This window comes from Pristiophorus japonicus, chromosome 3, assembly GCF_044704955.1.
Source record: "Pristiophorus japonicus isolate sPriJap1 chromosome 3, sPriJap1.hap1, whole genome shotgun sequence".
In the NCBI taxonomy this organism is placed as follows: Eukaryota; Metazoa; Chordata; class Chondrichthyes; family Pristiophoridae; genus Pristiophorus; species Pristiophorus japonicus.
The window spans coordinates 327,495,955-327,617,432 of record NC_091979.1 but is presented as its reverse complement, the minus strand read 5'-3'; the positions used below and the strand labels follow the sequence as shown (position 1 = coordinate 327,617,432).

The 121,478-nt window shown below is 43.5% G+C and overlaps 35 non-coding genes across 35 annotated transcripts; all 35 read right to left on the bottom strand.

The window, feature by feature from the left end:
* Positions 1 to 1,277: 1,277 nt before the first annotated feature.
* On the bottom strand, positions 1,278 to 1,350 carry trnav-cac (transfer RNA valine (anticodon CAC)). The gene has a single exon. It is a non-coding gene; the product is annotated as a tRNA-Val (tRNA).
* Positions 1,351 to 5,911: 4,561 nt separating this feature from the next.
* On the bottom strand, positions 5,912 to 5,984 carry trnav-cac (transfer RNA valine (anticodon CAC)). Its single transcript has one exon. It is a non-coding gene; the product is annotated as a tRNA-Val (tRNA).
* A 2,672-nt stretch (positions 5,985 to 8,656) lies between these two features.
* trnav-cac (transfer RNA valine (anticodon CAC)) lies at positions 8,657 to 8,729 on the bottom strand. Its single transcript has one exon. It is a non-coding gene; the product is annotated as a tRNA-Val (tRNA).
* A 2,673-nt stretch (positions 8,730 to 11,402) lies between these two features.
* Positions 11,403 to 11,475, bottom strand: trnav-cac (transfer RNA valine (anticodon CAC)). Its single transcript has one exon. It is a non-coding gene; the product is annotated as a tRNA-Val (tRNA).
* Positions 11,476 to 16,875: 5,400 nt separating this feature from the next.
* trnav-aac (transfer RNA valine (anticodon AAC)) lies at positions 16,876 to 16,948 on the bottom strand. Its single transcript has one exon. It is a non-coding gene; the product is annotated as a tRNA-Val (tRNA).
* Positions 16,949 to 22,373: 5,425 nt separating this feature from the next.
* On the bottom strand, positions 22,374 to 22,446 carry trnav-cac (transfer RNA valine (anticodon CAC)). Its single transcript has one exon. It is a non-coding gene; the product is annotated as a tRNA-Val (tRNA).
* An 11,365-nt stretch (positions 22,447 to 33,811) lies between these two features.
* On the bottom strand, positions 33,812 to 33,884 carry trnav-cac (transfer RNA valine (anticodon CAC)). Its single transcript has one exon. It is a non-coding gene; the product is annotated as a tRNA-Val (tRNA).
* A 1,537-nt stretch (positions 33,885 to 35,421) lies between these two features.
* Positions 35,422 to 35,494, bottom strand: trnav-cac (transfer RNA valine (anticodon CAC)). Its single transcript has one exon. It is a non-coding gene; the product is annotated as a tRNA-Val (tRNA).
* Positions 35,495 to 38,169: 2,675 nt separating this feature from the next.
* trnav-cac (transfer RNA valine (anticodon CAC)) lies at positions 38,170 to 38,242 on the bottom strand. Its single transcript has one exon. It is a non-coding gene; the product is annotated as a tRNA-Val (tRNA).
* A 2,673-nt stretch (positions 38,243 to 40,915) lies between these two features.
* On the bottom strand, positions 40,916 to 40,988 carry trnam-cau (transfer RNA methionine (anticodon CAU)). Its single transcript has one exon. It is a non-coding gene; the product is annotated as a tRNA-Met (tRNA).
* A 4,273-nt stretch (positions 40,989 to 45,261) lies between these two features.
* trnav-cac (transfer RNA valine (anticodon CAC)) lies at positions 45,262 to 45,334 on the bottom strand. Its single transcript has one exon. It is a non-coding gene; the product is annotated as a tRNA-Val (tRNA).
* Positions 45,335 to 48,008: 2,674 nt separating this feature from the next.
* Positions 48,009 to 48,081, bottom strand: trnav-aac (transfer RNA valine (anticodon AAC)). The gene has a single exon. It is a non-coding gene; the product is annotated as a tRNA-Val (tRNA).
* A 2,676-nt stretch (positions 48,082 to 50,757) lies between these two features.
* Positions 50,758 to 50,830, bottom strand: trnav-aac (transfer RNA valine (anticodon AAC)). The gene has a single exon. It is a non-coding gene; the product is annotated as a tRNA-Val (tRNA).
* A 2,673-nt stretch (positions 50,831 to 53,503) lies between these two features.
* Positions 53,504 to 53,576, bottom strand: trnav-cac (transfer RNA valine (anticodon CAC)). The gene has a single exon. It is a non-coding gene; the product is annotated as a tRNA-Val (tRNA).
* Positions 53,577 to 56,250: 2,674 nt separating this feature from the next.
* Positions 56,251 to 56,323, bottom strand: trnav-cac (transfer RNA valine (anticodon CAC)). The gene has a single exon. It is a non-coding gene; the product is annotated as a tRNA-Val (tRNA).
* A 2,675-nt stretch (positions 56,324 to 58,998) lies between these two features.
* Positions 58,999 to 59,071, bottom strand: trnav-aac (transfer RNA valine (anticodon AAC)). The gene has a single exon. It is a non-coding gene; the product is annotated as a tRNA-Val (tRNA).
* Positions 59,072 to 61,744: 2,673 nt separating this feature from the next.
* Positions 61,745 to 61,817, bottom strand: trnav-aac (transfer RNA valine (anticodon AAC)). The gene has a single exon. It is a non-coding gene; the product is annotated as a tRNA-Val (tRNA).
* Positions 61,818 to 64,491: 2,674 nt separating this feature from the next.
* trnav-aac (transfer RNA valine (anticodon AAC)) lies at positions 64,492 to 64,564 on the bottom strand. The gene has a single exon. It is a non-coding gene; the product is annotated as a tRNA-Val (tRNA).
* A 2,657-nt stretch (positions 64,565 to 67,221) lies between these two features.
* On the bottom strand, positions 67,222 to 67,294 carry trnav-aac (transfer RNA valine (anticodon AAC)). The gene has a single exon. It is a non-coding gene; the product is annotated as a tRNA-Val (tRNA).
* A 3,816-nt stretch (positions 67,295 to 71,110) lies between these two features.
* trnai-aau (transfer RNA isoleucine (anticodon AAU)) lies at positions 71,111 to 71,183 on the bottom strand. The gene has a single exon. It is a non-coding gene; the product is annotated as a tRNA-Ile (tRNA).
* Positions 71,184 to 73,856: 2,673 nt separating this feature from the next.
* Positions 73,857 to 73,929, bottom strand: trnav-cac (transfer RNA valine (anticodon CAC)). The gene has a single exon. It is a non-coding gene; the product is annotated as a tRNA-Val (tRNA).
* A 2,674-nt stretch (positions 73,930 to 76,603) lies between these two features.
* On the bottom strand, positions 76,604 to 76,676 carry trnav-aac (transfer RNA valine (anticodon AAC)). Its single transcript has one exon. It is a non-coding gene; the product is annotated as a tRNA-Val (tRNA).
* Positions 76,677 to 80,492: 3,816 nt separating this feature from the next.
* Positions 80,493 to 80,565, bottom strand: trnai-aau (transfer RNA isoleucine (anticodon AAU)). Its single transcript has one exon. It is a non-coding gene; the product is annotated as a tRNA-Ile (tRNA).
* A 2,674-nt stretch (positions 80,566 to 83,239) lies between these two features.
* trnav-cac (transfer RNA valine (anticodon CAC)) lies at positions 83,240 to 83,312 on the bottom strand. The gene has a single exon. It is a non-coding gene; the product is annotated as a tRNA-Val (tRNA).
* Positions 83,313 to 85,985: 2,673 nt separating this feature from the next.
* trnav-aac (transfer RNA valine (anticodon AAC)) lies at positions 85,986 to 86,058 on the bottom strand. Its single transcript has one exon. It is a non-coding gene; the product is annotated as a tRNA-Val (tRNA).
* A 5,421-nt stretch (positions 86,059 to 91,479) lies between these two features.
* trnav-cac (transfer RNA valine (anticodon CAC)) lies at positions 91,480 to 91,552 on the bottom strand. Its single transcript has one exon. It is a non-coding gene; the product is annotated as a tRNA-Val (tRNA).
* Positions 91,553 to 99,698: 8,146 nt separating this feature from the next.
* On the bottom strand, positions 99,699 to 99,771 carry trnav-cac (transfer RNA valine (anticodon CAC)). Its single transcript has one exon. It is a non-coding gene; the product is annotated as a tRNA-Val (tRNA).
* Positions 99,772 to 102,447: 2,676 nt separating this feature from the next.
* trnav-cac (transfer RNA valine (anticodon CAC)) lies at positions 102,448 to 102,520 on the bottom strand. Its single transcript has one exon. It is a non-coding gene; the product is annotated as a tRNA-Val (tRNA).
* A 2,675-nt stretch (positions 102,521 to 105,195) lies between these two features.
* trnav-cac (transfer RNA valine (anticodon CAC)) lies at positions 105,196 to 105,268 on the bottom strand. Its single transcript has one exon. It is a non-coding gene; the product is annotated as a tRNA-Val (tRNA).
* Positions 105,269 to 107,906: 2,638 nt separating this feature from the next.
* trnav-cac (transfer RNA valine (anticodon CAC)) lies at positions 107,907 to 107,979 on the bottom strand. The gene has a single exon. It is a non-coding gene; the product is annotated as a tRNA-Val (tRNA).
* A 2,673-nt stretch (positions 107,980 to 110,652) lies between these two features.
* Positions 110,653 to 110,725, bottom strand: trnav-cac (transfer RNA valine (anticodon CAC)). Its single transcript has one exon. It is a non-coding gene; the product is annotated as a tRNA-Val (tRNA).
* A 1,537-nt stretch (positions 110,726 to 112,262) lies between these two features.
* On the bottom strand, positions 112,263 to 112,335 carry trnav-cac (transfer RNA valine (anticodon CAC)). The gene has a single exon. It is a non-coding gene; the product is annotated as a tRNA-Val (tRNA).
* A 2,674-nt stretch (positions 112,336 to 115,009) lies between these two features.
* Positions 115,010 to 115,082, bottom strand: trnav-aac (transfer RNA valine (anticodon AAC)). Its single transcript has one exon. It is a non-coding gene; the product is annotated as a tRNA-Val (tRNA).
* Positions 115,083 to 117,757: 2,675 nt separating this feature from the next.
* Positions 117,758 to 117,830, bottom strand: trnav-aac (transfer RNA valine (anticodon AAC)). The gene has a single exon. It is a non-coding gene; the product is annotated as a tRNA-Val (tRNA).
* A 2,672-nt stretch (positions 117,831 to 120,502) lies between these two features.
* On the bottom strand, positions 120,503 to 120,575 carry trnav-aac (transfer RNA valine (anticodon AAC)). Its single transcript has one exon. It is a non-coding gene; the product is annotated as a tRNA-Val (tRNA).
* Between the last annotated feature and the right edge of the window lie 903 nt (positions 120,576 to 121,478).

The window sequence follows — 121,478 nt, the reverse complement described above, 5'->3', positions numbered from 1 at the left end:
GTAGCTGGCCAGTTGGAAAAGTTGGTTAAGAAGTCATATGGAATGGTTGCATTTATTGGCAGAAGCAAGGAACAGAACAGCAAGTGGTTTATGCTAGAACTGTATAAAATTCTGGTTAGGCCACAGCTGGAGTACTGCGTGCAGTTCTAGTCACCGCATTGAAGGAAGGACGTGAATACGCTGGAGAGGGTACAGAGGAGCTTTACGTAGTTGTTGCCGGCAGTGGAGCAACTTTGCTATGAGGACAGATTGGATAGGATGGGTTTGTTTTCCTTGGAACAGAGGAGGCTGATGGGCGACAGTATTGAGGTGTATAAAAATAGGAGGGGCCTAGATATTGTTGTTTAAAAGGGTCTATTTCACATAGCGGAGTGGTCAACAACCAGGCTGCATAATTTAAAAGTAATTAGTGTAAGGGTTAAAGGGGATTTGAAGTGAACATTCTGCATGCAGATGTTTGTGGGGGTCTCAAACTCACTGCCTGAAAGTGTGGTGCAGGCAGAAACCCTCACCACATTTAACAAGTTCTTAGATGTGCACATGAAATGCAATAAGGTGCAGGGGGACACACCTAAAACTGGGCATTTGTTGGCTGGTGCAGATACGATGGGCTTAAATGACTCCTTCCATGCTGTAAACCTCTATGATTATATAATTATCGGTTAGGATTACTTTCATGATGCAAAACGTGGCAATCAGATAATTAATGGTGTTTCCAGTGAAGAAGTGTTCGTGCAAGCTGGGGCTCGAACTCAGGAAGCTGAGATGAAGCATCTTATGAGGCTGCTGTTCGGTGTACGGGGGGCGTTGTCTCGAACGGTGGCATTTTGCAGCCCAGTGAAGGGCGGTAAACCGCTGTTTGATGCTGCATTCTCCGCTTTCCGCCGGCAGCGGCTGATTGGAGAGTGTGGGAGCGGAAGTTCGGGCTTGTCCCGCCCTCACTCATTCTGGAGCTGGGGAAGAGCGATTAGTCGATGGGTTTGTTTGTGGCTTTAATTTTCTGTTGTGAAGCGTGGTGGCGTGGCAGGATGCTTTAATAATCTCTCACAGCTGACCTGAATGCACGGAATGTGCAGCTTTGAGATATGGTTTCTCCAGCGTCAGGGCTGGAAACGGGAGGGAGTGAGAGACACTGTGAAGAATTTGAGTGTGAACAGAACTGCAGAGAGAAATCAGCAAATGGACAAGCATCGTGAGACACTGCACTCTGTTAATATTGAACCACGAATATGAATGATTTAATTTTAGCTAATCATTAATTGAACACGTTTGCATAATGTTTCCTCCCGGTTTCGAACCAGGGACCTTTCGCGTGTGAGGCGAACGTGATAACCACTACACTACGGAAATGCTGTGGAAGTTATATTGTTGGGAACATAACCAGAGCTTTAACCTCAACAGCTGGACTACACTGATGGAGCTTGTGTCACGAGAATAGAATGACGGTGCTATATTTGGCAAGGTTGTGAGTGTGGCAGGAATTGATCCCGTGTTTCTCTGCCTTTATACAGAGGAACAGGAGTGGCCATTCCTCAGCAAGTGGTTAAAATCTGGAATACACTGCTCTAAAGGGCGGTGGAGTCAGACTCATTCTTATCTTTCAAAACGAGTTGGATAAGTATCCGAATGAAAAAAATTGCACAGCTGTGTGTAAATGACAGGGGAGTGAGACTTGTTGAGAGTTGGCATGGGCTCGACGGGCTGCAACCATTCCCTTATTCTTTGATTGTATAAGTTAGTGGCACATTTAATAGTGTGCATGTCAGCAGAATATCGAAAGGTGCGTGGATTCAGTCGGCACAACGAGAGCCATCTGATTCAGAAGATTTGGGTGCACGAAAATTCGGGTTTAATGACTTTAAAAGCATCATTTTTGTTTTGTGAAGATTCGGTCAGAAAAATGTTTGGGAAAATAATTTTTTGCTGAAAAGGGCTCAGCACTTCATCTTTTTTTTGGCTGTTAGGGTCAGACTTCTTTTCGATGGTATTCTTCCAGAATGTATATTTTCTTTGCTGTTTCACAATAACCAGTCCCTTGCACTACAGTCTATCTCACTGTTTCCAACGTCCCATGTACATGTTACCAGCAAGGAACATTTTGAAGCAGACTTCTAAAGCACACTGTCCAAAATGGTTTATGGATTCAGAGGTAAAGTGCAGAGCACAGATATGAGAAGAAGCTTGCAGGGAACATTAAGACGGATTGCAAAAGTTTCTATAGATATGTAAAGAGAAAAAGGTTAGTAAAGACAAATGTAGGTCCCCTGCAGTCAGAATCAGGGGAAGTCATAACGGGGAACAAAGAAATGGCGGACCAATTGAACAAGTACTTTGGTTCGGTATTCACGAAGGAGGACACGAACAACCTTCCGGTTATAAAAGGGGTCGGGGGGTCTAGTAAGGAGGAGGAACTGAGGGAAATCCTTATTAGCCGGGAAATTGTGTTGGGGAAATTGATGGGATTGAAGGCCGATAAATCCCCAGGGCCTGATGGACTGCATCCCAGAGTACTTAAGGAGGTGGCCTTGGAAATAGTGGATGCGTTGACAGTCATTTTCCAACATTCCATTGACTCTGGATCAGTTCCTATGGAGTGGAGGGTAGCCAATGTAACCCCACTTTTTAAAAAAGGAGGGAGAGAGAAAACAGGGAATTATAGACCGGTCAGCCTGACATCGGTAGTGGGTAAAATGATGGAATCAATTATTAAGGATGTCATAGCAGTGCATTTGGAAAGAGATGACATGATAGGTCCAAGTCAGCATGGATTTGTGAAAGGGAAATCATGCTTGACAAATCTTCTGGAATTTTTTGAGGATGTTTCCAGTAGAGTGGATAAGGGAGAACCAGTTGATGTGGTATATTTGGACTTTCAGAAGGCGTTCGACAAGGTCCCACACAAGAGATTGATGTGCAAAGTTAGAGCACATGGGATTGGAGGTAGTGTACTGACATGGATTGAGAACTGGTTGTCAGACAGGAAGCAAAGAGTAGGAGTAAATGGGTACTTTTCAGAATGGCAGGCAGTGACTAGTGGGTTACCGCAAGGTTCTGTGCTGGGGCCCCAGCTGTTTACACTGTACATTAATGATTTAGATGAGGGGATTAAATGTAGTATCTCCAAATTTGCGGATGACACTAAGTTGGGTGGCAGTGTGAGCTGCGAGGAGGATGCTGTGAGGCTGCAGAGCGACTTGGATAGGTTAGGTGAGTGGGCAAATGCATGGCAGATGAAGTATAATGTGGATAAATGTGAGGTTATCCACTTTGGTGGTAAAAACAGAGAGACAGACTATTATCTGAATGGTGACAGATTAGGAAAAGGGGAGGTGCAAAGAGACCTGGGTGTCATGGTACATCAGTCATTGAAGGTTGGCATGCAGGTGCAGCAGGCGGTTAAGAAAGCAAATGGCATGTTGGCCTTCATAGCAAGGGGATTTGAGTACAGGGGCAGGGAGGTGTTGCTACAGTTGTACAGGGCATTGGTGAGGCCACACCTGGAGTATTGTGTACAGTTTTGGTCTCCTAACCTGAGGAAGGACATTCTTGCTATTGAGGGAGTGCAGCGAAGGTTCACCAGACTGATTCCCGGGATGGCGGAACTGACCTATCAAGAAAGACTGGATCAACTGGGCTTGTATTCACTGGAGTTCAGAAGAATGAGAGGGGACCTCATAGAAACATATAAAGTTCTGACGGGGTTAGACAGGTTAGATGCAGGAAGAATGTTCCCAATGTTGGGGAAGTCCAGAACCAGGGGTCACAGTCTAAGGATAAGGGGTAAGCCATTTAGGACCGAGATGCGGAGAAACTTCTTCACCCAGAGAGTGGTGAACCTGTGGAATTCTCTACCACAGAAAGTTGTTGAGGCCAATTCACTAAATATATTCAAAAAGGAGTTAGATGAGGTCCTTACTGCTAGGGGGATCAAGGGGTATGGCGAGAAAGCAGGAATGGGGTACTGAAGTTGAATGTTCAGCCATGAACTCATTGAATGGCGGTGCAGGCTAGAAGAGCCGAATGGCCTACTCCTGCACCTATTTTCTATGTTTCTATGTTTCTATTCAATTAAGGACTTTCCTTCAGTTAACATTTCTTTAGTTGTGCAAATGAAGATCATCAGTCAATTAATGATGTTTTCCCATGAAGGCAGGATAACATTTAATGATTATGCATTTTCTAAGTAAATGCCCATGTGATTCAGGGCGAAGTGGCATATTGGATCCAAATTTGGCTCAGAGGCAGTAAGCAAAGGGTAATGTTTGATGGGTGTTTTTGTGACTGGAAGGATGATTCCAGTGGGGTTCTGCAGTTTTCAGTGCCAGATCCATTGCTTTTTATGGTATTTATCAATGATCTAAACTTGAATATAGGTGTTATGATTACGAAGTTTTCAGGTGTTATTAAAATAGACAGTGGGTTGATAATGAAGAAGAAAGCTGGAGACTCCAGGAAGATATCAATCAACAGATAAGGGGGTAGAGCAGTGGCAAATGGAATTTAATCCAGAGATGTTAGTGATAGCGCATTTGTGGAGGGCTAACAAGGAAAGGGAATATACATCAACTGGTATGACATTGAGAAGTGTAGAGGAACAAAGGAAACTGGGATTGCTTGTCCACAGATCCCTGAAGGTAGCTGGCCAGTTGGAAAAGTTGGTTAAGAAGTCATATGGAATGGTAGCATTTATTGGCAGAAGCAAGGAACAGAACAGCAAGTGGGTTATGCTAGAACTGTATAAAATTCTGGTTAGGCCACAGCTGGAGTACTGCGTGCAGTTCTAGTCACCGCATTGAAGGAAGGACGTGAATACGCTGGAGAGGGTACAGAGGAGATTTACGTAGTTGTTGCCGGGAGTGGAGCAACTTTGCTATGAGGACAGATTGGATAGGATGGGTTTGTTTTCCTTGGAACAGAGGAGGCTGATGGGCGACAGTATTGAGGTGTATAAAAATAGGAGGGGCCTAGATATTGTTGTTTAAAAGGGTCTATTTCACATAGCGGAGTGGTCAACAACCAGGCTGCATAATTTCAAAGTAATTAGTGTAAGGGTTAAAGGGGATTTGAAGTGAACATTCTGCATGCAGATGATTGTGGGGGTCTCAAACTCACTGCCTGAAAGTGTGGTGCAGGCAGAAACCCTCACCACATTTAACAAGTTCTTAGATGTGCACATGAAATGCAATAAGTTGCAGGGGGACACACCTAAAACTGGGCATTTGTTGGCCGGTGCAGATACGATGGGCTTAAATGACTCCTTCCATGCTGTAAACCTCTATGATTATATAATTATCGGTTAGGATTACTTTCATGATGCAAAACGTGGCAATCAGATAATTAGTGGTGTTTCCAGTGAAGAAGTGTTCGTGCAAGCTGGGGCTCGAACTCACGAAGCTGAGATGAAGCATCTTATGAGGCTGCTGTTCGGTGTACGGGGAGCGTTGTCTCGAACGGTGGCATTTTGCAGCCCACTGAAGGGCGGTAAACCGCTGTTTGATGCTGCATTCTCCGCTTTCCGCCGGCAGCGGCTGATTGGAGAGTGTGGGAGCGGAAGTTAGGGCTTGTCCCGCCCTCACTCATTCTGGAGCTGGGGAAGAGCGATTAGTCGATGGGTTTGTTTGTGGCTTTAATTTTCTGTTGTGAAGCTTGGTGGCGTGGCAGGATCCTTTAATAAAAGCTGACAGCTGACCTGAATGCACGGAATGTGCAGCTTTGAGATATGGTTTCTCCAGCGTCAGGGCTGTAAACGGGAGGGAGTGAGAGACACTGTGCAGAATTTGAGTCTGTACAGAACTGCAGAGAGAAATCAGCAAATGGAACAGCATCGTGAGACACTGCACTCTGTTATAATTGAACCACTAATATGAATGATTTAATTTTATCTAATCATAAATTGAACACGTTTGCATAATGTTTCCGCCCGGTTTCGAACCGGGGACCTTTCGCGTGTGAGGCGAACGTGATAACCACTACACTACGGAAACGCTGTGGCAGTAGCATTGTTGGGAACATAACCAGAGCTTTAACCTCAACAGCTGGACTACACTTATGGAGCTTGTGTCACGAGAATAGAATGACGGTGCTCTATTTAGCAAGGTTGTGAGTGTGGCAGGAATTGATCCCGTGTTTCTCTGCCTTTATACATCGGAACAGGAGTGGCCATTCCTCAGCAAGTGGTTAAAATCTGGAATACACTGCTCTAAAGGGCGGTGGAGTCAGACTCATTCTTATCTTTCAAAACGAGTTGGATAAATATCCGAATGAAAAAAATTGCACAGCTGTGGGTAATTGACAGGGGAGTGAGACTTGTTGAGAGTTGGCATGGGCTCGACGGGCTGCAACCATTCCCTTATTCTTTGATTGTATAAGTTAGTGGCACATTTAATAGTGTGCATGTCAGCAGAATATTGAAAGGGACATGGATTCAGTCGGCACAACGAGAGGCATCTGATTCAGAAGGTTTGGGTGCACGAAAATTCGGGTTTAATGACTTTAAAAGCATCATTTTTGTTTTGTGAAGATTCGGTCAGAAAAATGTTTGGGAAAATAATTTTTTGCTGAAAAGGGCTCAGCACTTCATCTTCTTTTTGGCTGTTAGGGTCACACTTCTTTTCGATGGTATTCTTCCAGAATGTATATTTTCTTTGCTGTTTCACAATAACCAGTCCCTTGCACTACAGTCTATCTCACTGTTTCCAACGTCCCATGTACATGTTACCAGCAAGGAACATTTTGAAGCAGACTTCTAAAGCACACTGTCCAATATGGTTTATGGATTCAGAGGTAAAGTGCAGAGCACAGATAAGTTATTCAATTAAGGACTCTCCTTCAGTTAACATTTCTTTAGTTGTGCAAATGAAGATCATCAGTCAATTAATGATGTTTTCCCATGAAGGCAGGATAACATTTAATGATTATGCATTTTCTAAGTAAATGCCCATGTGATTCAGGGCGAAGTGGCATATTGGATCCAAATTTGGCTCAGAGGCAGTAAGCAAAGGGTAATGTTTGATGGGTGTTTTTGTGACTGGAAGGATGTTTCCAGTGGGGTTCCGCAGTTTTCAGTGCCAGATCCATTGCTTTTTATGGTATTTATCAATGATCTAAACTTGAATATAGGTGTTATGATTACGAAGTTTTCAGGTGTTATTAAAATAGGCAGTGGGTTGATAATGAAGAAGAAAGCTGGAGACTCCAGGAAGATATCAATCAACTGATAAGGGGGTAGAGCAGTGGCAAATGGAATTTAATCCAGAGATGTGAGAGATCGCGCATTTGTGGAGGGCTAACAAGGAAAGGGAATACACATCAACTGGTATGACATTGAGAAGTGTAGAGGATAAAGGTAACTGGGATTGCTTGTCCACAGATTCCCGAAGGTAGCTGGCCAGTTGGAAAAGTTGGTTAAGAAGTCATATGGAATGGTTGCATTTATTGGCAGAAGCAAGGAACAGAACAGCAAGTGGTTTATGCTAGAACTGTATAAAATTCTGGTTAGGCCAAAGCTGGAGTACTGCGTGCAGTTCTAGTCACCGCATTGAAGGAATGACGTGAATACGCTGGAGAGGGTACAGAGGAGCTTTACGTAGTTGTTGCCAGCAGTGGAGCAACTTTGCTATGAGGACAGATTGGATAGGATGGGTTTGTTTTCCTTGGAACAGAGGAGGCTGATGGGCGACAGTATTGAGGTGTATAAAAATAGGAGGGGCCGAGATATTGTTGTTTAAAAGGGTCTATTTCACATAGCGGAGTGGTCAACAACCAGGCTGCATAATTTAAAAGTAATTAGTGTAAGGGTTAAAGGGGATTTGAAGTGAACATTCTGCTTGCAGATGATTGTGGGGGTCTCAAACTCACTGCCTGAAAGTGTGGTGCAGGCAGAAACCCTCACCACATTTAACAAGTTCTTAGATGTGCACATGAAATGCAATAAGGTGCAGGGGGACACACCTAAAACTGGGCATTTGTTGGCCGGTGCAGATACGATGGGCTTAAATGACTCCTTCCATGCTGTAAACCTCTATGATTATATAATTATCGGTTAGGATTACTTTCATGATGCAAAACGTGGCAATCAGATAATTAATGGTGTTTCCAGTGAAGAAGTGTTCGTGCAAGCTGGGGCTCGAACTCAGGAAGCTGAGATGAAGCATCTTATGAGGCTGCTGTTCGGTGTACGGGGAGCGTTGTCTCGAACGGTGGCATTTTGCAGCCCAGTGAAGGGCGGTAAACCGCTGTTTGATGCTGCATTCTCCGCCTTCCGCCGGCAGCGGCTGATTGGAGAGTGTGGGAGCGGAAGTTAGGGCTTGTCCCGCCCTCACTTATTCTGGAGCTGTGGAAGAGCGATTAGTCGATGGGTTTGTTTGTGGCTTTAATTTTCTGTTGTGAAGCTTGGTGGCGTGGCAGGATCCTTTAATAAAAGCTCACAGCTGACCAGAATGCACGGAATGTGCAGCTTTGAGATATGGTTTCTCCAGCGTCAGGGATGGAAACGGGAGGGAGTGAGAGACACTGTGAAGAATTTGAGTGTGAACAGAACTGCAGAGAGAAATCAGCAAATGGACCAGCATCGTGAGACTCTGCACTCTGTTAATATTGAACCACGAATATGAATGATTTAATTTTCGCTAATCATTAATTGAACACGTTTGCATAATGTTTCCGCCCGGTTTCGAACTTGGGACCTTTCGCGTGTGAGGCGAACGTGATAACCACTACACTACGGAAATGCTGTGGCAGCAGCATTGTTGGGAACATAACCAGAGCTTTAACCTCAACAGCTGGACTACACTTATGGAGCTTGTGTCACGAGAATAGAATGACGGTGCGAAATTTAGCAAGGTTGTGAGTGTGGCAGGAATTGATCCCGTGTTTCTCTGCCTTTATACAGAGGAACAGGAGTGGCCATTCCTCAGCAAGTGGTTAAAATCTGGAATACACTGCTCTAAAGGGCGGTGGAGTCAGACTCATTCTTATCTTTCAAAACGAGTTGGATAATTATCCGAATGAAAAAAATTGCACAGCTGTGTGTAAATGACAGGGGAGTGAGACTTGCTGAGAGTTGGCATGGGCTCGACGGGCTGCAACCATTCCCTTATTCTTTGATTGTATAAGTTAGTGGCACATTTAATAGTGTGCATGTCAGCAGAATATCGAAAGGGGCGTGGATTCAGTCGGCACAACGAGAGGCATCTGATTCAGAAGATTTGGGTGCACGAAAATTCGGGTTTAATGACTTTAAAAGCATCATTTTTGTTTTGTGAAGATTCGGTCAGAAAAATGCTTGGGAAAAGAATTTTTTGCTGAAAAGGGCTCAGCACTTCATCTTCTTTTTGGCTGTTAGGGTCACACTTCTTTTCGATGGTATTCTTCCAGAATGTATATTTTCTTTGCTGTTTCACAATAACCAGTCCCTTGCACTACAGTCTATCTCACTGTTTCCAACGTCCCATGTACATGTTACCTGCAAGGAACATTTTGAAGCAGACTTCTAAAGCACACTGTCCAAAATGGTTTATGGATTCAGAGGTAAAGTGCAGAGCACAGATAAGTTATTCAATTAAGGACTCTCCTTCAGTTAACATTTCTTTAGTTGTGCAAATGAAGATCATCAGTCAATTAATGATGTTTTCCCATGAAGGCAGGATAACATTTAATGATTATGCATTTTCTAAGTAAATGCCCATGTGATTCAGGGCGAAGTGGCATATTGGATCCAAATTTGGCTCAGAGGCAGTAAGCAAAGGGTAATGTTTGATGGGTGTTTTTGTGACTGGAAGGATGATTCCAGTGGGGTTCTGCAGTTTTCAGTGCCAGATCCATTGCTTTTTATGGTATTTATCAATGATCTAAACTTGAATATAGGTGTTATGATTACGAAGTTTTCAGGTGTTATTAAAATAGGCAGTGGGTTGATAATGAAGAAGAAAGCTGGAGACTCCAGGAAGATATCAATCAACAGATAAGGGGGTAGAGCAGTGGCAAATGGAATTTAATCCAGAGATGTGAGAGATCACGCATTTGTGGAGGGCTAACAAGGAAAGGGAATACAATTCAACTGGTATGACATTGAGAAGTGTAGAGGAACAAAGATAACTGGGATTGCTTGTCCACAGAACCCTGAAGGTAGCTTGCCAGTTGGAAAAGTTGGTTAAGAAGTCATATGGAATGGTTGCATTTATTGGCAGAAGCAAGGAACAGAACAGCAAGTGGGTTATGCTAGAACTGTATAAAATTCTGGTTAGGCCACAGCTGGAGTACTGCGTGCAGTTCTGTTCACCGCATTGAAGGAAGAACGTGAATACGCTGGAGAGGGTACAGAGGAGATTTACGTAGATGTTGCCGGGAGTGGAGCAACTTTGCTATGAGGACAGATTGGACAGGATGGGTTTGTTTTCCTTGGAACACAGGAGGCTGATGGGCGACAGCATTGAGGTGTATAAAAATAGGAGGGGCCTAGATATTGTTGATTAAAAGGGTCTATTTCACATAGTGGAGTGGTCAACAACCAGGCTGCATAATTTCAAAGTAATTAGTGTAAGGGTTAAAGGGGATTTGAAGTGTACATTCTGCAAGCAGATGTTTGTGGGGGTCTCAAACTCACTGCCTGAAAGTGTGGTGCAGGCAGAAACCCTCACCACATTTAACAAGTTCTGAGATGTGCACATTAAATGCAATAAGTTGAATGGGTACTCACCTAAAACTGGGCATTTGTTGGCCGGTGCAGATACGATGGGCTTAAATGACTCCTTCCATGCTGTAAACATCTATGATTATATAATTATCGGTTAGGATTACTTTCATGATGCAAAACGTGGCAATCAGATAATTAATGGTGTTTCCAGTGAAGAAGTGTTCGTGCAAGCTGGGGCTCGAACTCAGGAAGTTGAGATGAAGCATCTTATGAGGCTGCTGTTTGGTGTACGGGGAGCGTTGTCTCGGACGGTGGCATTTTGCAGCCCAGTGAAGGGTGGTAAACCGCTGTTTGATGTTGCATTATCCGCTCTCCACCGGCAGCCACTGATTGGAGAGTGTGGGAGCGGAAGTTAGGGCTTGTCCCGCCCTCACTCACTCTGGAGCTGGGGAAGAGCGATTAGTCGATGGGTTTGTTTGTGGCTTTAATTTTCTGTTGTGAAGCGTGGTGGCGTGGCAGGATCCTTTAATAATCTGTCACAGCTGACCTGAATGCACGGAATGTGCAGCTTTGAGATATGGTTTCTCCAGCGTCAGGGCTGGAAACGGGAGGGAGTGAGAGACACTGTGCAGAATTTGAGTGTGTACAGAACTGCAGAGAGAAATCAGCAAATGGAACAGCATCGTGAGACACTGCACTCTGTTATTATTGAACCACTAATATGAATGATTTAATTTTATCTAATCATAAATTGAACACGTTTGCATAATGTTTCCACCCGGTTTCGAACCGGGGACCTTTCACGTGTGAGGCGAACGTGATAACCACGACACTACGGAAACGCTGTGGCAGTAACACCGTGGGGAACATAACCAGAGCTTTAACCTCAACAGCTGGACTACACTTTTGGAGCTTGTGTCACGATAATAGAATGACGGTGCTATATTTAGCAAGGTTGTGAGTGTGGCAGGAATTGATCGCGTGTTTCTCTGCCTTTATACATGGGAACAGGAGTGGCCATTCCTCAGCAAGTGGTTAGAATCTGGAATACACTGCTCTAAAGTGCGGTGGAGTCAGACTCAATCTTATCTTTCAAACCGAGTTGGATAAGTATCCTAATGAAAGAAATTGCACAGCTTTGGGTAAATGACAGGGGAGTGAGACTTGTTGAGAGTTGGCATGGGCTCGACGGGCTGCAACCATTCCCTTATTCTTTGATTCTATAAGTTGTGGCACATTTAATAGTGTGCATGTCAGCAGAATATTGAAAGGGACATGGATTCAGTCGGCACAACGAGAGGCATCTGATTCAGAAGATTCGGGTGCACGAAAATTCGGGTTTAATGACTTTAAAAGCATCATTTTTGTTTTGTGAAGATTCGGTCAGAGAAATGTTTGGGAAAAGCATTTTTTGCTGAAAAGGGCTCAGCACTTCATCTTCTTTTTGGCTGTTAGTGCCACACTTCTTTTCGATGGTATTCTTCCAGAATGTATATTTTCTTTGCTGTTTCACAATAACCAGTCCCTTGCACTAAAGTCTATCTCATTGTTTCCAACGTCCCATGTACATGTTACCAGCAAGGAACATTTTGAAACAGACTTCTAAAGCACAGTGTCCAAAATGGTTTATGGATTCAGAGGTAAAGTGCAGAGCACAGATAACTTATTCAATTAAGGACTCTCCTTCAGTTAACATTTCTTTAGTTGTGCAAATGAAGATCATCAGTCAATTAATGATGTTTTCCCATGAAGGCAGGATAACATTTAATGATTATGCATTTTCTAAGTAAAAGCCCATGTGATTCAGGGCGAAGTGGCAAATTGGATCCAAATTCGGCTCAGAGGCAGGAAGCAAAGGCTAATGTTTGATGGGTGTTTTTGTGACTGGAAGGATGTTTCCAGTGGGGTTCCACAGTTTTCAGTGCCAGATCCATTGCTTTTTATGGTATTTATCAATGATCTAAACTTGAATATAGATGTTATGATTCCGAAGTTTTCAGTTGTTATTAAAATAGGCAGTGTGGTTGATAATGAAGAAGAAAACTGGAGACTCCAGGAAGATAACAATCAACTGATAAGGTGGGAGAGCAGTGGAAAATGAGAGATCGCGCATTTGTGGAGGGCTAACAAGGAAAGGGAATACACATCAACTGGTATGACATTGAGAAGTGTAGAGGAACAAAGGTAACTGGGATTGCTTGTGCACAGATCCATGAAGGCAGCTGACCATTTGGAAAAGTTGATTAAGAATTCATATGGAATGGTTGCATTTATTGGCAGAAGCAAGGAACAGAACAGCAAGTGGGTTATGCTAGAACTGTATAAAATAGTGGTTAGGCCACAGCTGGAGTTCTGCGTGCAGTTCTGGTCACCGCATTGAAGGAAGAACGTGAATACGCTGGAGAGGGTACAGAGGAGATTTACGTAGATGTTGCCGGGAGTGGAGCAACTTTGCTATGAGGACAGATTGGATAGGATGGGTTTGTTTTCCTTGGAACAGAGGAGGCTGATGGGCGACCGCATTGAGGTGTATAAAAGTAGGAGGGGCCTAGATATTGTTGATTAAAAGGGTCTATTTCACATAGTGGAGTGGTCAACAACCAGGCTGCATAATTTAAAAGTAATTAGTGTAAGGGTTAAAGGGGATTTGAAGTGAACATTCTGCATGCAGATGTTTGTGGGGGTCTCAAACTCACTGCCTAAAAGTGTGGTGCAGGCAGAAACCCTCACCACATTTAACCAGTTCTTAGATGTGCACATGAAATGCAATAAGTTGCAGGGGTACACACCTAAAACTGGGCATTTGTTGGCCGGTGCAGATACTATGGGCGTAAATGACTCTTTCCATGCTGTAAACCTCTATGATTATATAATTATCGGTTAGGATCACTTTCATGATGCAAAACGTGGCAATCAGATAATTAATGCTGTTTCCAGTGAAGAAGTGTTCGTGCAAGCTGGGGCTCGAACTCAGGAAGCTGAGATGAAGCATCTTATGAGGCTGCTGTTCGGAGCACGGGGAGCGTTGTCTGGAACGGTGGCATTTTGCAGCCCAGTGAAGGGCAGTAAACCGCTGTTTGATGCTGCATTCTCCGCTTTCCGCCGGCAGCGGCTGATTGGGGAGTGTGGGAGCGGAAGTTAGGGCTTGTCCCGCCCTCACTCACTCTGGAGCTGAGGAAGAGCGATTAGTCGATGGGTTTGTTTGTGGCTTTAATTTTCTGTTGTGAAGCGTGGTGGCGTGGCAGGATCCTTTAATAATCTCTCACAGCTGACCTGAATGCACGGAATGTGCAGCTTTGAGATATGGTTTCTCCAGCGTCAGGGCTGGAAACGGGAGGGAGTGAAAGACACTGTGTAGAATTTGAGTGTGAACAGAACTGCAGAGAGAAATCAGCAAATGGAACAGCATCGTGAGACACTGCACTCTGTTGACATTGAACCACGAATCTGAATGATTTAATTGTATCTTATAATTAATTGAACACGTTTGCATAATGTTCAGCCCGGTTTCGAAACGGGGACCTTTCGCGTGTTAGGCGAACGTGATAACCAGTACACTACGGAAACGCTGGTGCACTAACATCGTTGGGAACATAACCAGAGCTTTAACCTCAACAGCTGGACTACACTTCTGGAGCTTGTGTCACGAGAATCGAATTACGGTGCTATATTTAGCAAGGTTGTGAGTGTGGCAGGAATTGATCCCGTGTTTCTCTGCCTTTATACATAGGAACAGGAGTGGCCATTCCTCAGCAAGTGGTTAGAATCTGGAATACACTTCTCTAAAGGGCGGTGGAGTCAGACTCAATCTTATCTTTCAAAACGGAGTTGGATAAGTATCCGAATGAAAAAAAATTGCACAGCTGTGGGTAAATGACAGGGGAGTGAGACTTGTTGAGAGTTGGCATGGGCTCGACGGGCTGCATCCATTCCCTTATTCTTTGATTCTATAAGTTAGTGGCACATTTAACAGTGTGCATGTCAGCAGAATATTGAAAGGGACATGGATTCAGTCAGCACAACGAGAGGCATCTGATTCAGAAGATTCCGGTGCATGAAAATTCGGGTTTAATGACTTCAAAAGCATCATTTTTCTTTTGTGAAGATTCGGTCAGAGAAATGTTTGAAAAAGAATTTTTTGCTGAAAAGGGCTCAGCACTTCATCTTCTTTTTGGCTGTTAGGGCCACACTTCTTTTCGATGGTATTCTTCCAGAATGTATATTTTCTTTGCTGTTCCACAATAACCAGTCCCTTGCACTGCAGTCTATCTCACTGTTTCCAACGTCTCATGTACATGTTACCAGCAATGAACATTTTGAAGCAGACTTCTAAAGCACAGTGTCCAAAATGGTTTATGGATTCAGAGGTAAAGTGCAGAGCACAGATAAGTTATTCAATTAAGGATTCTCCTTCAGATAACATTTCTTTAGTTGTGCAAATGAAGATCATCAGTCAATTAATGATGTTTTCCCATGAAGGCAGGATAACATTTAATGATTATGCATTTTCTAAGTAAAAGCCCATGTGATTCAGGGCGAAGTGGCAAATTGGATCCAAATTTGGCTCAGAGGCAGGAAGCAAAGGGTAATGTTTGATGGGTGTTTTTGTGACTGGAAGGATGTTTCCAGTGTGGTTCCACAGTTTTCAGTGCCAGATCCATTGCTTTTTATGGTATTTATCAATGATCTAAACTTGAATATAGGTGTTATGATTACGAAGTTTTCAGGTGTTATTAAAATAGGCAGTGTGGTTGATAATGAAGAAGAAAGCTGGAGACTCCAGGAAAATATCAATCAACTGATAAGGGGGTAGAGCAGTGGCAAACTGAATTTAGTCCAGAGATGTGAGAGATCGCGCATTTGTGGAGGGCTAACAAGGAAAGGGAATACACATCAACTGGTATGACATTGAGAAGTGTAGAGGAACAAAGGTAACTGGGATTGCTTGTTATCAGATCCCTGAAGGTAGCTGACCAGTTGGTAAAGTTGATTAAGAATTCATATGGAATGGTTGCATTTATTGGCAGAAGCAAGGAACAGAACAGCAAGTGGGTTATGCTCGAACTGTATAAAATTCTGGTTAGGCCACAGCTGGAGTTCTGCGTGCAGTTCTGGTCACCGCATTGAAGGAAGAACGTGAATACGCTGGAGAGGGTACAGAGGAGATTTACGTAGATGTTGCCGGGAGTGGAGCAACTTTGCTATGAGGACAGATTGGATAGGATGGGTTTGTTTTCCTTGGAACAGAGGAAGCTGATGGGCGACCGCATTGAGGTGTATAAAAATAGGAGGGGCCTAGATATTGTTGATTAACAGGGTCTATTTCACATAGTGGAGTGGTCAACAACCAGGCTGCATAATTTAAAAGTAATTAGTGTAAGGGTTAAAGGGGATTTGAAGTGAACATTCTGCATGCAGATGTTTGTGGGGGTCTCAAACTCACTGCCTGAAAGTGTGGTGCAGGCAGAAACCCTCACCACATTTAACCAGTTCGTAGATGTGCACATGAAATGCAATAAGGTGCAGGGGTACACACCTAAAACTGGGCATTTGTTGGCCGGTGCAGATACGATGGGCGTAAATGACTCTTTCCATGCTGTAAACCTCTATGATTATATAATTATCGGTTAGGATTACTTTCATGATGCAAAACGTGGCAATCAGATAATTAATGCTGTTTCTCGTGAAGAAGTATTCGTGCAAGCTGGGGCTCGAACTCTGGAAGCTGAGATGAAGCATCTTATGAGGCTGCTGTTCGGAGCACGGGGAGCGTTGTCTGGAACGGTGGCATTTTGCAGCCCAGTGAAGGGCGGTAAACCGCTGTTTGATGCTGCATTCTCCGCTTTCCGCCAGCAGCGGCTGATTGGAGAGTGTGGGAGCGGAAGTTAGGGCTTGTCCCGCCCTCACTCACTCTGGAGCTGAGGAAGAGCGATTAGTCGATGGGTTTGTTTGTGGCTTTAATTTTCTGTTGTGAAGCGTGGTGGCGTGGCAGGATCCTTTAATAACCTCTCACAGCTGACCTGAATGCACGGAATGTGCAGCTTTGAGATATGGTTTCTCCAGCGTCAGGATTGGAAACGGGAGGGAGTGAGAGACACTGTGTAGAATTTGAGTGTGAACAGAACTGCAGAGAGAAATCAGCAAATGGAATAGCATCGTGAGACACTGCACTCTGTTAACATTGAACCACTAATCTGAATGATTTAATTTTATCTTATAATTAATTGAACACGTTTGCATAATGTTTCCGCCCGGTTTCGAACCGGGGACCTTTCGCGTGTTAGGCGAACGTGATAACCACTACACTACGGAAACGCTGGTGCAGTAACATCGTTGGTAACACAACCAGAGCTTTAATCTCAACAGCTGGACCACACTTCTGGAGCTTGTGTCACGAGAATCGAATAACGGTGCTATATTTAGCAAGGTTGTGAGTGTGGCAGGAATTGATCCCGTGTTTCTCTGCCTTTATACATAGGAACAGGAGTGGCCATTCCTCAGCAAGTGGTTAGAATCTGGAATACACTTCTCTAAAGGGCGGTGGAGTCAGACTCAATCTTATCTTTCAAAACGGAGTTGGATAAGTATCCGAATGAAAAAAATTGCACAGCTGTGGGTAAATGACAGGGGAGTGAGACTTGTTGAGAGTTGGCATGGGCTCGACGGGCTGCATCCATTCCCTTATTCTTTGATTCTATAAGTTAGTGGCACATTTAATAGTGTGCATGGCAGCAGAATATTGAAAGGGACATGGATTCAGTCGGCACAACGAGAGGCATCTGATTCAGAAGATTCGGGTGCACGAAAATTCGGGTTTAATGACTTTAAAAGCATCATTTTTGTTTTGTGAAGATTCGGTCAGAGAAATGTTTGGGAAAATAATCTTATGCTGAAAAGGGCTCAGCACTTCATCTTCTTTTTGGCTGTTAGGGCCACACTTCTTTTCGATGGTATTCTTCCAGAATGTATATTTTCTTTGCTGTTTCACAATAACCAGTCCCTTGCACTACAGTCTATCTCACTGTTTCCAACGTCTCATGTACATGTTACCAGCAATGAACATTTTGATGCAGACTTCTAAAGCACAGTGTCCAAAATGGTTTATGGATTCAGAGGTAAAGTGCAGAGCACAGGTAAGTTATTCAATTAAGGATTCTCCTTCAGTTTACATTTCTTTAGTTGTGCAAATGAAGATCATCAGTCAATTAATGATGTTTTCCCATGAAGGCAGGATAACATTTAATGATTATGCATTTTCTAAGTAAAAGCCTATGTGATTCAGGGCAAAGTGGCAAATTGGATCCAAATTTGGCTCAGAGGCAGGAAGCAAAGGGTAATGTTTGATGGGTGTTTTTGTGACTGGAAGGATGTTTCCAGTGGGGCTCCACAGTTTTCAGTGCCAGATCCATTGCTTTTTATGGTATTTATCAATGATCTAAACTTGAATATAGGTGTTATGATTACGAAGTTTTCAGGTGTTATTAAAATAGGCAGTGTGGTTGATAATGAAGAAGAAAGCTGGAGACTCCAGGAAGATATCAATCAACTGATAAGGGGGTAGAGCAGTGGCAAATTGAATTTAATCCAGAGATGTGAGAGATCGCGCATTTGTGGAGGGCTAACAAGGAAAGGGAATACACATCAACTGGTATGACATTGAGAAGTGTATAGGAACAAAGGTAACTGGGATTGCTTGTCCACAGATCCCTGAAGGTAGCTGGTCAGTTGGAAAAGTTGGTTAAGAAGTCATATGGAATGGTTGCATTTATTGGCAGAAGCAAGGAACAGAACAGCAAGTGGGTTATGCAAGAACTTTATAAAATTCTGGTTAGGCCACAGCTGGAGTACTGCGTGCAGTTCTGGTCACCGCATTGAAGGAAGAACGTGAATACGCTGGAGAGGGTACAGAGGAGATTTACGTAGATGTTGTCGGGAGTGGAGCAACTTTGCTATGAGGACAGATTGGATAGGATGGGTTTGTTTTCCTTGGAACAGAGGAGGCTGATGGGCGACCGCATTGAGGTGTATAAAAATAGGAGGGGCCTAGATATTGTTGATTAGAAGGGTCTATTTCACAAAGTGGAGTGGTCAACAACCAGGCTGCATAATTTAAAAGTAATTAGTGCAAGGGGTTAAAGGGGATTTGAAGTGAACATTCTGCATGCAGATGTTTGTGGGCGTCTCAAACTCACTGCCTGAAAGTGTGGTGCAGGCAGAAACCCTCACCACATTTAACCAGTTCTTAGATGTGCACATGAAATGCAATAAGGTGCAGGGGTACACACCTAAAACTGGGCATTTGTTGGCCGGTGCAGATACGATGGGCTTAAATGACTCCTTCCATGCTGTAAACCTCTATGATTATATAATTATCGGTTAGGATTACTTTCATGATGCAAAACGTGGCAATCAGATAATTAATGCTGTTTCCAGTGAAAAAGTGTTCGTGCAAGCTGGGGCTCGAACTCAGGAAGCTGAGATGAAGCATCTTAGAAGGCTGCTGTTCGGAGCACGGGGAGCGTTGTCTCGAACGGTGGCATTTTGCAGCCCAGTGAAGGGCGGTAAACCGCTGTTTGTTGCTGCATTCTCCGCTTTCCGCCGGCAGCGGCTGATTGGAGAGTGTGGGAGCGGAAGTTAGGGCTTGTCCCGCCCTCACTCACTCTGGAGCTGGGGAAGAGCGATTCGTCGATGGGTTTGTTTGTGGCTTTAATTTTCTGTTGTGAAGCGTGGTGGCGTGGCAGGATCCTTTAATAATCTGTCACAGCTGACCTGAATGCACGGAATGTGCAGCTTTGAGATATGGTTTCTCCTGCGTCAGGGCTGGAAACGGGAGGGAGTGAGAGACACTGTGTAGAATTTGAGTGTGAACAGAACTGTGGAGAGAAATCAGCAAATGGAACAGCATCGTGAGATACTGCACTCTGTTAATATTGAACCACGAATATGAATGATTTAATTTTATCGAATCATTCATTGAACACGTTTGCATAATGTTCCCGCCCGGTTTCGGAATGGGGACTTTTCGCGTGTGAGGCGAACGTGATAACCACTACACTACGGAAAAGCTGTGGAAGTAACATTGTTGGGAACATAACCAGAGCTTTAACCTCAACAGCTGGACTACACTTCTGGAGCTTGTGTCACGAGAATCGAATGACGGTGCTATATTTAGCAAGGGTGTGAGTGTGGCAGGAATTGATCCCGTGTTTCTCTGCCTTTATACATCGGAACAGGAGTGGCCATTCCTCAGCAAGTGGTTAGAATCTGGAATACACTGCTCCAAAGGGCGGTGGAGTCAGACTCAATCTTATCTTTCAAAACGGAGTTGGATAAGTATCCAAATGAAAAAAATTGCACAGCTGTGGGTAAATGACAGGGGAGTGAGACTTGTTGAGAGTTGGCATGGGCTCGACGGGCTGCAACCATTCCCTTATTCTTTGATTCTATAAGTTAGTGGCACATTTAATAGTGTGCATGTCAGCAGAATATTGAAAGGGACATGGATTCAGTCGGCACAACGACAGGCATCTGATTCAGAAGATTCGGGTGCACGAAAATTCGGGTTTAATGACTTTAAAAGCATCATTTTTGTTTTGTGAAGATTCGGTCAGAGAAATGTTTGAAAAATAATTTTTTGCTGAAAAGGGCTCAGCACTTCATATTCTTTTTGGCTGTTAGGGCCACACTTCTTTTCGATGGTATTCTTCCAGAATGTATATTTTCTTTGCTGTTTCACAATAACCAGTCCCTTGCACTATAGTCTATCTCACTGTTTCTAACGTCTCATGTACATGTTACCAGCAATGAACATTTTGAAGCAGACTTCTAAAGCACAGTGTCCAAAATGGTTTATGGATTCAGAGGTAAAGTGCAGAGCACAGATAAGTTATTCAATTAAGGACTCTCCTTCAGTTATCATTTCTTTAGTTGTGCAAATGAAGATCATCAGTCAATTAATGATGTTTTCCCATGAAGGCAGGATAACATTTAATGATTATGCATTTTCTAAGTAAAAGCCCATGTGATTCAGGGCGAAGTGGCAAATTGGATCCAAATTTGGCTCAGAGGCAGGAAGCAAATGGTAATGTTTGATGGGTGTTTTTGTGACTGGAAGGATGTTTCCAGTGGGGTTCCACAGTTTTCAGTGCCAAAACCATTGCTTTTTATGGTATTTATCAATGATCTAAACTTGAATATAGGTGTTATGATTACGAAGTTTTCAGGCGTTATTAAAATAGGCAGTGTGGTTGATAATGAAGAAGAAAGCTGGAGACTCCAGGAAGATATCAATCAACTGATAAGGGGGTAGAGCAGTGGCAAATTGAATTTAATCCAGAGATGTGAGAGATCGCGCATTTGTGGAGGGCTAACAAGGAAAGGGAATACACATCAACTGGTATGACATTGAGAAGTGTAGAGAAACAAAGGTAACTGGGATTGCTTGTCCACAGATCCCTGAAGGTAGCTGGCCAGTTGGAAAAGTTGATGAAGAATTCATATGGAATGGTTGCATTTATTGGCAGAAGCAAGGAAGAGAAAAGCAAGTGGGTTATGCTAGAACTGTATAAAATTCTGGTTAGGCCACAGCTGTAGTACTGCGCGCAGTTCTGGTCACCGCATTGAAGGAAGAACGTGAATACGCTGGGGAGGGTACAGAGGAGATTTACGTAGATGTTGCCGGGAGTGGAGCAACTTTGCTATGAGGACAGATTGGATAGGATGGGTTTGTTTTCCTTGGAACAAAGGAGGCTGATGGGCGACCGCATTGAGGTGTATAAAAGTAGGAGGGGCCTAGATATTGTTGATTAAATGGGTCTATTTCACATAGTGGAGTGGTCAACAACCAGGCTGCATAATTTAAAAGTAATTAGTGTAAGGGTTAAAGGGGATTTGAAGTGAACATTCTGCCTGCAGATGTTTGTGGGGGTCTCAAACTCACTGCCTGAAAGTGTGGTGCAGGCAGAAACCCTCACCACATTTAACCAGTTCTTAGATGTGCACATGAAATGCAATAAGGTGCAGGGGTACACACCTAAAACTGGGCATTTGTTGGCCGGTGCAGATACGATGGGCTCAAATGACTCCTTCCATGCTGTAAACCTCTATGATTATATAGTTATCGGTTAGGATTACTTTCATGATGCAAAACGTGGCAATCAGATAATTCATGCTGTTTCCAGTGAAGAAGTGTTCGTGCAAGCTGGGGCTCGAACTTAGGAAGCTGAGATGAAGCATCTTATGAGGCTGCTGTTCGGAGCACGGGGAGCGTTGTCTCGGACGGTGGCATTTTGCAGCCCAGTGAAGGGCGGTAAACCGCTGTTTGATGCTGCATTCTCCGCTCTCCGCCGGCAGCGGCTGATTGGAGAGTGTGGGAGCGGAAGTTAGGGCTTGTCCCGCCCTCACTCACTCTGGAGCTGGGGAAGAGCGATTCGTCGATTGGTTTGTTTGTGGCTTTAATTTTCTGTTGTGAAGCGTGGTGGCGTGGCAGGATCCTTTAATAATCTCTCACAGCTGACCTGAATGCACGGAATGTGCAGCTTTGAGATATGGTTTCTCCAGCGTCAGGGCTGGAAACGGGGGGAGGAGTGAGAGACACTGTGTAGAATTTGAGTGTGTGCAGAACTGCAGAGAGAAATCAGCAAATGGAACAGCATCGTGAGACACTGCACTCTGTTAATATTGAACCACTAATATGAATGATTTAATTTTATCGAATCATTAATTGAACACGTTTGCATAATGTTTCCGCCCGGTTTCGAACCGGGGACTTTTCGCGTGTGAGGCGAACGTGATAACCACTACACTACGGAAACGCTGTGGCACTAACACCCTGGGGAACATAACCAGAGCTTTAACCTCAACAGCTGGACTCCACTTTTGGAGCTTGTGTCACGAGAATAGAATGACGGTCCGAAATTTAGCAAGGTTGTGAGTTTGGCAGGAATTGATCCCGTGTTTCTCTGCCTTTATACATGGGAACAGGAGTGGCCATTCCTCAGCAAGTGGTTAGAATCTGGAACACACTGCTCTAAAGGGCGGTGGAGTCAGACTCAATCTTATCTTTCAAAACGGAGTTGGATAAGTATCCGAATGAAAGAAATTGCACAGCTGTGGGTAAATGACAGGGGAGTGAGACTTGTTGAGAGTTGGCATGGGCTCGACGGGCTGCAACCATTGCCTTATTCATTGATTCTATAAGTTCGTGGCACATTTAATAGTGTGCATGTCAGCAGAATATTGAAAGGGACATGGATTCAGTCGGAACAACGAGAGGCATCTGATTCAGAAGATTCGGGTGCACGAAAATTCGGGTTTAATGACTTTAAAAGCATCATTTTTGTTTTGTGAAGATTCGGTCAGAGAAATGTTTGGGAAAATAATTTTTTGCTGAAAAGGGCTCAGCACTTCATCTTCTTTTTGGCTGTTTGGGTCACACTTCTTTTCGATGGTATTCTTCCAGAATGTATATTTTCCTTGCTGTTTCACAATAACCATCCCTTGCACTAAAGTCTATCTCACTGTTTCCAACGTCCCATGTACATGTTACCAGGAATGAACATTTTGAAGCAGACTTCTAAAGCACAGTGTCCAAAATGGTTTCTGGATTCAGAGGTAAAGTGCAGAGCACAGATAAGTTATTCAATTAAGGAATCTCCTTTATTTAACATTTCTTTAGTTGTGCAAATGAAGATCATCAGTCAATTAATGATGTTTTCCCATGAAGGCAGGATAACATTTAATGATTATGCATTTTCTAAGTAAAAGCCCATGTGATTCAGGGCGAAGTGGCAAATTGGATCCAAATTTGGCTCAGAGGCAGGAAGCAAAGGGTAATGTTTGATGGGTGTTTTTGTGACTGGAAGGATGTTTCCAGTGGGGTTCCGCAGTTTTCAGTGCCAGATCCATTGCTTTTTATGGTATTTATCAATGATCTAAACTTGAATATAGGTGTTATGATCACGAAGTTTTCAGGTGTTATTAAAATAGGCAGTGTGGTTGAAAATGAAGAAGAAAGCTGGAGACTCCAGGAAGATATCAATCAACTGATAAGGGGGTAGAGCAGTGGCAAATGGAATTTAATCCAGAGATGTGAGAGATCGCGCATTTGTGGAGGGCTAACAAGGAAAGGGAATACACATCAACTGGTATGACATTGAGAAGTGTAGAGGAACAAAGGTAACTGGGATTGCTTGTCCACAGATCCCTGAAAGTAGCTGGCGAGTTGGAAAAGTTGGTTAAGAAGTCATATGGAATGGTTGCATTTATTGGCAGAAGCAAGGAACAGAACAGCAAGTGGGTTATGCTAGAACTATATAAAATTCTGGTTAGGCCAGAGCTGGAGTACTGCGTGCAGTTCTGGTCACCGCATTGAAGGAAGAACGTGAATACGCTGGAGAGGGTACAGACGAGATTTACGTAGATGTTGCCGGGAGTGGAGCAACTTTGCTATGAGGACAGATTGGATAGGATGGGTTTGTTTTCCTTGGAACAGAGGAGGCTGATGGGCGACAGCATTGAGGTGTATAAAAATAGGAGGGGCCGAGATATTGTTGATTAAAAGGGTCTATTTCACATAGTGGAGTGGTCAACAACCAGGCTGCATAATTGAAACATAAACAGTGTAAGTGTTAAAGGGGATTTGAAGTGAACATTCTACATGCAGATGTTTGTGGGGGTCTCAAACTCACTGCCTGAAAATGTGTTCCAAGCAGAAACCCTCACCACATTTAACAAGTTCTTAGATGTGCACATGAAATGCTATAAAATGCAGGGGTGCACACCTAAAACAGGGCATTTGTTGGCCGGTGCAGATACGATGGGCTGAAATGACTCCTTCCATGCTGTAAACCTCTATGATAATATAATTATCGGTTATGATTACTTTAATGATGCAAAACGTGGCAATCAGATAATTAATGGTGTTTCCAGTGCAGAAGTGTTCGTGCAAGCTGGGGCTCGAACTCCGGAAGCCGAGATGAAGCATCCTATGAGGCTGCTGCTCGGTGTGCAGGGAGCGATGTCTCGAATGGTGGCATTTTGCAGCCCATTGAAGGGCGGTAAACCGCTGTTTGATGCTGCATTCTCCGCTTTCCGCCGGCAGCGGCTGATTGGAGAGTGTGGGAGTGGAAGTTAGGGCTTGTCCCGCCCTCACTCACTTTTGAGCTGGGGAAGAGCGATTAGTCGATGGGTTTGTTTGTGCCTTTAATTTTCTGTTGTGAAGCGTGGCGGCGTGGCAGGATCCTTTAATAATCTCTCACAGCTGACCTGAATGCACGGAATGTGCAGCTTTGAGATATGGTTTCTCCAGCGTCAGGGCTGGAAACGGGAGGGAGTGAGAGACACTGTGTAGAATTTGAGTGTGAACAGAACTGCAGAGAGAAATCAGCAAACGGAACAGCATCGTGAGACACTGCACTCTGTTAATATTGAACCACTAATATGAATGATTTAATTTTTTCTAATCATTAATTGAACACGTTTGCATAATGTTTTCACCCGGTTTCGAACCGGAGACATTTCGCCTGTTAGGCGAACGTGAAAACCATTACACTACGGAAACGTTGTGGAAGTAACACTGTTGGGAACATAACCAGAGCTTTAACCTCAACAGCTGGACTACACTTCTGGAGCTTGTGTCACGAGAATAGAATGACGGTGCTGTATTTAGCAAGGTTGTGAGTGTGGCAGGAATTGATCACGTGTTTCTCTGCATTTACACATCGGAACAGGAGTGGCCATTCCTCAGCAAGTGGTTAGAATCTGGATTACACTGCTCTAAAGGGCGGTGGAGTCAGACTCAATCTTATCTTTCAAAACGGAGTTGGATAAGTATCCGAATGAAAAAAATTGCACAGCTGTGGGTAAATGACAGGGGAGTGAGACTTGTTGAGACTTGGCATGGGCTCGACGGGCTGCAACCATTCCCTTATTCTTTGATTCTATAAGTTAGTGGCACATTTAATAGTGTGCATGTCAGCAGAATATTGAAAGGGACATGGATTCACTCGGCACAACGAGAGGCATCTGATTCAGAAGATTCGGGTGCACGAAAATTTGGGTTTAATGACTTTAAAAGCATCATTTTTGTTTTGTGAAGATTCGGTCAGAGAAATGTTTGGGAAAATAATTTTTTGCTGAAAAGGGCTCAGCACTTCATCTTCTTTTTGGCTGTTAGGGCCACACTTCTTTTCGATGGTATTCTTCCAGAATGTATATTTTCTTTGCTGTTTCACAATAACCAGTCCCTTGCACTACAGTCTATCTCACTGTTTCCAACGTCCCATGTACATGTTACCAGCAAGGAACATTTTGAAAAAGACTTCTAAAGCACAGTGTCCAAAATGGTTTATGGATTCAGAGGTAAAGTGCAGAGCACAGATAAGTTATTCAATTAAGGACTCTCCTTCAGTTAACATTTCTTTAGTTGTGCAAATGAAGATCATCAGTCAATTAATGATGTTTTCCCATGAAGGCAGGATAACATTTAATGATTATGCATTTTCTAAGTAAAAGCCCATGTGATTCAGGGCGAAGTGGCAAATTGGATCCAAATTTGGCTCAGAGGCAGGAAGCAAAGGGTAATGTTTGATGGGTGTTTTTGTGACTGGAAGGATGTTTCCAGTGGGGTTCCGCAGTTTTCAGTGCCAGATCCATTGCTTTTTACGGTATTTATCAATGATCTAAACTTGAATCTAGGTGTTATGATTACGAAGTTTTCAGGTGTTATTAAAATAGCAGTGCGGTTGATAATGAAGAAGAAAGCTGGAGACTCCAGGAAGATATCAATCAACTGATAAGGGGGTAGAGCAGTGGCAAATGGAATTTAATCCAGAGATGTGAGAGATCGCGCATTTGTGGAGGGCTAACAAGGAAAGGGAATACACATCAACTGGTATGACATTGAGAAGTGTAGAGGAACAAAGGTAACTGGGATTGCTTGTCCACAGATCCCTGAAGGTAGCTGGCCAGTTGGAAAAGTTGGTTAAGAAGTCATATGGAATGGTTGCATTTATTGGCAGAAGCAAGGAACAGAACAGCAAGTGGGTTATGCTAGAACTGTATAAAATTCTGGTTAGGCCACAGCTAGAGTACTTCGTGCAGTTCTGGTCACCGCATTGAAGGAAGAACGTGAATACGCTGGAGAGGGTACAGACGAGATTTACGTAGATGTTGCCGGGATTGGAGCAACTTTGCTATGAGGACAGATTGGATAGGATGGGTTTGTTTTCCTTGGAACAGAGGAGGCTGATGGGCGACAGCATTGAGGTGTATAAAAATAGGAGGGGCCTAGATATTGTTGATTAAAAGGGTCTATTTCACAGAGTGGAGTGGTCAACAACCAGGCTGCATAATTTAAACGTAAGCAGTGTAAGGGTTAAAGGGGATTTGAAGTGTACATTCTGCATGCAGATGTTTGTGTGGGTCTCAAACTCACTGCCTGAAAGTGTGGTGCAGGCAGAAACCCTCACCACATTTAACAAGTTCTTAGATGTGCACATGAAATGCAATAAGGTGCAAGGGTACACGCCTAAAACTGGGCATTTGTTGGCCGGTGCAGATACGATGGGCTTAAATGACTCCTTCCATGCTGTAAACCTCTATGATTATATAATTATCGGTTAGGATTACTTTCATGATGCAAAACATGGCAATCAGATCATTAATGGTGTTTCCAGTGAAGAAGTGTTTGTGCAAGCTGGGGCTCGAACTCAGGAAGCTGAGATGAAGCATCTTATGAGGCTGCTGTTCGTTGTACAGGGAGCGTTGTCTCGAATGGTGGCATTTTGCAGCCCAGTGAAGGGCGGTAAAACGCTGTTTGATGCTGCATTCTCCGCTTTCCGCCGGCAGCGGCTGATTGGAGAGTGAGGGAGCGGAAGTTAGGGCTTGTCCCGCCCTCACTCACTCTGGAGCTGGGGAAGAGCGATTAGTCGATGGGTTTGTTTGTGGCTTTAATTTTCTGCTGTGATGCGTGGCGGCGTGGTAGGAACCTTTAATAATCTCTCACAGCTGAACTGAATGCACGGAATGTGCAGCTTTGAGATATGTTTTCTCCACCGTCAGGGCTGGAAACGGGAGGGAGTGAGAGACAGTGTGTAGAATTTGAGTGTGTACAGAACTGAAAAGAGAAATCAGCAAATGGAACAGCAGCGTGAGACACTGCACTCTGTTAATATTGAACCACTGATATGAATGATTTAATTTTATCGAATCATTAATTGAACACGTTTGCATAATGTTTCCGTCCGGTTTCAAACCGGGGACTTTCATGCGTTCGGCGAACGTGATAACCACTACACTACGGAAACGCTGTGCCGGTAATATTGTTGGGAACATAACCAGAGCTTTAACCTCAACAGCTGGACTACACTTCTGGAGCTTGTGTCACGAGAATAGAATGACGGTGCTATATTTAGCAATGTTGTGAGTGAGGCAGGAATTGATCCCGTGTTTCTCTGCCTTTATGCATAGGAACAGGAGTGGCCATTCCTCAGCAAGTAGTTAGAATCTGGAATACATTGCTCTGAAGGGCGGTGGAGTCAGACTCAATCTTATCTTTCAAAACGGAGTTGGATAAGTATCCGAATGAAAAAAATTGCACAGCTGTGGGTAAATGACAGGGGAGTGAGACTTGTTGAGAGTTGGCATGGGCTCGACGGGCTGCAACCATTCCCTTATTCTTTGATTCTATAAGTTAGTGGCACATTTAATAGTGTGCATGTCAGCAGAATATTGAAAGGGACATGGATTCAGTCGGCACAACGAGAGGCATCTGATTCAGAAGATTCGGGTGCACGAAAATTCGGGTTTAATGACTTTAAAAGCATCATTTTTGTTTTGTGAAGATTCGGTCAGGGAAAGGATTGGGAAAATAATTTTTTGCTGAAAAGGGCTCAGCACTTCATCTTCTTTTTGGCTGTTAGGGTCACACTTCTTTTCGATGGTATTCTTCCAGAATGTATATTTTCTTTGCTGTTTCACAATAACCAGTCCCTTGCACTACAGTCTATCTCACTGTTTCCAACGTCTCATGTACATGTTACCAGCAATGAACATTTTGAAGCAGATTTCTAAAGCACAGTGTCCAAAATGGTTTATGGATTCAGAGGTAAAGTGCAGAGCACAGATAAGTTATTCAATTAAGGACTCTCTTTCAGTTAACATTTCTTTAGTTGTGCAAATGAAGATCATCAGTCAATTAATGATGTTTTCTCATGAAGGCAGGATAACATTTAATGATTATGCATTATCTAAGTAAAAGCCCATGTGATTCAGGGCGAAGTGGCACATTGGATCCAAATTTGGCTCAGAGGCAGGAAGCAAAGGGTAATGTTTGATGGGTGTTTTTGTGACTGGAAGTATGTTTCCAGTGGGGTTCCGCAGTTTTCAGTGCCAGATCCATTGCTTTTTATGGTATTTATCAATGATCTAAACTTGAATATAGGTGTTATGATGACGAAGTTTTCAGGTGTTATTAAAATAGGCAGTGGGTTGATAATGAAGAAGAAAGCTGGAGACTCCAGGAAGATATCAATCAACTGATAAGGGGGTAGAGCAGTGGCAAATGGAATTTAATCCAGATATGTGAGAGATCGTGCATTTGTGGAGGGCTAACAAGGAAAGGGAATACACATCAACTGGTATGACATTGAGAAGTGTAGAGGAACAAAGGTAACTGGGATTGCTTGTGCACAGATCCCTGAAGGTAGCTGGTCAGTTGGAAAAGTTGGTTAAGAAGTCATATGGAATGGTTGCATTTATTGGCAGAAGCAAGGAACAGAACAGCAAGTGGGTTTTGCTAGAACTGTATAAAATTTTGGTTAGGCCACAGCTGGAGTACTGCGTGCAGTTCTAGTCACCGCATTGAAGGAAGGACGTGAATACGCTGGAGAGGGTACAGAGGAGATTTACGTAGATGTTGCCGGGAGAGGAGCAAATTTGCTATGAGGACAGATTGGATAGGATGGGTTTGTTTTCCTTGGAACAGAGGAGGCTGATGGGCGACAGCATTAAGGTGTAAATAAAAAGGAGGGGCCTAGATATTGTTGATTAAAAGGGTCTATTTCACAGAGTGGAGTGGTCAACAACCAGGCTGCATAATTTAAAAGTAATTAGTGTAAGGGTTAAAGGGGATTTGAAGTGAACATTCTGCATGCAGATGTTTGTGGGGGTCTCAAACTCACTGCCTGAAAGTGTGGTGCAGGCAGAAACCCTCACCACATTTAACAAGTTCTGAGATGTGCACATGAAATGCAATAAGGTGCAGGGGGACACACCTAAAACTGGACAGTTGTTGGCCGGTGCAGATACGATGGGCTTAAATGACTCCTTCCATGCTGTAAACCTCTATGATTATATAATTATCGGTTAGGATTACTTTCATGATGCAAAACGTGGCAATCAGATAATTAATGGTGTTTCCAGTGAAGAAGTGTTCGTGCAAGCTGGGGCTCGAACTCAGGTAGCTGAGATGAAGCATCTTATGAGGCTGCTGTTCGGTGTACGGGTAGCGTTGTCTCGAACGGTGGCATTTTGCAGCCCAGTGAAGGGCGGTAAACCGCTGTTTGATGCTGCATTCTCCGCTTTCCGCCGGCAGCGGCTGATTGGAGAGTGTGGGAGCGGAAGTTAGGGCTTGTCCCGCCCTCACTCACTCTGGAGCTGGGGAAGAGCGATTAGTCGATGGGTTTGTTTGTGGCTTTAATTTTCTGGTGTGAAGCGTGGTGGCGTGGCAGGATCCTTTAATAATCTCTCACAGCTGACCTGAATGCACGGAATGTGCAGCTTTGAGATATGGTTTCTCCAGCGTCAGGGCTGGAAACGGGAGGGAGTGAGAGATACTGTGTAGAATTTGAGTGTGAACAGAACTGTAGAGAGAAATCATCAAATGGAACAGCATCGTGAGACACTGCACTCTGTTAATATTGAACCACTAATATGAATGATTTAATTTTATCTAATCATTAATTGAACACGTTTGCATAATGTTTCCACCCGGTTTCCTTTCGCGTGTGAGGCGAACGTGATAACCACTACACTACGGAAACGCTGCGGCAGTAACCTTGTTGGGAACATAACCAGAGCTTTAACCTCAACAGCTGGACTACACTTCTGGAGCTTGTGTCACGAGAACAGAATAACGGTGCGATATTTAGCAAGTTTGTGAGTGTGGCAGGAATTGATCACGTGTTTCTCTGCCTTTATACATAGGAACAGGAGTGGCCATTCCTCAGCAAGTGGTTAGAATCTGGAATACACTTCTCTAAAGGGCGGTGGAGTCAGACTCAATCTTATCTTTTAAAACGGAGTTGGATAAGTATCCGAATGCAAAAAATTGCACAGCTGTGGGTAAATGACAGGGGAGTGAGACTTGTTGAGAGTTGGCATGGGCTCGACGGGCTGCAACCATTCCCTTATTCTTTGATTGTATGCGTTAGTGGCACATTTAATAATGTGCATGTCAGCAGAATATTGAAAGGGACATGGATTCAGTAGGCACAACGAGAGGCATCTGATTCAGAAGATTCGGGTGCACGAAAATTCGGGTTTAATGACTTTAAAAGCATCATTTTTGTTTTGTGAAGATTCGGTCAGAGAAATGTTTGGGAAAAGAATTTTTTGCTGAAAAGAACTCAGCACTTCATCTTCTTTTTGGCTGTTAGGGTCACACTTCTTTTCGATGGTATTCTTCCAGAATGTATATTTTCTTTGCTGTTTCACAATAATCAGTCCCTTGCACTACAGTCTATCTCACTGTTTCCAACTTCCCATGTACATGTTACCAGCAATGAACATTTTGAAGCAGGCAGAAACCCTCACCACATTTAACAAGTTCTTGGACGTGCACATGAAATGCAATAAGGTGCAGGGGTACACACCTAAAACTTGGCATTTGTTGGCCGGTGCAGATACGATGGGCTTAAATGACTCCTTCCATGCTGTAAACCTCTATGATTATATAATTATCGGTTAGGATTACTTTCATAATGCAAAACGTGGCAATCAGATAATTAATGGTGTTTCCAGTGAAGAAGTGTTCGTGCAAGCTGGGGCTCGAACTCAGGAAGCTGAGATGAAGCATCTTATGAGGCTACTGTTCGGTGTACGGGGAGCGTTCTATCGAACGGTGGCATTTTGCAGCCCAGTGAAGGGCGGTAAACCGCTGTTTGATGCTGCATTCTCCGCTTTCCGCCGGCAGCGGCTGATTGGAGAGTGTGGGAGCGGAAGTTAGGGCTTGTCCCGCCCTCACTCACTCTGGAGCTGGGGAAGAGCGATTCGTCGATGGGTTTGTTTGTGGCTTCAATTTTCTGTTGTGAAGCGTGGTGGCGTGGCAGGATCCTTTAATAATCTCTCACAGCTGACCTGAATGCACGGAATGTGCAGCTTTGAGATATGGTTTCTCCAGCGTCAGGGCTGGAAACGGGAGGGAGTGAGAGACACTGTGTTAAATTTTAGTGTGGACAGAACTGTAGAGAGAAGTCAGCAAATGGAACAGCATCGTGAGACACTGCACTCTGTTAATATTGAACCACTAATATGAATGATTTAATTTTATCTAATCATTAATTGAACACGTTTGCATAATGTTACCGCCCGGTTTCCTTTCGCGTGTGAGGCGAACGTGATAACCACTACACTACGGAAACGCTGTGGCAGTAACATTGTTGGGAACATAACCAGAGCTTTAACCTCAACAGCTGGACTACACTTCTGGAGCTTGTGTCACGAGAACAGAATGACGGTGCTATATTTAGCAAGGTTGTGAGTGTGGCAGGAATTGATCCCGTGTTTCTCTGCCTTTATACATAGGAACAGAAGTGGCCATTCCTCAGCAAGTGGTTAGAATCTGGAATACACTGCTCTAAAGGGCGGTGGAGTCAGACTCAATCTTATCTTTTAAAACGGAGTTGGATAAGTATCCGAATGCAAAAAATTGCACAGCTGTGGGTAAATGACAGGGGAGTGAGACTTGTTGAGAGTTGGCATGGGCTCGACGGGCTGCAACCATTCCCTTATTCTTTGATTGTATAAGTTAGCGGCACATTTAATAGTGTGCATGTCAGCAGAATATTGAAAGGGACATGGATTCAGTAGGCACAACGAGAGGCATCTGATTCAGAAGATTCGGGTGCACGAAAATTCGGGTTTAATGACTTTAAAAGCATCATTTTTGTTTTGTGAAGATTCGGTCAGAGAAATGTTTGGGAAAAGAATTTTTTGCTGAAAAGGACTCAGCACTTCATCTTCTTTTTGGCTGTTAGGGTCACACTTCTTTTCGATGGTATTCTTCCAGAATGTATATTTTCTTTGCTGTTTCACAATAATCAGTCCCTTGCACTATAGTCTATCTCACTGTTTCCAACTTCCCATGTACATGTTACCAGCAATGAACATTTTGAAGCAGGCAGAAACCCTCACCACATTTAACAAGTTCTTAGACGTGCACATGAAATGCAATAAGGTGCAGGGGTGCACACCTAAAACTTGGCATTTGTTGGCCGGTGCAGATACGATGGGCTTAAATGACTCCTTCCATGCTGTAAACCTCTATGATTATATAATTATCGGTTAGGATTACTTTCATGATGCAAAACGTGGCAATCAGATAATTAATGGTGTTTCCAGTGAAGAAGTGTTCGTGCAAGCTGGGGCTCGAACTCAGGTAGCTGAGATGAAGCATCTTATGAGGCTGCTGTTCGGTGTACGGGTAGCGTTGTCTCGAACGGTGGCATTTTGCAGCCCAGTGAAGGGCGGTAAACCGCTGTTTCATGCTGCATTCTCCGCTTTCCGCCGGCAGCGGCTGATTGGAGAGTGTGGGAGCGGAAGTTAGGGCTTGTCCCGCCCTCACTCACTCTGGAGCTGGGGAAGAGCGATTAGTCGATGGGTTTGTTTGTGGCTTTAATTTTCTGGTGTGAAGCGTGGTGGCGTGGCAGGATCCTTTAATAATCTCTCACAGCTGACCTGAATGCACGGAGTGTGCAGCTTTGAGATATGGTTTCTCCAGCGTCAGGGCTGGAAACGGGAGGGAGTGAGAGACACTGTGTAGAATTTGAGTGTGAACAGAACTGTAGAGAGAAATCATCAAATGGAACAGCATCGTGAGACACTGCACTCTGTTAATATTGAACCACGAATATGAATGATTTAATTTTATCTAATCATTAATTGAACACGTTTGCATAATGTTTCCACCCGGTTTCGAACCGGGGACCTTTCGCGTGTGAGGCGAACGTGATAACCACTACACTACGGAAACGCTGCGGCAGAAATATTGTTGGGAACATAATCAGAGCTTTAACCTCAACAGCTGGACTACACTTCTGGAGCTTGTGTCACGAGAAGAGAACAACGGTGCGATATTTAGCAAGGTTGTGAGTGTGGCAGGAATTGATCACGTGTTTCTCTGCCTTTATACATAGGAACAGGAGTGGCCATTCCTCAGCAAGTGGTTAGAATCTGGAATACACTGCTCTAAAGGGCGGTGGAGTCAGACTCAATCTTATCTTTTAAAACGGAGTTGGATAAGCATCCGAATGCAAAAAATTGCACAGCTGTGTGTAAATGACAGGGGAGTGAGACTTGTTGAGAGTTGGCATGGGCTCGACGGGCTGCAACCATTCCCTTATTCTTTGATTGCATAAGTTAGTGGCACATTTAATAGTGTGCATGTCAGCAGAATATTGAAAGGGACATGGATTCAGTAGGCACAACGAGAGGCATCTGATTCAGAAGATTCGGGTGCACGAAAATTCGGGTTTAATGACTTTAAAAGCATCATTTTTGTTTTGTGAAGATTCGGTCAGAGAAATGTTTGGGAAAAGAATTTTTTGCTGAAAAGGACTCAGCACTTCATCTTCTTTTTGGCTGTTAGGGTCACACTTCTTTTCGATGGTATTCTTCCAGAATGTATATTTTCTTTGCTGTTTCACAATAATCAGTCCCTTGCACTAGAGTCTATCTCATTGTTTCCAACTTCCCATGTACATGTTACCAGCAATGAACATTTTGAAGCAGGCAGAAACCCTCACCACATTTAACAAGTTCTTAGACGTGCACATGAAATGCAATAAGGTGCAGGGGTACACACCTAAAACTTGGCATTTGTTGGCCGGTGCAGATACGATGGGCTTAAATGACTCCTTCCATGCTGTAAACCTCTATGATTATATAATTATCGGTTAGGATTACTTTCAAAATGCAAAACGTGGCAATCAGATAATTAATGGTGTTTCCAGTGAAGAAGTGTTCGTGCAAGCTGGGGCTCGAACTCAGGAAGCTGAGATGAAGCATCTTATGAGGCTGCTGTTCGGTGTACGGGGAGCGTTCTATCGAACGGTGGCATGTTGCAGCCCAGTGAAGGGCGGTAAACCGCTGTTTGATGCTGCATTCTCCGCTTTCCGCCGGCAGCGGCTGATTGGAGAGTGTGGGAGCGGAAGTTAGGGCTTGTCCAGCCCTCACTCACTCTGGAGCTGGGGAAGAGCGATTCGTCGATGGGTTTGTTTGTGGCTTCAATTTTCTGTTGTGAAGCGTGGTGGCGTGGCAGGATCCTTTAATAATCTCTCACAGCTGACCTGAATGCACGGAATGTGCAGCTTTGAGATATGGTTTCTCCAGCGTCAGGGCTGGAAACGGGAGGGAGTGAGAGACACTGTGTTGAATTTTAGTGTGGACAGAACTGTAGAGAGAAGTCAGCAAATGGAACAGCATCGTGAGACACTGCACTCTGTTAATATTGAACCACGAATATGAATGATTTAATTTTATCTAATCATTAATTGAACACGTTTGCATAATGTTACCGCCCGGTTTCGAACCGGTGACCTTTCGCGTGTGAGGCGAACGTGATAACCACTACACTACGGAAACGCTGTGGCAGTAACATTGTTGGGAACATAACCAGAGCTTTAACCTCAACAGCTGGACTGCACTTCTGGAGCTTGTGTCACGAGAACAGAATGACGCTGCTATATTTAGCAAAGTTGTGAGTGTGGCAGGAATTGATCCCGTGTTTCTCTGTCTTTATACATAGGAACAGAAGTGGCCATTCCTCAGCAAGTGGTTAGAATCTGGAATACACTGCTCTAAAGGGCGGTGGAGTCAGACTCAATCTTATCTTTTAAAACGGAGTTGGATAAGTATCCGAATGAAAAAAATTGCACAGCTGTGGGTAAATGACAGGGGAGTGAGCCTTGTTGAGAGTTGGCATGGGCTCGACGGGCTGCAACCATTCCCTTATTCTTTGATTGTATAAGTTAGTGGCACATTTAATAGTGTGCATGTCAGCAGAATATTGAAAGGGACATGGATTCAGTAGGCACAACGAGAGGCATCTGATTCAGAAGATTCGGGTGCACGAAAATTCGGGTTTAATGACTTTAAAAGCATCATTTTTGTTTTGTGAAGATTCGGTCAGAGAAATGTTTGGGAAAATAATTTTTTGCTGAAAAGGGCTCAGCACTTCATCTTCTTTTTGGCTGTTCGGGTCACACTTCTTTTCGATGGTATTCTTCCAGAATGTATATTTTCTTTGCTGTTTCACAATAACCAGTCCCTTGCACTACAGACTATCTCACTGTTTCCAACGTCTCATGTACATGTTACCAGCAATGAACATTTTGAAGCAGACTTCTAAAGCACAGTGTCCAAAATGGTTTATGGATTCAGAGGTAAAGTGCAGAGCACAGCTAAGTTATTCAATTAAGGACTCTCCTTCAGTTAACATTTCTTTAGTTGTGCAAATGAAGATCATCAGTCAATTAATGATGTTTTCCCATGAAGGCAGGATAACATTTAATGATTATGCATTTTCTAAGTAAAAGCCCATGTGATTCAGGGCGAAGTGGCATATTGGATCCAAATTTGGCTCAGAGGCAGGAAGCAAAGGGTAATGTTTGATGGGTGTTTTTGTGACTGGAAGTATGTTTCCAGTGGGGTTCCGCAGTTTTCAGTGCCAGATCCATTGCTTTTTATGGTATTTATCAATGATCTAAACTTGAATATAGGTGTTATGATGACGAAGTTTTCAGGTGTTATTAAAATAGGCAGTGGGTTGACAATGAAGAAGAAAGCTGGAGACTCCAGGAAGATATCAATCAACTGATAAGGGGGTAGAGCAGTGGCAAATGGAATTTAATCCAGAGATGTGAGAGATCGCGCATTTGTGGAGGGCTAGCAAGGAAAGGGAATACACATCAACTGGTATGACATTGAGAAGTGTAGAGGAACAAAGGTAACTGGGATTGCTTGTCCACAGATCCCTGAAGGTAGCTGGAAAGTTGGAAAAGTTGGTTAAGAAGGTCATATGGAATGGTTGCATTTATTGGCAGAAGCAAGGAACAGAACAGCAAGTGGGTTATGCTAGAACTGTATAAAATTCTGGTTAGGCCACAGCTGGAGTACTGCGTGCAGTTCTAGTCACCGCATTGAAGGAAGGACGTGAATACGCTGGAGAGGGTACAGAGGAGATTTACGTAGATGTTGCCGGGAGTGGAGCAACTTTGCTATGAGGACAGATTGGATAGGATGGGTTTGTTTTCCTTGGAACAGAGGAGCCTGATGGGCGACAGCATTGAGGTGTATAAAAATAGGAGGGGCCTAGATATTGTTGAGTAAAAGGGTCTATTTCACATAGTGGAGTGGTCAACAACCAGGCTGCATAATTTAAAAGTAATTAGTGTAAGGGTTAAAGTGGATTTGAAGTGAACATTCTGCATGCAGATGTTTGTGGGGGTCTCAAACTCACTGCCTGAAAGTGTGGTGCAGGCAGAAACCCTCACCACATTTAACAAGTTCTGAGATGTGCACATGAAATGCAATAAGGTGCAGGGGGACACACCTAAAAGTGGGCATTTGTTGGCCGGTGCAGATACGATGGGCTTAAATGACTCCTTCCATGCTGTAAACCTCTATGATTATATAATTATCGGTAAGGATTACTTTCATGATGCAAAACGTGGCAATCAGATAATTAATGGTGTTTCCAGTGAAGAAGTGTTCGTGCAAGCTGGGGCTCGAAGTCAGGAAGCTGAGATGAAGCATCTTATGAGGCTGCTGTTAGGTGTACAGGGAGCGTTGTCTCGAACGGTGGCATTTTGCAGCCCAGTGAAGGGCGGTAAACCGCTGTTTGATGCTGCATTCTCCGCTTTCCGCCGGCAGCGGCTGATTGTAGAGTGTGGGAGCGGAAGTTAGGGCTTGTCCCGCCCTCACTCACTCTGGAGCTGGGGAAGAGCGATTATTCGATGGGTTTGTTTGTGGCTTTAATTTTCTGTTGTGAAGCGTGGTGGCGTGGCAGGATCCTTTAATAATCTCTCACAGCTGACCTGAATGCACGGAATGTGCAGCTTTGAGATATGGTTTCTCCAGCGTCAGGGCTGGAAACGGGAGGGAGTGAGAGACACTGTGTAGAATTTGAGTGTGAACAGAACTGCAGAGAGAAATCAGCAAATGGAACAGCATCGTGAGACACTGTACTCTGTTAATATTGAACCACTAATATGAATGATTTAATTTTATACAATCATTAATTGAACACGTTTGCATAATGTTTCTGCCCGGTTTCGAACCAGGGACCTTTCGCGTGTGAGGCTAACGTGATAACCACTACACTACGGAAACGCTGTGGCAGTAACACTGTTGGGAACATAACCAGAGCTTTAACCTCAACAGCTGGACTACACTTCTCGAGCTTGTGTCACGAGAATAGAATGACGGTGCTATATTTCGCAAGGTTGTGAGTGTGGCAGGCATTGATCCCGTGTTTCTCTGCCTTTATACATAGGAACAGGAGTGGCCATTCCTCAGCAAGTGGTTAGAATCTGGAATACACTGCTCCAAAGGGCGGTGGAGTCAGACTCAATCTTATCTTTCAAAACGGAGTTGGATAAATATCCGAATGAAAAAAATTGCACAGCTGTGGGTAAATGACAGGGGAGTGAGACTTGTTGAGAGTTGGCATGGGCTCGACGGGCTGCAACCATTCCCTTATTCTTCGATTTTATAAGTTAGTGGCACATTTAATAGTGTGCATGTCAGCAGAATATTGAAAGGGACATGGATTCAGTCGGCACAACGAGAGGCATCTGATTCAGAAGATTCGGGTGCACGAAAATTCGGGTTTAATGACTTTAAAAGCATCATTTTTGTTTTGTGAAGATTCGGTCAGAGAAATGTTTGGGAAAATAATTTTTTGCTGAGAAGGGCTCAGCACTTCATCTTCTTTTTGGCTGTTAGGGCCACACTTCTTTTCGATGTTATTATTCCAGAATGCATATTTTCTTTGCTGTTTCACAATAAGCAGTCCCTTGCACTACAGTCTATCTCACTGTTTCGAACGTCTCATGTACATGTTACCAGCAATGAACATTTTGAAGCAGACTTCTAAAGCACAGTGTCCAAAATGGTTTATGGATTCAGAGGTAAAGTGCAGAGCACAGCTAAGTTATTCAATTAAGGACTCTCCTTCAGTTAACATTTCTTTAGTTGTGCAAATGAAGATCATCAGTCAATTAATGATGTTTTCCTATGAAGGCAGGATAACATTTAATGATTATGCATTTTATAAGTAAAAGCCCATGTGATTCAGGGCGGAGTGGCAAATTGGATCCAAATTTGGCTCAGACAAGGAAGCAAAGGGTAATGTTTGATGGGTGTTTTTGTGACTGGAAGGATGTTTCCAGTGGGGTTCCACAGTTTTCAGTGCCAGATCCATTGCTTTTTATGGTATTTATCAATGAACTAAACTTGAATATAGGTGTTATGATTACGAAGTTTTCAGGTGTTATTAAAATAGGCAGTGTGATTGATAATGAAAAGAAAGCTGGAGACTCCAGCAAGATATCTTTCAACTGATAAGGGGGTAGAGCAGTGGCAAATGGAATTTAATCCAGTGATGTGAGAGATCGCGCATTTGTGGAGGGCTAACAAGGAAAGGGAATACACATCAACTGGTATGACATTGAGAAGTGTAGAGGAACAAAGGTAATTGGGATTGCTTGTCCACAGATCCCTGAAGGTAGCTGGTCAGTTGGAAAAGTTGGTTAAGAAGTCATATGGAATGGTTGCATTTATTGGCAGAAGCAAGGAACAGAACAGCAAGTGGGTTTTGCTAGAACTGTATAAAATTCTGGTTCGGCCACAGCTGGAGTACTGCGTGCAGTTCTAGTCACCGCATTGAAGGAAGGACGTGAATACGCTGGAGAGGGTACAGAGGAGATTTACGTAGATGTTGCCGGGAGTGGAGCAACTTTGCTATGAGGACAGATTGGATTGGATGGGTTTGTTTTCCTTGGAACAGAGGAGGCTGATGGGCGACAGAATTGAGGTGCATAAAAATAGGTGGGGCCTAGATATTGTTGATTAAAAGGATCTATTTCACATAATGGAGTGGTCAACAACCAGGCTGCATAATTTAAAAGTAATTAGTGTAAGGGTTAAAGGGGATTTGAAGTGAACATGCTGCATGCAGATGTTTGTGGGGGTCTCAAACTCACTGCCTGAAAGTGTGGTGCAGGCAGAAACCCTCACCACATTTAACAAGTTCTTAGATGTGCACATGAAATGCAATAAGGTGCAGGGGGACACACCTAAAACTGGACATTTGTTGGCCGGTGCAGATACGATGGGCTTAAATGACTCCTTCCATGCTGTAAACCTCTATGATTATATAATTATCGGTTTGGATTACTTTCATGATGCAAAACGTGGCAATCAGATAATTAATGGTGTTTCCAGTGAAGAAGTATTCATGCAAGCTGGGGCTCGAACTCAGGAAGCTGAGATGAAGCATCTTATGAGGCTGCTGTTTGGTGTACGGGGAGCGTTGTCTCGAACGGTGGCATTTTGCAGCCCAGTGAAGGGCGGTAAACCGCTGTTTGATGCTGCATTCTCCGCTTTCCGCCGGCAGCGGCTGATTGGAGAGTGTGGGAGCGGAAGTTAGGACTTGTCCCGCCCTCACTCACTCTGGAGCTGGGGAAGAGCGATTAGTCGATGGGTTTGTTTGTGGCTTTAATTTTCTGTTGTGAAGCGTGGTGGCGTGGCAGGATCCTTTAATAATCTCTCACAGCTGACCTGAATGCACGGAATGTGCAGCTTTGAGATATGGTTTCTCCAGCGTCAGGGCTGGAAACGGGAGGGAGTGAGAGACACTGTGTAGAATTTGAGTGTGAACAGAACTGCAGAGAGAAATCAGCAAATGGACCAACATCGTGAGACACTGCACTCTGTTAATATTGAACCACTAATATGAATGATTTAATTTTATCTAATCATTAATTGAATACGTTTGCATAATGTTTCCGCCCGGTTTCGAACCGGGGACCTTTCGCGTATGAGGCGAACGTGATAACCACTACACTACGGAAACGCTGTGGCAGTAACATTGTTGGGAACATAACCAGAGCTTTAACCTCAACAGCTGGACTACACTTTTGGAGCTTGTGTCACGAGAATAGAATGACGGTGCTATATTTAGCAAGGTTGTGAGTGAGGCAGGAATTGATCCCGTGTTTCTCTGCCTTTATGCATAGGAACAGGAGTGGCCATTCCTCAGCAAGTAGTTAGAATCTGGAATACATTGCTCTGAAGGGCGGTGGAGTCAGACTCAATCTTATCTTTCAAAACGGAGTTGGATAAGTATCCGAATGAAAAAAATTGCACAGCTGTGGGTAAATGACAGGGGAGTGAGACTTGTTGAGAGTTGGCATGGGCTCGACGGGCTGCAACCATTCCCTTATTCTTTGATTCTATAAGTTAGTGGCACATTTAATAGTGTGCATGTCAGCAGAATATTGAAAGGGACATGGATTCAGTCGGCACAACGAGAGGCATCTGATTCAGAAGATTCGGGTGCACGAAAATTCGGGTTTAATGACTTTAAAAGCATCATTTTTGTTTTGTGAAGATTCGGTCAGGGAAAAGATTGGGAAAATAATTTTTTGCTGAAAAGGGCTCAGCACTTCATCTTCTTTTTGGCTGTTAGGGTCACACTTCTTTTCGATGGTATTCTTCCAGAATGTATATTTTCTTTGCTGTTTCACAATAACCAGTCCCTTGCACTACAGTCTATCTCACTGTTTCCAACGTCTCATGTACATGTTACCAGCAATGAACATTTTGAAGCAGACTTCTAAAGCACAGTGTCCAAAATGGTTTATGGATTCAGAGGTAAAGTGCAGAGCACAGATAAGTTATTCAATTAAGGACTCTCTTTCAGTTAACATTTCTTTAGTTGTGCAAATGAAGATCATCAGTCAATTAATGATGTTTTCTCATGAAGGCAGGATAACATTTAATGATTATGCATTATCTAAGTAAAAGCCCATGTGATTCAGGGCGAAGTGGCACATTGGATCCAAATTTGGCTCAGAGGCAGGAAGCAAAGGGTAATGTTTGATGGGTGTTTTTGTGACTGGAAGTATGTTTCCAGTGGGGTTCCGCAGTTTTCAGTGCCAGATCCATTGCTTTTTATGGTATTTATCAATGATCTAAACTTGAATATAGGTGTTATGATGACGAAGTTTTCAGGTGTTATTAAAATAGGCAGTGGGTTGATAATGAAGAAGAAAGCTGGAGACTCCAGGAAGATATCAATCAACTGATAAGGGGGTAGAGCAGTGGCAAATGGAATTTAATCCAGAGATGTGAGAGATCGCGCATTTGTGGAGGGCTAACAAGGAAAGGGAATACACATCAACTGGTATGACATTGAGAAGTGTAGAGGAACAAAGGTAACTGGGATTGCTTGTGCACAGATCCCTGAAGGTAGCTGGTCAGTTGGAAAAGTTGGTTAAGAAGTCATATGGAATGGTTGCATTTATTGGAAGAAGCAAGGAACAGAACAGCAAGTGGGTTTTGCTAGAACTGTATAAAATTCTGGTTAGGCCACAGCTGGAGTACTGCGTGCAGTTCTAGTCACCGCATTGAAGGAAGGACGTGAATACGCTGGAGAGGGTACAGAGGAGATTTACGTAGATGTTGCCGGGAGAGGAGCAACTTTGCTATGAGGACAGATTGGATAGGATGGGTTTGTTTTCCTTGGAACAGAGGAGGCTGATGGGCGACAGCATTAAGGTGCAAATAAAAAGGAGGGGCCTAGATATTGTTGATTAAAAGGGTCTATTTCACAGAGTGGAGTGGTCAACAACCAGGCTGCATAATTTAAAAGTAATTAGTGTAAGGGTTAAAGGGGATTTGAAGTGAACATTCTGCATGCAGATGTTTGTGGGGGTCTCAAACTCACTGCCTGAAAGTGTGGTGCAGGCAGAAACCCTCACCACATTTAACAAGTTCTGAGATGTGCACATGAAATGCAATAAGGTGCAGGGGGACACACCTAAAACTGGACATTTGTTGGCCGGTGCAGATACGATGGGCTTAAATGACTCCTTCCATGCTGTAAACCTCTATGATTATATAATTATCGGTTAGGATTACTTTCATGATGCAAAACGTGGCAATCGGATAATTAATGGTGTTTCCAGTGAAGAAGTGTTCGTGCAAGCTGGGGCTCGAACTCAGGTAGCTGAGATGAAGCATCTTATGAGGCTGCTGTTCGGTGTACGGGTAGCGTTGTCTCGAACGGTGGCATTTTGCAGCCCAGTGAAGGGCGGTAAACCGCTGTTTGATGCTGCATTCTCCGCTTTCCGCCGGCAGCGGCTGATTGGAGAGTGTGGGAGCGGAAGTTAGGGCTTGTCCCGCCCTCACTCACTCTGGAGCTGGGGAAGAGCGATTAGTCGATGGGTTTGTTTGTGGCTTTAATTTTCTGGTGTGAAGCGTGGTGGCGTGGCAGGATCCTTTAATAATCTCTCACAGCTGACCTGAATGCACGGAATGTGCAGCTTTGAGATATGGTTTCTCCAGCGTCAGGGCTGGAAACGGGAGGGAGTGAGAGATACTGTGTAGAATTTGAGTGTGAACAGAACTGTAGAGAGAAATCATCAAATGGAACAGCATCGTGAGACACTGCACTCTGTTAATATTGAACCACTAATATGAATGATTTAATTTTATCTAATCATTAATTGAACACGTTTGCATAATGTTACCGCCCGGTTTCCTTTCGCGTGTGAGGCGAACGTGATAACCACTACACTACGGAAACGCTGTGGCAGTAACATTGTTGGGAACATAACCAGAGCTTTAACCTCAACAGCTGGACTACACTTCTGGAGCTTGTGTCACGAGAACAGAATGACGGTGCTATATTTAGCAAGGTTGTGAGTGTGGCAGGAATTGATCCCGTGTTTCTCTGCCTTTATACATAGGAACAGAAGTGGCCATTCCTCAGCAAGTGGTTAGAATCTGGAATACACTGCTCTAAAGGGCGGTGGAGTCAGACTCAATCTTATCTTTTAAAACGGAGTTGGATAAGTATCCGAATGAAAAAAATTGCACAGCTGTGGGTAAATGACAGGGGAGTGAGACTTGTTGAGAGTTGGCATGGGCTCGACGGGCTGCAACCATTCCCTTATTCTTTGATTGTATAAGTTAGTGGCACATTTAATAGTGTGCATGTCAGCAGAATATGGAAAGGGACATGGATTCAGTAGGCACAACGAGAGGCATCTGATTCAGAAGATTCGGGTGCACGAAAATTCGGGTTTAATGACTTTAAAAGCATCATTTTTGTTTTGTGAAGATTCGGTCAGAGAAATGTTTGGGAAAATAATTTTTTGCTGAAAAGAACTCAGCACTTCATCTTCTTTTTGGCTGTTAGGGTCACACTTCTTTTCGATGGTATTCTTCCAGAATGTATATTTTCTTTGCTGTTTCACAATAATCAGTCCCTTGCACTATAGTCTATCTCACTGTTTCCAACTTCCCATGTACATGTTACCAGCAATGAACATTTTGAAGCAGGCAGAAACCCTCACCACATTTAACAAGTTCTTAGACGTGCACATGAAATGCAATAAGGTGCAGGGGTACACACCTAAAACTTGGCATTTGTTGGCCGGTGCAGATACGATGGGCTTAAATGACTCCTTCCATGCTGTAAACCTCTATGATTATATAATTATCGGTAAGGATTACTTTCATGATGCAAAACGTGGCAATCAGATAATTAATGGTGTTTCCAGTGAAGAAGTGTTCGTGCAAGCTGGGGCTCGAAGTCAGGAAGCTGAGATGAAGCATCTTATGAGGCTGCTGTTCGGGGTACGGGGGGCGTTGTCTCGAACGGTGGCATTTTGCAGCCCAGTGAAGGGCGGTAAACCGCTGTTTGATGCTGCATTCTTCGCTTTCCGCCGGCAGCGGTTGATTGGAGAGTGTGGGAGCGGAAGTTAGGGCTTGTCCCGCCCTCACTCACTCTGGAGCTGGGGAAGAGCGATTATTCGATGGGTTTGTTTGTGGCTTTAATTTTCTGTTGTGAAGCGTGGTGGCGTGGCAGGATCCTTTAATAATCTCTCACAGCTGACCTGAATGCACGGAATGTGCAGCTTTGAGATATGGTTTCTCCAGCGTCAGGGCTGGAAACGGGAGGGAGTGAGAGACACTGTGTAGAATTTGAGTGTGAACAGAACTGCAGAGAGAAATCAGCAAATGGAACAGCATCGTGAGACACTGTACTCTGTTAATATTGAACCACTAATATGAATGATTTAATTTTATACAATCATTAATTGAACACGTTTGCATAATGTTTCCGCCCGGTTTCGAACCGAGGACCTTTCGCGTGTGAGGCAAACGTGATAACCACTACACTACGGAAACGCTGTGGCAGTAACATTGTTGGGAACATAACCAGAGCTTTAACCTCAACAGCTGGACCACACTTCTGGAGCTTGTGTCACGAGAATAGAATGACGGTGCTATATTTAGCAAGGTTGTGAGTGAGGCAGGCATTGATCCCGTATTTCTCTGCCTTTATACATAGGAACAGGAGTGGCCATTCCTCAGCAAGTGGTTAGAATCTGGAATACACTGCTCCAAAGGGCGGTGGAGTCAGACTCAATCTTATCTTTCAAAACGGAGTTGGATAAATATCCGAATGAAAAAAATTGCACAGCTGTGGGTAAATGACAGGGGCGTGAGACTTGTTGAGAGTTGGCATGGGCTCGACGGGCTGCAACCATTCCCTTATTCTTCGATTTTATAAGTTAGTGGCACATTTAATAGTGTGCATGTCAGCAGAATATTGAAAGGGACATGGATTCAGTCGGCACAACGAGAGGCATCTGATTCAGAAGATTCGGGTGCACGAAAATTCGGGTTTAATGACTTTAAAAGCATCATTTTTGTTTTGTGAAGATTCGGTCAGAGAAATGTTTGGGAAAATAATTTTTTGCTGAGAAGGGCTCAGCACTTCATCTTCTTTTTGGCTGTTAGGGCCACACTTCTTTTCGATGTTATTATTCCAGAATGCATATTTTCTTTGCTGTTTCACAATAAGCAGTCCCTTGCACTACAGTCTATCTCACTGTTTCGAACGTCTCATGTACATGTTACCAGCAATGAACATTTTGAAGCAGACTTCTAAAGCACAGTGTCCAAAATGGTTTATGGATTCAGAGGTAAAGTGCAGAGCACAGCTAAGTTATTCAATTAAGGACTCTCCTTCAGTTAACATTTCTTTAGTTGTGCAAATGAAGATCATCAGTCAATTAATGATGTTTTCCTATGAAGGCAGGATAACATTTAATGATTATGCATTTTATAAGTAAAAGCCCATGTGATTCAGGGCGGAGTGGCAAATTGGATCCAAATTTGGCTCAGACAAGGAAGCAAAGGGTAATGTTTGATGGGTGTTTTTGTGACTGGAAGGATGTTTCCAGTGGGGTTCCACAGTTTTCAGTGCCAGATCCATTGCTTTTTATGGTATTTATCAATGAACTAAACTTGAATATAGGTGTTATGATTACGAAGTTTTCAGGTGTTATTAAAATAGGCAGTGTGATTGATAATGAAGAAGAAAGCTGGAGACTCCAGCAAGATATCTTTCAACTGATAAGGGGGTAGAGCAGTGGCAAATGGAATTTAATCCAGTGATGTGAGAGATCGCGCATTTGTGGAGGGCTAACAAGGAAAGGGAATACACATCAACTGGTATGACATTGAGAAGTGTAGAGGAACAAAGGTAATTGGGATTGCTTGTCCACAGATCCCTGAAGGTAGCTGGTCAGTTGGAAAAGTTGGTTAAGAAGTCATATGGAATGGTTGCATTTATTGGCAGAAGCAAGGAACAGAACTGCAAGTGGGTTATGCTAGAACTGTATAAAATTCTGGTTCGGCCACAGCTGGAGTACTGCGTGCAGTTCTGGTCACCGCATTGAAGGAAGAACGTGAATACGCTGGAGAGGGTACAGAGGAGATTTACGTAGATGTTGCCGGGAGTGGAGCAACTTTGCTATGAGGACAGATTGGATAGGATGGGTTTGTTTTCCTTGGAACAGAGGAGGCTGATGGGCGACCGCATTGAGATGTATAAAAATAGGAGGGGCCTAGATATTGTTGATTAAAAGGGTCTATTTCACATAGTGGAGTGGTCAACAACCAGGCTGCATAATTTAAAAGTAATTAGTGTAAGCGTTAAAGGGGATTTGAAGTGAACATTCTGCATGCAGATGTTTGTGGGGGTCTCAAACTCACTGCCTGAAAGTGTGGTGCAGGCAGAAACCCTCACCACATTTAACCAGTTCTTAGATGTGCACATGAAATGCAATAAGGTGCAGGGGTACACACCTAAAACTGGGCATTTGTTGGCCGGTGCAGATACGATGGGCGTAAATGACTCCTTCCATGCTGTAAACCTCACTGATTATATAATTATCGGTTAGGATTACTTTCATGATGCAAAACGTGGCAATCAGATAATTAATGCTGTTTCCAGTGAAGAAGTGTTCGTGCAAGCTGGGGCTCGAACTCAGGAAGCTGAGATGAAGCATCTTATGAGGCTGCTGTTCGGAGCACGGGGAGCGTTGTCTGGAACGGTGGCATTTTGCAGCCCAGTGAAGGGCGGTAAACCGCTGTTTGATGCTGCATTCTCCGCTTTCCGCCGGCAGCGGCTGATTGGAGAGTGTGGGAGCGGAAGTTAGGGCTTGTCCCGCCCTCACTCACTCTGGAGCTGAGGAAGAGCGATTAGTCGATGGGTTTGTTTGTGGCTTTAATTTTCTGTTGTGAAGCGTGGTGGCGTGGCAGGATCCTTTAATAATCTCTCACAGCTGACCTGAATGCACGGAATGTGCAGCTTTGAGATATGGTTTCTCCAGCGTCAGGGCTGTAAACGGGAGGGAGTGAGAGACACTGTGTCGAATTTGAGTGTGAACAGAACTGTAGAGAGAAATCAGCAAATGGAACAGCATCGTGAGACACTGCACTCTGTTAACATTGAACCACTAATATGAATGATTTAATTTTATCTTATCATTAATTGAACACGTTTGCATAATGTTTCCGCCCGGTTTCGAACCGGGGACTTTTCGCGTGTTAGGCGAACGTGATAATCACTACACTACAGAAACGCTGTGCCAGTAACATTCTTGGGAACATAACCAGAGCTTTAACCTCAACAGCTGGACTACACTTCTCGAGATTGTGTCACGAGAATAGAATAACGGTGCTATATTTAGCAAGTTTGTGAGTGTGGCAGGAATTGATCCCGTGTTTCTCTGCCTTTATACATAGGAACAGGAGTGGCCATTCCTCAGCAAGTGGTTAGAATCTGGAATACACTTCTCTAAAGGGCGGTGGAGTCAGACTCAATCTTATCTTTCAAAACGGAGTTGGATAAGTATCCGAATGAAAAAAATTGCACAGCTGTGGGTAAATGACAGGGGAGTGAGACTTGTTGAGAGTTGGCATGGGCTCGACGGGCTGCATCCATTCCCTTATTCTTTGATTCTATAAGTTAGTGGCACATTTAATAGTGTGCATGTCAGCAGAATATTGAAAGGGACATGGATTCAGTCGACACAACGAGAGGCATCTGATTCAGAAGATTCGGGTGCACGAAAATTCGGGATTAATGACTTTAAAAGCATCATTTTTCTTTTATGAAGATTCGGTCAGAGAAATGTTCGAAAAATAAATTTTTGCTGAAAAGGGCTCAGCACTTCATCTTCTTTTTGGCTGTTCGGGCCACACTTCTTTTCGATGGTATTCTTCCAGAATGTATATTTTCTTTGCTGTTTCACAATAACCAGTCCCTTGCACTACAGTCTATCTCACTGTTTCCAACGTCTCATGTACATGTTACCAGCAATGAACATTTTGAAGCAGACTTCTAAAGCACAGTGTCCAAAATGGTTTATGGATTCAGAGCTAAAGTGCAGAGCACAGATAAGTTATTCAATTAAGGACTCTCCTTCAGTTAACATTTCTTTAGTTGTGCAAATGAAGATCATCAGTCAATTAATGATGTTTTCCCATGAAGGCAGGATAACATTTAATGATTATGCATTTTCTAAGTAAAAGCCCATGTGATTCAGGGCGCAGTGGCAAATTGGATCCAAATTTGGCTCAAAGGCAGGAAGCAAAGGGTAATGTTTGATGGGTGTTTTTGTGACTGGAAGGATGTTTCCAGTGGGGTTCCACAGTTTTCAGTGCTAGATCCATTGCTTTTTATGGTATTTATCAATGATCTAAACTTGAATATAAGTGTTATGATTACGAAGTTTTCAGGTGTTATTAAAATAGGCAGTGTGGTTGATAATGAAGAAGAAAGCTGGAGACTCCAGGAAGATATCAATCAACTGATAAGGGGGTAGAGCAGTGGCAAATTGAATTTAAACCAGAAATGTGAGAGATCGCGCATTTGTGTGGAGGGCTAACAAGGAAAGGGAATACACATCAACTGGTATGACATTGAGAAGTGTAGAGGAACAAAGGTAACTGGGATTGCTTGTCCACAGATCCCTGAAGGTAGCTGGCCAGTTGGAAAAGTTGGTTAAGAAGTCATATGGAATGGTTGCATTTATTGGCAGAAGCAAGGAAGAGAACAGCAAGTGGGTTATGCTAGAACTGTATAAAATTCTGGTTAGGCCACAGCTGGAGTACTGCGTGCAGTTCTGGTCACCGCATTGAAGGAAGAACGTGAATACGCTGGAGAGGGTACAGAGGAGATTTACGTAGATGTTGCCGGGAGTGGAGCAACTTTGCTTTGAGGACAGATTGGATAGGATGGGTTTGTTTTCCTTGGAACAGAGGAGCCTGATGGGCGACCGCATTGAGGTGTATAAAAATAGGAGGGGCCTAGATATTGTTGATTAAAAGGGTCTATTTCACATAGTGGAGTGGTCAACAACCAGGCTGCATAATTTAAAAGTAATTAGTGTAAGGGTTAAAGGGGATTTGAAGTGAACATTCTGCATGCAGATGTTTGTGGGGGTCTCAAACTCACTGCCTGAAAGTGTGGTGCAGGCAGAAACCCTCACCACATTTAACCAGTTCTTAGATGTGCACATGAAATGCAATAAGGTGCAGGGGTACACATCTAAAACTGGGCATTTGTTGGCCGGTGCAGATACGATGGGCGTAAATGACTCCTTCCATGCTGTAAACCTCTATGATTATATAATTATCGGTTAGGATTACTTTCATGATGCAAAACGTGGCAATCAGATAATTAATGCTGTTTCCAGTGAAGAAGTGTTCGTGCAAGCTGGGGCTCGAACTCAGGAAGCTGAGATGAAGCATCTTATGAGGCTGCTGTTCGGTGTACGGGGAGCGTTGTCTCGAACGGTGGCATTTTGCAGCCCAGTGAAGGGCGGTAAACCGCCGTTTGATGCTGCATTCTCCGCTTTCCGCCGGCAGCGGCTGATTGGAGAGTGTGGGAGCGGAAGTTAGGGCTTGTCCCGCCCTCACTCACTCTGGAGCTGAGGAAGAGCGATTAGTCGATGGGTTTGTTTGTGGCTTTAATTTTCTGTTGTGAAGCGTGGTGGCGTGGCAGGATCCTTTAATAATCTCTCACAGCTGACCTGAATGCACGGAATGTGCAGCTTTGAGATATGGTTACTCCAGCGTCAGGGCTGTAAACGGGAGGGAGTGAGAGACACTGTGTAGAATTTGAGTGTGAACAGAACTGTAGAGAGAAATCAGCAAATGGAACAGCATCGTGAGACACTGCACTCTGTTAACATTGAACCCCTAATATGAATGATTTAATTTTATCTAATCATTAATTGAACACGTTTGCATAATGTTTCCGCGCGGTTTCGAACCGGGGACCTTTCGCGTGTTAGGCGAACGTGATAACCACTACACTACGGAAACGCTGTGGCAGTAACATTGTTGGGAACATAACCAGAGCTTTAACCTCAACAGCTGGACTACACTTCTGGAGCTTGTGTCACGAGAATAGAATAACGGTGCTACACTTAGCAAGGTTGTGAGTGTGGCAGGAATTGATCCCGTGTTTCTCTGCCTTTATACATAGGAACAGGAGTGGCCATTCCTCAGCAAGTGTTTAGAATCTGGAATACACTTCTCTAAAGGGCGGTGGAGTCAGACTCAATCTTATCTTTCAAAACGGAGTTGGATAAGTATCCGAATGAAAAAAATTGCACAGCTGTGGGGAAATGACAGGGGAGTGAGACTTGTTGAGAGTTGGCATGGGCTCGACGGGCTGCATCCATTCCCTTATTCTTTGATTCTATAAGTTAGTGGCACATTTAATAGTGTGCATGTCAGCAGAATATTGAAAGAGACATGGATTCAGTCGGCACAACGAGAGACATCTGATTCAGAAGATTCCGGTGCATGATAATTCGGGTTTAATGACTTTAAAAGCATCATTTTTCTTTTGTGAAGATTCGGTCAGAGAAATGTTTGAAAAAGAATTTTTTGCTGAAAAGGGCTCAGCACTTCATCTTCTTTTTGGCTGTTAGGGCCACACTTCTTTTCGATGGTATTCTTCCAGAATGTATATTTTCTTTGCTGTTTCACAATATCCAGTCCCTTGCACTGCAGTCTATCTCACTGTTTCCAACGTCTCATGTACATGTTACCAGCAATGAACATTTTGAAGCAGACTTCTAAAGCACAGTGTCCAAAATGGTTTATGGATTCAGAGGTAAAGTGCAGAGCACAGATAAGGTATTAAATTAAGGATTCTCCTTCAGTTAACATTTCTTTAGTTGTGCAAATGAAGATCATCAGTCAATTAATGATGTTTTCCCATGAAGGCAGGATAACATTTAATGATTATGCATTTTCTAAGTAAAAGCCCATGTGATTCAGGGCGAAGTGGCAAATTGGATCCAAATTTGGCTCAGAGGCAGGAAGCAAAGGGTAATGTTTGATGGGTGTTTTTGTGACTGGAAGGATGTTTCCAGTGTGGTTCCACAGTTTTCAGTGCCAGATCCATTGCTTTTTATGGTATTTATCAATGATCTAAACTTGAATATAGGTGTTATGATTACGAAGTTTTCAGGTGTTATTAAAATAGGCAGTGTGGTTGATAATGAAGAAGAAAGCTGGAGACTCCAGGAAGATATCAATCAACTGATAAGGGGGTAGAGCAGTGGCAAATTGAATTTAAACCAGAGATGTGAGAGATCGCGCATTTGTGGAGGGCTAACAAGGAAAGGGAATACACATCAACTGGTATGACATTGAGAAGTGTAGAGGAACAAAGGTAACTGGGATTGCTTGTCCACAGATCCCTGAAGGTAGCTGACCAGTTGGAAAAGTTGATTAAGAAGTCATATGGAATGGTTGCATTTATTGGCAGAAGCAAGGAACAGAACAGCAAGTGGGTTATGCTAGAACTGTATAAAATTCTGGTTAGGCCACAGCTGGAGTACTGCGTGCAGTTCTGGTCACCGCATGAAGGAAGAACCTGAATACGCTGGAGAGGGTACAGAGGAGATTTACGTAGATGTTGCCGGGAGTGGAGCAACTTTGCTATGAGGACAGATTGGATAGGATGGGTTTGTTTTCCTTGGAACAGAGGAGGCTGATGGGCGACAGCATTGAGGTGTATAAAAATAGGAGGGGCCTAGATATTGTTGATTAAAAGGGTCTATTTCACAGAGTGGAGTGGTCAACAACCAGGCTGCATAATTTAAACGTAATCAGTGTAAGGGTTAAATGGGATTTGAAGTGAACATTCTGCATGCAGATGTTTGTGCGGGTCTCAAACTCACGGCCTGAAAGTGTGGTGCAGGCAGAAACCCTCACTACATTTAACAAGTTCTTAGATGTGCACATCAAATGCAATAAGGTGCAGGGGTGCACACCTAAAACTGGGCAATTGTAGGCCGGTGCAGATACGATGGGCTTAAATGACTGCTTCCATGCTGTAAACCTCTATGATAATATAATTATCGGTTACGATTACTTTCATGATGCAAAACGTGGCAATCAGATAATTAATGGTGTTTCCAGTGCAGAAGTGTTCGTGCAAGCTGGGGCTCGAAATCAGGAAGCTGAGATGAAGCATCTTATGAGGCTGCTGTTCGGTGTACCGGGAGCGTTGTCTCGAATGGTGGCATTTTGCAGCCCAGTGAAGGGCGGTAAACCGCTGTTTGATACTGCATTCTCCGCTTTCCGCCGGCAGCGGCTGATTGGACAGTGTGGGAGCGGAAGTTAGGGCTTGTCCCGCCCTCACTCACTCTGGAGCTGGGAAAGAGCGATTATTCGATGGGTTTGTTTGTGGCTTTAATTTTCTGTTGTGAAGCGTGGTGGCGTGGCAGGATCCTTTAATAATCACTCACAGCTAACCTGAATGCACGGAATGTGCAGCTTTGAGATATGGTTTCTCCAGCGTCAGGGCTGGAAACGGGAGGGAGTGAGAGACACTGTGTGGAATTTGAGTGTGAACAGAACTGCAGAGAGAAATCAGAAAGTGGACCAGCATCGTGAGACACTGCACTCTGTTAATATTGAACCAATAATATGAATGATTTAATTTTATCTAATCATTAATTGAACACGTTTGCATAATGTTTCCGCCCGGTTTCGAACCGGGGATCTTTCGCGTGTGAGGCGAACGTGATAACCACTACACTACGGAAACGCTGTGCCAGTAACATTGTTGGGAACATAACCAGAGCTTTAACCTCAACAGCTGCACTGCGCTTCTGGAGCTTGTGTCACGAGAATAGAATGACGGTGCTAAATTTAGCAAGGTTGTGAGTGAGGCAGGAATTGATCCCGTGTTTCTCTGCCTTTATACATAGGAACAGGAGTGGCCATTCCTCAGCAAGTGGTTAGAATCTGGAATACACTGCTCTAAAGGGCGGTGGAGTCAGACTCAATCTTATCTTTCAAAACGGAGTTGGATCAGTATCCGAATGAAAAAAAGTTGCACAGCTGTGAGTAAATGACAGGGCAGTGAGACTTGTTGAGAGATGGCATGGGCTTGACGGGCTGCAACCATTCCCTTATTCTTTGATTCTATAAGTTAGTGGCACATTTAATAGTGTGCATGTCAGCAGAATATTGAAAGGGACATGGATTCAGTCGGCACAACGAGAGGCATCTGATTCAGAAGATTCGGGTGCACGAAAATTCGGGTTTAATGACTTTAAAAGTATAATTTTTGTTTTGTGAAGATTCGGTCAGAGAAATGTTTGGGAAAAGAAGATTTTCCTGAGAAGGGCTCAGCACTTCATCTTCTTTTTGGCTGTTAGGGCCACACTTCTTTTCGATTTTATTTTTCCAGAATGCATATTTTCTTTGCTGTTTCACAATAAGCAGTCCCTTGCACTACAGTCTATCTCACTGTTTCCAACGTCTCATGTACATGTTACCAGCAATGAACATTTTGAAGCAGACTTCTAAAGCACAGTGTCCAAAATGGTTTATGGATTCAGAGGTAAAGTGCAGAGCACAGCTAAGTTATTCAATTAAGGACACTCCTTCAGTTAACATTTCTTTAGTTATGCAAATGAAGATCATCAGTCAATAAATGATGTTTTCCCATGAAGGCAGGATAACATTTAATGATTATGCATTTTCTAAGTAAAAGCCCATGTGATTCAGGGCGAAGTGGCAAATTGGATCCAAATTTGGCTCAGAGGCAGGAAGCAAAGGGTAATGTTTGATGGGTGTTTTTGTGACTGGAAGGATGTTTCCAGTGGGGTTCCGCAGTTTTCAGTGCCAGATCCATTGCTTTTTATGGTATTTATCAATGATCTAAACTTGAATATAGGTGTTATGATGACGAAGTTTTCAGGTGTTATTAAAATAGGCAGTGGGTTGATAATGAAAAAGAAAGCTGGAGACTCCAGGATGATATCAATCAACTGATAAGGGGGTAGAGCAGTGGCAAATGGAATTTAATCCAGAGATGTGAGAGATCGCGCATTTGTGGAGGGCTAACAAGGAAAGGGAATACACATCAACTGGTATGACATTGAGAAGTGTAGAGGAACAAAGGTAACTGGGATTGCTTGTCCACAGATCCCTGAAGGTAGCTGGAAAGTTGGAAAAGTTGGTTAAGAAGTCATATGGAATGGTTGCATTTATTGGCAGAAGCAAGGAACAGAACAGCAAGTGGGTTATGCTAGAACTGTATAAAATTCTGGTTAGGCCACAGCTGGAGTACTGCGTGCAGTTCTAGTCACCGCATTGAAGGAAGGACGTGAATACGCTGGAGAGGGTACAGAGGAGATTTACGTAGATGTTGCCGGGAGTGGAGCAACTTTGCTATGAGGACAGATTGGATAGGATGGGTTTGTTTTCCTTGGAACAGAGGAGGCTGATGGGCGACAGCATTGAGGTGTATAAAAATAGGAGGGGCCTAGATATTGTTGATTAAAAGAGTCTATTTCACATAGTGGAGTGGTCAACAACCAGGCTGCATAATTTAAAAGTAATTAGTGTAAGGGTTAAAGGGGATTTGAAGTGAACATTCTGCATGCAGATGTTTGTGGGGGTTTCAAACTCACTGCCTGAAAGTGTGGTGCAGGCAGAAACCCTCACCACATTTAACAAGTTCTTAGATGTGCACATGAAATGCAATAAGGTGCAGGGGGACACACCTAAAACTGGGCATTTGTTGGCCGGTGCAGATACGATGGGCTTAAATGACTCCTTCCATGCTGTAAACCTCTATGATTATATAATTATCGCTAAAGATTACTTTCATGATGCAAAACGTGGCAATCAGATAATTAATGGTGTTTCCAGTGAAGAAGTGTTCGTGCAAGCTGGGGTTCGAAGTCCAGAAGCTGAGATGAAGCATCTTATGAGGCTGCTGTTCGGTGTACGGGGAGCGTTGTCTCGAACGGAGGCATTTTGCAGCCCAGTGAAGGGCGGTAAACCGCTGGTTGATGCTGCATTCTCCGCTTTCCGCCGGCAGCGGCTGATTGGAGAGTGTGGGAGCGGAAGTTAGGGCTTGTCCCGCCCTCACTCACTCTGGAGCTGGGGAAGAGCGATTATTCGATGGGTTTGTTGTGGCTTTAATTTTCTGTTGTGAAGCGTGGTGGCGTGGCAGGATCCTTTAATAATCTCTCACAGCTGACCTGAATGCACGGAATGTGCAGCTTTGAGATATGGTTTCTCCAGCGTCAGGGCTGGAAACGGGAGGGAGTGAGAGACACTGTGTAGAATTTGAGTGTGAACAGAACTGCAGAGAGAAATCAGCAAATGGAACAGCATCGTGAGACACTGTACTCTGTTAATATTGAACCACTAATATGAATGATTTAATTTTATACAATCATTAATTGAACACGTTTGCATAATGTTTCCGCCCGGTTTCGAACCGGGGACTTTTCGCGTGTGAGGCAAACGTGATAACCACTACACTACGGAAACGTTGTGGCAGTAACATTGTTGGGAACATAACCAGAGCTTTAACCTCAACAGCTGGACTACACTTCTGGAGCTTGTGTCACGAGAATCGAATGACGGTGCTATATTTAGCAAGGTTGTGAGTGTGGCAGGCATTGATCACGTGTTTCTCTGCCTTTATACATCGGAACAGGAGTGGCCATTCCTCAGCAAGTGGTTAGAATCTGGAATACACTGCTCTAAAGGGCGGTGGAGTCAGACTCAATCTTATCTTTCAAAACGGAGTTGGATAAATATCCGAATGAAAAAAATTGCACAGCTGTGGGTAAATGACAGGGGAGTGAGACTTGTTGAGAGTTGGCATGGGCTCGACGGGCTGCAACCATTCCCTTATTCTTTGATTTTATAAGTTAGTGGCACATTTAATAGTGTGCATGTCAGCAGAATATTGAAAGGGACATGGATTCAGTCGGCACAACGAGAGGCATCTGATTCAGAAGATTCGGGTGCACGAAAATTCGGGTTTAATGACTTTAAAAGCATCATTTTTGTTTTGTGAACATTCGGTCAGAGAAATGTTTGGGAAAATAATTTTTTGCTGAGAAGGGCTCAGCACTTCATCTTCTTTTTGGCTGTTAGGGCCACACTTCTTTTCGATGTTATTATTCCAGAATGCATATTTTCTTTGCTGTTTCACAATAACCAGTCCCTTGCACTACAGTCTATCTCACTGTTTCCAACGTCCCATGTACATGTTACCAGCAAGGAACATTTTGAAGCAGACTTTTAAAGCATAGTGTCCAAAATGGTTTATGGATTCAGAGGTAAAGTGCAGAGCACAGATAAGTTATTCAATTAAGGACTCTCCTTCAGTTAACATTTCTTTAGTTGTGCAAATGAAGATCATCAGTCAATTAATGATGTTTTCCCATGAAGACAGGATAACATTTAATGATTATGCATTTTCTAAGTAAAAGCCCATGTGATTCAGGGCGCAATGGCAAATTGGATCCAAATTTGGCTCAGAGGCAGGAAGCAAACGGTAATGTTTGATGGGTGTTTTTGTGACTGGAAGGATGTTTCTAGTGGGGTTCCACAGTTTTCAGTGCCAGATCCATTGCTTTTTATGGTATTTATCAATGATCTAAACTTGAATATCGGTGTTATGATTACGAAGTTTTCAGGTGTTATTAAAATAGGCAGTGTGGTTGATAATGAAGAAGAAAGCTGGAGACTCCAGGAAGATATCAATCAACTGATAAGGGGGTAGAGCAGTGGCAAATGGAATTTAATCCAGAAATGTGAGAGATCGCTCATTTGTGGAGGGCTAACAAGGAAAGGGAATACACATCAACTGGTATGACAATTAGAAGTGTAGAGGAACAAAGGCAACTGGGATTGCTTGTCCACAGATCCCTGAAGGTAGCTGGCGAGTTGGAAAAGTTGGTTAAGAAGTCATATGGAATGGTTGCATTTATTGGCAGAAGCAAGGAACAGAACAGCAAGTGGGTTATGCTAGGACTGTATAAAATTCTGGTTAGGCCACAGCTGGAGTACTGCGTGCAGTTCTGTTCACCGCATTGATGGAAGAACGTGAATACGCTGGAGAGGGGACAGAGGAGATTTACGTAGATGTTGCCGGGAGTGGAGCAACTATGCTATGAGGACAGATTGGATAGGATGGGTTTGTTTTCCTTGGAACAGAGGAGGCTGATGGGCGACAGCATTGAGGTGTATAAAAATAGGAGGGGCCTAGAGATTTTTGATTAAAATGGTCTATTTCACATAGTGGAGTGGTCAACAACCAGGCTGCATAATTTAAAAGTAATCAGTGTTAGGGTTAAAGGGGATTTGAAGTGAACATTCTGCATGCAGATGTTTGTGGGGGTCTCAAACTCACTGCCTGAAAGTGTGGTGCAGGCAGAAACCCTCACCACATTTAACAAGTTCTTCGATGTGCACATGAAATGCAATAAGGTGCAGGAGTGCACATCTAAAATTGGGCATTTGTTGGCCGCTGCAGATACGATGGGCTTAAATGACTCCTTCCATGCTGTAAACCTGTATGATTAGAAAATTATCGGTTAGGATTATTTTCATGATGCAAAACGTGGCAATCAGATAACTAATGGTGTTTCCAGTGAAGAAGTGCTCGTGCAAGCTGGGTCTCGAACTCAGGAATCTGAGATGAAGCATCTTACGAGGCTGCTGTTCGGTGTACGGGGAGCGTTGTCTGGAACGGTGGCATTTTGCAGCCCAGAGAAGAGCGGTAAACCGCTGTTTGATGCTGCATTCTCCGTTTTCCGCCGGCAGCGGCTCATTGGAGAGTGTGGGAGTGGAAGTTAGGGCTTGTCCCGCCCTCACTCACTCTGGAGCTGGTGAAGAGCGATTAGTCGATGGGTTTGTTTGTGGCTTTAATTTTCTGTTGTGAAGCGTGGTGGCGTGGCAGGATCCTTTAATAATCTCTCACAGCTGACCTGAATGCACGGAATGTGCATCTTTGAGATATGGTTTCTCCAGCGTCAGGGCTGGAAACGGGAGGGAGTGAGAGACACTGTGTAGAATTTGAGTGTGAACAGAACTGCAGAGAGAAATCATCAAATGGAACAGCATCGTGAGACACTGCACTCTGTTAATATTGAACCACTAATGTGAATGATTTAATTTTATCTTATCATTAATTGAACACGTTTGCATAATGTTTCCGCCCGGTTTCGAACCGGGGACCTTTCGCGTGTTAGGCGAACGTGATAACCACTACACTACGGAAACGCTGTGGCAGTAACACTGTTGGGAACATAACCAGAGCTTTAACCTCAACAGCTGGACTACACTTCTGGAGCTTGTGTCACGAGAATAGAATAACGGTGCTATATTTAGCAAGGTTGTGAGTGTGGCAGGAATTGATCCCGTGTTTCTCTGCCTTTATACATAGGAACAGGAGTGGCCATTCCTCAGCAAGTGGTTAGAATCTGGAATACACTTCTCTAAAGGGCGGTGGAGTCAGACTCAATCTTATCTTTCAAAACGGAGTTGGATAAGTATCCGAATGAAAAAAATTGCACAGCTGTGGCTAAATGACAGGGGAGTGAGACTTGTTGAGAGTTGGCATGGGCTCGACGGGCTGCATCCATTCCCTTATTCTTTGATTCTATAAGTTAGTGGCACATTTAATAGTGTGCATGTCAGCAGAATATTGAAAGGGACATGGATTCAGTCTGCACAACGAGAGGCATCTGATTCAGAAGATTCGGGTGCACGAAAATTCGGGTTTAATGACTTTAAAAGCATCATTTTTCTTTGTGAAGGTTCGGTCAGAGAAATGTTTGAAAAAGAATTTTTTGCTGAAAATGGCTCAGCACTTCATCTTCTTTTTGGCTGTTAGGGCCACACTTCTTTTCGATGGTATTCTTCCAGAATGTATATTTTTTTTGCTGTTTCACAATAACCAGTCCCTTGCACTACAGTCTATCTCACTGTTTCCAACGTCTCATATACATGTTACCAGCAATGAACATTTTGAAGCAGACTTCTAAAGCACAGTGTCCAAAATGGTTTATGGATTCAGAGCTAAAGTGCAGAGCACAGATAAGTTATTCAATTAAGGACTCTCCTTCAGTTAACATTTCTTTAGTTGTGCAAATGAAGATCATCAGTCAATTAATGATGTTTTCCCATGAAGGCAGGATAACATTTAATGATTATGCATTTTCTAAGTAAAAGCCCATGTGATTCAGGGCGAAGTGGCAAATTGGATCCAAATTTGGCTCACAGGCAGGAAGCAAAGGGTAATGTTTGATGGGTGTTTTTGTGACTGGAAGGATGTTTCCAGTGGGGTTCCACAGTTTTCAGTGCCAGATCCATTGCTTTTTATGGTATTTATCAATGATCTCAACTTGAATATAAGTGTTATGATTACGAAGTTTTCAGGTGTTATTAAAATAGGCAGTGTGGTTGATAATGAAGAAGAAAGCTGGAGACTCCAGGAATATATCAATCAACTGATAAGGGGGTAGAGCAGTGGCAAATTGAATTTAGACCAGAGATGTGAGAGATCGCGCATTTGTGGAGGGCTAACAAGGAAAGGGAATACACATCAACTGGTATGACATTGAGAAGTGTAGAGGAACAAAGGTAACTGGGATTGCTTGTCCACAGATCCCTGAAGGTAGCTGACCAGTTGGAAAAGTTGATTAAGAAGTCATATGGAATGGTTGCATTTATTGGCAGAAGCAAGGAACAGAACAGCAAGTGGGTTGTGCTAGAACTGTATAAAATTCTGGTTAGGCCACAGCTGGAGTACTGCGTGCAGTTCTGGTCACCGCATTGAAGGAAGAACGTGAATACGCTGGAGAGGGTATAGAGGAGATTTACGTAGATGTTGCCGGGAGTGGAGCAACTTTGCTAAAAGGACAGATTGGATAGGATGGGTTTGTTTTCCTTGGAACAGAGGAGGCTGATGGGCGACCGCATTGAGGTGTATAAAAATAGGAGAGGCCTAGATATTGTTGATTAAAAGGGTCTATTTCACATAGTGGAGTGGTCAACAACCAGGCTGCATAATTTAAAAGTAATTAGTGTAAGGGTTAAAGGGGATTTGAAGTGAACATTCTGCATGCAGATGTTTGTGGGGGTTTCAAACTCACTGCCTGAAAGTGTGGTGCAGGCAGAAACCCTCACCACATTTAACAAGTTCTTAGATGTGCACATGAAATGCAATAAGGTGCAGGGGTGCACACCAAAAACTGGGCATTTGTTGGCCGGTGCAGATACGATGGGCTTAAATGACTCCTTCCATGCTGTAAACCTCTATGATTATATAATTATCGGTTAGGATTACTTTCATGATGCAAAACGTGGCAATCAGATAATTAATGCTGTTTCCACTGAAGAAGTGTTCGTGCAAGCTGGGTCTCGAACTCAGGAAGCTGAGATCAAGCATCTTGTGAGGCTGTTGTTGGGAGCACGGGGAGCGTTGTCTCGAACGGTGGCATTTTGCAGCCCGGTGAAGGGCAATAAACCGCTGTTTGATGCTGCATTCTCCGCTTTCCGCCGGCAGCGGCTGATTGGAGAGTGTGGGAGCGGAAGTTAGGGCTTGTCCCGCCCTCACTCACGCTGGAGCTGGGGAAGAGCGATTAGTCGATGGGTTTGTTTGTGGCTTTAATTTTCTGTTGTGAAGCGTGGTTGCGTGGCAGGATGCTTCAATAATCTCTCACAGCTGACCTGAATGCACGGAATGTGCAGCTTTGAGATATGGTTTCTCCAGCGTCAGGGCTGGAAACGGGAGGGAGTGAGGGACACTGTGTAGAATTTGAGTGTGAACAGAACTGTAGAGAGAAATCAGCAAATGGAACAGCATCGTGAGACACTGCACTCTGTTAACATTGAACCACGAATGTGAATGATTTAATTTTATCTTATCATTAATTGAACACGTTAGCATAATGTTTCCGCCCGGTTTCGAACCGGGGACCTTTCGCGTGTTAGGCGAACGTGATAACCACTACACTACGGAAACGCTGTGGCAGTAACATTGTTGGGAACATAACCAGAGCTTTAACCTCAACAGCTGGACTACACTTCTGGAGCTTGTGTCACGAGAATAGAATAACGGTGCTATATTTAGCAAGGTTGTGAGTGTGGCAGGAATTGATCCCGTGTTTCTCTGCCTTTATACATAGGAACAGGAGTGGCCATTCCTCAGCAAGTGGTTAGAATCTGGAATACACTTCTCTAAAGGGCGGTGGAGTCAGACTCAATCTTATCTTTCAAAACGGAGTTGGATAAGTATCCGAATGAAAAAAATTGCACAGCTGTGGGTAAATGACAGGGGAGTGAGACTTGTTGAGAGTTGGCATGGGCTCGACGGGCTGCATCCATTCCCTTATTCTTTGATTCTATAAGTTAGTGGCACATTTAATAGTGTGCATGTCAGCAGAATATTGAAAGGGACATGGATTCATTCGGCACAACGAGAGGCATCTGATTCAGAAGATTCGGGTGCACGAAAATTCGGGTTTAATGACTTTAAAAGCATCATTTTTCTTTTGTGAAGATTCGGTCAGAGAAATGTTTGAAAAATAATTTTTTGCTGAAAAGGGCTCAGCACTTCATCTTCTTTTTGGCTGTTAGGGCCACACTTCTTTTCGATGGTATTCTTCCAGAATGTATATTTTCTTTGCTGTTTCACAAAAACCAGTCCCTTGCACTACAGTCTATCTCACTGTTTCCAACGTCTCATATACATGTTACCAGCAATGAACATTTTGAAGCAGACTTCTAAAGCACAGTGTCCAAAATGGTTTATGGATTCAGAGCTAAAGTGCAGAGCACAGATAAGTTATTCAATTAAGGACTCTCCTTCAGTTAACATTTCTTTAGTTGTGCAAATGAAGATCATCAGTCAATTAATGATGTTTTCCCATGAAGGCAGGATAACATTTAATGATTATGCATTTTCAAAGTAAAAGCCCATGTGATTCAGGGCGAAGTGGCAAATTGGATCCAAATTTGGCTCACAGGCAGGAAGCAAAGGGTAATGTTTGATGGGTGTTTTTGTGACTGGAAGCATGTTTCCAGTGGGGTTCCACAGTTTTCAGTGCCAGATCCATTGCTTTTTATGGTATTTATCAATGATCTCAACTTGAATATAAGTGTTATGATTACGAAGTTTTCAGGTGTTATTAAAATAGGCAGTGTGGTTGATAATGAAGAAGAAAGCTGGAGACTCCAGGAAGATATCAATCAACTGATAAGGGGGTAGAGCAGTGGCAAATTGAATTTAATCCAGAGATGTGAGAGATCGCGCATTTGTGGAGGGCTAACAAGGAAAGGGAATACACATCAACTGGTATGACATTGATAAGTGTAGAGAAACAAAGGTAACTGGGATTGCTTGTCCACAGATCCCTGAAGGTAGCTGGCCAGTTGGAAAAGTTGATGAAAAATTCATATGGAATGGTTGCATTTATTGGCAGAAGCAAGGAACAGAAAAGCAAGTGGGTTATGCTAGAACTGTATAAAATTCTGGTTAGGCCACAGCTGGAGTACTGCGTGCAGTTCTGGTCACCGCATTGAAGGAAGAACGTGAATACGCTGGAGAGGGTACAGAGGAGATTTACGTAGATGTTGCCGGGAGTGGAGCAACTTTGCTATGAGGACAGATTGGATAGGATGGGTTTGTTTTCCTTGGAACAGAGGAGGCTGATGGGCGACCGCATTGAGGTGTATAAAAATAGGAGGGGCCTAGATATTGTTGATTAAAAGGGTCTATTTCACATAGTGGAGTGGTCAACAACCAGGCTGCATAATTTAAAAGTAATTAGTGTAAGGGTTAAAGGGGATTTGAAGTGAACATTCTGCATGCAGATGTTTGTGGGGGTCTCAAACTCACTGCCTGAAAGTGTGGTGCAGGCAGAAACCCTCACCACATTTAACCAGTTCGCAGATGTGCACATGAAATGCAATAAGGTGCAGGGGTACACACCTAAAACTGGGCATTTGTTGGCCGGTGCAGATACGATGGGCGTAAATGACTCCTTCCATGCTGTAAACCTCTATGATTATATAATTATCGCTTAGGATTACTTTCATGATGCAAAACGTGGCAATCAGATAATTAATGCTGTTTCCAGTGAAGAAGTGTTCGTGCAAGCTGGGGCTCGAACTCAGGAAGCTGAGATGAAGCATCTTATGAAGCTGCTGTTCGGAGCACGGGGAGCGTTGTCTGGAACGGTGGCATTTTGCAGCCCAGTGAAGGGCGGTAAACCGCTGTTTGATGCTGCATTCTCCGCTTTCCGCCGGCAGCGGCTGATTGGAGAGTGTGGGAGTGGAAGTTAGGGCTTGTCCCGCCCTCACTCACTCTGGAGCTGAGGAAGAGCGATTAGTCGATGGGTTTGTTTGTGGCTTTAATTTTCTGTTGTGAAGCGTGGTGGCGTGGCAGGATCCTTTAATAATCTCTCACAGCTGACCTGAATGCACGGAATGTGCAGCTTTGAGATATGGTTTCTCCAGCGTCAGGGCTGGAAACGGGAGGGAGTGAGAGACACTGTGTAGAATTTGAGTGTGAACAGAACTGTAGAGAGAAATCAGCAAATGGAACAGCATCGTGAGACACTGCACTCTGTTAACATTGAACAACTAATATGAATGATTTAATTTTATCTTATCATTAATTGAACACGTTTGCATAATGTTTCCGCCCGGTTTCGAACCGGGGACCTTTCGCGTGTTAGGCAAACGTGATAACCACTACACTACGGAAACGCTGTGGCAGTAACATTGTTGGGAACATAACCAGAGCTTTAACCTCAACATATGGACTACACATCTGGAGCTTGTGTCACGAGAATAGAATGACGGTGCTATATTTAGCAAGGTTGTGAGTGTGGCAGGAATTGATCCCGTGTTTCCCTGCCTTTATACATAGGAACAGGAGTGGCCATTCCTCACCAAGTGGTTAGAATCTGGAATACACTTCTCTAAAGGGCGGTGGAGTCAGACTCAATCTTATCTTTCAAAACGGAGTTGGATAAGTATCCGAATGAAAAAAATTGCACAGCTGTGGGTAAATGACAGGGGAGTGAGACTTGTTGAGAGTTGGCATGGACTCGACGGGCTGCAACCATTCCCTTATTCTTTGATTCTATAAGTTAGTGGCACATTTAATAGTGTGCATGTCAGCAGAATATTGAAAGGGACATGGATTCAGTCGGCACAACGAGAGGCATCTGATTCAGAAGATTCGGGTGCACGAAAATTCGGGTTTAAAGACTTTAAAAGCATCATTTTTGTTTTGTGAAGATTCGGTCAGAGAAATGTTTGGGAAATGAATTTTTTGCTGAAAAGGGCTCAGCACTTCATCTTCTTTTTGGCTGTTCGGGTCACACTTCTTTCCGATGGTATTCTTCCAGAATGTATATTTTCTTTGCTGTTTCACAATAACCAGTCCCTTGCACCACAGTCTATCTCACTGTTTCCAACGTCCGATGTACATGTTACCAGCAATGAACATTTTGAAGCAGACTAAAATGGTTTATGGATTCAGAGGTAAAGTGCAGAGTACAGATAAGTTATTCAATTTAGGACTCTCCTTCAGTTAACATTTCTTTAGTTGTGCAAATGAAGATCATCAGTCAATTAATGATGATTTCCCATGAAGGCAGGATAATATTGAATGATTATGCATTTTCTAAGTAAAAGCCCATGTCATTCAGGGCGAAGTGGCAAATTGGATCCAAGTTTGGCTCAGAGGCAGGAAGCAAAGGGTAATGTTTGATGGGTATTTTTGTGACTGGAAGGATGTTTCCAGTGGGGTTCCGCAGTTTTCAGTGCCAGACCCATTGCTTTTTATGGTATTTATCAATGATCTAAACTTGAATATAGGTGTTATGATTTCGAAGTTTTCAGGTGTTATTAAAATAGGCAGTGTGGTTGATAATGAAGAAGAAAGCTGGAGACTCCAGGAAGATATCAATCAACTGATAAGGGGGTAGAGCAGTGGCAAATGGAATTTAATCCAGAGATGTGAGAGATCGCGCATTTGTGGAGGGCTAACAAGGAAAGGGAATACACATCAACTGGTATGACATTGAGAAGTGTAGAGGAACAAAGGTAACTGGGATTGCATGTCCACAGATCCCTGAAAGTAGCTGGCCAGTTGGAAAAGTTGGTTAAGCAGTCATATTGAATGGTTGCATTTATTGGCAGAAGCAAGGAACAGAACAGCAAGTGGGTTATGCTCGAACTGTATAAAATTCTGGTTAAGCCACAGCTGGAGTACTGCGTGCAGTTCTAGTCACCGCATTGAAGGAAGGACGTGAATACGCTGGAGAGGGTACAGAGGAGATTTACGTAGATGTTGTCGGGAGTGGAGCAACTTTGCTATGAGGACAGATTGGATAGGATGGGTTTGTTTTCCTTGGAACAGAGGAGGCTGATGGGCGACAGCATGAGGTGTATAAAAATAGGAGGGGCCTAGATATTGTTGATTAAAAGGGTCTATTTCACATAGTGGAGTGGTCAACAACCAGGCTTCGTAATTTAAAAGTAATTAGTGTAAGGGTTAAAGGGGATTTGAAGTGAACATTCTGCATGCAGATGATTGTGGGGGTCTCAAACTCACTGCCTGAAAGTGTGGTGCAGGCAGAAACCCTCAGCACAGTTAACAAGTTCTGAGATGTGCACATGAAATGCAATAAGATGCAGGGGTGCACTCCTGAAACTGGGCATTTGTTGGCCGGTGCAGATACGATGGGCTTAAATGACTCCTTCCATGCTGTAAACCTCTATGATTATATAATTATCGCTTAGGATTACTTTCATGATGCAAAACGTGGCAATCAGATAATTAATGGTGTTTCCAGTGAAGAAGTGTTCGTGCAAGCTGGGGCTCGAACTGAGGAGGCTGAGATGAAGCATTTTCTGAGTCTGCTGTTCGGTGTACGGGGAGCGTTGTCTCGAACGGTGGCATTTTGCAGCCCAGTGAAGGGCGGTAAACCGCTGTTTCATGCTGCATTCTCCGCTTTCCGCCGGCAGCGGCTGATTGGAGAGTGTGGGAGCGGAAGTTAGGGCTTGTCCCGCCCTCACTCACTCTGGAGCTGGGGAAGAGCGATTAGTCGATGGGTTTGTTTGTGGCTTTAATTTTCTGTTGTGAAGCGTGGTGGCGTGGCAGGATCCTTTAATAATCTCTCACAGCTGACCTGAATGCACGGAATGTGCAGCTTTGAGATATGGTTTCTCCAGCGTCAGGGCTGGAAACGGGAGGGAGTGAGAGACACTGTGTAGAATTTGAGTGTGAACAGAACTGCAGAGAGAAATCAGCAAATCGAACAGCATCGTGAGACACTGCACTCTGTTAACATTGAACCACTAATATGAATGATTTAATTTTTTCTTATCATTAATTGAACACGTTTGCATAATGTTTCCGCCCGGTTTCGAACCGGGGACTTTTCGCGTGTTAGGCAAACGTGATAACCACTACACTACGGAAACGCTGTGGCAGTAATATTGTTGGGAACATAACCAGAGCTTTAACCTCAACAGCTGGACGACACTTCTGGAGCTTGTGTCACGAGAATAGAATGACGGTGCTATATTTAGCAAGGTTGTGAGTGTGGCAGGAATTGATCCCGTGTTTCTCTGCCTTTATACATAGGAACAGGAGTGGCCATTCCTCAGCAAGTGGTTAGAATCTGGAATAGACTGCTCTAAAGGGCGGTGGAGTCAGACTCAATCTTATCTATCAAAACGGAGTTGGATAAGTATCCGAATGAAAAAAATTGCACAGCTGTGGGTAAATGACAAGGGACTGAGATTTGTTGAGAGTTGGCATGGGCTCGACGGGCTGCAACCATTCCCTTATTCTTTGATTGTATAAGTTAGTGTCACATTTAATAGTGTGCATGTCAGCAGAATATTGAAAGGGACATGGATTCAGTCGGCACAACGAGAGGCATCTGATTCAGAAGATTCGTGTGCACGAAAATTCGGGTTTAATGACTTTAAAAGCATCATTTTTGTTTTGTGAAGAGTCGGTCAGAGAAATGTTTGGGAAAATAATTTTTTGCGGAAAAGTGCTCAGCACTTCATCTTCTTTTTGGCTGTTAGGGCCACACTTCTTTTCGATGGTATTCTTCCAGAATGTATATTTTCTTTGCTGTTTCACAATAACCAGTCCCTTGCACTACAGTCTATCTCACTGTTTCCAACGTCCCATGTACATGTTACCACAAGGAACATTTTGAAGCAGACTTCTAAAGCACAGTGTCCAAAATGGTTTATGGATTCAGAGGTAAAGTGCAGAGCACAGGTAAGTTATTCAATTAAGGACTCTCCTTCAGTTAACATTTCTTTAGCTGGTCAAATGAAGATCATCAGTCAATTAATTATGTTTTCCCATGAAGGCAGGATAACATTTAATGATTATGCATTTTCTAAGTAAAAGCCCATGTGATTCAGGGCGAAGTGGCAAATTGGATCCAAATTTGGCTCAGAGGCAGGAAGCAAAGGGTAATGTTTGATGGGTGTTTTTGTGACTGGAAGGATATTTCCAGTGGGGTTTCACAGATTTCAGTGCCAGATCCATTGCTTTTTATGGTATTTATCAATGATCGAAACTTGAATATAGGTGTTATGATTACGAAGTTTTCAGGTGTTATTAAAATAGGCAGTGTGGTTGATAATGAAGAGGAAAGCTGGAGACTCCAGGAAGATGTCAATCAACTGATAAGGGGGTAGAGCAGTGGCAAATGCAATTTAATCCAGAGATGTGAGAGATCGCGCATTTGTGGAGGGCTAACAAGGAAAGGGAATACACATCAACTTGTATGACATTGAGAAGTGTAGAGGAACAAAGGTAACTGGGATTGCTTGTCCACAGATCCCTGAAGGTAGCTGGCCCGTTGGAAAAGTTGGTTAAGAAGTCATATGGAATGGTTGCATTTGTTAAAGCACATGGGATTGGGGGTAGTGTGCTGACATGGATTGAGAACTGGTTGTCAGACAGGAAGCAAAGAGTAGGAGTAAATGGGGACTTTTCAGAATGGCAGGCAGTAGCTAGTGGGGTACCGCAAGGTTCTGTGCTGGGGCCCCAGCTGTTTACACTGTACATTAATGATTTAGACGAGGGGATTAAATGTAGCATCTCCAAATTTGCGGATGACACTAAGTTGGGTGGCAGTGTGAGCTGCAAGGAGGGTTCTATGAGGCTGCAGAGCGACTTGGATAGTTTAGGTGAGTGGGCAAATGCATGGCAGATGAAGTATAATGTGGATAAATGTGAGGTTATCCACTTTGTTGGTAAAAACAGAGAGACAGACTATTATCTGAATGGTGACAGATTAGGAAAAGGGCAGGTGCAAAGAGACCTGGGTGTCGTGGTACATCAGTCATTGAAGGTTGGCATGCAGGTACAGCAGGCGGTTAAGAAAGCAAATGGCATGTTGGCCTTCATAGCGAGGGGATTTGAGTACAAGGGCAGGGAGGTGTTGCTACAATTGTACAGGGCCTTGGTGAGGCCACACCTGGAGTATTGTGTACAGTTTTGGTCTCCTAACCAGAGGAAGGACATTCTTGCTATTGAGGGAGTGCAGCGAAGGTTCACCAGACTGATTCCCGGGATGGCGGGACTGACCTATCAAGAAAGACTGGATCAACTGGGCTTGTATTCACTGGAGTTCAGAAGAATGAGAGGGGACCTCATAGAAACGTTTAAAATTTGACGGGTTTAGACAGGTTAGATGCAGGAAGAATGTTCCCAATGTTGGGGAAGACCAGAACCAGGGGACACAGTCTGAGGATAAGGGGGAAGCCATTTAGGACCGAGATGAGGAGGAATTTCTTCACCCAGAGAGTGGTGAACCTGTGGAATTCTCTACCACAGAAAGTTGTTGAGGCCAATTCACTAAATATATTCAAAAAGGAGTTAGATGAAGTCCTTACTACTAGGGGAATCAAGGGGTATGGTGAGAAATCAGGAATGGGGTACTGAAGTTGCATGTCCAGCTATGAACGCATTGAATGGCGGTGCAGGCTAGAAGGGCCGAATGGCCTACTCCTGCACATATTTTCTATGTTTCTATGTTTCTATTGGCAGAAGCAAGGAACAGAACAGCAAGTGGGTTATGCTAGAACTGTATAAAATTCTGGTTAGGCCACAGCTGGAGTACTGTGTGCAGTTCTGGTCACCGCATTGAAGGAAGAACGTGAATACGCTGGAGAGAGTACAGAGGATATTTACGTAGATGTTGCCGGGAGTGGAGCAACTTTGCTATGAGGACAGATTGGATAGGATGGGTTTGTTTTCCTTGGAACAGAGGAGGCTGATGGGCGACAGCATTGAGGTGTATAAAAATAGGAGGGGCCTAGATATTGTTGATTAAAAGGGTCTATTTCACATAGTGGAGTGGTCAACAACCAGGCTGCATAATTTCAAAGTAATTAGTGTAAGGGTTAAAGGGGATTTGAAGTGAACATTCTGCATGCAGATGTTTGTGGGGGTCTCAAACTCACTGCCTGAAAGTGTGGTGCAGGCAGAAACCCTCAGCACATTTAACAAGTTCTTAGATGTGCACATGAAATGCAATAAGGTGCAGGGGTACACACCTAAAACTGGGCATTTGTTGGCCGGTGCAGATACGATGGGCTTAAATGACTCCTTCCATGCTGTAAACCTCTATGATTATATAATTATCGGTTAGGATTACTTTCATGATGCAAAACGTGGCAATCAGATAATTAATGGTGTTTCCAGTGAAGAAGTGTTCGTGCAAGCTGGGGCTCGAACTGAGGAAGCTGAGATAAAACATCTTATGAGGCTGCTGTTCGGTGTACGGGGAGCGTTGTCTCGAACGGTGGCATTTTGCAGCCCAGTGAAGGGCGGAAAACTGCTGTTTGATGCTGCATTCTCCGCTTTCCGCCGGCAGCGGCTGATTGGAGAGTGTGGGAGCGGAAGTTAGGGCTTGTCCCGCCCTCACTCACGCTGGAGCTGGGGAAGAGCGATTAGTCGATGGGTTTGTTTGTGGCTTTAATTTTCTGTTGTGAAGCGTGGTGGCGTGGCAGGATCCTTTAATAATCTCTCATAGCTGACCTGAATGCACGGAATGTGCAGCTTTGAGATATGGTTTCTCCAGCGACAGGGCTGGAAACGGGAGGGAGTGAGAGACACTGTGTAGAATTTGAGTGTAAACACAACTGCAGAGAGAAATCAGCAAATGGAACAGCATCGTGAGACACTGCACTCTGTTAATATTGAACCACCAATATGAATGATTTAATTTAACTAATCATTAATTGAACACGTTTGCATAATGTTTCCGCCCGGTTTCGAACAGGGAACTTTTCGCGTATTAAGCAAACGTGATAACCACTACACTACGGAAACACTGCGGCAATAACGGTATTGGGAACATAACCAGAGCTTTAACCTCAATAGCTGGACTGCACTTCTGGAGCTTGTGTCACGAGAAGAGAATGACGGTGCTCTTTTTAGCAAGGTTGTGAGTGTGGCAGGAACTGATCCCGTGTTTCTCTGCCTTTATACATAGGAACAGGAGTGGCCATTCCTCAGCAAGTGGTTAGAATCTGGAATACACTGCTCTAAAGGGCGGTGGAGTCAGACTCAATCTTATCTTTCAAACGGAGTTGGATAAGTATCCGAATGAAAAAAATTGCACAGCTGTGGGTAAATGACAGGGGAGTGAGACTTGTTGAGAGTTGGCATGGGCTCGACGGGCTGCAACCATTGCCTTATTCTTTGATTCTATAAGTTAGTGGCACATTTAATAGTGTGCATGTCAGCAGAATATTGAAAGGGACATGGATTCAGTCGGCACAACGAGAGGCATCTAATTCCGAAGATTCGAGTGCACGAAAATTCGGGTTTAATGACATTAAAAGCATCATTTTTGTTTTGTGAAGATTCGGTCAGAGAAATGTTTGGGAAAATAATTTTTTGCTGAACAGGGCTCAGCACTTCATCTTCTTCTTGGCTGTTAGGGTCACATTTCTTTTCGATGGTATTCTTCCAGAATGTATATTTTCTTTGTTGTTTCACAATAACCAGTCCCTTGCACTACAGTCTATCTCACTGTTTCCAACGTCTCATGTACATGTTACCAGCAATGAACATTTTGAAGCAGTCTTCTAAAGCACAGTGTCCAAAATGGTTTCTGGATTCAGAGGTAAAGTGCAGAGCACAGATAAGTTATTCAATTAAGGACTCAACTTCAGTTAACATTTCTTTACTTTTGCAAATGAAGATCATCAAGTCAATTAATGATGTTTTCCCATGAAGGCAGGATAACATTTAATGATTATGCACTTTCTAAGTAAAAGCCCATGTGATTCAGGGCGAAGTGGCAAATTGGATCCAAATTTGGCTCAGAGGCAGGAAGCAAAGGGTAATATTTGATGGGTGTTTTTGTGACTGGAAGGATGTTTCCAGTGGGGTTCCGCAGTTTTCAGTGCCAGATCCATTGCTTTTTATGGTATTTATCAATGATCTAAACTTGAATATATGTGTTATGATTACGAAGTTTTCAGGTGTTATTAAAATAGGCAGTGGGTTGATAATGAAGAAGAAAGCTGGAGACTCCAGGAAGATATCAATCAACTGATAAGGGGGTAGAGTTGTGGCAAATGGAATTTAATCCAGAGATGTGAGAGATCGCGCATTTGTGGAGGGCTAACAACGAAAGGGAATACACATCAACTGGTATGACATTGAGAAGTGTAGAGGAACAAAGGTAACTGGGTTTGCTTGTCCACAGCTCCCTGAAGGTAGCTGGCCAGTTGGAAAAGTTGGTTAAGAAGTCATATGGAATGGTTGCATTTATTGGCAGAAGCAAGGAACAGAACAGCAAGTGGGTTATGCTAGAACTTTATAAAATGCTGGTTAGGCCACAGCTGGAGTACTGCGTGCAGTTCTGGTCACCGCATTGAAGGAAGAACGTGAATACGCTGGAGAGGGTACAGAGGAGATTTACGTAGATGTTGCCGGGAGTGGAGCAACTTTGCTATGAGGACAGATTGGCTAGGATGGGTTTGTTTTCCTTGGAACAGAGGAGTCTGATGGGCGGCAGCATTGAGGTGTCCAAACATAGGAGCGGCCTAGATATTGTTAATTAAAAGGGTCTATTTCACATAGTGGAGTGGTCAACAACCAGGCTGCATAATTTAAAAGTAATTAGTGTAAGTTTTAAAGGGGATTTGAAGTGAACATTCTGCAAGCAGATGTTTGTGGGGGTCTCAAACTCACTGCCTGAAAGTGTGGTGCAGGCAGAAGCCCTCACCACATTTAACAAGTTCTTAGATGTGCAAATGAAATGCAATAAGGTGCATGGGTACACACCTAAAACTGGGCATTTGTTGGCCGGTGCAGATACGATGGGCTTAAATGACTCTTTCCATGCTGTAAACCTCTATGATTATATAATTATCGGTTAGGATTACTTTCATGATGCAATACGTGGCAATCAGATAATTAATGGTGTTTCCAGTGAAGAAGTGTTCGTGCAAGCTGGGGCTCGAACTCAGGAAGCTGAGATGAAGCATCTTATGAGGCTGCTGTTTGGTGTACGGGGAGCGTTGTCTCGAACGGTGGCATTTTGCAGCCCAGTGAAGGGCGGTAAACCGCTGTTTGATGCTGCATTCTCCGCTTTCCGCCGGCAGCGGCTGATTGGAGAGTGTGGGAGTGGAAGTTAGGGCTTGTCCCGCCCTCACTCACTCTGGAGCTGGTGAAGAGCGATTAGTCGATGGGTTTGTTTGTGCTTTAATTTTCTGTTGTGAAGCGTGGTGGCGTGGCAGGATCCTTTAATAATCTCTCACAGCTGACCTGAATGCACGGAATGTGCAGCTTTGAGATATGGTTTCTCCAGCGTCAGGGCTGGAAACGGCAGGGAGTGAGAGACACTGTGTAAAATTTGAGTGTGAACAGAGCTGCAGAGAGAAATCAGCAAATGGACCAGCATCGTGAGACACTGCACTCTGTTAATATTGAACCACTAATATGAATGATTTAATTTTATCTAATCATTAATTGAACACGTTTGCATAATGTTTCCGCCCGGTTTCGAACCGGGGACCTTGCGCGTGTGAGACAAAAGTGATAACCACTACACTACGGAAACGCTGTGCCAGTAACATCCTTGGGAACATAACCAGAGCTTTAACCTCAACAGCTGGACTACACTTCTGGAGCTTGTGTCACGAGAATAGAATGACGGTGCTATATTTCGCAAGGTTGTGAGTGAGGCAGGAATTGATCCCGTGTTTCTCTGCCTTTATACATAGGAACAGGAGTGGCCATTCCTCAGCAAGTAGTTAGAATCTGGAATACATTGCTCTACAGGGCGGTGGAGTCAGACTCAATCTTATCTTTCAAAACGGAGCTGGATAAGTATCCGAATGAAAAAAATTGCACAGCTGTGGGTAAGTGACAGGGGAGTGAGACTTGTTGAGAGTTGGCATGGGCTCGACGGGCTGCATCCATTCCATTATTCTTTGATTCTATAAGTTAGTGGCACATTTAATAGTGTGCATGTCAGCAGAATATTGAAAGGGACATGGATTCAGTCGGCACAACGAGAGGCATCTGATTCAGAAGATTCCGGTGCATGAAAATTCGGGTTTAATGACTTTAAAAGCATCATTTTTCTTTTGTGAAGATTCGGTCAGAGAAATGTTTGAAAAAGAATTTTTTGCTGAAAAGGGCTCAGCAATTCATCTTCTTTTTGGCTGTTAGGGCCACACTTCTTTTCGATGGTATTCTTCCAGAATGTTTATTTTCTTTGCTGTTTCACAATAACCAGTCCCTTGCACTGCAGTCTATCTCACTGTTTCCAACGTCTCATGTACATGTTACCAGCAATGAACATTTTGAAGCAGACTTCTAAAGCACAGTGTCCAAAATGGTTTATGGATTCAGAGGTAAAGTGCAGAGCACAGATAAGTTATTCAATTAAGGATTCTCCTTCAGATAACATTTCTTTAGTTGTGCAAATGAAGATCATCAGTCAATTAATGATGTTTTCCCATGAAGGCAGTATAACATTTAATGATTATGCATTTTCTAAGTAAAAGCCCATGTGATTCAGGGCGAAGTGGCAAATTGGATCCAAATTTGGCTCAGAGGCAGGAAGCAAAGGGTAATGTTTGATGGGTGTTTTTGTGACTGGAAGGATGTTTCCAGTGTGGTTCCACAGTTTTCAGTGCCAGATCCATTGCTTTTTATGGTATTTATCAATGATCTAAACTTGAATATAGGTGTTATGATTACGAAGTTTTCAGGTGTTATTAAAATAGGAAGTGTGGTTGATAATGAAGAAGAAAGCTGGAGACTCCAGGAAGATATCAATCAACTGATAAGGGGGTAGAGCAGTGGCAAACTGAATTTAATCCAGAGATGTGAGAGATCGCGCATTTGTGGAGGGCTAACAATGAAAGGGAATACACATCAACTGGTATGACATTGAGAAGTGTAGAGGAACAAAGGTAACTGGGATTGCTTGTCCACAGATCCCTGAAGGTAGCTGACCAGTTGGAAAAGTTGATTAAGAAGTCATATGGAATGGTTGCATTTATTGGCAGAAGCAAGGAACAGAACAGCAAGTGGGTTGTGCTAGAACTGTATAAAATTCTGGTTAGGCCACAGCTGGAGTACTGCGTGCAGTTCTGGTCACCGCATTGAAGGAAGAACGTGAATACGTTGGAGAGGGTATAGAGGAGATTTACGTAGATGTTGCCGGGAGTGGAGCAACTTTGCTAAAAGGACAGATTGGATAGGATGGGTTTGTTTTCCTTGGAACAGAGGAGGCTGATGGGCGACCGCATTGAGGTGTATAAAAATAGGAGAGGCCTAGATATTGTTGATTAAAAGGGTCTATTTCACATAGTGGAGTGGTCAACAACCAGGCTGCATAATTTAAAAGTAATTAGTGTAAGGGTTAAAGGGGATTTGAAGTGAACATTCTGCATGCAGATGTTTGTGGGGGTTTCAAACTCACTGCCTGAAAGTGTGGTGCAGGCAGAAACCCTCACCACATTTAACAAGTTCTTAGATGTGCACATGAAATGCAATAAGGTGCAGGGGTGCACACCAAAAACTGGGCATTTGTTGGCCGGTGCAGATACGATGGGCTTAAATGACTCCTTCCATGCTGTAAACCTCTATGATTATATAATTATCGGTTAGGATTACTTTCATGATGAAAAACGTGGCAATCAGATAATTAATGCTGTTTCCACTGAAGAAGTGTTCGTGCAAGCTGGGGCTCGAACTCAGGAAGCTGAGATCAAGCATCTTATGAGGCTGCTGTTCGGAGCACGGGGAGCGTTGTCTCGAACGGTGCCATTTTGCAGCCCAGTGAAGGGCGGTAAACCGCTGTTTGATGCTGCATTCTCCGCTTTCCAGCGGCAGCGGCTGATTGGAGAGTGTGGGAGCGGAAGTTAGGGCTTGTCCCGCCCTCACTCACTCTGGAGCTGAGGAAGAGCGATTAGTCGATGGGTTTGTTTGTGGCTTTAATTTTCTGTTGTGAAGCGTGGTGGCGTGGCAGGATCCTTTAATAATCTCTCACAGCTGACCTGAATGCACGGAATGTGCAGCTTTGAGATATGGTTTCTCCAGCGTCAGGATTGGAAACGGGAGGGAGTGAGAGACACTGTGTCGAATTTGAGTGTGAACAGAACTGCAGAGAGAAATCAGCAAATCGAACAGCATCGTGAGACACTGCACTCTGTTAACATTGAACCACTAATATGAATGATTTAATTTTTTCTTATCATTAATTGAACACGTTTGCATAATGTTTCCGCCCGGTTTCGAACCGGGGACTTTTCGCGTGTTAGGCGAACGTGATAACCACTACACTACGGAAACGCTGTGGCAGTAATATTGTTGGGAACATAACCAGAGCTTTAACCTCAACAGCTGGACGACACTTCTGGAGCTTGTGTCACGAGAATAGAATGACGGTGCTATATTTAGCAAGGTTGTGAGTGTGGCAGGAATTGATCCCGTGTTTCTCTGCCTTTATACATAGGAACAGGAGTGGCCATTCCTCAGCAAGTGGTTAGAATCTGGAATAGACTGCTCTAAAGGGCGGTGGAGTCAGACTCAATCTTATCTATCAAAACGGAGTTGGATAAGTATCCGAATGAAAAAAATTGCACAGCTGTGGGTAAATGACAAGGGACTGAGACTTGTTGAGAGTTGGCATGGGCTCGACGGGCTGCAACCATTCCCTTATTCTTTGATTGTATAAGTTAGTGTCACATTTAATAGTGTGCATGTCAGCAGAATATTGAAAGGGACATGGATTCAGTCGGCACAACGAGAGGCATCTGATTCAGAAGATTCGTGTGCACGAAAATTCGGGTTTAATGACTTTAAAAGCATCATTTTTGTTTTGTGAAGATTCGGTCAGAGAAATGTTTGGGAAAATAATTTTTTGCGGAAAAGTGCTCAGCACTTCATCTTCTTTTTGGCTGTTAGGGCCACACTTCTTTTCGATGGTATTCTTCCAGAATGTATATTTTCTTTGCTGTTTCACAATAACCAGTCCCTTGCACTACAGTCTATCTCACTGTTTCCAACGTCCCATGTACATGTTACCACAAGGAACATTTTGAAGCAGACTTCTAAAGCACAGTGTCCAAAATGGTTTATGGATTCAGAGGTAAAGTGCAGAGCACAGGTAAGTTATTCAATTAAGGACTCTCCTTCAGTTAACATTTCTTTAGCTGGTCAAATGAAGATCATCAGTCAATTAATTATGTTTTCCCATGAAGGCAGGATAACATTTAATGATTATGCATTTTCTAAGTAAAAGCCCATGTGATTCAGGGCGAAGTGGCAAATTGGATCCAAATTTGGCTCAGAGGCAGGAAGAAAAGGGTAATGTTTGATGGGTGTTTTTGTGACTGGAAGGATATTTCCAGTGGGGTTTCACAGATTTCAGTGCCAGATCCATTGCTTTTTATGGTATTTATCAATGATCGAAACTTGAATATAGGTGTTATGATTACGAAGTTTTCAGGTGTTATTAAAATAGGCAGTGTGGTTGATAATGAAGAGGAAAGCTGGAGACTCCAGGAAGATGTCAATCAACTGATAAGGGGGTAGAGCAGTGGCAAATGCAATTTAATCCAGAGATGTGAGAGATCGCGCATTTGTGGAGGGCTAACAAGGAAAGGGAATACACATCAACTGGTATGACATTGAGAAGTGTAGAGGAACAAAGGTAACTGGGATTGCTTGTCCACAGATCCCTGAAGGTAGCTGGCCCGTTGGAAAAGTTGGTTAAGAAGTCATATGGAATGGTTGCATTTGTTAAAGCACATGGGATTGGGGGTAGTGTGCTGACATGGATTGAGAACTGGTTGTCAGACAGGAAGCAAAGAGTAGGAGTAAATGGGGACTTTTCAGAATGGCAGGCAGTGGCTAGTGGGGTACCGCAAGGTTCTGTGCTGGGGCCCCAGCTGTTTACACTGTACATTAATGATTTAGACGAGGGGATTAAATGTAGCATCTCCAAATTTGCGGATGACACTAAGTTGGGTGGCAGTGTGAGCTGCAAGGAGGGTTCTATGAGGCTGCAGAGCGACTTGGATAGTTTAGGTGAGTGGGCAAATGCATGGCAGATGAAGTATAATGTGGATAAATGTGAGGTTATCCACTTTGTTGGTAAAAACAGAGAGACAGACTATTATCTGAATGGTGACAGATTAGGAAAAGGGCAGGTGCAAAGAGACCTGGGTGTCGTGGTACATCAGTCATTGAAGGTTGGCATGCAGGTACAGCAGGCGGTTAAGAAAGCAAATGGCATGTTGGCCTTCATAGCGAGGGGATTTGAGTACAAGGGCAGGGAGGTGTTGCTACAATTGTACAGGGCCTTGGTGAGGCCACACCTGGAGTATTGTGTACAGTTTTGGTCTCCTAACCAGAGGAAGGACATTCTTGCTATTGAGGGAGTGCAGCGAAGGTTCACCAGACTGATTCCCGGGATGGCGGGACTGACCTATCAAGAAAGACTGGATCAACTGGGCTTGTATTCACTGGAGTTCAGAAGAATGAGAGGGGACCTCATAGAAACGTTTAAAATTTGACGGGTTTAGACAGGTTAGATGCAGGAAGAATGTTCCCAATGTTGGGGAAGACCAGAACCAGGGGACACAGTCTGAGGATAAGGGGGAAGCCATTTAGGACCGAGATGAGGAGGAATTTCTTCACCCAGAGAGTGGTGAACCTGTGGAATTCTCTACCACAGAAAGTTGTTGAGGCCAATTCACTAAATATATTCAAAAAGGAGTTAGATGAAGTCCTTACTACTAGGGGAATCAAGGGGTATGGTGAGAAATCAGGAATGGGGTACTGAAGTTGCATGTCCAGCTATGAACGCATTGAATGGCGGTGCAGGCTAGAAGGGCCGAATGGCCTACTCCTGCACATATTTTCTATGTTTCTATGTTTCTATTGGCAGAAGCAAGGAACAGAACAGCAAGTGGGTTATGCTAGAACTGTATAAAATTCTGGTTAGGCCACAGCTGGAGTACTGTGTGCAGTTCTGGTCACCGCATTGAAGGAAGAACGTGAATACGCTGGAGAGAGTACAGAGGATATTTACGTAGATGTTGCCGGGAGTGGAGCAACTTTGCTATGAGGACAGATTGGATAGGATGGGTTTGTTTTCCTTGGAACAGAGGAGGCTGATGGGCGACAGCATTGAGGTGTATAAAAATAGGAGGGGCCTAGATATTGTTGATTAAAGGGGTCTATTTCACATAGTGGAGTGGTCAACAACCAGGCTGCATAATTTCAAAGTAATTAGTGTAAGGGTTAAAGGGGATTTGAAGTGAACATTCTGCATGCAGATGTTTGTGGGGGTCTCAAACTCACTGCCTGAAAGTGTGGTGCAGGCAGAAACCCTCAGCACATTTAACAAGTTCTTAGATGTGCACATGAAATGCAATAAGGTGCAGGGGTACACACCTAAAACTGGGCATTTGTTGGCCGGTGCAGATACGATGGGCTTAAATGACTCCTTCCATGCTGTAAACCTCTATGATTATATAATTATCGGTTAGGATTACTTTCATGATGCAAAACGTGGCAATCAGATAATTAATGGTGTTTCCAGTGAAGAAGTGTTCGTGCAAGCTGGGGCTCGAACTGAGGAAGCTGAGATAAAACATCTTATGAGGCTGCTGTTCGGTGTACGGGGAGCGTTGTCTCGAACGGTGGCATTTTGCAGCCCAGTGAAGGGCGGAAAACCGCTGTTTGACGCTGCATTCTCCGCTTTCCGCCGGCAGCGGCTGATTGGAGAGTGTGGGAGCGGAAGTTAGGGCTTGTCCCGCCCTCACTCACTCTGGAGCTAGGGAAGAGCGATTAGTCGATGGGTTTGTTTGTGGCTTTAATTTTCTGTTGTGAAGCGTGGTGGCGTGGCAGGATCCTTTAATAATCTCTCAGAGCTGACCTGAATGCACGGAATGTGCAGCTTTGAGATATGGTTTCTCCAGCGACAGGGCTGGAAACGGGAGGGAGTGAGAGACACTGTGTAGAATTTGAGTGTGAACACAACTGCAGAGAGAAATCAGCAAATGGAACAGCATCGTGAGACACTGCACTCTGTTAATATTGAACCACCAATATGAATGATTTAATTTAACTAATCATTAATTGAACACGTTTGCATAATGTTTCCGCCCGGTTTCGAACAGGGAACTTTTCGCGTATTAAGCAAACGTGATAACCACTACACTACGGAAACACTGTGGCAATAACGGTATTGGGAACATAACCAGAGCTTTAACCTCAATAGCTGGACTGCACTTCTGGAGCTTGTGTCACGAGAAGAGAATGACGGTGCTCTTTTTAGCAAGGTTGTGAGTGTGGCAGGAACTGATCCCGTGTTTCTCTGCCTTTATACATAGGAACAGGAGTGGCCATTCCTCAGCAAGTGGTTAGAATCTGGAATACACTGCTCTAAAGGGCGGTGGAGTCAGACTCAATCTTATCTTTCAAACGGAGTTGGATAAGTATCCGAATGAAAAAAATTGCACAGCTGTGGGTAAATGACAGGGGAGTGAGACTTGTTGAGAGTTGGCATGGGCTCGACGGGCTGCAACCATTGCCTTATTCTTTGATTCTATAAGTTAGTGGCACATTTAATAGTGTGCATGTCAGCAGAATATTGAAAGGGACATGGATTCAGTCGGCACAACGAGAGGCATCTAATTCAGAAGATTCGAGTGCACGAAAATTCGGGTTTAATGACATTAAAAGCATCATTTTTGTTTTGTGAAGATTCGGTCAGAGAAATGTTTGGGAAAATAATTTTTTGCTGAACAGGGCTCAGCACTTCATCTTCTTTTTGGCTGTTAGGGTCACATTTCTTTTCGATGGTATTCTTCCAGAATGTATATTTTCTTTGTTGTTTCACAATAACCAGTCCCTTGCACTACAGTCTATCTCACTGTTTCCAACGTCTCATGTACATGTTACCAGCAATGAACATTTTGAAGCAGTCTTCTAAAGCACAGTGTCCAAAATGGTTTCTGGATTCAGAGGTAAAGTGCAGAGCACAGATAAGTTATTCAATTAAGGACTCAACTTCAGTTAACATTTCTTTACTTTTGCAAATGAAGATCATCAAGTCAATTAATGATGTTTTCCCATGAAGGCAGGATAACATTTAATGATTATGCACTTTCTAAGTAAAAGCCCATGTGATTCAGGGCGAAGTGGCAAATTGGATCCAAATTTGGCTCAGAGGCAGGAAGCAAAGGGTAATATTTGATGGGTGTTTTTGTGACTGGAAGGATGTTTCCAGTGGGGTTCCGCAGTTTTCAGTGCCAGATCCATTGCTTTTTATGGTATTTATCAATGATCTAAACTTGAATATATGTGTTATGATTACGAAGTTTTCAGGTGTTATTAAAATAGGCAGTGGGTTGATAATGAAGAAGAAAGCTGGAGACTCCAGGAAGATATCAATCAACTTATAAGGGGGTAGAGTTGTGGCAAATGCAATTTAATCCAGAGATGTGAGAGATCGCGCATTTGTGGAGGGCTAACAACGAAAGGGAATACACATCAACTGGTATGACATTGAGAAGTGTAGAGGAACAAAGGTAACTGGGTTTGCTTGTCCACAGCTCCCTGAAGGTAGCTGGCCAGTTGGAAAAGTTGGTTAAGAAGTCATATGGAATGGTTGCATTTATTGGCAGAAGCAAGGAACAGAACAGCAAGTGGGTTATGCTAGAACTGTATAAAATTCTGGTTAGGCCACAGCTGGAGTACTGCGTGCAGTTCTGGTCACCGCATTGAAGGAAGAACGTGAATACGCTGGAGAGGGTACAGAGGAGATTTACGTAGATGTTGCCGGGAGTGGAGCAACTTTGCTATGAGGACAGATTGGCTAGGATGGGTTTGTTTTCCTTGGAACAGAGGAGTCTGATGGGCGGCAGCATTGAGGTGTCCAAACATAGGAGCGGCCTAGATATTGTTAATTAAAAGGGTCTATTTCACAAAGTGGAGTGGTCAACAACCAGGCTGCATAATTTAAAAGTAATTAGTGTAAGTTTTAAATGGGATTTGAAGTGAACATTCTGAAAGCAGATGTTTGTGGGGGTCTCAAACTCACTGCCTGAAAGTGTGGTGCAGGCAGAAGCCCTCACCACATTTAACAAGTTCTTAGATGTGCAAATGAAATGCAATAAGGTGCATGGGTACACACCTAAAACTGGGCATTTGTTGGCCGGTGCAGATACGATGGGCTTAAATGACTCTTTCCATGCTGTAAACCTCTATGATTATATAATTATCGGTTAGGATTACTTTCATGATGCAATACGTGGCAATCAGATAATTAATGGTGTTTCCAGTGAAGAAGTGTTCGTGCAAGCTGGGGCTCGAACTCAGGAAGCTGAGATGAAGCATCTTATGAGGCTGCTGTTTGGTGTACGGGGAGCGTTGTCTCGAACGGTGGCATTTTGCAGCCCAGTGAAGGGCGGTAAACCGCTGTTTGATGCTGCATTCTCCGCTTTCCGCCGGCAGCGGCTGATTGGAGAGTGTGGGAGTGGAAGTTAGGGCTTGTCCCGCCCTCACTCACTCTGGAGCTGGTGAAGAGCGATTAGTCGATGGGTTTGTTTGTGGCTTTAATTTTCTGTTGTGAAGCGTGGTGGCGTGGCAGGATCCTTTAATAATCTCTCACAGCTGACCTGAATGCACGGAATGTGCAGCTTTGAGATATGGTTTCTCCAGCGTCAGGGCTGGAAACGGGAGGGAGTGAGAGACACTGTGTAAAATTTGAGTGTGAACAGAGCTGCAGAGAGAAATCAGCAAATGGACCAGCATCGTGAGACACTGCACTCTGTTAATATTGAACCACTAATATGAATGATTTAATTTTATCTAATCATTAATTGAACACGTTTGCATAATGTTTCCGCCCGGTTTCGAACCGGGGACCTTGCGCGTGTGAGACAAAAGTGATAACCACTACACTACGGAAACGCTGTGCCAGTAACATCGTTGGGAACATAACCAGAGCTTTAACCTCAACAGCTGGACTACACTTCTGGAGCTTGTGTCACGAGAATAGAATAACGGTGCGATATTTAGCAAGTTTGTGAGTGTGGCAGGAATTGATCACGTGTTTCTCTGCCTTTATACATAGGAACAGGAGTGGCCATTCCTCAGCAAGTGGTTAGAATCTGGAAAACACTTCTCCAAAGGGCGGTGGAGTCAGACTCAATCTTATCTTTCAAAACGGAGTTGGATAAGTATCCGAATGAAAAAAATTGCACAGCTGTGTGTCAATGACAGGGGAGTGAGACTTGTTGAGAGTTGGCATGGGCTCGACGGGCTGCAACCATTCCCTTATTCTTTGATTCTATAAGTTAGTGGCACATTTAATAGTGTGCATGTCAGCAGAATATTGAAAGGGACATGGATTCAGTCGGCACAACGAGAGGCATCTGATTCAGAAGATTCGGGTGCACGAAAATTCGGGTTTAATGACTTTAAAAGCATCATTTTTGTTTTGTGAAGATTCGGTCAGAGAAATTTTTGGGAAAAGAATTTTTTGCTGAAAAGGGCTCAGCACTTCATCTTCTTTTTGGCTGTTAGGGCCACACTTCTTTTCGATGGTATTCTTCCAGAATGTATATTTACTTTGCTGTTTCACAATAACCAGTCCCTTGCACTACAGTCTATCTCATTGTTTCCAACGTCCCATGTACATGTTACCAGCAAGGAACATTTTGAAACAGACTTCTAAAGCACAGTGTCCAAAATGGTTTATGGATTCAGAGGTAAAGTGCAGAGCACAGCTAAGTTATTCAATTAAGGACTCTCCTTCAGTTAACATTTCTTTAGTTGTGCAAATGAAGATCATCAGTCAATTAATGATGTTTTCCCATGAAGGCAGGATAACATTTAATGATTATGCATTTTCTAAGTAAAAGCCCATGTGATTCAGGGCGAAGTGGCAAATTGGATCCGAATTTGGCTCAGAGGCAGGAAGCAAAGGGTAATGTTTGATGGGTGTTTTTGTGACTGGAAGGATGTTTCCAGTGGGGTTCCACAGTTTTCAGTGCCAGATCCATTGCTTTTTATGGTATTTATCAATGATCTAAACTTGAATATAGATGTTATGATTCCGAAGTTTTCAGGTGTTATTAAAATAGGCAGTGTGGTTGATAATGAAGAAGAAAGCTGGAGACTCCAGGAAGATATCAATCAACTGATAAGGGGGTAGAGAAGTAGCAAATGGAATTTAATCCAGAGATGTGAGATCGCGCATTTGTGGAGGGCTAACTAGGAAAGGGAATACACATCAACTGGTATGACATTGAGAAGTGTAGAGGAACAAAGGTAACTGGAATTGCTTGTCCACAGAACCCTGAAGGTAGCTGGCCAGTTGGAAAAGTTGGTTAAGAAGTCATATGGAATGGTTGCATTTATTGGCAGAAGCAAGGAACAGAACAGCAAGTGGGTTATGCTAGAACTGTATAAAATTCTGGTTAGGCCACAGCTGGAGTACTGCGTGCAGTTCTGGTCACCGCATTGAAGAAAGAACGTGAATACGCTGGAGAGGGTACAGAGGAGATGTACGTAGATGTTGCCGGGAGTGGAGCAACTTTGCTATGAGGACAGATTGGATAGGATGGGTTTGTTTTCCTTGGAACACAGGAGGCTGATGGGCGACAGCATTGAGGTGTATAAAAATTGGAGGGGCCTAGATATTGTTGATTAAAAGGGTCTATTTCACATCGTGGAGTGGTCAACAACCAGGCTGCATAATTTAAAAGTAATTAGTGTAAGTTTTAAAGGGGATTTAAAGTGAACATTCTGCAAGCAGATGTTTGTGGGGGTCTCAAACTCACTGCCTGAAAGTGTGGTGCAGGCAGAAGCCCTCACCACATTTAACAAGTTCTTAGATGTGCAAATGAAATGCAATAAGGTGCATGGGTACACACCTAAAACTGGGCATTTGTTGGCCGGTGCAGATACGATGGGCTTAAATGACTCTTTCCATGCTGTAATCCTCTATGATTATATAATTATCGGTTAGGTTTACTTTCATGATGCAATACGTGGCAATCAGATAATTAATGGTGTTTCCAGTGAAGAAGTGTTCGTGCAAGCTGGGGCTCGAACTCAGGAAGCTGAGATGAAGCATCTTATGAGGCTGCTGTTCGGTGTACGGGGAGCGTTCTCTCGAACGCTGGCATTTTGCAGCCCAGTGAAGAGCGGTAAACCGCTGTTTGATGCTGCATTCTCCGCTTTCCGCCAGCAGCGGCTGATTGGAGAGTGTGGGAGCGGAAGTTAGGGCTTGTCCCGCCCTCACTCACTCTGGAGCTGGGAAAGAGCGATTAGTGGATGGGTTTGTTTGTGGCTTTAATTTTCTGTTGTGAAGCGTGGTGGCGTGGCAGGATCCTTTAATAATCTCTCACAGCTGACCTGAATGCACGGAATGTGCAGCTTTGAGATATGGTTTCTCCAGCGTCAGGGCTGGAAACGGGAGGGAGTGAGAGACACTGTGTAGAATTTGAGAGTGCACAGAACTGCAGAGAGAAATCAGCAAATGGAACAGCATCGTGAGACACGGCACTCTGTTAATATTGAACCCCTAATATGAATGATTTAATTTTATCTTATCATTAATTGAACACGTTTGCATAATGTTTCCGCCCGGTTTCGAACCGGGCACCTTGCGCGTGTTAGGCGAACGTGATAACCACTACACTACGGAAACACTGTGGCAGTAACACCGTGGGGAACATAACCAGAGCTTTAACCTCAACAGCTGGACTACACTTCTGGAGCTTGTGTCACGAGAATAGAATGATGGTGCTATATTTAGTAAGGTTGTGAGTGTGGCAGGAATTGATCCCGTGTTTCTCTGCCTTTATACATAGGAACAGGAGTGGCCATTCCTCAGCAAGTGGTTAGAATCTGGAATACACTTCTCTAAAGGGCGGTGGAGTCAGACTCAATCTTATCTTTCAAAACGGAGTTGGATAAGTATCCGAATGAAAAAAATTGCACAGCTGTGGGTAAGTGACAGGGGAGTGAGACTTGTTGAGAGTTGGCATGGGCTCGACGGGCTGCATCCATTCCCTTATTCTTTGATTCTACAAGTTAGTGGCACATTTAATAGTGTGCATGTCAGCAGAATATTGAAAGGGACATGGATTCAGTCGGCACAACGAGAGGCATCTGATTCAGAAGATTCCGGTGCACGAAAATTCGGGTTTAATGACTTTAAAAGCATCATCTTTCTTTTGTGAAGATTCGGTCAGAGAAATGTTTGAAAAATAATTTTTTGCTGAAAAGGGCTCAGCACTTCATCTTCTTTTTGGCTGTTAGGGCCACACTACTTTTCGATGGTATTCTTCCAGAATGTATATTTTCTTTGCTGTTTCACAATAACCAGTCCCTTGCACTGCAGTCTATCTCACTGTTTCCAACGTCTCATGTACATGTTACCAGCAATGAACATTTTGAAGCAGACTTCTAAAGCACAGTGTCCAAAATGGTTTATGGATTCAGAGGTAAAGTGCAGAGCACAGATAAGTTATTCAATTAAGGATTCTCCTTCAGTTAACATTTCTTTAGTTGTGCAAATGAAGATCATCAGTCAATTAATGATGTTTTCCCATGAAGGCAGGATAACATTTAATGATTATGCATTTTCTAAGAAAAAGCCCATGTGATTCAGGGCGAAGTGGCAAATTGGATCCAAATTTGGCTCTGAGGCAGGAAGCAAAGGGTAATGTTTGATGGGTGTTTTTGTGACTGGAAGGATGTTTCCAGTGGGGTTCCACAGTTTTCAGTGCCAGATCCATTGCTTTTTATGGTATTTATCAAAGATCTAAACTTGAATATAGGTGTTATGATTACGAAGTTTTCAGGTGTTATTAAAATAGGCAGTGTGGTTGATAATGAAGAAGAAAGCTGGAGACTCCAGGAAGATATCAATCAACTGATAAGGGGGTAGAACAGTGGCAAATTGAATTTAATCCAGAGATGTGAGAGATCGCGCATTTGTGGAGGGCTAACAAGGAAAGGGAATACACATCAACTGGTATGACATTGAGAAGTGTAGAGGAACAAAGGTAACTGGGATTGCTTGTCCACAGATCCCTGAAGGTAGCTGACCAGTTGGAAAAGTTGATTAAGAAGTCATATGGAATGGTTGCATTTATTGGCAGAAGCAAGGAACAGAACAGCAAGTGGGTTATGCTAGACCTGTATAAAATTCTGGTTAGGCCACAGCTGGAGTACAGCGTGCAGTTCTGGTCACCGCATTGAAGGAAGAACGTGAATAAGCTAGAGCGGGAACAGAGGAGATTTACGTAGATGTTACAGGGAGTGGAGCAACTTTGCTAGGAGGACAGATTGATTCGGATGGGTTTGTTTTCCTTGGAACAGAGGAGGCTGATGGGCGACAGCATTGAGGTGTATAAAAATAAGAGCGGCCTAGATATTGTTGATTAAAAGGGTCTATTTCACAGAGTGGAGTGGTCAACAACCAGGCTGCATAATTTAAAAGTAATTAGTGTCAGGTTTAAAGGGGATTTGAGGTGAACATTCTGCATGCAGATGTTTGTGAGGGTCTCAAACTCACTGCCTGAAAGTGTGGTGCAGGCAGAAACCCTCACCACATTTAAAAAGTTCTTAGATGTGCACATGAAATGCAATAAGGTGCAAGGGTACACGCCTAAAACTCGGCATTTGTTGGCCGGTGCAGATACGATGGGCTTAAATGACTCCTTCCATGCTGTAAACCTCTATGATTATATAATTATCGGTTCGGATTACTTTCATGAGGCAAAACGTGGCAATCAGAAAATTAATGGTGTTTCCAGTGAAGAAGTGTTTGTGCAAGCTGGGGCTCGAACTCAGGAAGCTGAGATGAAGCATCTTATGAGGCTGCTGTTCGGTGTACGGGGAGCGTTGTCTCGAACGGTGGCATTTTGCAGCCCAATGAAGGGCAGTAAACCGCTGTTTGATGCTGCATTCTCCGCTTCCCGCCGGCAGCGGCTGATTGGAGAGTGTTGGAGCGGAAGTTAGGTCCTGTCCCGCCCTCACTCACTCTGGAGCTGGGGAATAGTGATTAGTCGATGGGTTTGTTTGTGGCTTTAATTTTCTGTTGTGAAGCGTGGCGGCGTGGCAGGATCCTTTAATAATCTCTCACAGCTGACCTGAATGCACGGAATGTGCAGCTTTGAGATATGGTTTCTCCAGCATCAGGGCTGGAAACGGGAGGGAGTGAGAGACACTGTGTAGAATTTGAGTGTGTACAGAACTTTCGAGAGAAATCAGCAAATGGAACAGCATCGTGAGACACTGCACTCTGTTAATATTGAACCACTAATATGAATTATTTAATTTTTTCTAATCATTAATTGAACACGTTTGCATAATGTTTTCGCCCGGTTTCGAACCGGGGACATTTCGCGTGTTTGGCGAACGTGAAAACCATTACACTACGGAAACGCTGTGGAGTTAACACTGTTGGGAACATAACCAGAGCTTTAACCTCAACACCTGGACTACACTTCTGGAGCTTGTGTCACGAGAATAGAATGACGGTGCTATATTTAGCAAGGTTGTGAGTGAGGCAGGAATTGATCCCATGTTTCTCTGCCTTTATGCATAGGAACATGAGTGGCCATTCCTCAGCAAGTAGTTAGAATCTGGAATACATTGCTCTAAAGGGCGGTGGATTCAGACTCAATCTTATCTTTCAAAACGGAGTTGGATAAGTATCCGAATGAAAAAAATTGCACAGCTGTGGGTAAATGACAGGGGAGTGAGACTTGTTGAGAGTTGGCATGGGCTCGACGGGCTGCAACCATTCCCTTATTCATTGATTCTATAAGTTAGTGGCACATTTAATAGTGTGCATGTCAGCAGAATATTGAAAGGGACATGGATTCAGTCGGCACAACGAGAGGCATCTGATTCAGAAGATTCGGGTGCACGAAAATTCGGGTTTAATGACTTTAAAAGCATCATTTTTGTTTTGTGAAGATTCGGTCAGGGAAAAGATTGGGAAAATAATTTTTTACTGAAAAGGGCTCAGCACTTCATCTTCTTTTTGGCTGTTAGGGTCACACTTCTTTTCGATGGTATTCTTCCAGAATGTATATTTTCTTTGCTGTTTCACAATAACCAGTCCCTTGCACTACAGTCTATCTCACTGTTTCCAACGTCTCATGTACATGTTACCAGCAATGAACATTTTGAAGCAGACTTCTAAAGCACAGTGTCCAAAATGTTTTATGGATTCAGAGGTAAAGTGCAGAGCACAGATAAGTTATTCAATCAAGGACTCTCTTTCAGTTAACATTTCTTTAGTTGTGCAAATGAAGATCATCAGTCAATTAATGATGTTTTCCCATGAAGGCAGGATAACATTTAATGATTCTGCATTTTCTAAGTAAAAGCCCATGTGATTCAGGGCGAAGTGGCACATTGGATCCAAATTTGTCTCAGAGGCAGGAAGCAAAGGGTAATGTTTGATGGGTGTTTTTGTGACTGGAAGTATGTTTCCAGTGGGGTTCCGCAGTTTTCAGTGCCAGATCCATTGCTTTTTATGGTATTTATCAATGATCTAAACTTGAATATAGGTGTTATGATGACGAAGTTTTCAGGTGTTATTAAAATAGGCAGTGGGTTGATAATGAAGAAGAAAGCTGGTGACTCCAGGAAGATATCAATCAACTGATAAGGGGGTAGAGCAGTGGCAAATGGAATTTAATCCAGAGATGTGAGAGATCGCGCATTTGTGGAGGGCTAACAAGGAAAGGGAATACACATCAACTGGTATGACATTGAGAAGTGTAGAGGAACAAAGGTAACTGGGATTGCTTGTCCACAGATCCCTGAAGGTAGCTGGTCAGTTGGAAAAGTTGGTTAAGAAGTCATATGGAATGGTTGCATTTATTGGCAGAAGCAAGGAACAGAACAGCAAGTGGGTTTTGCTAGAACTGTATAAAATTCTGGTTAGGCCACAGCTGGAGTACTGCGTGCAGTTCTAGTCACCGCATTGAAGGAAGGACGTGAATACGCTGGAGAGGGTACAGATGAGATTTACGTAGATGTTGCCGGGAGTGGAGCAACTTTGCTATGACGACAGATTGGATAGGATGGGTTTGTTTTCCTTGGAACAGAGGAGGCTGATGGGCGACAGCATTAAGGTGTAAATAAAAAGGAGGGGCCTAGATATTGTTGATTAAAAGGGTCTATTTCACATAGTGGAGTGGTCAACAACCAGGCTGCATAATTTAAAAGTAATTAGTGTAAGGGTTAAAGGGGATTTGAAGTGAACATTCTGCATGCAGATGTTTGTGGGGGTCTCAAACTCACTGCCTGAAAGTGTGGTGCAGGCAGAAACCCTCAGCACATTTAACAAGTTCTGAGATGTGCACATGAAATGCAATAAGGTGCAGGGGTACACACCTAAAACTGGGCATTTGTTGGCCGGTGCAGATACGATGGGCTTAAATGACTCCTTCCATGCTGTAAACCTCTATGATTATATAATTATCGGTTAGGATTACTTTCATGATGCAAAACGTGGCAATCAGATAATTAATGGTGTTTCCAGTGAAGAAGTGTTCGTGCAAGCTGGGGCTCGAACTCAGGAAGCTGAGATGAAGCATCTTATGAGGCTGCTGTTTGGTGTACGGAGAGCGTTGTCTCGAACGGTGGCATTTTGCAACCCAGTGAAGGGCGGTAAACCGCTGTTTGATGCTGCATTCTCCGCTTTCCGCCGGCAGCCGCTGATTGGAGAGTGTGGGAGCGGAAGTTAGGGCTTGTCCCACCCTCACTCACTCTGGAGCTGCGGAAGAGCGATAAGTCGATGGGTTTGTTTGTGGCTTTAATTTTCTGTTGTGAAGCGTGGTGGCGTGGCAGGATCCTCAAATAATCTCTCACAGCTGAGCTGAATGCACAGAATGTGCAGCTTTGAGATATGGTTTCTCCAGCGTCAGGGCTGGAAACGGGAGGGAGTGAGAGACACTGTGTAGAATGTGAGTGTGAACAGAGCTGCAGAGAGAAATCAGCAAATGGACCAGCATCGTGAGACACTGCACTCTGTTAATATTGAACCACTAATATGAATGATTTAATTTTATCTAATCATTAATTGAACACGTTTGCATAATGTTTCCGCCCGGTTTCGAACCGGGGACCTTGCGCGTGTGAGGCGAACGTGATAACCACTACACTACGGAAACGCTGTGGCAGTAACATTGTTGGGAACATAACCAGAGCTTTAACCTCAACAGCTGGACTACACTTTTGGAGCTTGTGTCACGAGAATAGAATGACGGTGCTATATTTCGCAAGGTTGTGAGTGAGGCAGGAATTGATCCCGTGCTTCTCTGCCTTTATACATAGGAGCAGGAGTGGCCATTCCTCAGCAAGTAGTTAGAATCTGGAATACATTGCTCTAAAGGGCGGTGGAGTCAGACTCAATCTTATCTTTCAAAACGAAGCTGGATAAGTATCCGAATGAAAAAAATTGCACAGCTGTGGGTAAGTGACAGGGGAGTGAGACTTGTTGAGAGTTGGCATGGGCTCGACGGGCTGCAACCATTCCCTTATTCTTTGATTCTATAAGTTAGTGGCACATTTAATAGTGTGCATGTCAGCAGAATATTTAAAGGGACATGGATTCAGTCGGCACAACGAGAGGCATCTGATTCAGAAGATTCGGGTGCACGAAAATTCGGGTTTAATGACTTTAAAAGCATCATTTTTGTTTTGTGAAGATTCGGTCAGAGAAATGTTTGGGAAAATAATTTTTTGCTGAAAAGGGCTCAGCACTTCATTTCTTTTTGGCTGTTCGGGTCACACTTCTTTTCGATGGTATTCTTCCAGAATGTATATTTTCTTTGCTGTTTCACAATAACCAGTCCCTTGCTTAACAGTCTATCTCACTGTTTCCAACGTCTCATGTACATGTTACCAGCAATGAACATGTTGAAGCAGACTTCTAAAGCACAGTGTCCAAAATGGTTTATGGATTCAGAGGTAAAGTGCAGAGCACAGATAAGTTATTCAATCAAGGACTCTCTTTCAGTTAACATTTCTTTAGTTGTGCAAATGAAGATCATCAGTCAATTAATGATGTTTGCCCATGAAGGCAGGATAACATTTAATGATTATGCATTTTCTAAGTAAATGCCCATGTGATTCAGGGCGAAGTGGCACATTGGATCCAAATTTGTCTCAGAGGCAGGAAGCAAAGGGGAATGTTTGATGGGTGTTTTTGTGACTGGAAGGATGTTTCCAGTTGCGTTCCGCAGTTTTCAGTGCCAGATCCATTGCTTTTTATGGTATTTATCAATGATCTAAACTTGAATATAGGTGTTATGATTCCGAAATTTTCAGGTGTTATTAAAATCGGCAGTGGGTTGATAATGAAGAAGAAAGCTGGAGACTCCAGGAAGATATCAATCAACTGATAAGGGGGTAGAGCAGTGGCAAATGGAATTTAATCCAGAGATGTGAGAGATCGCGCATTTGTGGAGGGTTAACAAGGAAAGGGAATACACATCAACTGGTATGACATTGAGAAGTGTAGAGGAACAAAGGTAACTGGGATTGCATGTCCACAGATCCCTGAAGGTAGCTGGCAAGTTGGAAAAGTTGGTAAAGAAGTCATATGGAATGGTTGCATTTATTGGCAGAAGCAAGGAACAGAACAGCAAGTGGCTTAAGCTAGAACTGTATAAAAGTCTGTTTGGGCCACAGCTGGAGTACTGCGTGCAGTTCTGGTCACCGCATTGAAGGAAGAACGTGAATACGCTGGAGAGGGTACAGAGGAGATTTACGTAGATGTTGCCGGAAGTGGAGCAACTTTGCTATGAGGACAGATTGGATAGGATGGGTTTGTTTTCCTTAGAACAGAGGAAGCTGATGGGCGACAGCATTGAGGTGTATAAAAATAGGAGGGGCCTAGATATTATTGATTAGAAGTGTCTATTTCAGATAGCGGAGTGGTCAACAACCAGGCTGCATAATTTAAAAGTAATTAGTGTAAGGGTTAAAGGGGATTTGAAGTGAACATTCTGCATGCAGATGTTTGTGGGGGTCTCAAACTCACTGCCTGAAAGTGTGGTGCAGGCCGAAACCCTCACCACATTTAACAAGTTTTTAGATGTGCACATGAAATGCAATAAGGTGCAGGGGTACACACCTAAAACTGGGCATTTGTTGGCCGGTGCAGATACGATGGGATTAAATGACTCCTTCCATGCTGTAAATCTCTATGATTATATAATTATCAGTTAGGATTACTTTCATGATGCAAAACGTGGCAATCAGATAATTAATGGTGTTTCCAGTGAAGAAGTGTTCGTGCAAGCTCGGGTTCGAACTCACGAAGCTGAGATGAAGCATCTTATGAGGCTGCTGTTCGGTGCACGGGGAGCGTTGTTTCGAACGGTGGCATTTTGCAGCCCAGTGAAGGGCAGTAAACCGCTGTTTGATGCTGCATTTTCGGCTTTCCGCCGGCAGCGGTTGATTGGAGAGTGTGGGAGCGGAAGTTAGGGCTTGTCCCGCCCTCACTCACTCTGGAGCTGGGGAAGAGCGATTAGCCGATGGGTTTGTTTGTGGCTTTAATTTTCTGTTGTGAAGCGTGGCGGTGTGGCAGGATCCTTTAATAATCTCTCACAGCTGACCTGAATGCACGGAATGTGCAGCTTTGAGATATGGTTTCTCCAGCGTCAGGGCTGGAAACGGGAGGGAGTGAGAGACACTGTGTAGAATTTGAGTGTGAACAGAACTGCAGAGAGAAATCAGCAAATGGAACAGCATCGTGAGACACTGCACTCTGTTAACATTGAACAACTAATCTGAATGATTTAATTGTATCTTATAATTAATTGAACACGTTTGCATAATGTTTCCACCCAGGGACCTTTCGCGTGTGAGGCGAAAGTGATAACCACTACACTACGGAAACGCTGTGGCAGTAACATTGTTGGGAACATAACCAGAGCTTTAACCTCAACAGCTGGACCACACTTCTGGAGCTTGTGTCATGAGAATAGAATGACGGTGCTATATTTAGCAAGGTTGTGAGTGTGGCAGGAATTGATCGCGTGTTTCTCTGCCTTTATACATAGGAACAGGAGTGGCCATTCCTCAGCAAGTGGTTAGAATCTGGAATACACTGCGCTAAAGCGCGGTGGAGTCAGACTCAATCTTATCTTTCAAAACGGAGTTTGATCAGTATCCGAATGAAAGAAATTGCACAGCTGTGGGTAAATGACAGGGGAGTGAGACTTGTTGAGAGTTGGCATGAGCTCGACGGGCTGCAACCATTCCCTTATTCTTTGATTGTATAAGTTAGTGGCACATTTAGTAGTGTGCATGTCAGCAGAATATTGGAAGGGACATGGATTCAGTCGGCACAACGAGAGGCATCTGATTCAGAAGATTTGGGTGCACATAAATTCGGGTTTAATGACTTTAAAAGCTTCATTTTTGTTTTGTGAAGATTCGGTCAGAGAAATGTTTGGGAAAATAATTTTTTACTGAAAAGACCTCAGCACTTCATCTTCTTTTTGGCTGTTAGGGCCACACTTCTTTTCCATAGTATTCTTCCAGAATGTATATTTTCTTTGCTGTTTCACAATAACCAGTCCCTTGCACTACAGTCTATCTCACTGTTTCCAACGTCCCATGTACATGTTACCAGCAAGGAACATTTTGAAGCACACTTCTAAAGCACAGTGTCCAAAATGGTTTATGGATTCAGAGGTAAAGTGCAGAGCACAGATAAGTTATTCAATTAAGGACACTCCTTCAGTTAACATTTCTTTAGTTGTGCAAATGAAGATCATCAGTCAATTAATGATGTTTTCCCATGAAGGCAGGATAACATTTAATGATTATGAATTTTCTAAGTAAAAGCCCATGTGATTCAGGGCGAAGTGGCAAATTGGATCCAAATTTGGCTCAGAGGCAGGAAGCAAAGGGTAATGTTTGATGGGTGTTTTTGTGACTGGAAGGATGTTTCCAGTGGGGTTCCACAGTTTTCAGTGCCAGATCCATTGCTTTTTATGGTATTTATCAATGATCTAAACTTGAATATAGGTGTTATGATTACGAAGTTTTCAGGTGTTATTAAAATAGGCAGTGTGGTTGATAATGAAGAAGAAAGCTGGAGACTCCAGGAAGATATCAATCAACTGATAAGGGGGTAGAGCAGTGGCAAATGTAATTTAATCCAGAGATGTGAGAGATCGTGCATTTGTGGAGGGCTAACAAGGAAAGGGAATACACATCAACTGGTATGACATTGAGAAGTGTAGAGGAACAAAGGTAACTGGGATTGCTTGTCCACAGATCCCTGAAGGTAGCTGGCCAGTTGGAAAAGTTCGTTAAGAAGTCATATGGAATGGTTGCATTTATTGGCAGAAGCAAGGAACGGAACAGCAAGTGGGTTATGCTAGAACTGTATAAAATTCTGGTTAGGCCACAGCTGGAGTACTGCGTGCAGTTCTGGTCACCGCATTGAAGGAAGAACGTGAATACACTGGAGAGGGTACAGAGGAGATTTACGTAGATGTTGCCGGGAGTGGAGCAACTTTGCTATGAGGACAGATTGGATAGGATGGGTTTGTTTTCCTTGGAACAGAGGAGGCTGATGGGCGACAGCATTGAGGTGTATAAAAATAGGAGGGGCCTAGATATTGTTGATTAAAAGGGTCTATTTCACATAGTGGAGTGGTCAACAACCAGGCTGCATAATTTCAAAGAAATTAGTGTCAAGGTTAAAGGGGATTTGAAGTGAACATTCTGCATGCAGATGTTTGTGAGGGTCTCAAACTCACTGCCTGAAAGTGTGGTGCAGGCAGAAACACTCACCACATTTAACAAGTTCTTAGATGTGCACATGAAATGCAATAAGGTGCAGGGGTACACACCTAAAACTGGGCATTTGTTGGCCGGTGCAGATACGATGGGCTTAAATGACTCCTTCCATGCTGTAAACCTCTATGATTATATAATTATCGGTTAGGATTACTTTCATGATGCAAAACGTGGCAATCAGATAATTAATGGTGTTTCCATTGAAGAAGTGTTCGTGCAAGCTGGGGCTCGAACTCAGTAAGCTGAGATGATGCATCTTATGAGACTGCTGTTCGGTGTACGGGGAGCGTTCTCTCGAATGGTGGCATTTTGCAGCCCAGTGAAGGGTGGTAAACCGCTGTTTGATGCTGCATTCTCCGTTTTCCGCCGGCAGCGGCTGATTGGAGAGTGTGGGAGCGGAAGTTAGGGCTTGTCCCGCCCTCACTCACTCTGGAGCTGGGGAAGAGCGATTAGTCGATGGGTTTGTTTGTGGCTTTAATTTTCTGTTGTGAAGCGTGGTGGCGTGGCAGGATCCTTTAATAATCTCTCACAGCTGACCTGAATGCACGGAATGTGCAGCTTTGAGATATGGTTTCTCCAGCGTCAGGGCTGGAAACGGGAGGGAGTGAGATACACTGTGTAGAATTTGAGTGTGGACAGAACTGCAGAGAGAAATCAGCAAATGGAACAGCATCGTGAGACACTGCACTCTGTTAATATTGAACCACTAATATGAATGATTTGATTTTATCTAATCATTAATTGAACACGTTTGCATAATGTTTCCACCCAGGGAACTTTCACGTGTGAGGCGAAAGTGATAACCACTACACTACGGAAACGCTGTGGCAGTAACACCGTGGGGAACATAACCAGAGCTTTAAACTCAACAGCTGGACTACACTTCTGGAGCTTGTGTCACGAGAAAAGAATGACGGTGCTATATTTAGCAAGGTTGTGAGTGTGGCAGGAATTGATCCCGTGTTTCTCTGCCTTTATACATAGGAACAGGAGTGGCCATTCCTCAGCAAGTGGTTAGAATCTGGAATACACTTCTCTAAAGGGCGGTGGAGTCAGACTCAATCTTATCTTTCAAAACGGAGTTGGATAAGTATCCGAATGAAAAAAATTGCACAGCTGTGGGTAAGTGACAGGGGAGTGAGACTTGTTGAGAGTTGGCATGGGCTCGACGGGCTGCATCCATTCCCTTATTCTTTGATTCTATAAGTTAGTGGCACATTTAATAGTGTGCATGTCAGCAGAATATTGAAAGGGACATGGATTCAGTCGGCACAACGAGAAGCATCTGATTCAGAAGATTCCGGTGCACGAAAATTCGGGTTTAAGGACTTTAAAAGCATAATTTTTCTTTTGTGAAGATTCGGTCAGAGAAATGTTTGAAAAAGAAGTTTTTGCTGAAAAGGGCTCAGCACTTCATCTTCTTTTTGGCTGTTAGGGCCACACTTCTTTTCGATGGTATTCTTCCAGAATGCATATTTTCTTTGCTGTTTCACAATAACCAGTCCCTTGCACTGCAGTCTATCTCACTGTTTCCAACGTCTCATGTCCATGTTACCAGCAATGAACATTTTGAAGCAGACTTCTAAAGCACAGTGTCCAAAATGGTTTATGGATTCAGAGGTAAAGTGCAGAGCACAGATAAGTTATTCAATTAAGGATTCTCCTTCAGTTAACATTTCTTTAGTTGTGCAAATGAAGATCATCAGTCAATTAATGATGTTTTCCCATGAAGGCAGGATAACATTTAATGATTATGCATTTTCTAAGTAAAAGCCCATGTGATTCAGGGCGAAGTGGCAAATTGGATCCAAATTTGGCTCAGAGGCAGGAAGCAAAGGGTAATGTTTGATGGGTGTTTTTGTGACTGGAAGGATGTTTCCAGTGGGGTTCCGCAGTTTTCAGTGCCAGATCCATTGCTTTTTATGGTATTTATCAAAGATCTAAACTTGAATATAGGTGTTATGATTACGAAGTTTTCAGGTGTTATTAAAATAGGCAGTGTGGTTGATAATGAAGAAGAAAGCTGGAGACTCCAGGAAGATATCAATCAACTGATAAGGGGGTAGAGCAGTGGCAAATGGAATTTAATCCAGAGATGTGAGAGATCGCGCATTTGTGGAGGGCTAACAAGGAAAGGGAATACACATCAACTGGTATGACATTGAGAAGTGTAGAGGAACAAAGGTAACTGGGATTGCTTATCCACAGATCCCTGAAGGTAGCTGGCCAGTTGGAAAAGTTGGTTAAGAAGTCATATGGAATGGTTGCATTTATTGGCAGAAGCAAGGAACAGAACAGCAAGTGGGTTATGCTAGAACTGTATAAAATTCTGGTTAGGCCACAGCTGGAGTACTGCGTGCAGTTCTAGTCACCGCATTGAAGGAAGGACGTGAATACGCTGGAGAGGGTACAGAGGAGATTTACGTAGATGTTGCCGGGAGTGGAGCAACTTTGCTATGAGGACAGATTGGATAGGATGGGTTTGTTTTCCTTGGAACAGAGGAGGCTGATGGGCGACAGCATTGAGGTTTATAAAAATAGGAGGGGCCTAGATATTGTCGATTGAAAGGTTCTATTTCACAGAGTGGAGTGGTCAACAACCAGGCTGCATAATTTTAAAGTAATTAGTGTAAGGGTTAAATGGGATTTGAAGTGAACATTCTGCATGCAGATGTTTGTGGGGGTCTCAAACTCACTGCCTGAAAGTGTGGTGCAGGCAGAAACACTCATCACATTTAACAAGTTCTTAGATGTGCACATGAAATGCAATAAGTTGCAGGGGTGCACACCTAAAACTGGGCAATTGTAGGCCGGTGCAGATACGATGGGCTTAAATGACTCCTTCCATGCTGTAAACCTCTATGATAATATAATTATCGGTTACGATTACTTTCATGATGCAAAACGTGGCAATCAGATAATTAATGGTGTTTCCAGTGCAGAAGTGTTCGTGCAAGCTGGGGCTCGAACTCAGGAAGCTGAGATGAAGCATCTTATGAGGCTGCTGTTCGGTGTACAGGGAGCGTTGTCTCGAATGGTGGCATTTTGCAGCCCAGTGAAGGGCGGTAAACCGCTGTTTGATGCTGCATTCTCCGCTTTCCGCCGGCAGCTGCTGATTGGAGAGTGTGGGAGCGGAAGTTTGGGCTTGTCCCGCCCTCACTCACTCTGGAGCTGGGGAAGAGCGATTATTCGATGGGTTTGTTTGTGGCTTTAATTTTCTGTTGTGAAGCGTGGTGGCGTGGCAGGATCCTTTAATAATCTCTCACAGCTGACCTGAATGCACGGATTGTGCAGCTTTGAGATATTGTTTCTCCAGCGTCAGGGCTGGAAACGGGAGGGAGTGAGAGACACTGTGTAGAATTTGAGTGTGAACAGAACTGCAGAGAGAAATCAGAAAATGGACCAGTATCGTGAGACACTGCACTCTGTTAATATTGAACCACTAATATGAATGATTTAATTTTATCTAATCATTAATTGAACACGTTTGCATAATGTTTCCGCCCAGTTTCGAACCGGGGATCTTTCGCGAGTGAGGCGAACGTGATAACCACTGCACTACGGAAACGCTGTGCCAGTAACATTGTTGGGAATATAACCAGAGCTTTAACCTCAACAGCTGGACTACGCTTCTGGAGCTTGTGTCACGAGAATAGAATGACGGTGTTATATTTAGCAAGGTTGTGAGTGAGGCAGGAATTGATCCCGTGTTTTTCTGCCTTTATACATAGGAACAGGAGTGGCCATTCCTCAGCAAGTGGTTAGAATCTGGAATACACTGCTCTAAAGGGCGGGAATGTCAGACTCAATCTTATCTTTCAAAACGGAGTTGGATCAGTATCCGAATGAAAAAAAGTTGCACAGCTGTGGGTAAATGACAGGGGAGTGAGACTTGTTGAGAGATGGCATGGGCTCGACGGGCTGCAACCATTCCCTTATTCTTTGATTCTATAAGTTAGTGGCACATTTAATAGTGTGCATGTCAGCAGAATATTGAAAGGGACATGGATTCAGTCGGCACAACGAGAGGCATCTGATTCAGAAGATTCGGGTGCACGAAAATTCGGGTTTAATGACTTTAAAAGCATAATTTTTGTTTTGTGAAGATTCGGTCAGAGAAATGTTTGGGAAAAGAAGTTTTTCCTGAGAAGGGCTCAGCACTTCATCTTCTTTTTGGCTGTTAGGGCCACACTTCTTTTCGATGTTATTTTTCCAGAATGCATATTTTCTTTGCTGTTTCACAATAAGCAGTCCCTTGCACTACAGTCTATCTCACTGTTTCCAACGTCTCATGTACATGTTACCAGCAATGAACATTTTGAAGCAGACTTCTAAAGCACAGTGTCCAAAATGGTTTATGGATTCAGAGGTAAAGTGCAGAGCACAGCTAAGTTATTCAATTAAGGACTCTCCTTCAGTTAACATTTCTTTAGTTGTGCAAATGAAGATCATCAGTCAATAAATGATGTTTTCCCATGAAGGCAGGATAACATTTAATGATTATGCATTTTCTAAGTAAAAGCCCATGTGATTCAGGGCGAAGTGGCAAATTGGATCCAAATTTGGCTCAGAGGCAGGAAGCAAAGGGTAATGTTTGATGGGTGTTTTTGTGACTGGAAGGATGTTTCCAGTGGGGTTCCACAGTTTTCAGTGCCAGATCCATTGCTTTTTATGCTATTTATCAATGAACTAAACTTGAATATAGGTGTTATGATTACGAAGTTTTCAGGTGTTATTAAAATAGGCAGTGTGATTGATAATGAAGAAGAAAGCTGGAGACTCCAGGAAGATATCAATCAACTGATCAGGGGGTAGAGCAGTGGCAAATGGAATTTAATCCAGAGATGTGAGACATCGCGTATTTGTGGAGGGCTAACAAGGAAAGGGAATACACATCAACTGGTATGAAATTGAGAAGTGTAGAGGAACAAAGGTAACTGGGATTGCTTGTCCACAGATCCCTGAAGGTAGCTGGTCAGTTGGAAAAGTTGGTTAAGAAGTCATATGGAATGGTTGCATTTATTGGCAGAAGCAAGGAACAGAACAGCAAGTGGGTTTTGCTAGAACTGTATACAATTCTGGTTAGGCCACAGCTGGAGTACTGCGTGCAGTTCTAGTCACCGCATTGAAGGAAGGACGTGAATACGCTGGAGAGGGTACAGAGGAGATTTACGTAGATGTTGCCGGGAGTGGAGCAACTTTGCTCTGAGGACAGATTGGATAGGATGGGTTTGTTTTCCTTGGAACAGAGGAGGCTGATGGGCGACAGCATTAAGGTGTAAATAAAAAGGAGGGGCCTAGATATTGTTGATTAAAAGGGTCTATTTCACATAGTGGAGTGGTCAACAACCAGGCTGCATAATTTAAAAGAAATTAGTGTAAGGGTTAAAGGGGATTTGAAGTGAACATTCTGCATGCAGATGTTTGTGGGGGTCTCAAACTCACGGCCTGAAAGTGTGGTGCAGGCAGAAACCCTCACCACATTTAACAAGTTCTGAGATGTGCACATGAAATGCAATAAGGTGCAGGGGGACACACCTAAAACTGGACATTTGTTGGCCGGTGCAGATACGATGGACTTAAATGTCTCCTTCCATGCTGTAAACCTCTATGATTATATAATTATCGGTAAGGATTACTTTCATGATGCAAAACGTGGCAATCAGATAATTAATGGTGTTTCCAGTGAAGAAGTGTTCGTGCAAGCTGGGGCTCGAAGTCAGGAAGCTGAGATGAAGCACCTTATGAGGCTGCTGTTCGGTGTACGGTGAGCGTTGTCTCGAACGGTGGCATTTTGCAGCCCAGTGAAGGGCGGTAAACCGCTGTTTGATGCTGCATTCTCCGCTTTCCGCCGGCAGCGGCTGATTGGAGAGTGTGGGAGCGGAAGTTTGGGCTTGTCCCGCCCTCACTCACTCTGGAGCTGGGGAAGAGCGATTATTCGATGGGTTTGTTTGTGGCTTTAATTTTCTGTTGTGAAGCGTGGTGGCGTGGCAGGATCCTTTAATAATCTCTCACAGCTGACCTGAATGCACGGAATGTGCAGCTTTGAGATATTGTTTCTCCAGCGTCAGGGCTGGAAACGGGAGGGAGTGAGAGACACTGTGTAGAATTTGAGTGTGAACAGAACTGTAGAGAGAAATCAGAAAATGGACCAGCATCGTGATACACTGCACTCTGTTAATATTGAACCAATAATATGAATGATTTAATTTTATCTAATCATTAATTGAACACGTTTGCATAATGTTTCCGCCCGGTTTCGAACTGGGGATCTTTCGCGTGTGAGGCGAACGTGATAACCACTACACTACGGAAACGCTGTTCCAGTAACATTGTTGGGAACATAACCAGAGCTTTAACCTCAACAGCTGCACTGCGCTTCTGGAGCTTGTGTCACGAGAACAGAATGACGGTGCTATATTTAGCAAGGTTGTGAGTGAGGCAGGAATTGATCCCGTGTTTCTCTGCCTTTATACATAGGAACAGGAGTGGCCATTCCTCAGCAAGTGGTTAGAATCTGGAATACACTGCTCTAAAGGGCGGTGGAGTCAGACTCAATCTTATCTTTCAAAACGGAGCTGGATAAGTATCCGAATGAAAAAAATTGCACAGCTGTGGGTAAATGACAGGGGAGTGAGACTTGTTGAGAGTTGGCATGGGCTCGACGGGCTGCAACCATTCCCTTATTCTTTGATTCTATAAGTTAGTGGCACATTTAATAGTGTGCATGTCAGCAGAATATTGAAAGGAACATGGATTCAGTCGGCACAACGAGAGGCATCTGATTCAGAAGATTCGGGTGCACGAAAATTCGGGTTTAATGACTTTAAAAGCATAATTTTTGTTTTGTGAAGATTCGGTCGGAGAAATGTTTGGGAAAATAATTTTTTGCTGAAAAGGGCTCAGCACTTCATCTTCTTTTTGGCTGTTCGGGCCACACTGCTTTTCGATGGTATTCTTCCAGAATGTATATTTTCTTTGCTGTTTCACAATAACCAGTCCCTTGCACTACAGTCTATCTCACTGTTTCCAACGTCTCATGTACATGGTTCCAGCAATGAACATTTTGAAGCAGACTTCTAAAGCACAGTGTCCAAAATGGTTTATGGATTCAGAGGTAAAGTGCAGAGCACAGCTAAGTTATTCAATTAAGGACTCTCCTTCAGTTAACTTTTCTTTAGTTGTGCAAATGAAGATCATCAGTCAATTAATGATGTTTTCCCATGAAGGCAGGATAACATTTAATGATTATGCATTTTCTAAGTAAAAGCCCATGTGATTCAGGGCGAAGTGGCAAATTGGATCCAAATTTGGCTCAGAGGCAGGAAGCAAAGGGTAATGTTTGATGGGTGTTTTTGTGACTGGAAGGATGTTTCCAGTGGGGTTCCACAGTTTTCAGTGCCAGATCCATTGCTTTTTATGGTATTTATCAATGAACTAAACTTGAATATAGGTGTTATGATCACGAAGTTTTCACGTGTTATTAAAATAGGCAGTGTGATTGATAATGAAGAAGAAAGCTGGAGACTCCAGGAATAAATCAATTAACTGATAAGGAAGTAGAGCAGTGGCAAATGGAATTTAATCCAGAGATGTGAGAAATCGCGCATTTGTGGAGGGCTAACAATGAAAGGGAATACACATCAACTGGTATGACATTGAGAAGTGTAGAGGAACAAAGGTAACTGGGATTGCTTGTCCACAGATCCCTGAAGGTAGCTGGTCAGGTGGAAAAGTTGGTTAAGAAGTCATATGGAATGGTTGCATTTATTGGCAGAAGCAAGGAACAGAACAGCAAGTGGGTTTTGCTAGAACTGTATAAAATTCTGGTTAGGCCACAGCTGGAGTACTGCGTGCAGTTCTCGTCACCGCATTGAAGGAAGGACGTGAATACGCTGGAGAGGGTACAGAGGAGATTTACGTAGATGTTGCCGGGAGTAGAGCAACTTTGCTATGAGGACAGATTGGATAGGATGGGTTTGTTTTCCTTGGAACAGAGGAGGCTGATGGGCGACAGCATTAAGGTGTATATAAAAAGGAGGGGCCTAGATATTGTTGATTAACAGGGTCTATTTCACATAGTGGAGTGGTCAACAACCAGGCTGCATAATTTAAAAGTAATTAGTGTAAGGGTTAAAGGGGATTTGAAGTGAACATTCTGCATGCAGATGTTTGTGGGGGTCTCAAACTCACTGCCTGAAAGTGTGGTGCAGGCAGAAACCCTCACCACATTTAACAAGTACTGAGATGTGCACATGAAATGCAATAAGGTGCAGGGGGACACATCTAAAACTGGACATTTGTTGGCCGGTGCAGATACGATGGGCTTAAATGACTCCTTCCATGCTGTAAACCTCTATGATGATATAATTATCGGTTAGGATTTCTTTCATGATGCGAAACGTGGCAATCAGATAATTAATGGTGTTTCCAGTGAAGAAGTGTTCGTGCAAGCTGGGGCTCGAACTCAGGAAGCTGAGATGAAGCATCTTATGAGGCTGCTGTTTGGTGTACGGGGAGCGTTGTCTCGAACGGTGGCATTTTGCAGCCCAGTGAAGGGCGGTGAACCGCTGTTTGATGCTGCATTCTCCGCTTTCCGCCGACAGCGGCTGATTGGAGAGTGTGAGATCGGAAGTTAGGGCTTGTCCCGCCCTCATTCACTCTGGAGCTGGGGAAGAGCGATTAGTCGATGGGTTTGTTTGTGGCTTTAATTTTCTGTTGTGAAGCGTGGTGGCGTGGCAGGATCCTTTAATAATCTCTCACAGCTGACCTGAATGCACGGAATGTGCAGCTTTGAGATATGGTTTCTCCAGCGTCAGGGCTGGAAACGGGAGGGAGTGAGAGACACTGTGTAGAATTTGAGTGTGAACAGAACTGCAGAGAGAAATCAGCAAATGGACCAGCATCGTGAGACACTGCACTCTGTTCATCTTGAAGCACTAATATGAATGATTTAATTTTATCCAATCATTAATTGAACACGTTTGCATAATGTTTCCGCCCGGTTTCGAACCGGGGACCTTTCGCGTGTGAGGCGAACGTAATAACCACTACACTACGGAAACGCTGTGCCAGTAACGTTGTTGGGAACATAACCAGAGCTTTAACCTCAACAGCTGGACTACACTTCTGGAGCTTGTGTCACGAGAATAGAATGACGGTGCTGCATTTCGCAAGGTTGTGAGTGAGGCAGGAATTGATCCCGTGCTTCTCTGCCTTTATACATAGGAACAGGAGTGGCCATTCCTGAGCAAGTGGTTAGAATCTGGAATACACTGCTCTAAAGGGCGGTGGAGTAAGACTCAATCTTATCTTTCAAAACGGAGTTGGATAAGTATCCGAATGAAAAAAATTGCAGAGCTGTGGATAAATGACAGGGGAGTGAGACTTGTTGATAGTTGGCATGGGCTCGACGGGCTGCAACCATTCCCTTATTCTTTGATTCTATAAGTTAGTGGCATATTTAATACTGTTCATGTCAGCAGAATATTGAAAGGCACATCGATTCAGTCGGCACAACGAGAGGCATCTGATTCAGAAGATTCGGGTGCACGACAATTCGGGTTCAATGACTTTAAAAGCATCATTTTTGTTTTGTGAAGATTCGGTCAGTGAAATGTTAGGGAAAATAATTTTTTGCTGAAAAGGGCTCAGCACTTCATCTTCTTTTTGGCTGCTTGGGTCACACTTCTTTTCGATGGTATTCTTCCAGAATGTATATTTTCTTTGCTGTTTCACAATAACTAGTCCCTTGCACTACAGTCTATCTCACTGTTTCCAACGTCTCATGTACATGTTACCAGCAATGAACATTTTGAAGCAGACTTCTAAAGCAGTGTCCAAAATGGTTCATGGCTTCAGAGGTAAAGTGCAGAGCACAGATAAGTTATTCAATTAAGGACTCTCCTTCAGTTAACATTTCTTTAGTTGTGCAAATGAAGATCATCAGTCAATTAATGATGTTTTCCCATGAAGGCAGGATAACATTTAATGATTATGCATTTTCTAAGTAAAAGCCCATGTGATTCAGGGCGAAGTGGCATATTAGATCCAAATTTCGGTGTTATTGTGACTGGAAGGATGTTTCCAGTGGGGTTCCGCAGTTTTCAGTGCCAGATCCATTGCTTTTTATGGTATTTATCAATGATCTAAACTTGAATATAGGTGTTATGATTACGAAGTTTTCAGGTGTTATTAAAATAGGCAGTGTGGTTGATAATGAAGAAGAAAGCTGGAGACTCCAGGAAGATATCAATCAACTGATAAGGAGGTAGAGCAGTGGCAAATGGAATTTAATCCAGAGATGTGAGAGATCGCGCATTTGTGGAGGGCTAACAAGGAAAGGGAATACACATCAACTGGTATGACATTGAGAAGTGTAGAGGAACAAAGGTAACTGGGATTGCTTGTCCACACATCCCTGAAGGTAGCTGGCCAGTTGGAAAAGTTGGTTAAGAAGTCATATGGAATGGTTGCATTTATTGGCAGAAGCAAGGAACAGAACAGCAAGTGGGTTATGCTAGAACTGTATAAAATTCTGGTTAGGCCACAGCTGGAGTACTGCGTGCAGTTCTAGTCACCGCATTGAAGAAAGGACGTGAATACGCTGGAGAGGGTACAGAGGAGATTTACGTACATGTTGCCGGGAGTGGAGCAACTTTGCTATGAGGACAGATTGGATAGGATAGGTTTGTTTTCCTTGGAACAGAGGAGGCTGATGGGCGACAGCATTGAGGTGTATAAAAATAGGAGGGGCCTAGATATTGTTGATTAAAAGTGTCTATTTCACATATTGGAGTGGTCAACAACCAGGCTGCATAATTTAAAAGTAATTAGTGTTAGGGTTAAAGGGGATTTGAAGTGAACATTCTGCATGCAGATGTTTGTGGGGGTCTCAAACTCACTGCCTGAAAGTGTGGTGCAGGCAGAAACCCTCACCACATTTAACAAGTTCTTAGATGTGCACATGAAATGCAATAAGGTACAGAGGTACACACCTAAAACTGAGCATTTGTTGGCCGGTGCAGATACGATGGGCTTAAATGACTGCTTCCATGCTGTAAACCTCGATGATTATATAATTATCGGTTAGGATTACTTTCATGACGCAAAACGTGGCAATCAGATAATTAATGGTGTTTCCAGTGAAGAAGTGTTCGTGCAAGCTGGGGCTCGAACTCAGGAAGCTGAAATGAAGCATCTTTTGAGGCTGCTGTTTGGTGTACGGGGAGCGTTGTCTCGAACGGTGGCATTTTGCAGCCCAGTGAAGGGCGGTAAACCGCTGTTTGATGCTGCATTCTCCGCTTTCCGCCGGCAGCGGCTGATTGGAGAGTGTGGGAGCGGAAGTTAGGGCTTGTCCCGCCCTCACTCACTCTGGAGCTGGGGAAGAGCGATGAGTCGATGAGTTTGCTTGTCGCTTTAATTTTCTGTTGTGAAGCGTGGTGGCGTGGCAGGATCCTTTAATAATCTCTCACAGCTGACCTGAATGCACGGAATGTGCAGCTTTGAGATATGGTTTCTCCAGCGTCAGGGCTGGAAACGGGAGGGAGTGAGAGACACTGTGTCGAATTTGAGTGTGGACAGAACTGCAGAGAGAAATCAGCAAATGGAACAACATCGTGAGACACTGCACTCTGTTAATATTGAACCACCAATATGAATGATTTAATTTTATCTTATCATTAATTGAACACGTTTGCATAATGTTTCCGCCCGGTTTCGAAACGGGGACCTTTCGCGTGTGAGGCGAACATGATAACCACTACACTATGGAAACGCTGTGCCAGTAACGTTGTTGGGAACATAACCAGAGCTTTAACCTCAACAGCTGGACTACACTTCTGGAGCTTGTGTCACGAGAATCGAATGACGGTGCTGTATTTCGCAAGGTTGTGAGTGAGGCAGGAATTGATCCCGTGTTTCTCTGCCTTTATACATAGGAACAGGAGTGGCCATTCCTCAGCAAGTGTTTAGAATCTGGAATACACTGCTCTAAAGGGCGGTGGAGTCAGACTCAATCTTATCTTTCAAAACGGAGTTGGATAAGTATCCGAATGAAAAAAATTGCACAGCTGTGGGAAAATGACAGGGGAGTGAGACTTGTTGAGAGTTGGCATGGGCTCGACGGGCTGCAACCATTACCTTATTCTTTGATTCTATAAGTTAGTGGCACATTTAATAGTGTGCATGTCAGCAGAATATTGAAAGACACATGAATTCAGTCGGCACAACGAGAGGCATCTGATTCAGAAAATTCGGGTGCACGAAAATTCGGGTTTAATGACTTTAAAAGCATCATTTTTGTTTTGTGAAGATTCGGTCAGAGAAATGTTTGGGCAAAGATTTTTTTGCTGAAAAGGGCTCAGCACTTCATCTTCTTTTTGGCTGTTAGGGCCACACTTCTTTTCGATGGTATTATTCCAGAATGTATATTTTCTTTGCTGTTTCACAATAACCAGTCCCTTGCACTACAGTCTATCTCACTGTTTCCAACGTCCCATGTACATGTTACCAGCAAGGAACATTTTGAAGCAGACTTCTAAAGCACAGTGTCCAAAATGGTTTATGGATTCAGAGGTAAAGTGCAGAGCACAGATAAGTTATTCAATTAAGGACTCTCCTTCAGTTAACATTTCTTTAGTTGTGCAAATGAAGATCATCAGTCAATTAATGATGTTTTCCCATGAAGGCAGGATAACATTTAATGATTATGCATTTTCTAAGTAAAAGCCCATGTGATTCAGGGCGCAGTGGCAAATTGGATCAAATTTGGCTCAGAGGCAGGAAGCAAACGGTAATGTTTGATGGGTGTTTTTGTGACTGGAAGGATGTTTCTAGTGGGGTTCCACAGTTTTCAGTGCCAGATCCATTGCTTTTTATGGTATTTATCAATGATCTAAACTTGAATATCGGTGTTATGATTACGAGCTTTTCAGGTGTTATTAAAATAGGCAGTGTGGTTGATAATGAAGAAGAAAGCTGGAGACTCCAGGAAGATATCAATCAACTGATAAGGGGGTAGAGCAGTGGCAAATGGAATTTAATCCAGAGATGTGAGAGATCGCGCATTTGTGGAGGGCTAACAAGGAAAGAGAATACACATCAACTGGTATGACATTGAGAAGTGTAGAGGAACAAAGGCAACTGGGATTGCTTGTCCACAGATCCCTGAAGGTAGCTGGCGAGTTGGAAAAGTTGGTTAAGAAGTCATATGGAATGGTTGCATTTATTGGCAGAAGCAAGGAACAGAACAGCAAGTGGGTTATGCTAGAACTGTATAAAATTCTGGTTCGGCCACAGCTGGAGTACTGCGTGCAGTTCTGTTCACCGCATTGATGGAAGAACGTGAATACGCTGGAGAGGGTACAGAGGAGATTTACGTAGATGTTGCCGGGAGTGGAGCAACTATGCTATGAGGACAGATTGGATAGGATGGGTTTGTTTTCCTTGGAACAGAGGAGGCTGATGGGCGACAGCATTGAGGTGTATAAAATAGGAGGGGCCTAGATATTGTTGATTAAAAGGGTCTATTTCACATAGTGGAGTGGTCAACAACCAGGCTGCATAATTTAAAAGTAATTAGTGTCAGGGTTAAAGGGGATTTGAAGTGAACATTCTGCATGCAGATGTTTGTGGGGGTCTCAAACTCACTGCCTGAAAGTGTGGTGCAGGCAGAAACCCTCACCACATTTAACAAGTTCTTCGATGTGCACATGAAATGCAATAAGGTGCAGGGGTACACACCTAAAACTGGGCATTTGTTGGCCGGTGCAGATACGATGGGCTTAAATGACTCCTTCCATGCTGTAAACCTCTATGATTATATAATTATCGGTTAGGATTACTTTCATAACGCAAAACGTGGCAATCAGATAATTAATGGTGTTTCCAGTGAAGAAGTGTTCGTGCAAGCTGGGGCTCGAACTCAGGTAGCTGAGATGAAGCATCTTATGAGGCTGCTGTTCGGTGTCCGGGTAGCGTTGTCTCAAACGGTGGCATTTTGCAGCCCAGTGAAGGGCGGTAAACCGCTGTTTGATGCTGCATTCTCCGCTTTCCGCCGGCAGCGGCTGATTGGAGAGTGTGGGAGCGGAAGTTAGGGCTTGTCCCGCCCTCACTCACTCTGGAGCTGGGGAAGAGCGATTAGTCGATGGGTTTGTTTGTGGCTTTAATTTTCTGGTGTGAAGCGTGGTGGCGTGGCAGGATCCTTTAATAATCTCTCACAGCTGACCTGAATGCACGGAATGTGCAGCTTTGAGATATGGTTTCTCCAGCGTCAGGGCTGGAAACGGGAGGGAGTGAGAGACACTGTGTACAATTTGAGTGTGAACAGAACTGTGGAGAGAAATCATCAAATGGAACAGCATCGTGAGACACTGCACTCTGTTAATATTGAACCACCAATATGAATGATTTAATTTTATCGAATCATTAATTGAACACTTTTGCATAATGTTTCCACCCGGTTTCGAACCGGGGACCTTTCGCGTGTGAGGCGAACGTGATAACCACTACACTACGGAAACGCTGCGGCAGTAACATTGTTGGGAACATAACCAGAGCTTTAACCTCAACAGCTGGACTACACTTCTGGAGTTTGTGTCACGACAATAGAATAACGGTGCGATATTTAGCAAGGTTGTGAGTGTGGCAGGAATTGATCACGTGTTTCTCTGCCTTTATACATAGGAACAGGAGTGGCCATTCCTCAGCAAGTGGTTAGAATCTGGAATACACTGCTCTAAAGGGCGGTGGAGTCAGACTCAATCTTATCTTTTAAAACGGAGTTGGATAAGTATCCGAATGCAAAAAATTGCACAGCTGTGGGTAAATGACAGGGGAGTGAGACTTGTTGAGAGTTGGCATGGGCTCGACGGGCTGCAACCATTCCGTTATTCTTTGATTGTATACGTTAGTGGCACATTTAATAGTGTGCATGTCAGCAGAATATTGAAAGGGACATGGATTCAGTAGGCACAACGAGAGGCATCTGATTCAGAAGATTCGGTTGCACGAAAATTCGGGTTTAATGACTTTAAAAGCATCATTTTTGTTTTGTGAAGATTCGGTCAGAGAAATGTTTGGGAAAAGAATTTTTTGCTGAAAAGGACTCGGCACTTCATCTTCTTTTTGGCTGTTCGGGTCACACTTCTTTTGGATGGTATTCTTCCAGAATGTATATTTTCTTTGCTGTTTCACAATAATCAGTCCCTTGCACTACAGTCTATTTCACTGTTTCCAACTTCCCATGTACATGTTACCAGCAATGAACATTTTGAAGCAGGCAGAAACCCTCACCACATTTAACAAGTTCTTAGACGTGCACATGAAATGCAATAAGGTGCAGGGGTGCTCACCTAAAACTTGGCATTTGTTGGCCGGTGCAGATACGATGGGCTTAAATGACTCCTTCCATGCTGTAAACCTCTATGATTATATAATTATCGGTTAGGATTACTTTCATAATGCAAAACGTGGCAATCAGATAATTAATGGTGTTTCCAGTGAAGAAGTGTTCATGCAAGCTGGGGCTCGAACTCAGGAAGCTGAGATGAAGCATCTTATGAGGCTGCTGTTCGGAGCACGGGGAGCGTTGTCTCGAACGGTGGCATTTTGCAGCCCAGTGAAGGGCGGTAAACCGCTGTTTGATGCTGCATTCTCCGCTTTCCGCCGGCAGCGGCTGATTGGAGAGTGTGGGAGCGGAAGTTAGGGCTTGTCCCGCCCTCACTCACTCTGGAGCTGGGGAAGAGCGATTAGTTGATGGGTTTGTTTGTGGCTTTAATTTTCTGCTGTGAAGCGTGGTGGCGTGGCAGCATCCTTTAATAATCTCTCACAGCTGACCTGAATGCACGGAATGTGCAGCTTTGAGATATGGTTTCTCCAGCGTCAGGGCTGGAAACGGGAGGGAGTGAGAGACACTGTGTAGAATTTGAGTGTGAACAGAACTGTAGAGAGAAATCAGCAAATGGAACAGCATCGTGAGACACTGCACTCTGTTAATATTGAACCACGAATATGAATGATTTAATTTTATCTAATCATTAATTGAACACGTTTGCATAATGTTTCCGCCCGGTTTCGAACCGGGGACCTTTCGCGTGTGAGGCGAACATGATAACCACTACACTACGGAAACGCTGTTGCATTAACATTGTTGGGAACATAACCAGAGCTTTAACCTCAACAGCTGGACTACACTTCTGGAGCTTGTGTCACGAGAATCGAACAACGGTGCTACATTTAGCAAGGTTGTGAGTGTGGCAGGAATTGATCCCGTGTTTCTCTGCCTTTATACATAGGAACAGGAGTGGCCATTCCTCAGCAAGTGGTTAGAATCTGGAATACACTTCTCTGAAGGGCGGTGGAGTCAGACTCAATCTTATCTTTCAAAACGGAGTTGGATAAGTATCCGAATGAAAAAAATTGCACAGCTGTGTGTAAATGACAGGGGCGTGAGATTTGTTGAGAGTTGGCATGGGCTCGACGGGCTGCATCCATTCCCTTATTCTTTGATTCTATAAGTTAGTGGCACATTTAATAGTGTGCATGTCAGCAGAATATTGAAAGGGACATGGATTCAGTCGGCACAACGAGAGGCATCTGATTCAGAAGATTAGGGTGCACGAAAATTCGGGTTTAATGACTTTAAAAGCATCATTTTTCTTTTGTGAAGATTCGGTCAGAGAAATGTTTGAAAAATAATTTTTTGCTTAAAGGGGCTCAGCACTTCATTTTCTTTTTGGCTGTTAGGGCCACACTTCTTTTCGATGGTATTCTTCCAGAATGTATATTTTCTTTGCTGTTTCACAATAACCAGTCCCTTGCACTGCAGTCTATCTCACTGTTTCCAACGTCTCATGTACATGTTACCAGCAATGAACATTTTGAAGCAGATTTCTAAAGCACAGTGTCCAAAATGGTTTATGGATTCAGAGGTAAAGTGCAGAGCACAGATAAGTTATTCAATTAAGGATTCTCCTTCAGTTAACATTTCTTTAGTTGTGCAAATGAAGATCATCAGTCAATTAATGATGTTTTCACATGAAGGCAGTATAACATTTAATGATTATGCATTTTCTAAGTAAAAGCCCATGTGATTCAGGGCGAAGTGGCAAATTGGATCCAAATTTGGCTCAGAGGCAGGAAGCAAAGGGTAATGTTTGATGGGTGTTTTTGTGATTGGAAGGATGTTTCCAGTGTGGTTCCACAGTTTTCAGTGCCAGATCCATTGCTTTTTATGGTATTTATCAATGATCTAAACTTGAATATAAGTATTATGATTACGAAGTTTTCAGGTGTTATAAAAATAGGCAGTGTGGTTGATAATGAAGAAGAAAGCTGGAGACTCCAGGAAGATATCAATCAACTGATAAGGGGGTAGAGCAGTGGCAAATTGAATTTAATCCAGAGATGTGAGAGATCGCGCATTTGTGGAGGGCTAACAAGGAAAGGGAATACACATCAACTGGTATGACATTGATAAGTGTAGAGAAACAAAGGTAACTGGGATTGCTTGTCCACAGATCCCTGAAGGTAGCTGGCCAGTTGGAAAAGTTGATGAAGAATTCATATGGAATGGTTGCATTTATTGGCAGAAGCAAGGAACAGAAAAGCAAGTGGGTTATGCTAGAACTGTATAAAATTCTGGTTAGGCCACAGCTGGAGTACTGCGTGCAGTTCTGGTCACCGCATTGATGGAAGAACGTGAATACGCTGGAGAGGGTACAGAGGAGATTTACGTAGATGTTGCCGGGAGTGGAGCAACTTTGCTATGAGGACAGATTGGATAGGATGGGTTTGTTTTCCTTGGAACAGAGGAGGCTGATGGGCGACCGCATTGAGGTGTATAAAAATAGGAGGGGCCTAGATATTGTTGATTAAAAGGGTCTATTTCACATAGTGGAGTGGTCAACAACCAGGCTGCATAATTTAAAAGTAATTAGTGTAAGGGTTAAAGGGGATTTGAAGTGAACATTCTGCATGCAGATGTTTGTGGGGGTCTCAAACTCACTGCCTGAAAGTGTGGTGCAGGCAGAAACCCTCACCACATTTAACCAGTTCTGAGATGTGCACATGAAATGCAATAAGATGCAGGGGTACACACCTAAAACTGGGCATTTGTTGGCTGGTGCAGATACGATAGGCTTAAATGACTCCTTCCATGCTGTAAACCTCTATGATTATATAATTATCGGTTAGGATTACTTACATGATGCAAAACGTGGCAATCAGATAATTAATGGTGTTTCCAGTGAAGAAGTGTTCGTGCAAGCTGGGTCTCGAACTCAGGAAGCTGAGATGAAGCATCTTATGAGGCTGCTGTTCGGTGTACGGGGAGCGTTCTCTCGAACGCTGGCATTTTGCAGCCCAGTGAAGAGCGGTAAACCGCTGTTTGATGCTGCATTCTCCGCTTTCCGCCGGCAGCGGCTGATTGGAGAGTGTGGGAGCGGAAGTTAGGGCTTTTCCCGCCCTCACTCACGCTGGAGCTGGGGAAGAGCGATTAGTCGATGGGTTTGTTTGTGGCTTTAATTTTCTGTTGTGAAGCGTGGTGGCGTGGCAGGATGCTTTCATAATCTCTCACAGCTGACCTGAATGTACGGAATGTGCAGCTTTGAGATATGGTTTCTCCAGCGTCAGGGCTGGAAACGGGAGGGAGTGAGAGACACTGTGTAGAATTTGAGTGTGAACAGAACTGTAGAGAGAAATCAGCAAATGGAACAGCATCGTGAGACACTGCACTCTGTTAACATTGAACCACTAATGTGAATGATTTAATTTTATCTTATCATTAATTGAACACGTTTGCAAAATGTTTCCGCCCGGTTTCGAACCGGGGACCTTTCGCTTGTTAGGTGAACGTGATAACCACTACACTACGGAAACGCTGTGGCAGTAACATTGTTGGGAACATAACCAGAGCTTTAACCTCAACAGCTGGACTACACTTCTGGAGCTTGTGTCACGAGAATAGAATAACGGTGCTATATTTAGCAAGGTTGTGAGTGTGGCAGGAATTGATCCCGTGTTTCTCTGCCTTTATACATAGGAACAGGAGTGGCCATTCCTCAGCAAGTGGTTAGAATCTGGAATACACTTCTCTAAAGGGCGGTGGAGTCAGACTCAATCTTATCTTTCAAAACGGAGTTGGATAAGTATCCGAATGAAAAAAATTGCACAGCTGTGGGTAAATGACAGGGGAGTGAGACTTGTTGAGAGTTGGCATGGGCTCGACGGGCTGCATCCATTCCCTTATTCATTGATTCTATAAGTTAGTGGCACATTTAATAGTGTGCATGTCAGCAGAATATTGAAAGGGACATGGATTCAGTCGGCACAACGAGAGGCATCTGATTCAGAAGATTCCGGTGCATGAAAATTCGGGTTTAATGACTTTAAAAGCATCATTTTTCTTTTGTGAAGATTCGGTCAGAGAAATGTTTGAAAAATAATTTTTTGCTGAAAAGGGCTCAACACTTCATCTTCTTTTTGGCTGTTAGGGCCACACTTCTTTTCGATGGTATTCTTCCAGAATGTATATTTTCTTTGCTGTTTCACAATAACCAGTCCCTTGCACTACAGTCTATCTCACTGTGACCAACGTCTCATATACATGTTACCAGCAATGAACATTTTGAAGCAGACTTCTAAAGCACAGTGTCCAAAATGGTTTATGGATTCAGAGCTAAAGTGCAGAGCACAGATAAGTTATTCAATTAAGGACTCTCCTTCAGTTAACATTTCTTTAGTTGTGCAAATGAAGATCATCAGTCAATTAATGATGTTTTCCCATGAAGGCAGGATAACATTTAATGATTATGCATTTTCTAAGTAAAAGCCCATGTGATTCAGGGAGAAGTGGCAAATTGGATCCAAATTTGGCTCACAGGCAGGAAGCAAAGGGTAATGTTTGATGGGTGTTTTTGTGACTGGAAGCATGTTTCCAGTGGGGTTCCACAGTTTTCAGTGCCAGATCCATTGCTTTTTATGGTATTTATCAATGATCTCAACTTGAATATAAGTGTTATGATTACGAAGTTTTCAGGTGTTATTAAAATAGGCAGTGTGGTTGATAATGAAGAAGAAAGCTGGAGACTCCAGGAAGATATCAATCAACTGATAAGGGGGTAGAGCAGTGGCAAATTGATATTTAAACCAGAGATGTGAGAGATCGCGCATTTGTGGAGGGCTAACAAGGAAAGGGAATACACATCAACTGGTATGACATTGAGAAGTGTAGAGGAACAAAGGTAACTGGGATTGCTTGTCCACAGATCCCTGAAGGTAGCTGACCAGTTGGAAAAGTTGATTAAGAAGTCATATGGAATGGTTGCATTTATTGGCAGAAGCAAGGAACAGAACAGCAAGTGGGTTGTGCTAGAACTGTATAAAATTCTGGTTAGGCCACAGCTGGAGTACTGCGTGCAGTTCTGGTCACCGCATTGAAGGAAGAACGTGAATACGCTGGAGAGGGTACAGAGGAGATTTACGTAGATGTTGCCAGGAGTGGAGCAACTTTGCTATGAGGACAGATTGGATAGGATGGGTTTATTTTCCTTGGAACAGAGGAGGCTGATGGGCGACCGCATTGAGGTGTATAAAAATAGGAGAGGCCTAGATATTGTTGATTAAAAGGGTCTATTTCACATAGTGGAGTGGTCAACAACCAGGCTGCATAATTTAAAAGTAATTAGTGTAAGGTTTAAAGGGGATTTGAAGTGAACATTCTGCATGCAGATGTTTGTGGAGGTCTCAAACTCACTGCCTGAAAGTGTGGTGCAGGCAGAAACCCTCACCACATTTAACCAGTTCTTAGATGTGCACATGAAATGCATTAAGGTGCAGGGGTACACACCTAAAACTGGGCATTTGTTGGCCGGTGCAGATACGATGGGCGTAAATGACTCATTCCATGCTGTAAACCTCGATGATTATATAATTATCGGTTAGGATTACTTTCATGATGCAAAACGTGGCAATCAGATAATTAATGCTGTTTCCAGTGAAGAAGTGTTCGTGCAAGCTGGGGCTCGAACTCAGGAAGCTGAGATGAAGCATCTTATGAGGCTGCTGTTCGGAGCACGGGGAGCGTTGTCTGGAACGGTGGCATTTTGCAGCCCAGTGAAGGGCGGTAAACCGCTGTTTGATGCTGCATTCTCCGCTTTCCGCCGGCAGCGGCTGATTGGAGAGTGTGGGAGCGGAAGTTAGGGCTTGTCCCGCCCTCACTCACTCTGGAGCTGAGGAAGAGCGATTAGTCGATGGGTTTGTTTGTGGCTTTAATTTTCTGTTGTGAAGCGTGGTGGCGTGGCAGGATCCTTTAATAATCTCTCACAGCTGACCTGAATGCACGGAATGTGCAGCTTTGAGATATGGTTTCTCCAGCGTCAGGGCTGGAAACGGGAGGGAGTGAGAGACACTGTGTAGAATTTGAGTGTGAACAGAACTGTAGAGAGAAATCAGCAAATGGAACAGCATCGTGAGACACTGCACTCTGTTAACATTGAACAACTAATATGAATGATTTAATTTTATCTTCTCATTAATTGAACACGTTTGCATAATGTTTCCGCCCAGTTTCGAACCGGGGACTTTTCGCGTGTTAGGCGAACGTGATAACCACTACACTACGGAAACGCTGTGGCATTAAGTTTGTTGGGAACATAACCAGAGCTTTAACCTCAACAGCTGGACTACACTTCTGGAGCTTGTGTCACGAGAATCGAATAACGGTGCTATATTTAGCAAGGTTGTGAGTGTGGCAGGAATTGATCCCGTGTTTCTCTGCCTTTATACAGAGGAACAGGAGTGGCCATTCCTCAGCAAGTGGTTAGAATCTGGAATACACTTCTCTAAAGGGCGGTCGAGTCAGACTCAATCTTATCTTTCAAAACGGAGTTGGATAAGTATCCGAATGAAAAAAATTGCACAGCTGTGGGTAAATGACAGGGGAGTGAGACTTGTTGAGAGTTGGCATGGGCTCGACGGGCTGCATCCATTCCCTTATTCTTTGATTCTATAAGTTAGTGGCACATTTAATAGTGTGCATGTCAGCAGAATATTGAAAGGGACATGGATTCAGTCGGCACAACGAGAGGCATCTGATTCAGAAGATTCCGGTGCATGAAAATTCGGGTTTAATGACTTTAAAAGCATCATTTTTCTTTTGTGAAGATTCGGTCAGAGAAATGTTTGAAAAAGAATTTTTTGCTGAAAAGGGCTCAGCACTTCATCTTCTTTTTGGCTGTTAGGGCCACACTTCTTTTCGATGGTATTCTTCCAGAATGTATATTTTCTTTGCTGTTTCACAATAACCAGTCCCTTGCACTGCAGTCTATCTCACTGTTTCCAACGTCTCATGTACATGTTACCAGCAATGAACATTTTGAAGCAGACTTCTAAAGCACAGTGTCCAAAATGGTTTATGGATTCAGAGGTAAAGAGCAGAGCACAGATAAGTTATTCAATTAAGGATTCTCCTTCAGATAATATTTCTTTAGTTGTGCAAATGAAGATCATCAGTCAATTAATGATGTTTTCCCATGAAGGCAGGATAACATTTAATGATTATGCATTTTCTAAGTAAAAGCCCATGTGATTCAAGGCGAAGTGGCAAATTGGATCCAAATTTGGCTCAGAGGCAGGAAGCAAAGGGTAATGTTTGATGGGTGTTTTTGTGACTGGAAGGATGTTTCCAGTGTGGTTCCACAGTTTTCAGTGCCAGATCCATTGCTTTTTTTGGTATTTATCAATGATCTAAACTTGAATATAGGTGTTATGATTACGAAGTTTTCAGGTGTTATTAAAATAGGCAGTGTGGTTGATAATGAAGAAGAAAGCTGGAGACTCCAGGAAGATATCAATCAACTGATAAGGGGGTAGAGCAGTGGCAAACTGAATTTAATCCAGAGATGTGAGAGATCGCGCATTTGTGGAGAGCTAACAAGGAAAGGGAATACACATCAACTGGTATGACATTGAGAAGTGTAGAGGAAAAAAGGTAACTGGGATTGCTTGTCCACAGATCCCTGAAGGTAGCTGACCAGTTGGAAAAGTTGATTAAGAATTCATATGGAATGGTTGCATTTATTGGCAGAAGCAAGGAACAGAACAGCAAGTGGGTTGTGCTAGAACTGTATTAAATTCTGGTTAGGCCACAGCTGGAGTTCTGCGTGCAGTTCTGGTCACCGCATTGAAGGAAGAATGTGAATACGCTGGAGAGGGTACAGAGGAGATTTACGTAGATGTTGCCGGGAGTGGAGCAACTTTGCTATGAGGACAGATTGGATAGGATGGGTTTGTTTTCCTTGGAACAGAGGAAGCTTGGGCGACCGCATTGAGGTGTATAAAAATAGGAGGGGCCTAGATATTGTTGATTAAAAGAGTCTATTTCACATAGTGGAGTGGTCAACAACCAGGCTGCATAATTTAAAAGTAATTAGTGTAAGGGTTAAAGGGGATTTGAAGTGAACATTCTGCATGCAGATGTTTGTGGGGGTCTCAAACTCACTGCCTGAAAGTGTGGTGCAGGCAGAAACCCTCACCACATTTAACCAGTTCGCAGATGTGCACATGAAATGCAATAAGGTGCAGGGGTACACACCTAAAACTGGGCATTTGTTGGCCGGTGCAGATACGATGGGCGTAAATGACTCTTTCCATGCTGAAAACCTCTATGATTATATAATTATCGGTTAGGATTACTTTCATGATGCAAAACGTGGCAATCAGATAATTAATGCTGTTTCTAGTGAAGAAGTGTTCGTGCAAGCTGGGGCTCGAACTCAGGAAGCTGAGATGAAGCATCTTATCAGGCTGCTGTTCGGAGCACGGGGAGCGTTGTCTGGAACGGTGGCATTTTGCAGCCCAGTGAAGGGCGGTAAACCGCTGTTTGATGCTGCATTCTCCGCTTTCCGCCGGCAGCGGCTGATTGGAGAGTGTGGGAGCGGAAGTTAGGGCTTGTCCCGCCCTCACTCACTCTGGAGCTGAGGAAGAGCGATTAGTCGATGGGTTTGTTTGTGGCTTTAATTTTCTGTTGTGAAGCGTGGTGGCGTGGCAGGATCCTTTAATAATCTCTCACAGCTGACCTGAATGCACGGAATGTGCAGCTTTGAGATATGGTTTCAACAGCGTCAGGATTGGAAACGGGAGGGAGTGAGAGACACTGTGTAGAATTTGAGTGTGAACAGAACTGTAGAGAGAAATCAGCAAATGGAATAGCATCGTGAGACACTGCACTCTGTTAACATTGAACCACTAATCTGAATGATTTAATTTTAACTTATAATTAATTGAACACGTTTGCATAATGTTTCCGCCCGGTTTCGAACCGGGGACCTTTCGCGTGTTAGGCGAACGTGATAACCACTACACTACGGAAACGCTGGTGCAGTAACATCGTTGGGAACTTAACCAGAGCTTTAACCTCAACAGCTGGACTACACTTCTGGAGCTTGTGTCACGAGAATCGAATAACGGTGCTATATTTAGCAAGGTTGTGAGTGTGGCAGGAATTGATCCCGTGTTTCTCTTCCTTTATACATAGGAACAGGAGTGGCCATTCCTCAGCTGTAGGTAAATGACATTGGAGTGCGACTTGTTGAGAGTTGGCATGGGCTCGACGGGCTGCAACCATTCCCTTATTCTTTGATTCTATAAGTTAGTGGCACATTTAATAGTGCGCATGTCAGCAGAATATTGAAAGGGACATGGATTCAGTCGACACAACGAGAGGCATCTGATTCAGAAGATTCCGGTGCATGAAAATTCGGGTTTAATGACTTTAAAAGCATCATTTTTCTTTTGTGAAGATTCGGTCAGAGAAATGTTTGAAAAATAATTTTTTGCTGAAAAGGGCTCAGCACTTCATCTTCTTTTTGGCTGTTAGGGCCACACTTCTTTTCGATGGTATTCTTCCAGAATGTATATTTTCTTTGCTGTTTCACAATAACCAGTCCCTTGCACTGCAGTCTATCTCACTGTTTCCAACGTCTCATGTACATGTTACCAGCAATGAACATTTTGAAGCAGACTTCTAAAGCACATTGTCCAAAATGGTTTATGGATTCAGAGGTAAAGTGCAGAGCACAGATAAGTTATTCAATTAAGGATTCTCCTTCAGATAACATTTCTTTAGTTGTGCAAATGAAGATCATCAGTCAATTAATGATGTTTTCCCATGAAGGCAGGATAACATTTAATGATTATGCATTTTCTAAGTAAAAGCCCATGTGATTCAGGGCGAAGTGGCAAATTGGATCCAAATTTGGCTCAGAGGCAGGAAGC